Source organism: Heteronotia binoei, chromosome 1 (assembly GCF_032191835.1).
Source record: "Heteronotia binoei isolate CCM8104 ecotype False Entrance Well chromosome 1, APGP_CSIRO_Hbin_v1, whole genome shotgun sequence".
Taxonomy (NCBI): Eukaryota; Metazoa; Chordata; class Lepidosauria; order Squamata; family Gekkonidae; genus Heteronotia; species Heteronotia binoei.
Window position 1 is genome coordinate 118,392,901 of NC_083223.1, and position 144,179 is coordinate 118,537,079.

General features: G+C 43.2%; 3 protein-coding genes and 3 non-coding genes across 8 annotated transcripts; 4 read left to right on the plus strand and 2 right to left on the minus strand.

Annotated features, from left to right (window-relative positions):
- Positions 1–24,330: 24,330 nt before the first annotated feature.
- LOC132572482 (pantetheinase-like) lies at positions 24,331–54,476 on the minus strand. Its single transcript, XM_060239585.1, has 7 exons — positions 54,057–54,476; positions 53,843–53,973; positions 47,480–47,672; positions 40,785–41,082; positions 30,645–31,018; positions 26,869–27,039; positions 24,331–25,975 (listed from the first exon to the last, which is right to left on the minus strand). The coding sequence occupies exons 1-7, from the start codon at positions 54,267–54,269 to the stop codon at positions 25,856–25,858; spliced, it is 1,500 nt and encodes a 499-aa protein (XP_060095568.1). The 5' UTR covers positions 54,270–54,476; the 3' UTR covers positions 24,331–25,855.
- Positions 54,477–59,374: 4,898 nt separating this feature from the next.
- On the minus strand, positions 59,375–121,223 carry SLC18B1 (solute carrier family 18 member B1). Of its 2 annotated transcripts, XM_060239525.1 has the most exons (14): positions 120,938–121,223; positions 110,258–110,397; positions 104,945–105,040; positions 97,787–97,860; positions 96,023–96,170; positions 89,474–89,630; positions 87,610–87,746; positions 86,503–86,604; positions 83,958–84,049; positions 79,943–80,038; positions 79,400–79,474; positions 63,941–64,034; positions 63,806–63,855; positions 59,375–59,886 (listed from the first exon to the last, which is right to left on the minus strand). In XM_060239525.1, exons 1-14 carry the CDS (start codon positions 120,981–120,983, stop codon positions 59,820–59,822), a joined length of 1,374 nt encoding a protein of 457 aa, XP_060095508.1. In that variant the 5' UTR covers positions 120,984–121,223; the 3' UTR covers positions 59,375–59,819. The 2 variants fall into 2 exon arrangements, with proteins under 2 accessions (XP_060095508.1, XP_060095518.1); XM_060239535.1 differs by lacking the exon at positions 79,943–80,038 and having other exon boundaries at positions 120,938–121,160.
- Positions 121,224–130,751: 9,528 nt separating this feature from the next.
- Positions 130,752–137,427, plus strand: RPS12 (ribosomal protein S12). Of its 2 annotated transcripts, XM_060239558.1 has the most exons (6): positions 130,752–131,155; positions 131,294–131,337; positions 134,837–134,953; positions 136,176–136,278; positions 136,580–136,681; positions 137,341–137,427. In XM_060239558.1, the coding sequence occupies exons 2-6, from the start codon at positions 131,324–131,326 to the stop codon at positions 137,401–137,403; spliced, it is 399 nt and encodes a 132-aa protein (XP_060095541.1). In that variant the 5' UTR covers positions 130,752–131,155; positions 131,294–131,323; the 3' UTR covers positions 137,404–137,427. The 2 variants fall into 2 exon arrangements, with proteins under 2 accessions (XP_060095541.1, XP_060095532.1); XM_060239549.1 differs by having other exon boundaries at positions 131,151–131,337.
- On the plus strand, positions 135,318–135,394 carry LOC132589381 (small nucleolar RNA SNORD101). The gene has a single exon (XR_009556595.1). It is a non-coding gene; the product is annotated as a small nucleolar RNA SNORD101 (small nucleolar RNA).
- On the plus strand, positions 136,424–136,512 carry LOC132589499 (small nucleolar RNA SNORD100). The gene has a single exon (XR_009556624.1). It is a non-coding gene; the product is annotated as a small nucleolar RNA SNORD100 (small nucleolar RNA).
- LOC132589472 (small nucleolar RNA SNORA33) lies at positions 137,053–137,187 on the plus strand. The gene has a single exon (XR_009556618.1). It is a non-coding gene; the product is annotated as a small nucleolar RNA SNORA33 (small nucleolar RNA).
- Positions 137,428–144,179: the final 6,752 nt, after the last annotated feature.

Here is a 144,179-nt window from a genome sequence, read left to right on the forward strand (position 1 = left end):
CAATTTAATAACTTCAGTTGGCACTATCCAAAGTGGTTTTCTCTCATCACCATATTTATTATATTTTTTCCATGTATTCAACAAGTTCCTCCTTATATAATGGTGTGAGAAAAAACCATCCATCTTCTCTTTCCGATAATACATATATGCATGCCAACCAAAAATATTTCCTTGCCCTTCCTGTTTCTCTTTCCTGAAACCCCCCATAAACTCTCCCATTTTCCTGCTTCCTTCCCACGCACCAGCCAACAAGACTTTATCTACCCCATCATCTTCAGTACAACTAAAAAAGGGGAGAAAAGCACAACTCTGTATGAGAAAGGTAACCAAAACCTCTGCTTAAGGTGATAGCTGTATGAGCAGTACTAGATAGATAGAGATAGATAGACAATAAATGCAAAATACAAATATTCATCTAGCGCAAATGTTCAAAATATGTTCAAAATAATAATATATAATTTAATAATACAATAATAAGTGCTAAAATATCATTTAAAAATAACAATCCTATGGTTAAGCATATAAGTACCTAATCCCGATATAAAGACAAGTGTCCATTCATATAAATACAGGTTAAAAAGTACATAATGTCTCAGTGTGCAAAAACCAATACCAAATGCATTTGGGCAGTAAGCATTCCTCAGTGGTATAATTCAAACTGAGCACTCCATTAATTTAACAAAGATATACATAAAAACTGATCATATACCGAATGGATCTGATATGAGTGTAGGGGCAGAAATAATTATCTATATGTCTACTAAGAAACAACAATTTTAATATTTTGGAAAAAAATGTAACTGGGATAGCTACCTTACTCATACTGAGATGTTCACCTGTGGAGTAAGTGGTGTCAAATATTCTTGAGATGCAAGATGGACAACTCAACAAGATGTTAATTTTTTCATTTGCCTGTGGATTTGAATATACATAAAATATGGACCCAAACAACCAGAAATTAAAAAGTCTTATCATTATTTTAGGGGAAAAAATATGTAGTCTATTGGGGGGGAACCCTAAATGGCACAGTATTTATCTTCTTAGGTCCAATGTGCAATGCTCAAAGTTCCAATGGATCACTCCCAGATATAATTCTGAAAGAAAGAGCTGATCTGGCAAGCACCGCTGAGACCTGACTTGGCATTTAAAAGCAAAATATAGCCCAGAAGGATGTTGACATGGTCCCCAACATCGCCCTGTTTAGAAGAACCGGAAAGGGCAACCACACAGAAATATCTGATGCCCCTTCCCCTTCCCCTTGCCTGTCTTGTTCTTCTCCTATCACCATATCTTTCCCTACCAATACCCTATTGACATGGCATGACCCCCTTTCAGCCACCCCAGACACATCCCCAGTCAGCAAGTGAGACAAAGAGAGGCAACCAAACTGAAAGACAAGCAGTCTAGATACCCACTGTCACCTGGATCTAGATAGGACAAACAAGTCCAGAGATTGGCTCCCACCTGGCACTAGACAAGGCAAAAATACTAAGCCAGCTCTCACCTGATGTATGACAGACAAAAAAAGGCATACCCCTTTACTGTCCCTCCTTTATAAAATGATGGCCCAAGCTCAGATTTTCTTCACATGCAGGAAACAGGATTCTCCAGTCCACAGCAGCTTCTCACATCCAGGGTTTGACATTCATCTGGTCCCCAGGCTGTGAGCCACAGGTCAAGAGTCTTTTAGCTCATGCCTTTTAGCACCTGTGTAAATAGGCCTGCTACCTGTGGAAGAGCCAAGAGCCCCAGTGAGTCAGCAGGTTGTGCCACCATAAAGGGCTGGGTTGTAAAAAGCACTCCAGAAGCCTCTCATATTAAAGGATTTTCACACAAGCAGGATTTGTTTTGTTAATCCAGCTGGAAGATATATTCAATGTAGTTCAGTGGTTCTTTCTCAGAATGTTGTTGGGTTTTTTAGTAGAATGTACAACCACTGGAACTATAATTTGAAAGTGGGAGAGAGATGAATTTATCTTTTCCCCTTGTGCAATTTTCACCCAGAGGACTCATTTCTACCAAACTGCTTTTACCTCAGTGGGCATAACAAACAGTAACATAAGAACATAAGAGAAGTCATGTTGGATCAGTCCAGTCCAACACTCTGTGTCACACCCATCCAGTCCAACACGCTGTGTCACACAGTTGCCAAAAATACACATTTTCCCAAATAGATATAAAATTAACTTGAAGGCAGCAATTTTTACCAGGAAAATGACATAATGGTCAAGGGGCAAGAAGCTCCTCCCCTCCCACAAAAAGATTTCCCTCTACAAATCACGGTTTCAGCAGCTACAAATGTATTTTAATAAAACTAACTATAATGTCCATTATTTATTTATTAGATTTCTGTATAATCTCTCCAGGGAGCCTGCTCAGCATCTTACAAAGTGAAACATAACAGAACACATAAAAGTAATTAACAATCTATAAACTATTAATTTAATTTCTTCCTAAGAGAAAACCTCAGATCTCAGTTTATTAGGACCCCAGAGCACATTAAGTCCAAAAATTCTTCTTCAGGGGCAACCAGAAAACAAATACATAGTTTACTTTGCATATTTCATGAAACCAATTCAGAATGCACTAATATATGTAAAAGATAGGCTTCCCAACCCTCCCGCCCTGGCGGGGGACCCCAGGATTTCCCCCAAAAAAACGGAAGCGGGGGGAGGGAGGGAAACGGCGCTGGGGAGCGCAGCGAGCCGCCCCATCCTGGAGTGGGTGACGCCGCCGCACCGCTGCCGCCCCCTCCCCGCCCACCGCAGCTGCTCCTCCGAGATGGGCCCAGGCTGAGCCCATCTCAGAGGAGCAGCTGCGGTGGGCGGGGAGGGGGCGGCAGTGGCGCGGTGGCGTCACCCGCTCCGGGATGGGAGAGTCCCGGATGTGTCAGGTCAGGGCGCTATGAGAAGACCACAAGGGGATGGCAAAATGGTGAAGTTCGGGGCATGCATGCGATGCAAAAAAGTTTTCTTGTACACTCACGGCTTGCGCCTGCGCTGAGGCGGTAATAACAGCCACATCCTGCAGCTTCCTGGCTTCTTTCTCAATCTCCCACCCCTTTCTGGCGAGCGGAGAAGAGGCGGCAGCGGCGTCGCCCGCTCCGAGACGGGGCGGCTCGCCACACTCCCCGGCGCCATTTTCCCCCTCCTCCCTAGCTCCACCCCAGTGTCTCCTGGCTCCACCCCCAAAGTCTCCTGGCTCCACCCCCAAAGTCCCCAGATATTTCTGGAGTTGGACTTGGCAACCCTAGTAAAAGACCATAATAAATTAAATATCAACATGGAAAGAGTAAAGACAAATCCTTTACAATGAGAAACTGAATAGCATATTGCCCTATTATAACAAAACATCAATGAAGTGTAGTCCTCTTTCTGTTAACAAGAACTATATCTGAATCAAAACAGCATTAGCACTCCCTCCCAAAAAATATCTGTTGATCAATAATAAAAACAGACATGGAAACACAGACTTTTTAGCAAGCATAAACTCCTACTCATAACTTTTATTGCTCTTCCCTATGGTTTTTTTTTCAAAGAATAAGCTCTTACAATAAGCTTATTAAAAACAAGTAACAAGTACAAGATGCACTATTACTTTACCTGAACCGTTCTATACGGGAATTGCTTAAACTCTCATATGCTCCCTGGAAGACAAAGGATAATCTAATGAAGTTCAGCTTGGGTTGACAGTCTTAAGGGCACATTTAGTTTACAATTTACTCCTTCTTACAACAACTGAAGCAAAGCCTCAGGGGAAAAAAAGAAAAAAGGAAAAAAATAAACCCTATGGTTGCATTTAACATATTAGCTGGATGATAAACTAATATCCCAGAGCAAACATTCACCATTTCCTTTCTGTTTTACAGCAATATCCCCGTGCACTCCTCTCTGATAATCATCATGATAATGTGTACCTCCTGGCTTTCTATCTAATCTTATTTAAATTTGCTTTAGTACAGTTTAAAGAACACTTCATGAAACAGTGCTAGATTGCAGGGCTGATTCTTTTCTAGGCAGAAGTCTCCCCACCCCCAACCCCCTTTTTAAAAAGCAGATTCTGTGTTGTTGTTTTTCTACCTAGTACAGGTGCAATTCTGTTTATTTCAAAATATCTACCCTTCCTTTTAGCCTAAACTCTCAGGTAAGGTTGCCAAGTCCAATTCAAGAAATATCTGGGGACTTTGGGGGGTGGAGCCAGGAGACATTGGAGGTGGAGCCATAAACAAAGTTGTGACAAGCACAACTGAACTTCAAAGAGAGTTCTGGCCATCACATTTAAAGGAACTGCACACCTTTTAAATGCCTTCCCTACACTAGAAATAATGAAGGATAGGGGCACATTCTTTTGGGGCTCATAGAATTGGACCCCCTGGTCCAATCCTTTTGAAACATTGAGAGTATTTTGAGGAGAGTCATCAGATGCTATGATGAAAATTTGGTGCATCTACCTAAAAAATCAGCCCCTCCAGAGCCCCAGATACCCCCCAGATCAATTCTCCTTTATACCCTATGGGAATCGATCTCCATAGGGAATAATGAAGCGCCCAGCAGACAGCGAGAACTGCTTTTGAGAGGAACAGATGTTTTGAGAACTGTGACTGACCCAAGATCACTCAGCAGGTACATGAAGAGGTGTGGGGAATCAAACCCAATTCTCCCATATTAGAAACTGCGCACTTAACCACTGTGATTATACCAAACTGCTCTCAAGAGTTGTTGTTAGGGTTGCCAATCCCCAGGTGGGGGCAGGGGATCCCCTGGTTTTTAGACCCTCCCCCCAGTTCAGGGTCATCAGAAAACAGGGTGGGGGGAGGGAAATGTCTGCTGGACACTCCATTATTCTCTATGAAGACCAATTCTCACAGGGAATAATGGAGAATTGATCCACAGGTATCTGGGGCTCTGGGGGGGCTGTTATTTGAGGTTGAGGCACCAAATTTACAGCATAGCATCCAATGCCTTTCCCCGAGAGACCCTCCAAGTTTCAAAATGATTGGACCTAGGGTTCCAATGCTGTGAGCCCTCCAAAAAGGTGCCCCTATCCTTCATTATTTCCAATGGAGGGAAAGCATTTAAAAGCTGTTCAGTCCCTTGAAATGTGATGGCCAGAACTCCCTTTGGAGTTCAGTTATGCTTGTCACAACCTTTATCCTGACTCCACCCCCATGTGTCCAGAGAAGAAAGAGAAAATATGAAAAATAATTGCTTTTAACATTCCAGTTTGTCAGTTTCTTTTCAACTTTATGTGTTAGAATAATAGGATAATATACAATGTGCAATGTTCAGAAGAGAAGTGTCACTTTAAAATAAAAGTTAGGCAGGCTTACTTACTTGGGAATTAGTATCACTGACTTCTTAAGAACTTCTCTGTTACAGAAATTTTATTAAGTTTTATACGTGAAAAATTGGGGGACCGAGGGAAAGGGTAAGGAATAGGATACAGAAAGTAAAAGTAATAGATTACTTTAGATAGAAATAGATAGAAATATATATATAGTTTGTTATACCTGCAAGTATTCAGAATAATTAGTTAAGTGTTAGATTCTACAAACATTTTATGACGTATTGATAATTGGTCATTGACAATGGCCAGAAGTTTGGGGGTGCTATTTGAGGTAGGGTTGCCAAGTCCAATTCAAGAAATATCTGGGGACTTTGGGGGTGGAGCCAGGAGACATTGGGGGTGGAGCCAGGAGACATTGGGGTGGAGCCAGGAGCAAGCGTGTGACAAGCATAATTGAACTCCAAGGGAGTTCTGGCCATCACATTTAAAGGGACAGCACACCTTTTAAAATGCCTTCCTTCCATAGGAAATAATGGATAGGGGCACCTTCTTTGGGGGGTCATAGAATTGGACCCCCTGGTCCAATTGTTTTGGAACTTGGGGGGGGGGTATTTTGGGGAGAGGCACTAGATGCTATACTGAAAATTTGGTGCCTCTACTTCAAAAAATAGCTCCCCAGAGCCCCTGATACCTCCAGATCAATTCCCCATTATACCCCATGAGAATCAATCTCCACATAGGGAATAATGAAGTGCCCAGCAGACATTTCCCTCCCTCCCCCCTCTCCATTTCTGGTGACTCTGAAGCGAGGGATTGGCATCTCTACTTACGAGTTGCTGCTAACTTCTTAAAGTAACACAGACACACTATCCCAAGAGGAAGCCTTTCCAATCGGAGACTGAAGCCTCCGGAGGTGGAAAGTCACATGGGGGCTGTGGGGGCGGGGCTTCTTCCACCGACCAGCTGACTGGGGGCAGGAAGGAGCCTGGGAAAGTGGAAGAACCCCCGCTGGGACCTGGGGATTAGCAAGCCTAATTGGAGGCCTCCCTGATGATGGAGGCCCAGATAGCAGCAACTGTGAAATCCGCCTTCTTTCACCTTAGGCGGGCAAAACATTTGGCTCCTTTCCTTGACCATGATGACCTGGCAACTGTGATTCATGCAATTGTCACCTTGAGATTAGACTACTGTAATGCCCTCTACTTGGGGCTGACTTTGTTGCGAACCCAGAAACTTCAGCTAGTGCAGAACGCGGCTGCTAGGCTGCTATTGGGGCGGCCAAAGTGGGAGCACGTACAGCCAGCGCTGCAGGAACTGCACTGGCTACCAACAGTGTACCGGATTCGTTACAAAGTGCTGGTTATTACCTTTAAAACCCTATATGGCCGAGGACCCGTTTACCTTAGGGACTGTCTGTCCCCACACATTCCCCAGAGAGTGCTGAGATCTGGATCCCAACATCTCCTAGTGATCCCCGGGCTGAAGGAGGCAAGACTGTCGACCACCAGGGATTGGGCCTTTTCAGTGGCAGCCCCCTCCTGGTGGAACCAATTGCTGGAAGAGGTTAGGACCTTGCAGGGCATTGCTCAGTTCCACAAAGCCTGTAAGACCGTTCTCTTTCGACAAGCCTTTGGTTGACTGTAGGAGAATCCTGGAACAACTGTCGTCTTGAGAATGAGTAATATCTAATCTAGCACCAACTGTATACTGCTTTTAATTTATATTATTTAATGATTTTATTGATTTTATGATTGCAATCATTGTTCTATGACCTGTTGTAAGCCGCCCTGAGCCTGCCTTGGCAGGGAGGGCAGGGTATAAATCAAATTAAACTTGAAACTTGATATTATAAAATCCTACTGCTTTACAAAGTATTTAATAGCAAATTCCCTCTGTCGTATCTGCCAGTTTACCAAGCCAAATCCTTATATCCTTAATCTATTTAAAAAAAAAACAAAGAAGAAGGAAAGGAAGGAAGAGAACAAATTCTGGTCTTCAATCCAAGCTTATTAACCACCAGAAGGGTTTCAATATAAGGTAAATAAATAAAATAAATAAATAAATTAACAACACCAGCTGTATCCCTTTATCTGAGTTACAAGCAAACAAGAGAATTTCAAGCCTAAAAATAATAAGATAGGCTTCTCACGAAGTTGAAAAGTTCATTGTAATGCGCATGCTCTATAAACTAACTTAGATAACTTAGAAAACTCTAGTTCAGGGGTGTCAAACTCATTTGTTATGAGGGTCGGATCTGACATAAATGAGACCTTGTTGGGCCAAAACATGTCAGGTTGAGCCGAACCATTTCAGGCTGGGCTGTATGTGTACCTATTTAAGGTTATGTAGCCAGGCCCGGTGCTGGGATTTCCAGCGCCCCAGGCCGAAATCCACCCCCCGCCCCCTCTTTTTAAATTTTTTTCCCGTGCACAGCCTCCTCCATTCTCAGCCCTCTCCTGCTTTGAAGCGGGAGAGGGCCAGGCACCCCCCTGACCTCGCTGAGGCTTGCAAAGCCTCAGCAAGGGCGGGAAGACAGCGGGTGCATTCAGAGCTGATGGCTCTGAACACGTTCACTGCCATGCCACCTCCCCCAACTTTGCTGACACTGGGGGGCCGTGGCAGCAGCAAGGTTGGGGATGGGGAGTTTTAGCGAGGTCAGGGGGCAGGGAGCTTTGGCGAGGTCAGGGGCAGGGAGCAAGCACACTCAGACCCAGTGGCTCTGAGCGCGCCCACTTTCTTCCCAACCGTGTGGAGGCTTTTCAAGCCTCTGCAAGGTCGGGAAGTTAGCAGCGCTGGACATGGTGGGAGAGGGGGTGCCTCTAGGCCTGTGGCGCCCCTAGGCAGCCTCCTAGTTGGCCTACTCCCACGCGCTGGCCCTGTATGTAGCAGAGATATAAATTTTACAAAGAACACAGACAAACACAAATATATATATTAAAACATGCTTAAAATATTAGCACTCATTGGTCTTAAAGATGCTTTCTTTGTATTTCTCCCATGGGATCCAGGGAACTGAGCAAAGGAAGCTCTGGCTCTTTCCTTCTTTCCCCAGGGGACGGGGGGTGGGGAGGCGCTTCAGCCAATAGAAGAAAGAGAGCCTTGGCTCAGTAGCTCTGCTGTGCAATTGAGAACGCCTGGCAAAGCAAGCTATTCCTCCCCAAGGAGGAGCCTCAGCCAATATAGAAAATACAGGTTTTGCTCTGTAGCTCCCATGCTATTGAGCAAGCCTTGCAAAGCAAACTGTGACACAGAAGGAAACAAGAAAGAGGGAGAAGGAAGCAGACAAGAGCCAGTTGCTTGGGGGCCTGATAGAAGCCCTCTGGGGGCCTGATTTGACCCCCGAACTGCATTTTTGACACCCCTTCCCTAGTTGGACAGTTCGCTCACTTTAATGAGCATGGAAAGTATGTTTTTCTTTTAAAAAAGAAAAAAAAATCTAATGAGAACAATACTTTCACAGCCACAATCGTTTCCAGCAACAACAGATGTGATAAAAGGAGATGACCATTCCTAATTGTCTTTACAACTTCATGCTGAACAGAGAAGGAAACTTTCCAGCTAGTGTAAAGATTTGTATCAGCCACCAGAGATTTTTACTAACTTCCCTGGAAATTAAAGGAAAAGTTAATAGTGGATTAATTCATTGGCAGATATCTCAGAACGTGGGGATAATCAGAAGAATACCTCTTCATCAACCATTCAAAAAAGAGCAGAAATGTTTAAGGTATGTGCACATTTTCTCTATTCACATACATTTTTATGTGTACGTATGCAATTATACATATATGTGTGTTTAATTTTAAGTACAGTACTCCTAATCCTAATTGAACCCCTTCTCTTTATAGCCTTCTGGTGGAATGTATATGAATTCTAAAGAGTTTTGCAAGTTGTTTTAAATTTTGTAGATGTTTTAAACTTCTCATTCTTGCTCTTAATATTTAATCTCCTATTGAGCATCAATCATTGAGAGCCCTCATTTTTAACAATTATTATACTTTCATTATGACTTTAAGATTGACAAATCCCTATAAGGAAAAAAATAAACCAAAACCAAACAGAACAAACTTCCCATTCAATTTTAAGAATAAAAGTTCAAATAGTCCTGTTTTCAGTTTTAAAGGGTCCCTTAAAAGTCAAAATTCTAAAAAATGAATCCCAAAAAATTATGCCAGTTGAAGTGCAGTCTTATAGTCTCTTCTTAAAAGTCTTCCAGGTTTTAATCCTCTTAAATCTTGCAACAGTTCTGCAGAATATGCTTGAATCTATGAGGTTCTCCCTTCTAATACTCACTGATCCTGCAACAAGCTTACAAGCCATGTCGACGTCACTTCCCTCTTTCTTTATCTTGATGGTTTGTGTTTTCTCATTCTGCCACAAAAGAACATGTCCCTCTGCCATTTTACATTTAAACAATCCATTCTCAAGCACTTGTATATCCACCTCATCCAGGTCATAAGATGTCACCTATACTCCTTGGAGTATCAAATTCTGTATATTTTCAGCTTTGTCACATTTGTCTAGAAAGTTTTGCATACGATCTTTTTTATGAGTTCTGCTAAAAAGCTGAATCCCTGCTGAATAGAAAAGATGGCCATAAAATCCTTTTGAGTGTTCACTTCCGTTTGATATGCCATCTTCCCCTCATTATGTATCAGTCCACTAACAAGGCAATTCAGACCAGAAATTCAACTTAAAGTCCCAATTAACAAATCCTTCCAAATTTCCAGTTAAGAATTTTTCTTCTCCTAAATTCCGATTGAAATTACCTCAGTCCAGACAGATCACAAGATAGATTTCTCACATATAAAGTCACACTAAGCCTTTCATCTCATTATATTGTATTGTAAGTCTAGTTCACTGCATTGTTTAATTTTGTACCAAATCAATCCATATTTATATATTCACTTCGATTTCTTCTATTTAAAATATCCGGCCCTAATATCCGGCCCTTACCCGCACCCGTCGCCATCAGGAGGCTGGGGGCGGGGGCCGCGTTTTGCCTCCCCGGATGGAGCGAGGCAATGGCTCCCGTCCATCCGGGTAAGCTGGTGGGCGTGGTCTGGGCTTTATAAGCCCAGCCACGCCCGAGAGCACGCACTTCGCTGCGTTGTTTGGATGAGCTAGTGCGTGCTCTCTTGCTGGGCCTCCAGAGAGGCCTGAAGCAGCGGAGTCCGGTGGTTGCCTGGGCTGATCAGCTGGCCGGCGCGGGTGTGAGCTCTTGCCTGAAGCGCGGAGCTTCTTAGCGGCGTTGCGGCTTTCCTTGTTTATCAGCTGGCCGGCGCTTTCGGGAGCGCCGGCGGCCCCCACCCTTTTTTCGCGCGGCCTCTGGTGAGGCCGGAGGCGCGTTCAGTGAGGAGTCAGCTGCCCCCACCTTTTTTCCTCTTCCGAGGCACGGGGCAGGCTGATTTTACCGGCGTTCGAGGGAGCTCGGCCCCCACCTTTTTTCATCGCTCGTCTGCGGCCGACGCTTACGGGCGCTTCGGGCCAGCAGCCCCCACCCCCATTTTTCTTCAGCGGCAGGACGGAGGGAGCGTCTGGGCGGTAGCCCCCACCAGCTGAACATCAGCAGTGCTTCATTGGTGATATCAAGTGCGGTAGCAGAGGCGTTTGGGCTGTGGGAGTTGCCCCCCCCTTTTTCTCATCTGGGGAGTCTGTCAGCCCCACTTTGGGCCCCTTTTGGGGGTGGCAGAGGCTGCATTGTGGTCTGTGGGTGGTCTATATTTAAGGACAAGGGTGGGTGCTTTATCCCCTCTCCTATTGTCCTCATAGGGATTGGCCAGGGGGTGCCTGCATTTAGTGCCAGTAGCTGGCTGTTGATCCCGTGACCCATGTTACAGGCCTTTTTTCCCTGCCAGGGAGACTCATTTGTAGGGCCCCAGGCAGGCAGACTCGGTCATCCTTTTGACTTCCATTGGTTTGGGTTTTGTGCTGTTATGGCTCCCAGGAAAGGGCAGGGGACCTCCAAAGGCAAGCAGCCTGCGAAGGCCCCGAGCAAGAGGTCTGCACCCAGTAGGCCTGGCGAGGAGGAGGAGGCCCGGACTAGGCAGGCCATTGTAGACCGTTTGGCTGCTTTGGAGCGCCAACATGGTCTGGACCCGGCAACAACTGGCTTGCCCCGGGGGCGGAAGGCAGCACGGGCGTCTACTAGGACCTTCGAACAAGAGGTCTTGGCCCGTCTTTCTTTGTTGCAGGACATGGCTGCCCGCCCTGGTCCGTCGGGCGAGCCGAGTCAGGTCCCGGTCGAGCCCACCTCTGACTCCGAAGATGAGGTTCTTCCTTCAGATGGCCCGGATCGTGTTGGGGATCGCAGTGGGTCGACGCCTGAGGTGGTTGCGGCGGGAGTGACTGGTCATGAAGGTAAGCTAGGTGGCCAGGGGTCCGCTGGTGCTTGGCCTTGGGGCGTTTGGGGCCCCCTGCATCAGCCTGTGGCTGCTTCGCCATTACCTTCAGTTGGCCTAGGGGCGGCCGGTGGGTCCTTTCCCCCTATGGCAGCAATAGGTAACTGGGGGCCTTGTGGTCAGGGCCAGATATTGCCTGGGGTGCCGTGCCTGCTCCTGCGTCAGCAGCCACCCCTTCAACTTCCCAGAGTACAGTTGGCCAACCTACCCAGGGCGGGGTCTTGCGCTGGGGCCAGTTGTGGGGGGGTCAGCCACCTATGGGTTGGCCAAACAGCTTTGATGGCACTGTAGCTTGCCCCCCTGTCACATGGGGGTCGGTCCCATTTCAGTGCCGCCCGTTTGGGGACACGGCCATGCCGCTGGGCGACCACCTGACTGTCGCCACCTGTGAGAAGATTCTTAGGGGCGAGTATGTCGATGTCTTTGGCCTTCTTTACAGGGAACTGGAGAAGAAGGACAAAGATGAATTGGATGAAAGGGACAAAGAAAAAATTAAACGTAGGAAGGTCGAAAGAAATTGGGCTAATTGGCTGCCCGGATTTCTAATTTATGCTGGCGTAATAGCGCGTGCACTGCCTTTACGGGCTGCACCGCTATTCCAGTATTGTGATATTGTGTACAAGGCATACACGGACTTCTCGGGTGCTGCGTGGCTGCAGTACGACGAGGAGTTCCGGATGAGGGCGGCCCTCAATCCGACCATGACTTGGGACCAGATAAACCAGCAGCTCTGGCTGCAGCTTATGTCCCCCGCTAAACCTAATGCGGGGGATAGGTCCGACAGCGGACATCTGGTGAGTAAGCAGGCAGGTTCGTCGGGTCCCCGCACGGGTGCGGGGCAGCCGGTTCAACCCCGGCTTTTGTGCTGGGAGTATACATCCCAGGGAATCTGCAACCGTAAGACCTGCAAGTACAAGCACGAGTGCCCATTGTGCGGTGGCTCGCATGCTTTGTCAGCATGTCCCAGATCCAAGCCCCGAGGAGGTCCCAAGCGGACGGGGGGTGGGGCCAGTGCCCACGGCTCTGGTAAAGGGTCCCAGCCCCATCAAGGTGAGGGTTCTCATTGAAATGTTAGCTGACTACCCCAGGTCAAGAGACAGGGAGTATTTATGTGAGGGTTTTTTGTTTGGCTTTCGGATTCCATTTCAGGGTCCACGGGGACCCTGTATGGCTAAGAATTTATTGTCCATCAAGGGGATGGAGCAAGTGGTCAGGGAAAAGATCGGGAAAGAGTGCAGAGAGGGAAGGGTTTTGAGCCCTTTTGATGCCCCTCCTGTTCCCAACTTGCGTGTATCGCCGTTGGGCGTGGTCCCTAAAAAGGCACCAGGTGAATTTAGGTTAATTCATCATCTCTTGTACCCCAAAGGCGGTTCGGTGAACGATGCCATCCCGAACTTCCTATGCACGGTCCGTTATACTTCCTTTGACCAGGCGGTCAGGGTCGTCCGGCATTGTGGGGTTGGTGCTGAGTTGGTGAAATGCGACATAAAGTCCGCTTTCCGCCTGCTGCTGGTATACCCGGACGATTTCGAACTCCTGGGCTTTAAGTTCGAAGGTAAGTTTTATATGGACCGCGCACTGCCCATGGGGTGTGCTATTTCGTGTTCAGCCTTTGAACGCTTTAGCACTTTTTTGGAATGGGCCCTTCGTGAGCGGGTCGGGTCCGCCAATACCGTTCATTACCTTGATGATTTTTTGTTTGTAGGACCCAAGGGCTCGGGCCAGTGTGCCCAGCTCTTGCATTCCTTTCTCAGGTTAGCCGACGACCTTGGCATCCCGCTCGCTCATGAGAAGACGGAGGGCCCCACTTGCGTTTTGACGTTTTTGGGCATCGAGTTGGATACAGTTAGGCAGGCGTCCCGCCTGCCGGCTAAAAAAATCGATGGCCTTCGCCAGAAGCTAGCAGGGTTAAAGGGTAAGCGGAAGATTTCGCTCCTGGAGCTGCAACAGATTGTGGGCCACCTTAACTTTGCTTGCAAAGTGGTGGCCCCAGGGAGAGCGTTTTTGCGGTGCCTATGCGATGCTATGGGTGCATTACGTCTCCCGCATCATCGCATCAGAGTCAGCCGGGGCATGCGAGAGGACTTTGAAGTATGGGAACAATTTCTTTCTGACTTCAACGGAGTTTCTTTCTGGCGTGAAGATATGCGGATCGAGGCCGATCTGCAGATCATGTCCGAAGCCGCTGGGGCTATTGGTTTCGGGGTCTATTTCCGCGGACGGTGGTGCGCGGAGACGTAGCCTCCTACGTGGTTGGACATGGATCTTTGCCATAATTTAGCATTTTTGGAATTCTTCCCCATAGTGGTGGCGGTCCAGCTGTGGGGCGATGAATTGGCCAACCATGTGGTGCACTTCTGGTGCGACAACATGGCTGTGGTTCAGGTGATTAATACCCTCACGTCCAAGTCTGCCCCGGTGATGCGACTTGTTAGGTTTTTTACTTTGTGTTGTTTACGGTTGAATATTTTGTTCCTTGTCAAGCACGTGCCCGGTGTGTGCAATGGGGTCGCGGACGCTCTGTCTCGTCGTCAGATGGAGCGGTTTCGACTTCTCGCACCAGGGGCCGACCTCCAGCCGACCCGGATGCCCCCAGAGATGTGGCGGCTTGGAGAGTTGAAGCCGACCGGGCAATGATGCTGGCGCTAGCCCCCTCTACCCGGAAGGCCTATGATCGCTCCGTGGAGCAGTTTTTGGCCTTCAGGGAGCAGGTAGGATTGGCCGATCTGTGGCCGATTCCAGCAGATCACCTTATGCAATTCTGCGTTGAGTTGAAAGGTAAGGGGCTTGTTGTGAAAACTATTAGGGCCAAGCTGGCGGCCCTAGCCTTTACCAGTAAGGTAAGGGGTCTGGCGGATGCTTCCAATGATTTCAGACTTCGTAAAATGTTGGAAGGCTGGTCCCGGGAGTGCGGCCCGAGGCTGGACACTCGTCACCCTTTTTCACCTGAGGTATTGAAGGGTTTCTGCAAAACTTGGCCCACTGTTTGTTTTTCTAAGTTTGAGGTGGCATTGTTTCATGCAGCTGCCATGACCGCCTTTTTTGGCGCACTTAGAATTAGTGAGCTCGTGGTTCGCTCACGTAATGATTCTTCGGGTTGGGCTCTCCATGCTGGAGATGTAAAGATTGCCGGGGACCGGGCATCCATCAGGGTGCGCAGGTCCAAGACCGATCAGAGACATCGGGGTAGCACGATCACCTTGGGCACGTGCCAGGACCGGGATATTTGCCCGGTGGAGGCACTAACTGATTATATTTCAGTCCGCGGCAACGATGCCGGCCCCTTTTTTCGTCACGAGGATGGGTCCCCTTTGACCAAATTCCAGTTTTGGTCTGTGACCAGTCAGGCCTTAAACAGACTAGGATTGTCTGGTTTTCGGTTTGGTACTCATTCGTTCTGAATCGGGGCGGCCTCTACCGCTGCAGCCATGGGGTACCCGGGGCCGGCTATTCAACATGTGGGGAGATGGCGGTCCCCGGCGTACAAGGGCTATGTCCGTCCTATGTTGCCTGGCAACTGTTGACTGGTTAGTTCTAACGTTGTCACTTTGTTCTTCTATTTTAGGTGCTGTGGTGCGTGGCGTGAGGCAGAGGATACTGATCGCCGGCCACAGCATGGTTTTTTGGGTTGCCCACCAGGCCCGGCGTTCAAGTTTTGGATCGCAACTTGGGCTTAGTGAATGGGCAGTGGTTGAGTGGCAGGGCCGTCGAGGTCTTCGTTGGGACGGGCTCCTGCCACTCTTGTTCATGGGGAGGAACGGTCCTCCGCCTGACATTTTGTTAATTCACCTTGGAGGCAATGATTTGGGCCTGATGCAGGGGAGGGCCCTGTCTATTCAGGTTATCAAGGACCTCAAGGTGATACGGAGCAGGTGGCCCGTGGTGCGGTTACTATGGTCCGCCATCCTTCCAAGGCGGGTGTGGCGTGCGGCTTGGAACCCTGTGGGGTTGGAGAGAGCCAGGCGCAAGGCCAACAGAGCGATTAGGAATGCGCTTCGTGGGGGCCTTGGCCAGTTTGTGCCACACCCGGCCATTAGGTCGGATCGGGAGGACCTGTACCGGCAGGACGGCGTCCACCTGTCCGTGCTGGGCAACAGGGCATTCCTGGGTGAGCTGCAGCTGGGGTTGCGGCAGGCTATAGGCCTGCCGGTGGGCCCAGATGCCTAAGCTGAGGCTTGGCATTGGGTTGGCGGGTGTTTAAGTTGGTTTCAGGTTCCGGTGAGCACCCACGGTCTTCCCTGATTTAGGGAAGTAGCGGGATGGGACAGTAGCGGGGTTTTGACGGCCCTCTGCTGTCTTGCTCGCTACCGGGTCACCTCTTCGGGCGGGCCGTTCCTGGGTGGGCGGCCGCGCACTTGGGTGTATACCTGGCCGGTGCTGGCCTGGCTGCAGCCGACTCTAGCGGGCTGCGGCCGGGGGCAGGGATGCTCGCCCTCCCGGGCAGGGAAGGGTCCGGGGTGTTTCCCTTGGCCTGTCCGGTTTCAGTTAGTTTTACCCCATGCTGTTCAGCTCAATAAAGTTGCCCTGTTTCCATCCAACTTATGGTGTTGACTCGTTCTTCCGACTGGGGGGGCAAATAAGTTATTGCATGTTGGTTCTTTTAAATTTGAAAGCTGATCTTCCATGGAGGGATCTCCCTCCCCCTCTTTCTGAACAGTCCAGTTTGATATTATAGTAAAGGTTTAGTTGATGAGTAACACTGCAAAGAGGACTTACTTGCAAGGTATATTTTTGCTGATTGTTGTAGCAAAACGCTTTAACATCCAATTGTACTGTTACCAGTAGTCACAACTGGTGCCAATCAAAATGGCAATTGCAGCAGCCATATTTTTGAACAGAAACTACACAATGAACATGGTAGCATCTATTTATGAATAACCAGAATGTCAGCGGGATTTACTTCCAAATATTCAGAAGATCAAGCACTGTAGTAACCTAATTTATCAGGACCACCTGAAAATTAGTAAATGGGTCAGATCCAGCCAATATTTTCACCCAATCTAACTTACACCCCCTTATTACAGACGTTCCACATGCCTTCTGTCCAGGCAGGTCTCATAATCCCCATCATAGCTTTGAAGTGTCATGTGTTCCTGCATTTCTAATCCCCACACTTTGTTGTCCAGAATCCAGCTTCATGAATAATTATCTTCAACTCAAATGATAGCTTATTACTGTGTGAATTTCATTTGCTCCTGATAATGTGGGTATTCTACTATGGCTGTTTAAACATTCCTAGTTTGAGCAATAACTGCAATACTCTTCAGGATGTGCTGAAGAAGCAGAAGAGATCAGCTGTGAACTTTGGAGTCCCCATGCTTCTGAAGACTGCAGGACTATCATGCTGGGCTGGGCAAAGAGAGATTTCCCACTGAATACCTTCAGTATTTAAGAGCTCTTTTCCAGCTCTGGATGGTGCTAAACCCATCAAGGCCAATGCAACATCTGATAATCTGAACACATAGCACTGAGATGCCATTAAGGTTGTTATTTGTTTTAATTTAACTGGTTTTATTGATCTAAATATATGTACTTTTATCTCTCTGTTGTACATCACCCAGAGCCTGGTGCCAGCCAGGATGGGACAATTAAGTGAAAAAAACAAACAGTAGTAGTACCTGTCTGAGGTTCCACTCCCTCCTCAAACCCCACCCTTTAAATACTCCACCCCTCAAGTCTCCAGGAATTTCCTAACCTGGAGTTAGCAACTGTATCTCCTTCCCAGCAGGAGTACTGTAATGTTCTCGAAGACGAGACATTGAAGGCAACATACTTTATTAGCTGGTACATCACAAGAGGGCGAAATGCGGGCCGGGTCCTGCTTTATATACAATACCCGGAACAGCCCTCCAACTGGCCCAGTCCAATCCTGGCCAGTCAAACTTCCTGCCACAGATCTTAATTGGCAGAGTACTTTCGCGTGCTACACCCAGTGACCAGGGGACTTCCTCTGGTCACCTCTGCCGCATCGCTGTGCAGTACTTCCAGATTTCATTGCAAGACACAAGTACCAACATAATTAAACAGAAGACAGAAGTTCCCTGAAGAGCAGCCATTTTCTCCAGGGGAGCTGATCTTTGGCATCTGGAGAGCAGCTGTAATTCTGAGATCTCCAGCTGGACAGTGGCAACAATGGTTCCCTAAGATGAAACGGCTGGTTTGCAAGGTGGAGTCTATGGCATTTTACCTGTCTGAGGTCTCAACCCTCCTCAAACCCCACCATCTCCATGCTCCACCCCTCAAATCTCCAGGAATTTTCCAACATCCTTCCCAGCAGCAATAGCAATGTTATTACACAGGTCCAGGGGTTTGGGCGGCACATTGATCAGTTGGGACACCTGTTCAGCTGTCTACTGTCTGCAGTCTCTGTTAGCTGATTTTTTTCCTCAGAACACAGCGATACACAGCTGAACAATCAGAGAGAAGGGAGTACCATGCTTCAACTGTTTGCAGTCTCTGTTAACTGATTTTACCTCAGAACACAGAGCTCCACATCTGACCAATCAGAAAGGGTGCGTGAAAGCATGCAGCAGGCTGCCAGGAACACAGCAAAACTTTATCCCATTGAGAAAACACACTCTACCCCTTTTCAGCCACTTAGAGGTCAAATTTCTAAAATTCCCTTCTTAGTGCGTATTGATGTCATGGAAGGAATGCACTCCCAGAATTTTGGGTTTCTAGGTCCAAGGATTGGGCTGGGTGTTGATGATCTGTCAGGACACTGGTTTTATATATATACTAGGAGTGAGGCCCATTGTGAAGAAAAATACAGCTGGGTCTAGAAGGAGGCTCTGGGCGAGTGCCTGCCATCCTTTGGTTCTTTCTGCCCACTCAAGTGAAGGCATTCACTCCCCCCCCCCACCTCAACAGGAGCTGATCTCTGCCATCTGGAGAGCAGTTGCAACTCTGAATGACCTCCAGCCCTCACCTGGAGTTTGGCAACAGTGGTTTCCCGGGAGTAAACGCCTCTCCCTCAGAGGCTTATAGTGATACCTTAAAAATTTCTGACCAACCTGGAAAGGTATCACTAAAGGTCTCTGGGTTAGTGCCCCCCCCCACAGCCATGCTGTCTTCCCACCCACCCAAATGAAGGCATTCACTCCTCCCCACCTAAAGCGGAGTTGATCTCTGCCACCTGGAGAGCAGTTGTAACTCTGAATGACCTCCAGCCCTCACCTGGGGATTGGCAACAGTGGTTCTCCAGGAGGAAAGGCCTCTTCCTTAGAGTCCATTCTAGCATATGAGCACACTGTAGCCTAATTTGAATAGAAAGAGTGAAGACTGCAGGTGGAACGGTGCAGCCTGTTTATCTGCTGCTGTAACTGCCCCCACCTTACTGTGAATGAGCATTCCTTTTGTGTCAGTTGAAGCAGGAACCGCTGTTTTATCTCATGAACACGTCCCTCACAGTTTACTGTTTGCTTTGCAGCAGCATTGTTTGTGTGTGTGTGGTGGGGAGGGACTGTCTTGGATTTCCTACAACATGCTAGGGTTGCCAATCCCCAGATGGGATATGTAAGTAGAGCACTGCTGGTTTCTACATTGAGAACCTGTTGAGGCAGATTGAAGATAGTGATTGCCATAAATTAAAACCTGAGCACTGGCTGAGTCATGCAGTTTTGTTAATATTTATTATTTGTTTTTTATTTGCAATCTGTAATAACAATGGTGTGTGTGTATGTCAGTTCTGAATTTAATTGCAGCCAGGAAGAAGAAACAGAAACATGAAATATACCTAGGATTCATGTCGCTGCTGAAATACTGCGTATACGTTGCATAAAACATCCAGAGCGTGGTCTACTTTTGAGATGACAGCTAATGAAATAGATATAAATGAAAATGACAAAAGTTCTGCAAGTGCACAGCAAGCGTAAAATTGGCAGTAGACGACGCACGCATGGACATTATTGGGACTGTTGCCATAAGGAGTTAGAGGGACGGTGAAGTCCTTTGAGCGTTTGTTGTATAATTTTGGTCTTTGTAGTATTGAGAAGTTGTGAAAGTTGTCTGGCCAGAGAGTGTGGGAACACCTATCCAGGAACATAAGGGACTTATGTTGTACAAGCAGCCATAAGTTACATAGGCACTCTAGACCGGTACAAGAGTGCCTACCAGCAGAACGAACATCTTCCCGTCATCTTGTATACCTGCCATGGAGCGGAAGAAACTGCGCCGCCAGGAGCTATCCAGGCGAACAGTTATGAAGCACTGACCATGGAATCCACCGTGGAGGGCTAACACCACACGCAGCCATCTTCCCACCAGGCTTGAGTCCATTTCATCGTAGCAGAAGGCTCACGTATACACCAGATGTCACCTTTGGCCTACAAGCAACCTACCCACCCCAGAGTGGTTAATCATCCAACCGTCACTTTCTTTGTTCAACGGAACCCAGGACAAAGACTAGTAGCCAGAAGAAGACAGAAGAAGAGGAAGACCATCTTCAGCCAGAGCCAAGTTCCATTGTCTAAGCTGGGTGTTACCTAGGCCAGCATTTGACTCTCTATTCACCCTTTCAGATAAGTTCCCTAATCCCCACCTAGTAGTCACTTCTATTTTTCTTTCCAACTATCACTTTGGAGCCGCCCCCAGGTCCATTTCAACCTGAAAGTTTACTCAGGTACTCCTGGACCAAGCTTGTTCATTGGTCAGTCATAGGCACCCAATTAGGTGCCACCAATTAACTTGCTATTGGCTCCTGCAGGCCACCCCTTATGGTCACTGCAGAGCCTCCACTTTCTCCTCCCATCCCAAGGGCTCAAGTGAGTCCTTATAATCTGTGGACTAGCTACCCACAGGTGTGCTTCTATCAGAATCCCAACTTCTGCTGCATAGATCCAGCCCCGATTCCTGATGTTTCGGGTCCCTTACCCACTTCCTCACTCGTCGCCATTGGAGCCTTCCTCGAAGACTACGATAGGTAAATATCACCCTGTTTGTCTACCCTTCTGTTCCCCTATCTATGTTTCCTAGGACTGAATGTGTGGTTTGATGAGTATTTTATCTTGTATGGAAGTCTATATTTTTCTTAATAAATTTTAATTGGTTTTACTAAATTAGAGTCCCTATATTACTTTCTGGACGGTTAATCTTGTATACATAGGTAAAAGATCCCTAGTGAGCCAGGTGCCCACCTGACTATTCCCCAACCTCATTTTGAGGGCATTTCGGCTTACAGGTATTGCTTACCACAAAGAGCATTTCAGTTTGAACAGGATCTGAAGCTGCTCCTGGAATCCCAGTGGTGATCACAGGTTTTAATAAGATTTGCTTGATATGCCAGTATACCATCCTTACAAAAGAAAAACTTAGCTAGAGCTGCATATGCCTTGATCACCACCTTTCAAGAGGATTGCAGTCATTACCTGCACATGGAGTTGCCCTTTGTCTGATGCAATAACACAGCCACAATGGTTGCCACTGCCAGTAGTTTCTCCTTGGAGCAATGCAACATTAATATTGCAAGACCTGCACTGGCTGAATTTATTTTTTGGGGGGTGGGGTCTACTAGTGAAGTTGGGAAGCTCTACTTTTCATTTTACCATACAATATTCAGTAATTTTGTAAAGGTTTTAAAATCTTATAGACAGGTGTTTATGAACTGTTTTATTGTATTTTGCTGCTTCCTGTGAGATTTGAAAAATTGGGAAGTAGAATGTAGAGTTCTTCAGATTAGAGTCCACAGCTGTTAACCACTACATCATGCTGGCTCTGATTGTGTGCTGGACACACAATCACTGATGGCTGTATCCTCTAGTTAGGGTTAGCCAAAAGCTTTTGGCACCTGAAGCCAACAAGACCCCTGCCAGGTTGCACAGGCACCCTTGCCACACACACACACATGCACACACACCTAGGCCAGCCAGCTGCACCCATGCCCCATGGCTACTGTAAAGGAGGAATCCCAGTGATGGTGGTACTAGTGGCCTCCTGCTCTTCTTCCATCCTTCATGAAAGCAGGCTGGGGGGCACTGCTCAGGGCTCCCACTTTCCATTCACAAGCTTCTGTGGGTACCCCAGCACCATCCAGCCCTCTGCTGCCCTAGGCAACTGTCTAGGTTCGTCTCGTGGGTGGGCCACCACTTTCCAGAGCTGACAGAGATCATAAAGACAAACCATAACTTAGTAGCAGAACAAAAAGGCTCAAGGCTTCCGTCACCAAATTAACACTTTTTATAAAAAAATGAGCAGGTAAAAAACTACACCTGGGATCCACAGCATTAAAAAAAGAGGTAACTCTTTGTGCAGCATCCCATACTCTTTGTAGTGAGTGACACACACACAGGGCCAGCTCGCCCTCTAGACAAAGTAAGCGGTTGCCTAGGGTGTCGAGAGGCCAAGGATGGCAAATTGGGCTCTCCCCCCCTCCGCTGCCCCAGGCAAGCGCTAAATTTGCCTCCCTCCCCCCTCCCTGCCGCTGCTGTGGCCGCCGCTAGCCCCCTCCGGGCCACAGTCCCCCCCCCCCGGCACTCCGCTCGCCTGCCCGCCACCACTGCTGCAGCAGCGCTCCGTTCATTCCCTTCCCCCTGCTTGCCGTGGCTAAAAGTAAGCTTCGCAGCCCGCGCCTGTGCATTTTGTCTCTTAACAAAACACGCAGACATGGGCTGCAAAACCGGCAGAGCTTACTTTTAGCCGTGGCGAGCAGGCGAGTGGAGCACCAGGGGGGCGGGGCGGGCAGGCAAGTGGAGCACTGGGGGGCGTGGGTGGAGCGTCGTGCAATGGGGGCACAGGGAGCCACCTGCCTAGGGCACTATTCACCCTATAGCCACCCCTGCACACACAAATAAATAAAAGTAATTTACATTTGACTTGAGGCTAAGCACCCTTTCCTGCTTGCATCACATTTTTTTTTTTACAAATTCACCCTCTCTGCCCTCTATAATGCCATTTTGTTGTAAACTGCCACCCTTAGCTGTAATAACTAAAATTATTTTCATAACCTATAACGAAAGGGTGATGATAACCTATAACAAAAATGAACTTTTAAATTGAAGAACGTCTTTAAATTGAAGAACATCTGCAAGACACAGTTACCCCGATCAAAGGTTTGCTGTTGTTTGTTGTTAATTTTACTATTCTGTCATAGAATCTTAAATTTGTACCATTTTGCATTCTAAACCACTGTCTACCAGCTATAGAGCCAGTTTGGTGTAGTGGTTAAGTGTGCGGACTCTTATCTGGGAGAACCGGGTTTGATTCCCCACTCCTCCACTTGCACATGCTAGCATGGCCTTGGGTCAGCCATAGCTCTGGCAGAGGTTGTCTTGAAAGGGCAGCTGCTGTGAGAGACCTCTCCAGCCCCACCCACCTCACAGGGTGTCTGTTGTGGGGGAGGAAGGTAAAGTAGATTGTGAGCCGCTCTGAGACTCTTCGGGGTGAAGGGCGGGATATAAATCCAATATCTTCTTCTTCTTCTATATGTAACTCTGCTCACTGTACCTGATTCCTCGTCTGATGAAGTGTGCTTAGAGCACACAAAAGCTTACATTCTGAATAAAACTTTGTTGGTCTTAAAAGTGCCACTTGTCTCCTGCTTTGTTCTACAGTGATCAACAGTAAGATATTTATTTAAAAGATTTCTAAAAAACCAAACCCATTCATATGACAATTCAAAATAGTTATTGAAAGTCTATTCAAGTATTGAGGGTAATTGCACCAAATGAACGTCAATTGCATAAGCAACTAATTAACTTGTTCCCTAAGGAAAAAGAGGGTGCAAGGAATAATTACAAGCTGCCTCAGACCCAAGAAACCACTTTTATACATTAGGTCTCTGAACGGCAAGGTTGGGGAATAGGCCTGGTTCCAGCACATGACAAAGGCTCACAAGGGAACAAGCAGCTGGAAACTGGAAAAGAGCAAAATAGTAATTATTTCCTTGGGGACTTAGCTAGACTCCAATTTTTTCTTGGTGGAATCATTGCCACTGTTGAGGCAGAAGAGGTACCAACTCATGAATGTGGACCAATGATGAAAAGATGCCCTTGGAGTCATAGTGACCTCATGAAGTGGGGCCTGGACTGACCCCCATCTGCTATGACAAATCCATTTTCCAATGCCTTCTCAGTAGGAAAAAGAGCAAAAGGAAGAAATTCTATGAGACTTGCATAACATATTGGCCTAGTCATGGAACTATGGTTTCCAACAGGCTGGAGGAAAAAAAATGTGCTGTCCCTTTGAGGTTCAGTAGGGCATTGTTTACCAGATATTATTTACCTCCATGTAGGGATTGTTTTGTAGAAAAATAGGTGGTGGAGCTCATCCAGGGATTGTTATGCAGCTGTACCTACTGTTCAATGGACAAGGTGGGAAGGAGGAGGTGGAACTCTCAGAAAGGTTCAGGAGCTGTGCTCCTGTGAGCTCCCGCTGAATCTGAGGCCTGCCTCCATGCCATGAAAAGTTTCAACTACCCATTTCCACATATTAAGCCTCTATTAAAATGGTACGACATTATTCCCTTAGACTGCTGGCAACCTAACTTGGAAAGTGAAGTTTCTACCAGCAGAGAAATGTCAATCTAATTGAAATGTCAATTAGTTATCTGATGAAATACACTTTGGGTGACATTAACAAATATTTCCCCAGTCTTAAACCAGAAGTTGCATTTATTAATGACTACAGCCCCATTCACAGAGAGATGCAAAAGTTTTTCTTCATTGTGTATCTTATTTATTAATTCTTTTATATTCCAGCTCTCCTTGTGGTTCAAGGTGGCCTACAACAATAGTTAAAGAATGTGAGGTTTGTGTGCACCTGAAAGCTTATCCCCAGAATTAAACTTTGTTGGTCTTAGAGGTGCCACTGAATTCAAACTTTGTTCTATTGCTTCAGAACAACACAGCTACCCATTAGTTTAGGTAATGAATGCTAAACCCACTCTCACTGAGTATAGCTATATATCCACAGTATTCCAATGTATTTCTCTTTTAGAACAGTGTATCAGAATGTTTTTTTTTGTATTGACATACTCAAATAAGGGATATTGGCTGTTTATCTCATCAGATTTACTAACCCATCTCCCACTATATTTTAGTGTATTCTTTTTTTCCCTAATGGCTAACTAGAATTATGTTTATATGTATGTTACATGCTTAAATTAAACCTCTTGAGAAACTAATGCCCTCATTTTAAACCCAGAGCTAACATCACAACCAGGCCTGGCGCTGGGGAATCCAGCGCCCCAGGCCGAAACCTGACCCCCACCCCTGTTCTCGGCCCTCTCCCGCTTGAAGCAGGAGAGGGCCAAGCACCTCCCTGACCTCCCCGAGGCATGGAAAGCTTCCACAAGGTCAGGGAGACAGTGGGCGCACTCAGAACCGCTGGCTCTGAGCGCGCTCACTGCTATGCCACCCAACCTCGCTGAAGCTTGGAAAGTCTTGGCCACACCGCCTTCCCCAATTTTGCCGAGGCGGGGGAGCATGGCAGCGAGCGCACCCAGAGCTGGTAGCTCTGAGTGCGCCCGCTGTCTTCCACCTCACCAAGGCTTTCCAAACTTTGGCAAGGTGGGGGGGGGAAGGCATGGAAGTAAGCACATGGAAGTAAGTGTGCCCGCTGTCTTCCCGACCTTGCAGAGGCTTTCTAAACCTCTGCAAGGTCGGGAAGTTAGCAGCACCAGCCACAGAGGGAAAGGGGGCACCTCTTGGCGCCCCTAGGCCAGGTGGCACCCCTAGGCAACTGTCTACTTGGCCTACTCCCATGCGATGGCCCTGATCACAAGATTCTTATTTATGGCACTTCACATATTCATCAATCTGCTGTTCTGACTTTTATTGCCCTCTTGTTGATGCAGCCCAGTTAACATAAACTAACAATCACCAGAACCCAAATAGCGCTTCTCTTAATCTGCTAACAAACATTTCCATGATTTTGTATACTAATTCACTGCCCACTCTCTCTTTATTAAGGACTGTTTGCCATTCCAGTCTATTTTCTGATGAACTGTGCTTCTAGCACATGAAAGCTTATGTTCCGAATAAAACTTTGGTGGTCTTAAAGGTGCATCTTGACTTCTACAAGTCTAGTTTGTCTGACAATGGAATAAAGACACTATTTTTTACTTCTGGCATACAGCCCTTTCAGAAGTCAGAAACTGGAGATATAATATGAATAACTGGATGAATGTTACAAAATACTGATAGTGTAAAAGGAGGGTAAAGTAATGCAGAATTGTTTCATGGGGAGGCATTCTGTGGATGTGGAGGGTCCTTTTCAAACCACCTCCCAAAAAGAGCTACAGATAAGACCGGCTTTGAGAGGGGGTGACTGCTTATCAGACGTCCATCAGTCAATACCTGGGAAACAGAAAAATTACATGAAAATTGTACATGTGAAAGTATGTTTTTATGAAAGTAGTCAATGATTAGTCCCTGTAGATCTTCCCAGGACAGGGCCATGCTCTGAGGTGTAATCCCTGGCAGTTTTCAGGGACAAGAACTGGAAGAAGACCTGAGACCCTGGTAACCTGCTGCCAGTCTGAGTAGACAGCAGTGAAGTTCCATTGGCACATTTATGCACAGCAAACTTCTACTATACAGTGCACACATGAAGAAGGAGATTAGACTCAGAACTCTTTTTTTCCAGGAGGAAGGACTGGCCATGAAGAATAGGCTGCCTAGTTTATTTGCTTGAAACAAAGGAGGTGTCATACTGTCAGCTGAGGCCTTGCTCAAACGATCCTAAATCCCTGTGCTCTGTGGGGCTACACCTCATAATGGCAACGAGAATTGTATTTGTGAGACATTAGAATTGAGAAAGAGCCCTGTCAATTCAAGAATGGGCAAAAAAAGAAGTCTGGAGATTTATCAACTGATAAAGCTGACTGTTTTGAGGAATGGGAAAGATCCACAGCAAACTGAGTCAATTTGGAAACCTGTAATGTAAAAGTGATGCCGTTTATTCTAATGGCACGCAGAACTGCATCTTGTTTGCTAGCAATCATGGCAGACCACCCATTTCTCAAATATAGGGAAGCTGAGTGCATTACCCTCAACCTACTTATACTGTCTCTATAGAAGTTATTAAAGACTAAATTCCACTTCAGCAAGAGGCTTTCTATGACATTTAGCATTAAGTATAAAGACACAGATACTGAAAGTTCAGGAACAATCTTGTTTTTTGTACCTATGTGTGTCATTTAATAACAATCTTCCACTGAAGTGTGAACTAGCGTTAGTTCTTCTCTTACCTCAAATTCTCCTGGGGCCAGCTGAGTTCCTGTCAGCAAGACTTCTGGAAACACATAACTAGTATTAAATGTGCCACTGAGAGAAAAATAGTCAAACTTGGTACGAGCAGTATCCACTTTCTGCCCGCATGATTTCAATTTTGTGGTGTTACACTTCACGAGTGTACATATCTATGGATAAAAAATAGGGAAAGGAAATATTTAACACATCTTTAAGAAGAAATATAGTCTCATTTACATGGTATATATATATATTTACATGGTACATATCCAACACATATTTAAGAAAAAGAAGAAATGCTTGCCCTACCAGTTCTGTAGGTGCCAGTGGGCTTTGGAATGGTACAGTTTTTTACAAGTATCACTTGTGTTAACATTTAAGCAGATCCTATTATTTTGACGATGATGACTGCAGTTTATTCCCCACCCTTCTCTTTGAATCAGAGTGGCTTACAATCTCCTATATCTTCTCCCCCCACAACAGACACTCTATGAGGTAGGTGGGGCTGAGAGGGCTCTCACAGCAGCTGCCCTTTCAAGGACAACTCCTGCAATAGCTATGGCTAGCCCAAGGCCATTCCAGCAGATACATGTGGAGGAGTGGGAAATCAAACCCAGTTCTCTCAGATAAGAGTCTGCACACTTAACCACTACTCCAGACTGGCTCTATTCCCGGATAACTGTTGAGTTTTATGTACCAGTTTAAAATATGTTAAAGAAATAGCAGACTATTTTTCCCACAAGAATGAGTATTTTGCTGCTTCAGTCAGGAGCCACAGGGATTACTCTCTGAATAGACACAAGGTTGGGACACCTTTTTGTCTATACAAAAGATTATGCTTTCTTTGTAATATGTAAATTCCGTGTGTGTGTGCGTGTGTGTGTGAGAGAGAGTTGATTCATTGTAATATTTGCATGACGTTTTTCTTGATTTAAAAAACCAACCAACCCAAGATTTAATAAGTTGAGACCACATGGTAGCACTGTGGACTATTAAACTTACCTAAACAGGCCATTTCAACATCACCTTTATTTTGCAAATAATTTTAGGGAGCTAAAATATACATATAGATCCACCTGTCAGTTGATGATCTTCTGGTCACTTTGGGATGGCAGGTTTTTGGATCCCAGTAGGGTGGATGCTCCCCTTGCCACCTAAGTATAAGGGTAATCCCTGGACATGCTTCCAGGCTGGGCGTATCAGTCACCCCTCTTCCAAGATCCCTTAGGGCAGGGGTGAGGAACTTTTTTTCTGCCAAGGGCCATATGGATATTTATAACATCATTCGCGGGCCATAAAAAATTATCAACTTAAAGAACAGTGCTCCAGCAAGGGAGAATGATTCAGGCCAGCAAAATTAATGCAAATAATTTTTTCCATTTGAAGTCATGTGGGGAGAGCCTAATCTGGCACACACACACACACAACACACCTGGCCTACCACCCTAGGCAAATGCATAGGTCCAGGGCTTTTTTGTAGAAAAAGCTCAACAGGAACTCAGTAGCATATTAGATCACATCCCCTAATATTAGCATATTAGGTCACACACTCATTAGCATATTAGGCCACACCATCTGGGATAATCAAGTGCAAACTGAACTGTGACAGTAACTTTTCCAGGGCCTGCAGCAATTCTGGCCGGCCAGCCAGGCCCAGGGGAGGCTGCCGCACAGTACATCTGAGCCCTGTGATCCCTGCCTGGCCCTGGGGAGGCTGCTGCACAGCGTGGTTGGGTCCCATGATCTTCGCTGGCCAGCTGGGCCCCAGGGAGGCTGCCACATGGCTCGGTTCAGCCCAGCAATCCCCGAGTCCTACACCAAGTGACCTTTAGGGCCGCATATGGCCCTTGGGATGGAGGTCCCTCACCCTTGCCTTAGGGAGAACCCCACACTCAGGAAATGGGCACAGACTGACTTCCTGAGAATGGATCCAGCACCATGCTGATACCACCAAGAAGACAGAGAGCTGTTTCCCACACAGCTTAAAGGGGAGCGAAGTCCCTCCTCACCGTGCAGCGTCTGCTCGGATTTCCCACCAACTGCTCCGCGGAAGCAGGAAGTGCCGGGCCTTTTGCATCGCAAATGTAAACCGCTAAAACCCAGTTTATGTTAGCGACGCAAAAGCCACGGATCTTCCTGCTTCTGCGGAGCAGTTGGTGGGAAATCCGAGCAGACGCTGCGAGGTGAGGAGGGACTTCGCTCCATGGTAAGCTGTGTGGGAAAAAGCTCAGACTCTCATGCAAACCCCTGCAAAAGCACTTAACCAAAGAGTTGAGAGGATGAGCCAAGCTGTCTGATGGCTGAAGATGATGAGCAGGGGTGGCATGGTGCCCTAAGTAGCCAATGGGTGCCCCAACCCCCTAAACACCCTGAGCCATAATTCTGACATAATTAAGATTTTATATAATTTAGATAGAAGACCTTTTATACAGGGGGAAGGCAGAGCTAACAGTTGTTCAAAAGTGTATCGCGATCTGGCCAAAACACCGATTTCTGAGAGATGTTCAATCAAATTTTTAAGTTGTAAGTATCTAAACCAAGGAACTGAAATAAAACTCTTAACTCTTATTGATCCATTATATAATAGATCTATTGGGCATGAAATATCTACTTTTATCCAATCATCAAATACTCCTGGAATGTTTCCCAGACCAAACCAGGGTTGATTAGTATATGTTGCATATAGAGAGATTTCTGGGACAAGAAGCCTTTTATTTCTATACCAGGTCTGAAGCATTACACACACAAAAATATTATTTTGTGCAAGCTTTTGAAGTTTGTGCAAGCTAAATTTTGAAGTTAACCAAAAAAATTTAAGCAAAGGGGAGCAATCAAAGACTGCTCTAATAGCATCCATTCTGTCATGAAGTCCAAATTCAAAATACGAATAATGTTAGCAATAATGGAAGCCTGATAATACACTCTCAGATTTGGAAAGTCCAAGCCACTCAAGTAAGATGGTCTATATACTATCCGTTGGTTTAAGCGTGACTTCTTATAAGACCAAATAAATTTGGTGAGTAAGCAACCATTGGAATAAAGATTGGTAGAGCATGAAAAAGAAATAAAAATGTTGGAAAAATGAAGCATTTTACTAGATGAATACAATCTGCCAGAGAGAGATGTAGCAAATTCTATTCTTTCAGTAGATTAACTAAAGTCAAGTACAATTTATCATAATTCTGTTTGAAAATAACAGTCAAATTAATAGGAATGTGAACCCCTAAATGTTGCCAGGTGTGTCTGCACCAAGAGTAAGAATAGGAATGCTTGACAGAAGAAGTTATCTCAGAAGATAAGAAAATAGGATATATTTCAGATTTAGAGATTAGCACGCATACCAGAAACTCTACCAAAATTATCCAGAACTCTTTGAATCTCCAGCAGAGATCTACAGGTAATTCTATAACAAATCCTAAGGTGCTATAAGATTTCAGAAAATGCTCAGGAGACAATACCTTTCTATTTGTCACACAGGAAGAATGTACTATAGGGATAGCAGGTATAGCATTCTTCATTTATGAAGTAATGCTTGTCCATTATGTCTGTACATGCAGTCAAGTCATAACCAACTTATGGCAAACCCAGCAAGCGGCTTTCAAGGAAAGTGAGAAACTGAGGTGGTTTGCCAGTGCCTTCCTCTGCAGAGCCTTCCTTGGTGGTCTCCCATCCACGAATCAACCCTTGTTAGCTTCCAAAATCTAATGAGACTGGGCTAAATACCATGCCACCTTCCATCTCATGCTTACTCATTACATCCCACTAAATTTTTTACCTGCAAATAATATTCTCCTTCAATCACATGAAGCCCATCAAAAGCCCCAAATGCGTAAACTTCATCATTGCATTTTCCTGTCATCTTGTAGCTCAAATGGCAACAGAGGCCTTTCTGGCAAACTGTATGATTTCCTGCTTCTTGAGAAAGTTCAGTGAAGGTGAAATTATCGAAATAAATGGTTCCAGTGAATACTTCAGCCTGTGGAAAGAAGTGCTCAGGATTTGAAGCATACAAGCTCCAGTTAACAGAGGGAGGATATGTCGGAGACTGACGAGGGCGGGCATCAACTTCTGCAATGAGGAGACGACCTTTCTGAGTTTCCATATCAAAGTGATATATCTTGGCTCCATTAGGTGTAAAGATACCACTTCCTGTAGATGACAAACATAAATGGATTGGAATGAAATCTAGTTTAGGGATTGATGCAAACCACATTTTGCAGTTTGGTTTGTGGTTTGGTTTATGGCTGGACTATGAATTGTACCAATAACCTATATGAACTGGGAGGTTGACTTGCAACACCTGCTTTTTGTTCCATGCTGTTTTTTGCATGAAGCAGAAAGCAGGGATTTAAATAGCTCTGAGCCATGGAAAGCCATGGAGAGCAGAAAGCAGTGTGTTAGACAATGGAAGGCCTAAAAACAGGTTGCTTCATCCTATAACTGATGATCTTTGAGAGGTCATCTGTGCATTTACACTGATGGGATATACTGAGCCTGTGCCGATCCAGATCGGTACTTCAAAGCCTAGAGAGAAAGGATATTTACGCCCCTCCCACCAGGTATGCGCGGCTCCTCACCACGCATGCCTAGTGGGATGGGCACGAGGATCCCGCCAGTTCCTTCTGAGTGCTGTAAGCCCTTAGAGAATCGACAGCAGTGGGGAAGGAGGGCAGGTAGTGTGAATGCACAGATGACCACTCAAAGATCATCAGTTACAGGTAAGCATCCTGTTTATCTTCTTCATTGTTTCTGTACTTTACACTGATGGCAGACTGACAAGCCACAAGACCTACCTAGAGGAGGGTGCTGGAAGGTGCTCAGGGAACCGCTGCCTGCAGAACTGCCATGCCCACCAAGGCATGCTGACTCGGTTGGACGTCTAGAGTGTAGTGGCGAACAAAGATATGAGGTGTAGCCCACATGGCTGCTCTACAGATGCTTTGCAACGGAACCCCCCTGAAAAAGGCCATGGGGGAGGCCAGCCATCTTGTGGAATGCACTAGCACAGGTCCCGGTAGGGGTCATTTAGCCAGTAAGTAGCAAAGTTTTATGGTTTCTACAATCCACTTTGATAAACGCTGGGAGGAGATATGCTGTCTGAGCGTACGGGGTGCGTAGGACACAAACAGCAAAGTAGATTGTCTGAAACCTCTGGTGCGATGCAAATAGAAGGAGAGTGCCCTGCATATATCTAGGGTATGTAGGTGATGCTCCTTGTCATTGGTAGGGTTAGGGTAAAAAGTGGGCAAGTTGATGTCCACAGATAGGTGGAACTCGGACACAATCTTAGGGAGAAAGTCCAAGTCCGGAATCAAGCAGACTCCATCCTGTGAGGAGATGTGAGACGAATCACAATGCAGAGCTCTAAGTTCCCCCACTCTCCTAGAAGAAGTGATCGCAACCAGGAACGCAGTTTTCCACACCAGGAGATGGGGGAAGAATTCGCCATGGGCTCAAAAGGAGGCAGGGTAAGGCAATAAAGCACCAGTGGAAGGTCCCAGGGGGCGGTCAGGCGTCTATGCACTGGAGCAAGACGGGCGAGGCCCTTCAGGAACTTCTTAACAGATGGGTGCGGAAAAAGTGACAACCCATCTACCAGATCATGAGTAGCAGAGATGGCCGCTAGGTATACACAAAGAGAGGAAAGGGCAAGGTCTCTGTTCAACAGAGAGAGGAGGAAGCTGAACACTGGCAGCAAGGGTGTGTCATTCAAGAATGCCGGCAGAGTATCCCTGTGTGTCAGAAACACTCTCCACTTGTACTCATAAATGCGCCTAGTGGCCAGGCGCCTACTGTTCAGGAGGACATGATCAATGAACTCCCGAATGGACCTCACCGTAGTCGCCATGCTGTGAGCTTCAGGTGTGGGATGTTGTGGTGAAGGAGACGGTCCCCATGAGCCACCAGGAGGGGCAAAGACATCCACGGAATGCTTGGTGGCGTTGACTTGGTGTTTCGCAATGAGCATAGCCTCCTTCTGAAGGCGTTTCACCTCCTGAGCCTTATCTTCTGGTAGGGAAGGTAAGACATCCGCCGGCTTCTTCCGAGGGCCTACTGGTATCTAGCCATGCACGCTTCATAGTTTGCAGTCTTAATCCCCAGGGCTCCTGCAGAGTACATCTTGCGGCCGAAGGAATCGAGCTTTTTTCCCTCCTTATTGGGGGGGCATGGAGTGGGTGCGCTTACTCTTTGAGGAAGAGGAGACCACTACAGAGTTCCGTTTGGGATGGTTGAAAAGAAAACCAGCTTCTGTGTCCTGTGTTTTGTACATTTATTTATTACTTTCAATTTATATCCCGCCCTCTCCGCAAGCAGACTCAGGGCGGCTTACAACATCATAAAATACAATCAATCGAATAAAACCTATAAAACCATAATTTACGTATATCAGCTTTAAAATCATTCTATAGCGCTACATGTGGTCAGTGCGTCATGTGGAAATCGTGTGGATGCTGGTTTGGGTCACGGGACTTTGGCTGCTTGAAGAAGCACCAAAGTCATGGGAAGGGCTACTGGCGTGGACGCATCACGTTGTACTATGTCGAAGACCCTGCCAGTCACGAAAGATTTCAGCTGCAATAGCAGCAACAACAAAGAGTGGGTCATGCGTTTGACAAAGTCGCCATAAGCTCTAAGGTCTTCAGATGGGGAGACCGATGATTCTTCCATCGGATGTTGAGAGGGTTCGGTGTAGGAATCCAGGTGATTAGGTTGGTCTGAGTTCGAATTGGGGTCGGGGTCAGAACGGGAGGAAGCCGTGTCGGGTTCTGATGGCTGGCGGGCAACTCCAGGGTCCTCGGTGTCGAGGGTCGGTGTCGAGGTGTTGGTGTCAAAATGCGTGTAGGTTGAAACGGCCAGGCACTCAGCCAGACGCTTTGGTGCCGGAGGATCTGGGCCTCGGTGTGGATCCCGATGGTAAGAGTGGTAGGATGTGGCGGCAGAGCATGCATCCCAGTCCGGCAGCGGGTGGGTGAGCCATGGGAAGGCTGATGGCATAGGATACACACCGTACAAGTACTGCCATTGTCGCTGGTCCCAAGCTGGCGGGGGCGGAGATATCGAGGATAACGAAGGTAAGTACCGATGAGAAGACGGGAGGAGATCCTATCCATGCGACGGTCAGAAAAGAACTGGCGAGATCCTCGTGCCCATCCTGGTGGGAGGGGCACAAAATCCTTTCTTTCTAGGCTTTGAAGTACTGATCGGGATCAGCACAGGCGCACTATATCCCATCAGTGTGAAGAACAGAGACCACGAAGATACCAACTTAACAATATAGATACTGACTGATCTTCCAGAACAAGGAAACCCAGACACTGTGAGCTATCCAAACAGGATGAACATCACTGACAAGACAATGATATAGGTGGCAGTTTGAGCAGGGGTTTTTTTGCAGAAAAAGCCCAGCAGGAACTCATTTGTATAATAGACCACACTCCTGATGCCAAACTAGCCAGAACTTCCTTCCTGTGCATTCCTGATCAAGAAAAGCTCTGGGTCTAAGACTGAAGTAATGAGACTTATAGTTTGCATTTATATTTCTAATACACTTTAAAATTTCAATAAGCAACACAGGAAATGGATTGAGGAAAGGGACCTCATTATAATAGTTTAATTTCCCTCATCTCCTGTTCTTCAGGTACTCATCTAAAGGAAGACTCTTCGGCCTTTTCCTACCAAGTCATCTTTGTGCCACCTTTGAAAATGATTCACTACCCTTCCTGAAGGACTGGTTAGATTGTTACTTAGCCACCCCCCCCCCCTTTTGCTGGTATTGCTCTATGATGCTTAAAGAAAAGCTACCTCAAAAAGGATATTATAGCATCGGAAAAAGTCCAGAAAAGAGCAAGTAGACTGATTAAAGGTTTGGAACATGTAATGTACTGGAAACCGAGACGGTTGGAAGGCAACATTCTTTATTGTGAGCACATTACAAGAGAGAGAGCACACGGGCCGGGCCCCGCTTATATACATTGCCCGGAACTGCCCCCTGGATTGACCAGGCCAATCCTGGTCCATCCAAACTTCCCGCCACCGGTCTTGGTGGGCGGGGTGAATGGCGAGCTACATCCGGGGACCCTGGGGTCACCTTCTGTAGGGCTCGCCATGCGGTACACTTTAAAGTCAATACATAACACTCCTCCCCCCTTAGCTCAGGACACATAATCCCTCAAGTAAGCTGGAGCCGTGCGCACCCTGGTCGACCTCCGGGGGGACCCTTGTGGGGTTGGCGCGGCCCCCGGCTCTGCCGGGGGCCCGACTGCTGTGGCGGACAGAGCTGGCCTATGGCTGCTTTCGTCCTCTTGTCCAGTCGGGGCTCTGGCCGAGTGTTTCGTCCCCTCCGCTTCTCCTTGGTGTACGGCATCAGTTCTCGTTTTGGGAAAGGTCCTCGTGGACTGCTCGAACGCTACGGCCTTGTTGAAGGCGCTCTGGAGGGTGAGCTCTTCCCTCGCGAACAGCTTCTGTTGCAGCCTCTCGTCTCGCAGGCCCCATGTGAAGCGGTCTGCCAGGGTCTCCTCCAGCTGTGCAAAGCTGCAGTTGCCCGCGATTTGGCGGAGAGCCGCCAGGTAGTCGGCAGCCGTCTCTCCCGCTGCCTGGTCTCTCTGGTGGAAGAGGAACCGGCGGGCCACCCGTGAGGGCTGTGGCAAGAAGTGCCCGGTGAGGAGTCTGACTATCTCCTCAGAGGACTTCTCCGTGATCTTTGCGGGGGCCGAGAGACCCTTGGCGATTTGGAACGTGGCCGCCCCGCAGACACTCAGGAGAACGTCCCTCTTTAGGCAGTCTTCTGTTGTTCTGTTGGCTCGCAGGTAGCACTCGACCCGCTCCGTGTATGTCTCCCATTCCTCTGGATTGGCGGGGTTGAACTCTTCGATACGGCCTGTTGTTCCGCTCTGGTTAGCCATGGTGGCTGCAGCGGCGGTGGTTGCCGACGGGTTGCCTTCGAAGTCTCTGAGGGATCCACGTAGCCCTGTTTAGATTTCCGGGGCTAGCATCCCATCCTCGTCGCCACTGTAATGTACTGAAAACCGAGACGGTTGGAAGGCAACATTCTTTATTGTGAGCACATTACAAGAGAGAGAGCACGCGGGCCGGGCCCCGCTTATATACATTGCCCGGAACTGCCCCCTGGATTGACCAGGCCAATCCTGTTCCATCCAAACTTCCCGCCAACGGTCTTGGTGGGCGGGGTGAATGGCGAGCTACATCCGGGGACCCTGGGGTCGCCTTCTGTAGGGCTCGCCATGCGGTACACTTTAAAGTCAATACATAATAGAACACTTTCCCTATGAAGAAAGGTTAAAATGTATTCCAAACCTTTAATCATTCTAGTTGCCCTTTTCTGCACTTTTTGCTATAATATCCTTTTTGAGGTGCGGTGACCAGAATTGCACATAGTACTCCAAATGAGACAGCACCATCGATTTATACAGGGGCATTATGATACTGGCTGATTTGTTTTCAATTCCCTTCCTAATAATTCCCAGCATGGCGTTGGCCTTTTTTATTGCAATCGCACACTGTCTTGAAATTTTCAGTGAGTTATCTACCATGACCCCAAGATCTCTCTCTTGGTCAGTATCTGCCAGTTCATAACCAATCAACTTGTATTTGTAGCTGGGATTCTTGGCCCCAATGTGCATTACTTGGCACTTGGCCACATTGAACCTCATCTGCCACGTTGATACCCACTCACCCAGCCTCAACAGATCCCTTTGGAGTTCCTCACAATCCTCACTGGTTCTCACCACCCTGAACAATTAGTGTCATCTGCAAACTTGGCCACTTCACTGCTTACTCTCAACTCCAAATCGTTTATGAACAAGTTAAAGAGCATGGGATCCAGTACTGAGCCCTGCGGCACCCCACTGCTTACCGTCTTCCACTGCGAAGACTGCCCATTTATACTCACTCTCTGCTTCCTATCAATTAGACAGTTTTTGATCCACAAGAGGACCTGTCCTTTTACTCTACGACTCTCGAGCTTACTAAGGAGCCTTTGATGAGGAAATTTATCAAAAGCTTTCTGGAAGTCAAGGTAAACAACATCTATCGGGTCTCCTTTGTCCACATGTTTGTTCACCCCCTCAAAGAACTGTAACAGGTTAGTGAGGCAAGATCTTCCCTTACAGAACCCATGCTGAGTCTTCCTCAATAACTTGTGCTCATCAATGTGCCTACTCATTCTGTCCTTGATAATGGTTTCTACCAACTTTCCCGGTATTGAAGTCAGACTGACTGGTCTGTAGTTTCCCGGATCTCCTCTGGAACCTTTTTTAAAGATGGGGGTGACATTCGTTACCTTCCAGTCCTCAGGAATGGAGGCAGATTTCAATGAAAGATTTCATATTTTTGTCAGGAGATCCACAAGTTCAACTTTGAATTCTTTCAGAACTCTTGGATGTATGCCATCCGGACCTGGTGACTTATTAGTTTTTAATTCGTCAGTCAGTTGTAGGACCTCCTCTCTTGTCACCTCAATCTGACTCAGGTTTTTCAACACCCCTTCCAAAATTAGTGGTTCTGGAGTAGGCAAACACTTCTTGTCTTCCACAGTGAAGACAGAGGCAAAAAATGCATTCAGCTTCTCAGCCATTTCCCTATCCTCCTTCAGTAATCCTTTGACCCCTTGGTCATCCAAGGGCCCCACTGCCTCCCTGGCTGGTTTCCTGCTTCTAATATATTTGAAGAAATGTTTATTGTTGGTCTTTATGTTTTTTGCAATATGCTCCTCATAGTCCCTTTTTGCCTGCCTGATCTCAGTCCTGCATTTGATTTGCCACAGCCTGTGTTCCCTTTTATTAATGTCACTTGGACTAGCTTTCCACCGCTTAAAGGAGTCCTTCTTACCTTTTACAGCTTCCATTACTTTCTTTGTTAACCATGCAGGCCTTCTCTTATACCTGTTTGTGCCTTTCTTAACTTGTGCTATATATTTTATCTGAGCTTCTAGGATTGTAGTTTTAAATAGCCTCCAAGCTTCCCCAAGGGTTTTGACTGTATTTACCTTTCCTTTCAGTTTCCTCTTCACATGCCTCCTCATCTCAGATAATTTACCCCTTTTAAAAGTTAAACGTGGTTGTGCTGGTCTTTTGGGGCAATCCAGGTTACCAAGTGCTTTCTGTTCCCTGTGGAAAGCCATGGAGAGCAGCGAGCAGTGGTTAAATGGCTTGGAGTTGAACCTGGGACTCGGTGCCCAAGAAAGCCTCTTTACAGTTGAGCCACACTGAGCAGTTTGCTCCATATGGCTCAGCTGTTTAAAGACTCTTCCATGAGCAGCGAGCCCCTTAAACAGCTGAGCCACAGGAGCAGGCTTAGCTGTTTAGAGCCTGAAACAGCTGAGGCATGAGAGCAAGCTGTCTCACTGTTTCTGATCTAAACAGCAGAGCTGTTTCAGAGGCTTTCACAGGAAGAAGAAAGAAGGGGTTTAAGTGGGGAGGAGAAAGCAGGGGCTTTTTGTTCCCTGTGAACCTCCACAAACTGCCTTAAAAGTTTGTGGAGGTTCATGGTGGAGCTGCAAACAATGAACCAGCCAAAATTAGTCACAAAGGTTCTCAAAGGTTTGTGCTCATCCCTAATCTGGTTTAATGCTTACAGTCTTAACGAGTGGACTGAGTCTTAGGATATATTTACAAAACAGGAGTCAAGTTTCACCCTTAAGACCAACCAATTTTATTTAGAACGTAAGCTTTCGTGTGCTCTTAAGCACACTTCATCAGATGAGGAATCCAGCACAGTGAGCAAAGCCATACATAGCTGGTAGGCAGTGGCCCAGAATGCAACATGGTACATTTGCATTCTGTATTTGTATTCTGGGCCACTGCCTAACAGCTATGTATGGCTCTGCTCAGCTATGTATAGCTTTGCTCACTGTGCTGGATTCCTCATCTGATGAAGTGTGCTTAAGAGCACACGAAAGCTTACGTTCTAAATAAAAATTGGTTGGTCATAAAGGTGAAACTTGACTCCTGCTTTGTTCAACTGCTTCAGACCAACATGGCTGCCTGCTTGGATATATTTACAAAGAAGTTTTCCAGGATTTCAGCCAAGTTATTTGGCGATGGATGCTGGCAAAGGCACCTTATCTGAAATTATTCTAACAGTGTAACGCAATAACTAGTGTTAGCTTATAACCAGGAAAAAACAAGCTGTCCAGGAAACTCAATTGAATTTGGGCAAGACCTTCTCCAGCCAACCAACTTTAAACAGAGGTTTGGTGCATAGCTACAAAAGTTTCACCAAGAAGAGCAGGACAGAAAAAATCTGGCCAAGCTCCTAAAGAATATGAGCACCATCCATCTACTAGCTTTCCCCCCTGACATAACTAATCACAAGCATGGCTACCACCAGAATTGCCTTTGGTAAAACAGCTCCAGATGACTTGTGGCAGTATGCTTAAATCACATTCTGCTGGAAAAGGAAGTTTCCACACTAGCAAGAAAGTGCTGCTGCACAGGAAAATCCCACATCATTGCACCTTCCCCTTTCTCATTTCTCCTACTTATAGAACATATGAATGGACCACGCTTTTAGCTTGGTAACATCAGTGATCACAGCTTGTCACAGAAATAATTTTTATAGCAACATCGCAACTGCAGTAGTCTAGCCCAGGGTTTCCCAAATTCCACCCCCCCCCCCCCGTGGCCCAGTTATTTTTACACTTCTCCTTCGTGGCCCACTAAAATTTGGGGGTGGAGCCAGGAGACTTTGAGGGTGGAGCCAGGATACAGGAAATTATGTACAAACAAGCCCCAAACTCCTGCAACATTTTGTTTAGGAAAGGTAGGAGAATAGTGGGATTTTGCAATGCAATTTTAAAAATAAAACATTAAGAAAAAGCACAATGACCACACAGCAGAAAACTAAAAATATGAAGGAAGGAAGGGGAAAGACCGACTGACAGAAGGTCCGATGTTTGGGGGATTAAAACAGGTTACATTTACCTTGGGACAGCATCATTACATTTACCTACTTTTTTCCATTATACATATCAGCTTCACACTTGAAAAAAGGGAGCTTTGACTCTTTAAAGCTCATACCTAAAAAGATCTTGTTAGTCTCTAAGGTGCTACAGGACTGGATTCTAGCTGTTCTAGTACAGACCAATGTAGCTACCATCTGAAACCAATTTCACACCTTTATCTTTTTTTGTACATTAGACATATCATATAGCTTGTCTGTTTTCTTTTTGTTACTCCTTTTCTTTTAACCATTGGATTCTATAGCTTTACACTCTCAGTCCAATGCCTTCAGTTTAACTATTCCATGGGTGGGATATCTGCCCAATAATTATCCCACCAAACAAAGGCCATGTATCATTACAGCTTTCTGTCCCATATCTAGCATGTAATTGGTAATTAACATTATATATTAACAACAGTCATTGTATTTTGTACTTTAGCTATTTTCCCTATAATCTGTCCTCAAAGTAATAATCAATGACTTGTCCTGCCAAATTAGTCTATTTTAAATCTTAATTTTGTTTTAAGCAATTCCCTCACTTGCTTTGAAAAAATTCACTCTCATGCATTTGGTTACATAACACAAAAACAATTTTAGTGTTTTTTGGAGTGTAAATTGGTTTAAAGCTGGTTCTCTCTTGCTTTTCCTCTTGCATTAAAATTCATGTAAGCCCACAACAGTACAAACAAGGCTTCAAATCTTGTTACAATTTCGTGTGCCTCAAAGTCTTGTCATATAGCTGACAGATTGAAGAGGCTGAATGAAATAAATAGTTTGTGTTGAGTTGTTAATACAAATACATAATGTTGTTTGGGTTTTTTTTACAATCTCTGAATTTTCCAAAATCACAATAAATCCCATCAGCAATTAACAAGTATGTCATCTCATTGCACCTTCTCCCATTCTCATGTTAGCATTGGCAGATGCTAGATGTTTAATTTAAGGTTGTGATTACCAGTAAGATCCAAGGATGGTTTGTGTATATTTGCTGAAAGAAGATTGACACGCATTCCCATAGCCCAAGCTGAGTGGAACTGAACAGCAGACAATAGTGGGAGATCATTCGTCCAAGCAGTTGGGAAGAGCACTGTATCCACCTTGAATATTTCAACAAGTGATATGGCAGGTTCACGGAAATTAAGTATATCAGCACAAGTGATAATGCCAAATCTTCCAAAAGAGGTGTTGAAATTGACAAACTGTGGCTCCTTGGCATAATCGAAGTAGGCCATTTCCGGCTCAAAAAGGTTGTACTGTTTATAAGACAAAGAAATATTCTTAGAAGAAAATTGCTCTATGGTGATAAGAGGAAAAAATTAATCTCAGTACCATGACCCATGTTAATTTTGGCAGAATGCTATGTGTCCTAGCTTTTCTTTACAAAACTGTGAAAGCAATAACTGATTACCACTGTCAGTACTTGTACCCTTCTCTAGTGATGATGTAGTAAACAGATGGTGCTGCTCTACCCACAAGGACTTCCTTGTTTAGTTCAGTGAGGAGGCAGTTACATACCACTAAGCAATGCACAGATGCTCCTTCATAAGTTAAAATGCCTCTCATGCAAGACTTTCTATGCCATTGTAGTGCAATCTTGGCTTGAGTTGTGGAAAGGGAATACCTTTCTCTTAATATGATTAAAGCTCCTTGACTAAGTCTTGAGCAGTCAAAAACCCTTCTGTTAAGTAGCATTTTCTGGACTCAACACTCAAGACTGGACTACTGTAATGCCCTCTACATGGGGCTGCCTTTGTGCCGAACCCGGAAGCTGCAGCTAGTGCAGAACACAGCGGCTAGGCTGTTGCTAGGACTCCCGAAGTGGGAGCACATACAGCCAGGGCTGCACGAACTGCACTGGCTGCCAGTTACATACCGGGTTCGCTACAAAGTGCTGGTTATTACCTTTAAAGCCCTATATGGCCGAGGACCTGCCTACCTGAGGGACCGTCTTTCCCCATACGAGCCCCAGAGAGCACTGAGGTCAGCAGGGAAGAACAAGCTGACTATCCCTGGGCCAAAAGAGGCCAAACTGCAGAACACTCGCGCACGGGCCTTTTCCATCGCAGCTCCATGCCTATGGAACCAGCTCCCGGAAGAGGTGCAGGCCCTGCGGAGTCTTGACCAATTCCGCAGGGCCTGCAAGACCATCCTTTTTAGGTCGGCTTTTACAGACTGCTGATTTATGATCACTAAACAAATGGGTCCGCCAAAATGACTTTGCCTAGGGACCCTCGCTATCATGTAAACTGACAGAAATAGCGCCAGGAACATCACTGTTACTGTCAAATTATGTCAAATGTGTATTTAGAATTGTTTTTGGATAATGTTGATTTTAAAGTCTTGTATATTTATTGTATTGTATATTTTATGGATGTTGTTAGCCACCCTGAGCCTGTTTAGGCAGGGAGGGTGGGATATAAATAAAATTTTATTTATATTTATTTATTTATAACACTAAATGAGTGGAAAAATCTTGCAACAGTAAGGGTATGGTTAGGGAATCTGTCAGATAAAAGGAGTAAAGAAGGTGGAATGTGATCTGAGTAATGGATCTTTCTTCCCTATAACTGGAGTGGGCTGTGCATTCAATTGAGATGATAAGAAAGTTCTAACACAATTTGTAATAGTTAGATAAAAAGCATAGGAAAGCAAAGTTTAGGTTGAGAAATACCAAAAAATAAAGAGCAAACCCTGTGGGCATGAGACCATGTGCTCAAGTTATGCCTTTCTTGGTTATTCTTCTTGGCTAACAACTGTGGGTTCCAGGCCCTGAGTAATGTCAGTGTTTAGTTCATTAAGAGAGACTTTTGGAGTCGAGAACGTTGGACCAAGAGGATTTATGATAATCTGCTTTTAGTAAAAATAGGCATCCTGAGTTACTATAGAACACTTTAAGATACAAATTGAAAGCCATTTGCCAAGCTTTAGCCTCCAAAGATGTTTGACCCAATTCTGCTCATGACACTCTAGCTATGCATTTTGGTGTGTTGGTCAACTTACAAAGCAAACAAAGTAGAGAAGATCTTAGGATTTTTTGACTGATTGAATTCAGATGGTTGTCCCCAAAAGCAAGAAAGAGACAATTTTCATATTGAAAACTTTAATTGCCTCAAGTATATATCATACTCCATGGTACCAAAAAAAGTTTAGGATGCCTTCGAAACAAGGTCTTGGTTTTTTCAGCATGACTTTTTGATGAGAGGACCAACTCAAATTATATGTGAAAATTATTCCCAGATTTGTAAATTCCTGCGCTTTTTGGAATCTATCAATAACCCATCAGTATAAGGGAAGGTATAAAAGTGAGCTCTCAAGGCTGACTACACAAGGAGGGTAACAATTTTTGTCAAGGGAGCCAGATAACCCATCTAAGTATAAGCGAAATAAGAATGGAAACACCCCTGCCAGACTTCCCTGTCAATAGATAGACCTCCTTCTGTGCTGCAGACAGTGGGCCTGAGCAGTCTGGATGATATGAAGATTTTCTATCAACCTTAACAGTTGTCTATCCATAGTGGGTTTCCTTAATTTGTTTGAGAGTCTTGATCTAAGAAATACTCTCAAATTCTCCTTTAAGATCCATAAAGGTTACATTAAGAACTCTTTCAGAAAGTGAAGTAGATTTTTTGGCTAAATGGAAGAGAAAACCAGACTGTGGTCTAAACTAGAACAGCCTCTTCTGAAAGCAATTTACTACAAGCCTAAGATGTTATTAGATTCCATCCATTCCAATACCTTATCCAATAGATAAGAGGAGTATAACTTACCCAAGTAGAATAGTAAAAAATGAACAGTAACCTGCTGGGTCAGAGCCAGACCATTTTTAAAAATATGGGGACTGTGATGGTCTGCTTCCAAAGTATGGAATATTACCGGAGGCATTTACTAAACTAAAGCCTGGGGCTAAAAGTTCAGTCCACCAAGTAGAGTTAACTTTAAATATCTCATTAGGAATTAAATCTGTGCCTGAGGTGTTACCTGCATGCAGACAAGAGACTACTAAGGAGTAACTGGGGGCCAAAGAGGAAGAGTCATTAAGATTGAATTAGATCCTGTTAAGGAAAAGAGGGAACTGAAATAGTTAATGCAGATGGTTGATGAAATGAAAAATGGGATATTATGATAGACTGTCATTCAGAGTTAATGATTGACTGGAACACAGATGCATTATTATCACCAGCAGCCACTATTGTTTCCAACCCTTACAGATGAAGTTGTGTTTCCGATGTCATAACAGATTTATAATACTTTTTAAATGTCAACAGTTCATTCAATGACTCAAGATCATTTTTCTGTTTAAATTCTCTGGCCTTTTGCGGGAGTTCTATTTTAATTTTCTATTTTTGGGGAGGGACGGTGGCTCAGTGGTAGAGCATCTGCTTGGGAAGCAGAAGGTCCCAGTTTCAATCCTTGGCATCTCCAAAAAAGGGTCCAGGCAAATAGGTGTGAAAAACCTCAGCTTGAGACCCTGGAGAGCCGCTGCCAGTCTGAGAAGACAATACTGACTTTGATGGACCAAAGGTCTGATTCAGTATAAGGCAGCTTCATATGTTCATATGTTCAATCTGTTTGCATTCACAGTCAAACCACAGGTTTCAATGTATTACCACAGAAAGACTTCTCTGTGTTTTAGGCCTAGTATATATTGGTTTGAAAATGTTAAAGATCTCAGAAAGAATGCACAGAGAATCTGCAGAAGGTGAAGATGAAGATAATTTATTAGTACAACTGTAGAGAGAGAGAGAGAGAGATTTCTGGAGCAAATTGCAATTTGAAAATGTTTGAAAATGTTAAAGATCTCAGAAAGAATGCACAGAGAATCTGCAGAAGGTGAAGATGAAGATAATTTATTAGTACAACTGTAGAGAGAGAGAGAGAGATTTCTGGAGTAAATTGCAATTTCTGAATTGTTGAATAAAGGCTAGGCTTCCAGTGGGTACAACATAAATGATTAGATGATTGGAGAAGAAGGTACAGAAAATATGCAGGAAGGTTTAAGATCTAAAAATAAAAGAACTGGAAGACGATCACTTCCCAGAAAATTCTCCACTTCCATAGCTTTCACAAAGGGAGCCATTCTTGTTGATGACAAAGTAGTCCATGACATTTCAGCCAATTGCATCAGTATAAGTGTAATCTCCTTTGAAGTTGAGACATACTCAACCATTAATTGGAATTAAATTTATCTGAATACAAAGGTTTGCTAGGTCTAGGTTGTTTGAATTAACTATCGTATTCTTAGAAACACTGTCAAACCAATAAAGACTGAGAAGGTCTTCATTGTCTGGGCCAATTAATTTCTGCATCAACACATTACCATCAGGCCCCATTCTACCATTAAAAAAAATCTCTGGCCAAAATAAACTGGCTAAATGGAAGACAGGCCTGAATATTTTCAATTTAACACCCCATTTGTACTCAGTTTTGTTTTGCTATAGATCGGGACTTAGGGGACAAATAAACAGAACAAATTAATAGAGAGTAGTTGGTAATTTCAAGATAAATTCCCAGCAAAAGAGCATGAGATACAACCAATTCAACATTCCTAATATTCATAATTATAGAGATTAAACTAGCTAAGCCACCTTTTGGGAAGGCCTTTAGATCCTTTTATAGCATATTGAGAAAAGACAATGTATCCAGGGAAAGAAATGTCCTCCAAAGCCCATGTTTCTTAAACTAAAATTATGTCAAAGGCACCCAAAAATGTCTGAGATCACTTCCGTCTTGATCTTACAGATCAACCTGCCACATTCCAAGAGGCAATTTTTAAATAGGGAGATATTTCACTGTGGATATATTTGATTTTGGGGGAGGCAAATAAATTTATAGATTAGGAAATAGAACTATCATTTTGGGATCTAAAGGAACAGGAGAAATACAAAATATCAATCAATGAAAATGATGTTTCTTTTGTGATTCCTGAAGTGGGTTGAGGGCCTGATTGATCCAATGGCCATATCCCACAGGGTATAAATTACAATCCTTTTCACTCTTGAGATTAGATTATCCCTAAGTAGTTTTAACTGATCTGTTATATTATCTTGATCTTCCTAAGGCTGTTTGCAGAAAGACTGAATCAGTTCCTTAACTGATGTAGTTAGTTTTGATTAACTGAAATCTTGGATTTTTACTAGTAGGGGAAAAATCAGTTAGAGGTTTATCTTTGCCTTCTTGGGAAATTTCCATGGTCTTTAGGAAGTAAGATGCATTTTTTGCCCAATTTCTAGAGGAGTATCTAGTTGAGAAAAGTGGTATAAGAGATTTAGAATTAAAACAATGTTTTGGGAAAATTTCATGAAAGATTATTTGTCTCTAATGTGTTAAAATCAATGTGGAAACTTCTGATGAATAAAAAGTTAATATGGTTCTCTCTAAAATCTGGGAATCATTCAAAGAACTTTAAATAAATATCTCTGGGCATTCTAAAAATAGGCTACATGTTCCTTAGTAACTACTTATTGGCCCAGTCTATAATCTGAACATGGAAGGGAGAAAAAGATTTTAAAATTTTTTGTAAGGGTCTAACAATAGCGAAGAATGAGAACTAGAGCTGGAGACGTTTACAGTATGCTTTGATCGGTTTTGGAGGTATCCAGAAAACTGATCATGATTAACATGATCATTTGAAAAAAAAGAAAGAAAGAAAAGAAGATAATGTATTAATCTTACCCAAAAATCTTTTTGAGAGTCTCTTCTATCAGAAATTATTGTTAGGCCATCAAAGTAAGTATATCAGTGTCAGTATCACTGTTGAGCAAAGGAATATGGTTCTTTAAAGAAACAAGTGTAATCTTGAAGCGTCATTCATATTTTTTAGCTTTCCTGGAATGATTGATTTTGCTGTTGTAGAGCCTCCTTATAACCAAACTCCTTAGCCGATTTGGACTCTTCAGTCACTTCAATCTCCACAAATAAGAGTAATCTGTTCTAAAGTTTAAATTTTAAAAAAGTCACATTTACTCTGTTTAGGAGCACATTGTCTTAACTGGTTCAAAAAGGCTCTATCTTTTCCTTTTCATGATAATGTGAGAGAAACATGTAGATTGTAATTTCATTGGGAAAACCTCTCATATTCCTTTCTCTTTTTGTCCTTTCTCTTCCCCCCTCCCTGAGATAAAATAAGCTCCAAGAGGTGGCAATAACTTAAAAAAAAAATACAGTGACATTTTGTGGGAAGAAAAGATCTGGTCTCTGTGCTGCATGCTCTGGTTATATCTAGATTAGATTATAGCAACTGCATTGTACATGGGGCTGCCTTTGAAAAAATGTCTGGAAGCTTCAACTGGTACAGAATGCTGCAGCCAGGATGCTGACTGGACAGGACCATAGGGCTCATGTTGCTCCAGTCTTGACCCATTGACACTAGCTCCGAATTGTCTCCAAGCCCAATTCAAGGTGCTAGTGTTGACTTCTAAAGACCTACATGGCTTGAGGCCAGCACTAATAGCATACCTGAAGAACGGCCTACTCCCTTATCCCTTCATCCTGGTTACTCTTTTATGTGCTTTTAATATGTATTTATATTTTAGTTGTAATTGTTTTAATTGTTTTTATGTTTTGTTTAACTGTTAGCCACCTTTACAAATTTTGTAAATGAAAAAATAATAATCATATGACTTCCAGGGCTTGTTCAATTACCAAACCAACCTTGTGGTAGCGTGCCAAAAATTTGCCTTCTGGATCATAGACAACATCTGTATTGTATTGATAGTGACCATCCTTGGGGCACTTTGGATCAGTCCAATTACAAAACTTCTTGTCCCCCATATTAGCAACCACATAGATAGAGTAGTTTCTTGCCATGCAGCTGAGTCGTTCTTGCACTTCAGTTGATCCAAATCTAACACATAAAGGAAAATAATTGGTGTTAAACATGTCAGGGGTCTGAGAACCATGAAGTCTCAGGCCTAGGGTATGGCACTGGGGGGCACTGGGAAAACTGTGTGCTTGGCCCATCAAGAAATGGCCTCTAACCTGGGGCAAAGCCCAGAGGCACACCAAACGTGGCTGCCAGCTATGCCAAAGAGATGCATGGGCCCATTACCCAAGCGTTTCTTTCACAGTTGTTTGGATGGAAGCCACATTGGGCCAGTTACCAAATCTTCAGAGGGCAAATCTGGAACATGTAGCTGTCTTTCAACAGATCAGCAAAGGGAAGGGATGGAAGGCCTATAAGTAGGTATTTAAACCTTCAACAAGAGACTGAGGAGGACTGAGCCAAGGTGTTAAGAGAGTAGAAGGGGGAAGAGGAGGACATGGGCACAGAAAATCCTCTCACACCCTGAACTGAGGCCTCTGCGGATAGCCAGGAGAATAAACCATTTGAGCTCCTTGTAGGAGGTTTTTCTGACCCAGCACTAATAGTCAATGAAACTTTGGGTGGGAGGAGGGAGGAATAATAGAATGATGACATTTCATAAACTTTAGAATTCATAATGTAGTTGATTAAAGGAGAACATTCAAAGATAGGCCTGGCAGGAGACATTTCTTTCAAGGCTGGTTACAGAGAGTAAGAATAAAGTATGACTAAGCTGAAAAGCACTGGCTGATTCAGAAATAGTCATGGCTTTTGTCACAACTCAGGGGGGTATTACCAATTGCTGCCACCACTCTGGGTTAAGAGTCTCCCTTGAGAAGGCCCAGAGTACCCTCCCAAGCCCTTCAGGCCTCCCTTAGCTAGGCAAATAATGGGCGTGAGGACCTGGCAGAGTTAACAACAGGGGGTAGGGTTTCCAAGTCCAATTCAAGAAATATCTGGGGACTTTGGGGGTGGAGCCAGGAACAAGGGTGTGACAAGCATAATTGAACTCCACGGCAGTTCTGGCCATCACATTTAAAGGGACAGCACACTTTTTTAAATGCCTTTCTTCCATAGGAAATAATGAAGGATAGGGGCACCATCTTTTGGGGCTCATAGAATTGGACCCCCTGGTCCAATTGTTTTGAAACCTGGGGGGTATTTTGGGGAGAGGCACTAGATGCTAAACTAAAAATTTGGTGCCTCTATCTCAAAAGATAGCCCCCTCCCCAGAGCTCCCAATACCCATGTATCAATTCCCCATTATTCCCTATGGGAATCAATCTCCATAGGGAATAATAGAGTGCCCAGTAGACATTTCCCTCGCCCCCCGCTTTCTAAAGCGGGGGAGGGCCTCCAAACCAGGAAATCCCCTTCCCCCTCCCTCTCTCTCACACACAAATACTTACTGGGTCTTGTTCCTGCAGAACTCTACTTGATCTGAAAATGAAAGCAAAACAAAGGGAGGGGCTGTTCTCCGAAGCCCTTCCTGTTTCCTGCTTCCTCCTCAGCCTTAAAGGCAAATATTTTAAAAACGGACCTGCAGGAGCTCTAAAACTACATGGTGATTGTGGGGGGTGGGGCTTCCCCCACCGGCCAGCTGGCTGGGGGCGGGGAGAAACCTGTAAAAACGGGGGATCCCCCGCTGGGACCTGGGGATTGGGAAGCCTAACAGGGGGGGAAATGGTTTATGTAAAAGGTGAGTGCAATATAACAAACAAGGTGCATAAAAAAGTAAAAGGGATGAATGGAAAAATAACCAAATGCCCTAACGCGTCTGAACCTACTGTTCCTAAACCGTCAGTCAGACCTGGGCCTACTCACCCTTCCTCACAGGGCAAGGGTCTCTTTCTGGCAGCAGCTCTTCCTCAGCTCTGTCTCCTAGGAAAAAGAACACCCCCTTCCTGGGCTTGGTCCTTTTATCTTCTCCTCCCAGGCCCACCCCTCTCTGGGCCAGTTTCCCTCCAAAACCTGGCTACCCAATCAGAGGGACAGGAGGGATCCTGGGAAATGTAGGCTCTTCCCAGTAACTCCTAAGCAGGCTTCCCTGGGGCCTGCAGGCCTCACTAGGCCCAGGATCATGACAGCTTTATAGACAGGTGGATGGAAAACTGTTTCCAAAGTGACCAGGGAAAAAAGTTTTAAAAAATGGTTAAAGCAACAACAAAGTTGTGCTATATTACAGTTCACCCTTGGCAGTTTTACCCATCAGGTTCTTCATGTGACAAGGTTATAGACCAGTCTAATTTATTTACAAAATTTGAAGTAGGCCTAATTGAATACAATGGGAACAAAGGAGTTTTCTGCTCCTTCACCAGAGCCACCAAAGTAGCTAATAATTAAAACATGACCAATTTAAACCAAAACTAAATAAACAATAATTAAAACGTAAGGTATTAAAATGCCACTAAGGGCATCCTAGAGAAAACAAAAAATCTTCACTTGCTGATAGAAAACAGTGATAGAAGGTGACAGATGAGTATCCCTGTGGAAGCAGTTCCATAATTTGATGCCACAATGAAGTAAATTCTAATGAATGCATTTATCTAGTTAGTTCATCTTTATTCCACTTTCCCAGCAAAGAGCTCAAGAGGGTGAGTTTCTCTTCCTTAATATATCCTAGGCTTCCCAACCCCCCCCCCCCGCCCTGGTGGGGGACCCCCGAATTTGCGGCGTCCTCCCCCACTCTCCAAAAATCCGGAAGCGGGGGAGGAGGAGAAACGGCGCAAATTTTGGTGCCACTCGCTCTGGGGCAGTGAGAGAAAAGAACATGCGTGTAGGCTTCCCAATCCCCAGGTCCCAGCCGGGGACCCCCCATTTTTACAGGCTTCTCCCCGCCCCCAGCCAGCCGGCCAGTGGGGGAAGCCCCACCCCCACAGTCATCATGTAGTTGTAGAGCTCCTGCAGGTTTAGAAACCTGCAAACTGATCCGTTTGTAAAATGTGTGCCTTTAAGGCTACGCAGGAAACAGGAAGGGATTCATTGGAAAGGGTTGGTAATAGTTTCCATGGAGAATGGCCCCTCCCTTTCTTTTGCTTTCGTTTTCACAGCAAGCAAAGTTCTGCAGGAAGAAGATCTAGTAAGTATTTGTGTCTGTGAGAGAGGGAGGGGGCAGGGGATTCTCTGGTTTGGAGGCCCTCCCCCCCTTTAGAAAGCGTGGGGTGGAGGGAAATGTCTACTGGGCACTCTGTTATTCCCTATGGAGAACGATTCCCATAGGGAATAATAGGGAATTGATCTGTGGGTATTGGAGGCTCTGGGGGGGCTATTTTTTGAGGTAGAGGCACCAAATTTTTAGTATAGCATCTAGTGCCTCTCCCCAAAATACCCCCCAAGTTTCAAAACAATTGGACTAGAGGGTCCAATTCTATGAGCCCCAAAAGATGGTGCCCCTATCCTTAATTATTTCCTATGGAAGAAAGGCATTTAAAAAGGTGTGCTGTCCCTTTAAATGTGATGGCCAGAACTCCCTTGGAGTTCAATTATGCTTGTCACACCCTTGTTCCTGGCTCCACCCCCAAAGCCTCCTGGCTCCGCCCCCAAAATCCTCAGGTTTTTCTTTAATTGGACTTGGCAACCCTAATATATCCTCAAATCAACCCTGTAATCCAACAGTAGACACCAGGGGTCATTTTGTAGAAAAAGAGCGCAGGAGCTCATTAGCACAACTTATTTGCATATGCCACACACCCCTGACATCACTGGAAGGTGTACTAAATTATATCAGAGCTCCGCATCTACCTTAAAATGCTTCTTGAATTATAATTGTCATATCCTTACTCCATAGGATATCCTATGCTTTCCTCACTTGTCTTTGCAAATCACTCTCTCCTGACCACATTGACCTATTGCCCCACACTGGAAAGTGCAGCTTGCTGAATTAAGGATCAGCTCTATGTCTTACTTAATTGATTTAAGATTGTCAGATCCAAATTTGAAAACTCCTGGAGATTTGGGGATGGAGCCTGGGGAAGATAGGGACTTCAGTGAGGTATCGTGACATGGAGTCCACCCTCCAAAGCTTCCATTTCTCCAGTGAAAGTGATCTCTGTAGAAGATAAGCTGTGATTCTGGGGAGTTATCAGGTCCAACCAGGAGGCTGGCATCCCTATGAACTGATTGCCCATGAAACCCAGTCAGCAGTTGTGCATACAGGCTGCTAAAATCCAATTTATCAGAAAATTTTGACAAAGCCAATTTTGTACTTATGTACCTACACTTATTTGTATTAAAGCCTGGTTTCAACAGATCCACCAAATCAATTTGCATAACCCTCTAAAGAAATCTAAATTTGGTTGCTATTAACCCATTTATATAATGCTTACCTTTAAGAAACCATCTCCGACATCTTTTATAATGATTTATTTTCAGTAATAGTTATTTATAGAGCTTTGTCAAATATACAAAACATAATGATCAGGTTTTTACCAAGAACTGAGTTTTAAAGGTCACCCAAGCACTTTAAATTAGGGCAATTAAGACACTACATGAGGAAAAATTGTTTTTATACTGCCATCTACTGACAAACAGATGGGCAAACAGATTTATTTCTTATTGCAATAATTGGAAGAACTAGTAATTGTATCTGAAGAAGCGTACTTGCCCATAAAAGCTTATACCTTGAATAAAAGCTTTGCAGGTCTTAAAGGTGCCACTGGTAGAATTAGTGATAGTATTCATAGAACTCATCATCTGTCATACTAATGTTGGAAATTTGCAGTCTGATACAAAGTACGATTACTTTGAAGTAGGTCTAATTGAATTCAATGGTAACAAAGATTATATAAAAATTCAGAACACCATTCACATAATACCTTATATTAGGACCAACTACATGACTAAGTTTGCCAAGCATGGCCTAGCAACCAGTGGCAGACATAGAGGTATGGCTGTCAGCAAAACATTACTTCTGGCAAAACCCAGGAGAGACATCAAGCCTCTTGAAGAAACGTTATCACCAGAGGTGCTATGGTAACTCTATTTTACCATGAAATCTATTTTTATACTTTATTTTACCATAGTCGCTTGTGATTCCTAGAGAGGCATGATATCACTTTCAGGAAAACCCAGAAGTGACATCATGCCATTACTGGCCTACTGGGGGTGGAAGATCTCCTGCTCCCAGGAGACACATATCAACCATACCAGTGACATGTAACAAAAACTGTAGACAGTGTCACATTCAGAGCCAGTGTGATATAGTGGGGTTAGAGTGCCAGACTAGGATCTGAAAGACCAAGGTTCCAATTCCTACTCTGCTATAGAACCTTGCTGGATGACCCTGGGTCTTCACACAGTGCTTTGTGTCCCCAATGGTGATAAAAGTGGGGCATAAACTAAGTTAATCCATAGAAAAATTAAAAAAAAAATAATCAGAGAATATGGACAAAGCAAAATATCACAAAATAAGGAGTATCATCATCAGCCTGGATGCTCAATAGGGGGGGGGAAAGGAGGGGAATGGTTCAGGGCATGGTGGAGAAGCCTTAGTCTGCTGTTGGAAGGGTATAAAAATGGAATACAGGGTGTGTTGCAGATGTAATTGGATTAGGTGGTGTTGCATGCCGATAGGGTTGCCAAGTCCAATTCAAGAATTATCTGGGGACTTTGGGGGCGGAGCCAGGAGGCTTTGGGGGTGGAGCCAGGAGACATTGGGGGTGGAGCAAGGGTGTGACAAGCATAACTGAACTCTAAAGGGAGTTCTGGCCATCACATTGAAAGAGACCAAACACTTTTTTAAATGCCTTCCTTCCATAGGAAATAATGAAGAAAAGGGGCACCTTCTTTCCGGGCTCATAGAATTGGACTCCCAGGTCCAATCTTTTTGAAACTTCGGGGGGTATTTTGGGGATAGGCACTGGATGCTATACTAAATGTTTGGTGCCTCTACCTAAAAAAACAGCCCTTCCAGAGCCCCAGATACCCATGGATCAATTCTTCATTATTTCCTATGGGAATAAGTCTCCATAGGGAATAATAGAGTTCCCAGCAGACATTTCCCTCCCCTCCCCCCGCTTTCTGATTACCCTGAAGCAGGGGGAGGGCCTCCAAACCAGGGGATCCCCTGCCTCCACCTGGGGATTAGCAAGCCTACATGCAGAGCAGGCATGATTAATACCAGTTAAGAAATCAAACCACATTACATAATTTCGAGAGTGCACCCAAGAAACTCTTAAGTTCTCTCACTAAATATAAAGGATAAAAGAAAATACCTTTGGGAGTCAATGCATGGAATCCAGTTTACTTGAGGATCTGGTATATCTTCAAGATAAGGATATAGCGTTTCTCTCTTGAAAACCCAGCCATAGATGCCATCCTCAGGAAACACAATAATATGGGAATCCTATAAAGATACCAATGCAAAGACATTATCCACCAGAACCAATGCTGTCATCTAAACATTACCAGATACAACCAGTGTATTACCAGTGCAGCAGCAGTTTTGGTGGCCTCTTCTAAAACATCCAGATTTTTGTTCATCTGCCGCACAGCCTCCTCTCGTGTTACATGTTTTGGAGTTGCTCCTGTCAGTATAACAGCATGCTCGTAGACTGCAGCAGTGTACTTTTCCCAGGCAGAAGCCTTGAAGACAACTCCAATCAAAACTATGGTACAAATGGAAAGCTGAAAACGAACCATCCTTACCGAATCTGTTACTACAAGTGAGAAAAATCACAGACTTTCCTTGTGTACTGAAAATGTTAGAAGTGATTAAATTGCTTTGGGGAATTCCTGTGTTTTGAAACAAAACCTCATTTCCAGGAAGTTAATTATGGTGAAACACTAGCAAACTGTACTACCTTAACCAAGAGCTTGCATAAGAGGAAGAATGTATGTCGTAACACTGGCGTGTGTGTACCTAAAATGAACTATGTCAAAGATGAAACACAGCTTGTTATGCTAAGCCAAAAATGGATAATGCTTAAGACAGGTTGAACACGGTAGTACTACAGTGCTCAGGTGACACCACAGATAGTTTAGCTCCCAATGCTGGGCTGGTCTAACTACTTCTTAGAATGCCTGGAAATCTGTGTATGTTGGAATAAATTCTGGTTGGTGGACACAATGCAGAGAGGACAACCCTGTTTACTGCCCCTGAAAATGTGTAGTTATTAGGGATGGGCACAAACCAGGAAAATGGAGGTTTGTGATGAACGGAAAGAGGTGATCTCAAGAGGAGATCACCACAAACCTCCACAAACTTTTCAATTTCCTGAACTGGTTTGTTGATTCATGAGTTGGGAGGAATTTCCACAGGGGGTGGCATTTTAAAATGTCTTCCCTTCACTTACTGAGGCATGCTGCTGTGGTAGCACACCTCATCAATTGAAGGGAAGGCATTTAAAGAGATCCATGAACCAAACAAACTGCTGCAAAAAACATGGTGGTTTGTGAACAATGCAATTGCCTGAACTGCAGTTTGTGAACCAATGAATCAACACTGTTCATCATGAACTTTAGTTTGTAAATTGGTTCATGCCCATCTTGAGTAGTTACAGTGACCTCCTCTTGAGATCACCTCTTTCCATTCATCCAGCCTAATAATGAATATTTTACAAGGTAATAATGATGTCCCATAGGACGAAAGACATTTGCAATGATTCTGAAGCTATATGGAGAGTAATTTCTAGGGATATGGGCAGAAATTTTTTCTGGTTCATTTTTGATTCATTGTTAGAGATGTAAATTTCTACTGATCTTGACACCATGATATATATAAAAAACATGTTTTCTACTGTTTGGGGGGACAAAAAAGGGGGGGAAATTGAAATAGAAGCAATACTTGATTTCCTTTCAAAACTTATATTATAAAATGCATAATTAGTATATAATATTCTATTCTTTGACATATTAATTTATCAATATCCTAGTTTTGTTAGCAGAGTCATGGGGGCAGAGATGAACAAGGTAAGCATCCAGTAGACCCTGAACAATTGTGAAAATGTACTATAGCTGCCCCTAGAATTCATACGGACTAAAAACACTCTGTGTTTCAGTTTTGTTTTGCAGTGAACTAGATTAGAGTCCTGCAGTACCTTAGAGGCCAACAAAATTTTCAGGGTATGCTATTGAGAGTCAAAGCTTTCAAGAGTTAATGCAGATACCTGACAAAGGAAGCAGTGACTCTTGAATATTTAAACTCTGAAAATCGTTTGTCTCTAAAATGCTACTGATCTCAATCTAGCAGTGTTTGTACTATTTACACTTATGATACTACTCACATGCTGTCACTTCTCCAACAAGTTTTCTAAAAGAAAAATTATGAATATACGAAGTACTTAAGACCAAGAATTTCAGACTGCTGCATTGTATATGATGTTAGCACACGTATCATTTTTGCCATCTGAAAGGTAGGGAGAAAATAAAAAAATGGAGGGCAGAAAAATGAATTCGGTAGCAAACAAAAGAAAGTGTGTTATTTGAACCAAGAGCACTCTACACAGTCACAATAGGTGGGTCTCAACATGTATTTAGACGTCAAGTACAGCTTCACACCACTAAAAAGACTGGACTTCTTAATAATGTAACATTCTAGCACAGGGTTGGCAAACTTCCTTAACGTAAGAGCCACGTAGAATAAATGTCAGATGTTTGAGAGCCACAAGATATGAGCATCAGATGTTTGAGAGCAGGAAGGCAGGAAGGAGGGGGAAGAAAGCAACTTTAACTTTAAATGCATTCTCCAAGCCACAAGCTGGTTTGGCTTGGAGAAGTGATTTAAAGAGACAAATGCTTTCTCCAAGCCAGCCAACAGGGCAGCCACACAATATACCTTCAGAGCCACAGTTCGGCCACCACTGTTCTAGCATATCAATTAATGCAAAAATTTGAACTAGAATTGCCAGATACCCATGGGCAACTAGAAGGAGGGAATGGACTTACCAGCAGGAAAATTAGGCTTAGGTCTCTATTGCCAGCAATGCAGCAACATCACTTCCAGCGCACACCAGAAGTGGCATCGTATGTTGCCAGAAATGCAGGGTCATTTGCACTGGCCATGCTGGCTGGGGCTGATGGGAGTTGTAGGCAAAAAAACATCTGGAGAGCTACCATTGGCCACCCCTGCCATAGATTGTTTTATATAAGCGTTTTTGTAATATGTATTTTGAGTAAAATCTTGCCTTTCTCTCTGAGAGCTTTTCTCTCTGTCTCTCTCAGTGCTTCAATCTATCTGTCAGAAAATTGTGTGGGGGGGGGATCCTTGAGGGAAGAAACCTGTGGTTTTTTCCCCTGCTGAATTAAACTACATTATAGTTTTTAAAAGATTCCTTTAGAAGTATCGCTACAGGTGTTAATATTCAGTTTGTTTACACCATTGGTTTCAATGGCAAACATTTCTGCTTTAACTGTATTTTTCTCCAAACCAATTCAGCTGAAATAGCCAGAAAATTCAATTTCCATTCAAGAGATCCCTACTACTAATCACAGTTACTTTTAAAGGTAATTAAAATTACTTTTAATTTTATCAGAGCAGGTAGAAGAAGATGCACTAACAAACACTGGCAGGTGATAAGAGAGAGAGAGAGCGCACAGTGGAGAAATAATCAGATTCAGAAAAATCAGAGCACATGACTGAGGAGAGAAAAAACCTGAGTCCTTCCATGCCTTAATTTATAAAGCATTTTTCTCCCTGTCCAGCTCTGATATTGGGAGGGGGAAAAAATATTTCAAGCACTACATGAAAGTACAGGAGGGAACAGAGTTCAGGTCCACCCTCATCATGGATCTCTCACCCTGGGTTGGTTTCATATCTTTCATTGGAAGGAAACTGTTTGCCTATATATTTTATTTATGTAAAATAATAATTCCCGCAATTCCTAATATATTGTTCTTGAGGCAACTTTCACTATGAAAATTAAATAATTAAGATAAGCAGCAAAGGCTCCATCCACACACATCCATTGTCATGCAGCCCAGTTTTTGGTTTTCCAGAACATATATACAGAATGTTAAATTAGGGAGTTCCCATATAGATATGCTGCTTAGTATGGGTGAAATATAGCTGCTACCTCCAAGTTGGCAGCACCTGCCTTTTCTCTTGGCAGGCAGGTACAGTCCTAGAGCACAGAACAAAATAGCAAGAAAAAAGACCTACTCCTAAAAATGCTGTTGGTAGAATGACTGGAAGAACACAGAAATGATACCTGAATAGGCTTGCCAATTCCCAGGTCCCAGTGGGGGTTCTTCCACTTTCCCAGTCTCCTTCCCACCCCCAGTCAGCTGGCCGGTGGGGAAAGCCCCGCCCCCAAAGCCACCATGTGATTTTTTTCCCCTCCGGAGGCTCCAGTCTCCGATTGAAAAGGTTTCCTCTTGGGATGGGGTGTCTGTGTTACTTTGAAGAAGCTGGTTGCAACTCGTGAGTAGAGAGGCCAAGCCTTCACTTCAGAGTTGCCAGAAAATGGGGGGGGGGGGGAAGGGGAGGAACATCTGCTGAGCACTTCATTATTCCCTATGTGGAGATCGATTCTCATAGGGTATAATGGGGAATTGATCTGGAGGTTTTGGGGGCTCTGGGGGAGTTGTTTTTTGAGGTAGAGGCACCAAATTTTCAGTATAGTATCTAGTGCCTCTCCCCAAAGTACCCCTCAAGTTTCAAAACGATTGGACCAGGGGGTCCAATTCTATGAGCCCAAAATAAGATGCTCCTATCCATTATTTCCTATGGAAGGAAGACATTTAAAAAGGTGTGCTGTCCCTTTAAATGTGATGGCCAGAATCATGCTTGTCACACTCTTGTTCCTGGCTCCACTCCCAAAGTCTCCTGGCTCCACCCCCAAAGTCCCCAGATATTTCTTGAATTGGACTTGGCAACCCTATACCTGAACAGCAGTAACTATGGAAATGATCTTTTTCAGTGGGAATGTCTGCAAATTCTTCTAGTTGGAAAAAGCCATTGTCAATCTGCTAGGCTTCTGAATCACTCTGAGGCACCACCGCCCCTCTCACTTATCATTTCAACCTGCATGTATAGATACATCCAAATGTTACCAGTTGTCCTTTTTTGCAATTAGATTCAATACACTGAAAAAATGAAGGTAATTTGGTTTTACTTTTGTTAATTTCCAAATGGCCATCATTACCATTTTCCCCATTACTAATCAGCACACTCCCTCTGTGCTTTGTGGATGATGAGCAGTCACCTTTCTTTTCACTGGAGCACAAAGCTATACCTCCATTATGGAACTATCAGGATCATAAACTATACTCTGAACATTAGCAAAGGTGAGAAATGTGATTGGGCCAGCTGCTACATTTTGGGGAAACTCATGGCTTAATAAAGGTCCAACTTAAATCCAATAATAAGAGAACCATGTTGGATAAGGCAATGGCCAATCTAGTCCAACAGTCTGTGTCACCTAGTGGCCAAAACTCAGGTGCCATCAGGAGGTCTACCAGCGGGGCTATTTGTTGTGTGAATTTGCTATTATATTCCCTATAGACTTTTCTTCTAATATTCATAGTTCTGATTCAGAATCTCTTGAAGCACAAGCACATATCCATATATGGAGCTCCACAATTCACTTCAATAAGTGCAACCAAGAAGCAGAAAGCAACACATTTCAGTGAACACAAAACACATGCAAAAGGGATGTACACATTGAGTTGTCCTTTTTACCTAAGTGCATGAAAAGACTATGTCCACACATCTGAGTACACAGTGCTTTGGATCAGAGTGAGTATGCAGTATAAGATACCAATATGAGTACCATTATTTTTTTAAAAAAATACTATTTGATCCAGAATGAGGAGGGGAGGTAGACAGAAAAGCATTTTTATTTATTCAATGCAATGTTTAAGTCATATGCATAGTTTTAGATCATCAGCATAATAATCTGTAAAAAGTTTTAACAAAATTTACTAGAATAAATTATACTTCTGAAGAAACTGGACCAGCAGATGGTGGTGTTAAGTACAAAAGTATATTATTATGAAACATATGGCACATTGTGCTATATATTAATTTCACATTGTATAAAATATTTCTCCTGTACAAATACTCGCAGATATAGCCACCTCAAATGCCAAAAACAGAAAGGCATTAGTTATCTAAATGATGGAACGATACATTACAGTTATAAAGGCTTCAGAATTCTTCACAGTGTATTATATTTGCTGCCCCTTATGAGTGAGTTATGCTTCTAGGTGACATAAAATCAGATTTCAGATGCTGATGGGGAAGATTTCCGACTATGTTTCACTGGATAAAAGCTGAGCTCTCTCTTGCTCTGTACCCAGACTGTCTGGTGGAAAGGATCTATGTAGAAGTAAAACAACAGATAAAAATAGGCAAGATTCTAAATGTGTTTTTGCATATTTAACCAAGACAGGAAACAAAATACAAGTACACTGTCTAGTACATTTTTCCTCAAATCTTCCTCCCAGGAGCTCAGGGTAGCATCCATGGCTCTCCCTTCCCCATTTTATCCTCACCACAACTCTGTAACTAGGCCAAATGTGTGTGGCTGACCAAAGGGCATGGTGGTGGTGGGAAAATGGACTCTAGCTCACAAACAACATAAGGGGAAAAAATCTGCACACAGCTGTGTTTTATGGGTACATAAAAGCAAAGTTCAGTTATTTTTGGCATTTGTAGCAAATGTGTCTGAAGTGCTGTTTTTAGTGTCATGTTCCTTTTTTTGCCATTACTATTTTCCTTTCGTCTGTTTTATTCATGTTACTATTTAGTCTTTTGGGTAGTCATGACATAGGGTTTTATTGACAGCATCATGTTTGATGAGATGACATTACAGGGTGTTCCATTCACTACTTGGTCTACCAGGGATGAGGGCATGGGGTCTCATACCACAGGGATACCACAGGCCAAGATCAGGCCAAACTAGAGCTGACCCACTATATGTTAAAGCAGGAGCTTTGCTGCAAGGAGCTGTACAAGGTTTAGGATGGAAAGACAAAGCTCAATTGAAGACTTATTTAGGGAGTTGATAACCCCACTCCTTCCTGCAGCCTGAACCGGGCCCCAATCCTGCAAAAATCTAGAGCAGGGGTGTCAAAATCATTTGTTATGAGGGCCAGATCTGACATAAATTAGACCTTGGGCTGGGCCATGTCAGGCTGGGCTGAGCCATGTTGGGTTGGGCCATGTGTGTACCTATTTAAGATTAGGTAGCAGAGATATAAACTTTATAAAGGACACAAATAAAAAATATATATTTTAAAAACTTAAAACATGCTTAAAACGTTAGCACTCATTGGTCTTAAAGGTGCTTTCTTTGTCTTTCTCCCATGGGATCCAGGGAACTGGGCAAAAGAAATTCTGGCTCTTTCCTTCCTTTCCCAGGGGACGGGGGGGGGGGGGGAGCCTCAGGCAATAGAAGGAAAAAAGGCTTGGCTCAGTGGCACTGATTTGCAATTGAGCAAGCCTTGCAAAGCAAGCTGTTATGCAGAAGGAAGCAAGAGATAGGGAGAAGAAAGCAGATGACAGCCAGTTGCTCAGGGGCCTGATTCAGCCCCCAGACCGCATGTTTGACACCCCTGGTCTAGAGAATGGTGTCATCCTCCCACAGGGAACTATGGAGTGGGATGCTTCAAGCTGCCAGGCTTATGCTTCTCTGCCTAGTCTGAACTTAGGCTCTGGCTCTTCATCATCTTTGTTCCTGGGGTTCTGAGGGCAACCTGGGGTACTGGAGGTAGCCAGGTCCTCTCAAGAGATTCCTGCTCTGCTTGTTTCACTGGATTTTGAATGGGAGCCTGCTGTGGTAGAGAAGGGAGGTGGTCTTCTCCTAGAATCTCTGGATATAAAGAGCCTCGAGTGTAGTGGGAATCATAAGGGGCTTCTTCACTCTTAGATTCTTCCTCCCTTGTTGAGATGGAGCCAGAGCAAGTTCTGACACAGATGTGCAGTGCACGCTGTCATACAGGTTGTCAAAGCCAAAAGAACACATATAAACACATGAAGCTGCCTTTTACCAAATCAACCCACTGGTCAAAGTCAGCACAGTCACTCTGACTGGTAGCCTAGGTCTACAGAATTTCACCTGCAACTTGATCATTTTACCAGCAGATGCTGGAGACTGAAGTTGTGACTTTCTGCAGGCCGGGGAGATGTTCTGCCACTGAGCCATGTTGTTGTTCAGTTGCACAGTCGAGTCCGACTCTTTGCGACCCCATGGACAAAGTCACGCCAGGCTCTCCTGTCTTTGACCATCCTCTGAAGTCTGCTCAAATTCATGTTAGTTACATCAGTAACGCTGTCCAGCCATCATGTCTTTTGTCATCCCCTTCTTCTTTCGCCGTCTGTCTTTCCCAGCATCAGAGTCTTCTCCAGTGAGGGCTCCCTTCTCATTTGGTGGCCAAAGTATTTGAGCTTCAGCTTCAGCATCTGACCTTCCAGGGAACAGCCTGGGTTGATTTCCCTTAGGACTGACTGATTGGATCTTCTTGCAGTCCAAGGTACTCTCAAGATTCTTCTCCAGCACCACAGCTCAAAAGCACCTATTCTTCTGCACTCGGCCCTCCTTATGGTCCAGCTCTCACAGCCATACATTACTACTGGGAATACCATAGCTTTGACTATACAGACTTTTGTTGGCAGACTGATGTCTCTGCTTTTTATTATACTGCCTAGGTTTGCCATAGCTGTTCTCCCAAGGAGCAAACGTCTTTTAATTTCATGGCTACAGTCACCATCTGCAGTGATCTTGGATCCCAGAAATGTGAAGTCTATCACTACTTCCATGTCTTCCCCTTCTATTTGCCAAGGTGTGATGGGCCGGATGCCATGATCTTAGGTTTTTTTATGTTGAGTTTCAAGCCTAATTTTGTGCTCTCCTCTTTCACTCTCAACAAGAGGTTCTTTAGGTCCTCCTTACTTTCTGCCATTAGAGTGGTGTCATCTGCATATCTAAGGTTGTTGATGTTTTTCCCAGCAATCTTAATTCTGACTTGTGCTTCATCCAGACCAGCATTCCGCAGATGCACTCTGCATATAAATTAAATAAGCAGGGTGACAATATACATCCTTGTCGAACCCCCTTTCCTATTCTAAACCAATCAGTTGCTCCATATCCCGTTCTGACAGTTGCTTCTTGACCCTTATACAAGTTTCTCAGGAGAGAGGTGAGGTGGTCTGGTACTCCCATCTCTTTAAGGACTTGCCACAGTTTGTTGTGATTCACACAATCAAAGCCTTTAGCATAGTCAATGAAGCAGAAATAGACGTTTTTCTGATACTCCTGTGCTTTCTCCATAATCCAGCGAATGTTGGCAATTTGATCTCTAGTTCCTCTACCTCTCCGAAACCCAGTTTGAACTTCTGGTAGTTCCTGATCTACATACTGCTGAAGCATAGCCTTTAGGATCTTTAACATGACCCTGCTGGCATGTGAAATTAGTGCAATGGTGATGGGGCCGAATGCCATGATCTTAGGTTTTTTTATGTTGAGTTTCAAGCCTACTTTTGTGCTCTCCTCTTTTACTCTCAACATTAGTGCAATGGTGCGATAGTTTGAACATTCCTTGGCATTACTCTTCTTTGGGATTGGAATATAAAATGATCTTTTCCAATCCTGTGGCCACTGTTGTGTTTTCCAAATTTGCTGACATAATGTGTTCATCATTTTAACAGCATTGTCTTTTAGGACTTTGAATAGCTCAACTAAGATACCATCATCTCCACTTGCTTTGTTGTTAGTAATGCTTTCTAAGGCCCATTTGACTTCACACTCCAGAATGTCTGGCTTGAGGTCAGCAATTTCACTGTCATGATTGTCAAGGACATTGAGATTCTTCTTGTATAATTCTTCTGTGTATTCTTGCTACTTCTTCCTAAACTCTTCTAAGTCATAGTCTTCCTTTAAATGGCACTGTAGAAAGATGTGGCCAAGTCTAGTGAAGGCAAAGTAGAAAAGGAAGGAAGAGAGAAAATAGTGCCAGGAAGCACAAACTGAACAGCTTCAACACAATATAAATTTTTGTGTCCATCCCACATGCAACTTCTCCTAAGAAATACAGAGCTTAAGGAATAGAAGAGCTGGAGTGAATCATAATGCCATTTCAACATATTCAGTTTGCATTTGAATCAAGCCAAACAAAATAATTCAGAAATCAGCTGAAGAAATTAAACAATTTGGTATTAGATGCTGGTGGAAAAAAATCAAAACATGTCTGAAGATTACTTTGATTATATTTAAAAGGAAAAATAAGATTCACAGTACCTTCTTCTACATGAGGCCTCATAGATATAGTAAATTCCAATACCCAGTCCCTTAAAAGAAAGAAGCCTGTTAGTACACTTGAATTATCTTAGATTCATAGTAAAAAGCTCAAGTCAAGAATACTGCTTTACGTACACTCAGTAGTGGCCATCCACCTTGTATGGCTGCAGCCCACTCAAAACCTAGTTTGTCATTTAGGAATCCACCTAGTATAGGTCCTACAAAAGACCTAAAAAGAACAGAACAAAACTGCTGAATTGACCAAAGAAGAAAGAAAATACATTGATATAGCTTTGGATATAAAGAACCGTAGTCCTTGTAACACAGTACAGCCCTTTTACCAATGAGTACGTCCGGTGTCTCAAGACAGAAATCTAAAAAATAGCACCTGCAGCTGAGTGTGGGAGACAAGATTTTTGTTACTACTAAGTGGATCGCTCTTAGCTTTAAGGCAAGAAACTGGAATAGGTGAACTTCATGGTCATTCCAGTTATGTGATACTGTGATTATCTGTTGGTTTGCAACTAACTGAAAGAAAAGCAAAGGGAACCAAACCCAACCTGAACAAGTTAGGTTCTCAAAAGGTTGTGTAGCAAACATAAAACTATAACAAAATATTTATTACACAGTACATCAATTAGAAATTAAAAACATTATATATATGAAAAAAGTATCATATACAGCAGCCTACTGCGCTTGCATGTCTAATAATTAGGGTTGCCAAGTCCAATTTAAGAAATATCTGGGGACTTTGGGGGTGGAGCCAAGATCAAGGCTGTGACAAGCATAATTGAACTCCTAAGGCAGTTCTGGCCATTACATTTAAAGGGACGGCACACCTTTTCAATGCCTTCCTTCCATAGGAAATAATGAAGGATAGGGGCACCTTCTTTTGGAACTCATAGAATTGGACCCCCTGGTCCAATCGTTTTGAAACTTGGCGAATATTTTGGGGAGAGGCACTAGATGCTATACTGAAAATTTGGTGTCTCTACCTAAAAAAACAGCCCCCCCCCCAGAGCCCCAGATACCCGCAGATCAATTTGCCATTATTTTCTATGGGAATAAATCTCCATAGGGAATAACAGAGTTCCCAGCAGACATTTCCCTCCCCTCCCCCCACTTTCTGACGACCCTGAAGCGGGGGGAGGGCCTCCAAACCAGGGGATCCCCTGCCCCCACCTGGGGATTGGCAACCCTACTAATAATCCAAAAGTCACATGTGAATATTTCATAAAAAGCCACTAGACCAGATATGTTTTGGCCCCAAAAGCCTTCTTCAGTGGCCTTTTAACCATATTGTCCACATATAAAATATGAAATATCATTTAAAGGCCAAGTGGATTTGAAATGATTCATTATAGGGGGAGGTTCCAAATAAAAAATAGGCCTGTATATAATTATGAGCCAGCCCACAAAAAAAAGAATGATATCTCTCACCAATTAATCTGTTTCTGGCCAAGTTTCTGTCATCTAAGTGCATACAAATGACAGAAACTCAGCCAGAGATTAGCGATATCCTCCTGTATTGTGGATTGGCTCATACAGGCCTGTTTTTTATTTGGAACCTCCCCCTATAGTGAATCATTCTGAACCTGCCTGGCTTTTAAATGATATTTCATGTTTCATGTGTGTGCAATACAGTTTTAGGCCACTGCAGAAGGCCCTTGGGGCCAAAAAGGTGTCTGGTCTAGTGGCTTTTTATGAAATAGCCACTTGTGTGACTTCATGATTATTAGACATGCAAGACCGATAGGCTGTTGTATATGATAATTTTGTTTCATATGCATGTAATAGATCCCTATTGGAGGGACATTTTCCATCGGCGCTCAAAGAGGCGGTGGTCCGTCCCCTCCTGAAGAAAACAACGTTAGATCCGACCGAATTGGCACACTACCGGCCGGTATCGAATTTGCCCTTTTTGGGCAAACTTATAGAGAGGGCAGCGGCGTTGCAGCTACAGAGCTTCCTGGATGATGCTTCTGTCCTCGACCCCTACCAGTCTGGTTTTCGCCCGGGCCACGGGACGGAGGCGGTGCTGGTCGCCCTGGTGGATGACCTTCGGCGACATCTGGATCAAGGCGGCTCGGCGGTGCTGATGTTGTTGGACCTATCGGCAGCGTTCGATGTGGTCGACCATCGGCTCCTGGCGTGCCGCCTTGCCGACGCAGGGATTCAGGGGTTGGCCTTGCAATGGCTTTCCTCTTTCCTTGACGGTCGGGGACAAAGGGTGGCGATTGGGGAGGAACTGTCCCGGAGACACACGCTTGAGTGCGGGGTGCCTCAAGGGGCGGTGCTTTCCCCGATGTTATTTAACATCTATATGCGCCCCCTTGCCCAGATGGCCCGAGGGTATGGGCTGGGTTGCCATCAGTATGCTGATGACACCCAGCTCTATCTGCTTATGGACGGCCGGCCCGCCTGCGCCCCAGAAAATCTGGACCGGGCGTTACAGGCAGTGGCTAGGTGGCTTAGGCTGAGTGGGCTGAAACTGAACCCGGCGAAGACAGAGGTCCTTTGCTTAGGTCGCTGCGGCCCGGGAAGGGAACTCCCCCTGCCAGTTTTTGACGGCCCTCCATTAACAGCGTCGGGCAGGGTTAAGAGCCTGGGGGTGCTGTTGGAGCCTTCATTGACGATGGAGGCTCAGATAGCAGCCACTGCCAAGTCCGCTTTTTTTCATCTTAGGCGGGCGAGGCAGTTGGCCCCCTTCCTGGAACGTGACGACCTGGCAACAGTGATTCATGCTACGGTCACCTCGAGGCTGGACTACTGTAATGCCCTCTACATGGGGCTACCCCTGTGCCGAACCCGGAAACTGCAGTTGGTGCAGAACGCTGCTGCCCGGCTGTTATTAGGGCTCCCAAGATGGGAGCACATTCGACCGGGGCTCCAGGGTCTGCACTGGCTGCCAGTAATATTCCGAGTCCGGTACAAGGTGTTGGTTATGACCTTTAAAGCCCTATATGGCCTAGGACCTGCCTACCTTAGGGACCGTCTCTTCCCACATGTTCCCCAGAGAGTACTACGTTCAGGTTCACAAAACCTGTTGGTAGTCCCCGGGCCAAAGGAGGCCCGCCTAAAATCCACCAGGGATCGGGCCTACTCAATAACGGCACCTTATTGGTGGAACCAACTGCCGGAAGAGGTGCGGGCCCTGCGGGATCTAGGGCAATTCCGCAGGGCCTGTAAGACAGTCCTCTTCCGGCAGGCCTATGATATTAACTGACAATGCAAAATATCCTGGATGAAAAAATGTATCTATAGGCCGCCGGTTTTTACTCTATCTTGTTTTTACTAAATTATGGTTTAATGGTATTTTAATTGTTTAAACTGAAATTGTTTTAATTATTGTGTTGTAAGCCGCCCTGAGACACCTAGGTGAGAAGGGCGGGGTATAAATCTTAATATAAATAAATAAATAAATATAAATAAATGTATAATGTTTGTAACTGCTAATTGGATACAATGTGTGATAAATATTATATTATATTTTTATGTTTGCTACACTCAGTGTTATGTACTGGACTTTATGTTTGGCAGGAAGCTTTCGTGCACCCGGGAAGCGGTGGGAACACAAGAGGTGCTATGATACATTTCGAGATCCGGACGCTAAGCAGTAACCAATGAGCAGTCTTGGCATGAAACTTGACTGCCATGATTTGGTATGGGGATCTAGGGGGGGTGGTTATTTTGCATACAGATAAGTGGGGTTGTGGCCCTGCCATATTGTCTTAGTACGCAGTTATCAATAAAGCATGATTCCTGTTTCACTCTGATGCATCGAACCCAGTATTTAACACTCAGCCTCTTGAGTACCTGATTTGCAACTAATCAGCTAATGAAAGGATGATCCACCCCAACCCCTTCCACTCTTACCTCTATCTGCAGCACCATCAAATCTTTTTTACTTTACTCAGATTTTTTAAAAATAAAAATTCAGTATGGAACAATTAGAAGTGTTACTTCACATGCCTATATCTCACATTCTACATGATGATTCATTTCCTTCCCTCACACTACTGGCTCATGAAAGCCAAAGATAATAGGCTGAGGAATATAATGCCCTGTTGCTCCTAGGAGACTCAAGAGAAAAGTATATGCCCTTATTTTGCACATAGACTACTAGTGCCCTTGGAATTAGGTGAAATGTATGCCCAGACCCAAACACACATGGATTAGAGTTATCTTTCTATTTGAAACTGCACTGGGAGGAATGCAGGCCACCAACTGGTCTTTGAAATAGAGAGTCAGAAAACAGGATACACACAGTGATATCTAGTAAAGTGGGGCATGCCATCATTGAATGACAACCAAGGAACAACAAGGTCTTTTTTTGAGCAGGAATGCACAGGAACACAGTTCTGGCTGACTTGATGCCAAGGTGTGTGTGGCCTAATATACAAATGAGTTCCTGCTAGGCTTTTCCTACAAAAGAAGCCCTGTGTGAAGCAATGATGTCAGGGGGTGTGTCCTAATATGAAAATGAGTTCCTGCTGGACTTTTTCTACAAAAAAAGCCCTGTGGCCAAGCATATTCTGATTGTTAGCTATCATGGGGAGACAGCATAGACTGTACATTGCAAGCACAGTGAGGTGAATGGTCAAGCAGGGCCTAGCATTAATGATGTCATGGGCCCACAAATGACAGGGTGGTCTTGCTGGTCATTCATACACAATGAACTTGCACTAACCTGACAACTCCCCAGAATATTCATTGGGGAGGTCATGGGCCGCCTTCTCCCCCTTACAAACCATCTAGCAGCAGCCATTTTCCCTTCTCTACCCTACCTTATCTACTAGTTATTACCCCATCTACTAATGTGTTAATGTTCTGACTGGAAATGAACAAGGAATAACAGACTGTTTCAAACAATTTTATTAGTAACATATGGTAGTATATTCAATTTCTTACATCATTAATAACTACTTTTTTCCTCTATCCCATATATTACTTTCTAACCACCCCTCCCCCCGTTACTTGACCCCTGCCAGTGTACTATACTTAAAATATTAGTATTAAAGGTACCCTTAATTAAAAAGAACCAAAATTCATATCCTCCTCCCTCTTATACTTAATCATTATCAAAAATTGTCCAGTATCCTTTTATTTTCCACTCTTTTTCTACATATCTTCTGAACTTTTTCCACTTCATCTTAAATAATTCTAAATCATGGTCTCTTAAGGTTCTTGTTAACTTGTCCATTTCACTCCATGTCATAACTTTTACAATCCAATCCCATTTCTCTGGTATTTTTTCTTGCTTCCACAACTGCGCATACAATGTCCTAGCAGCTGAGAGCAAGTACCAGATTAAAGTCCTATCTTCTTTTGGAAATTTTTCCATTTGTAATCCCAACAGAAAAGTCTCTGCCACTTTATTAAATTCATATCCCAAGATCTTAGAAATCTCTTGTTGAATCATCTGCCAATACTTTTTCGCTCTTTCACAAGTCCACCACATATGGTAGAAAGAACGTTCATTTTTTTACATTTCCAACATATGTCTGGCATCTTATTATTCATCTTTGCCAACTTTTTAGGAGTCATGTACAATCTATACATCATCTTAAAACAATTCTCTTTAATACTCTGACATGTTGAGAGTTTCATAGAATTCTTCCACAAATATTCCCATGTATCCATCTGTATTTCTTTATTTACATTAATTGCCCACTTAATCATTTGAGATTTCACTACTTCATCTTCCGTAGACCATTTTAAAAGTAACATAGATTTTCGAAATTAATTTTTCATTATCTCCAAGCAGAACTTTTTTCATTTCCGTTTCTTCTCGTCTTATTCTTTTGGTTTTAAGATCACTTTCCACCAAACTCTTTATTTGTTGCATTTGAAACCAATCATACTTATAATTCAGCTCCTCAGCAGTTTTCAACTCTATTTTACCACTTTGTATTTTTAATAGTTGATTGTATGACATCCATTTTCCCTCTCCTAACTCAGCTGTTATTTTTATTACTTCTGCAGGCACTACCCATAGTGGTTTTCTCTCATCCCCATATTTCTTATACTTCATCCAGACATTTAGCAAATTATTTCTTATATAATGGTGAGAGAAAAAACCATCCATCTTTTTCTTCCATTAATACATATAAGCGTGCCAACCAAATTTATTTCCATGACCTTCCAATGTTAAAAGTTTTTTTATTCAATAATGTCACCCAATCTTTTATCCACATCAAACAAACTGCTTCATGATATAGTCTTAAATCTGGTAATTGAAATCCTCCTCTTTCTTTAGCATCTGTTAAAACTTTCATTTTAATCCTTGGTTTCTTTCCAGCCCATACGAATTCTGAGATCTTCCTTTGCCATTTATTAAACTGTTTGCTGTCTTTCACAATCGGGATAGTTTGGAATAGATACATTATTCTCGGCAAAATGTTTATCTTAATTGCAGCTATTCTCCCAAGCAATGACAAATTAAGCTTGTTCCACTTTATCATATCTTCATCCATTTTACGCCATAACTTTTCATAATTGTTTTGAAACAAATCAATGTTCTTCATTGTTATTTCTACACCCAAATATTTTACTTTAGAGGTAACCTCACATCCCGTTAGCTTCTGCAGTTCCTTTTATTTACTTGCATATTTTACATAAAAGTTTTGATTTTTCTTTATTAACATAAAGTCCCGCCAATTCTCCAAAATTTTGTATCTTAGGTATCAACAAAGGTGTTACTTGTAAAGGATTTTCATTTATAAACATTATGTCATCTGCAAATGCTCTATATTTGTAGGTAACTCCTTTAATTCTCATTCCTTCTATTCCTTCATCATATTGTATTTGCATCAATAAAATTTCAAGTCATTATAAACAACAATGGTGAAAGCAGACAACCTTGTCTTGTGCCTTTCCTAATTTTCATTTCATCTGTGAGATCTGCATTTATATATAACCTTGCACATTGTTCAGTATATATTGCCTTTATCATTCTTACAAAGTTTTCCTCCAACTTTATTTTTTCCATAACTGCAAACATAAAGTCCCAGTTCAGATTATCAAAAGCTTTCTCTGCATCCACAAAAAATAATGCAACTTCTTTCTCTGGATGTCTTTCATAATATTCTACAATATTTACAACAGTTCTAATATTGTCTCTTATTTCCTTTTGGGGAGAAAGTCCGCTTGATCTTCCTTTATAAAATTTATTAAATATTGTTTAAGCCGTTCTGCCAGGATTCTTGTGTATATCTTATAATCATTATTTAATAATGAAATTGGTCTATAATTCTTTACATTCGTGACGTCTATATCCTCCTTTTGAATCAACGAGATTACAGCTTCTTTCCATGTATTGGGTATTTTCCCATTTAATCTTATCGCGTTCATCAATTTTTGAAGTTTTGGTACTAATTGTTCTTTAAGCATTTTAAAAAATTTTGCCGTATATCCATCTGGACCAGGTGCCTTTCCAATTTTCATTACGTTAATCGCTGCTTCAATTTCTATTTTTTCAATTGGATCATTCAAAATTTTTAACATATATTCAGGGTGCTATTTTGATCTTTTGCAGATACGTTTCAATCCTTTCTTTCCTTACTTTAACACCCTTAAATAAATTAGTGTAATACTTAAAAAATTCTCTCTTTATTCCTTCTTGGTCCACCATCTCTTTCCCATCAACTACAATTTTATTAATAATTTTACTTTCTTTTTTTTCTTCAATTGCCAGGCCAAGTACTTTCCAGGTTTGTTTGCACCTTCAAATGATTTCTGTTGTAATTTTTTCAAATTCCATCCCATTTCCTTATTTAACAAAAGTCTCATTTGTGTTTGCAATATTGTAATCTCCCTTATAATTTTCTTTTTCCCTGGCCTTTTTCTTAATTCACATTCTTTTTTCTTAATTTCATTTTGAATGTCCAAGATCTGTTTATCATTTGCTCTCTTATCTTTATTATTCAGTGTTATTAATATTCCTCTCATTACTGCCTTATAAGCATCCCATACCATCAGAAATTCTATATTTTCTCTTTCATTAACTTGGAAATAAGCTTTAGTTTCATTTTCTAAAGATGTCACTATTTCTTTATTTTGTAGTAAATCTTCATTTATTCTCCATCTTCTCGACTTTTTAGACAATTTTGTAATCCACATTAATGGGTTGTGGTCAGCTGCTATTTTGGGTAAAACCTCTATCTTCCTCGTTATAAGTCCCGAATCTTTAGTACCCCACAACATGTCAATTCTAGAAAAAGGAATTATGTCTGGCTGAGAAAAAGGTGTAGTCCCGTACTTCAGGATTAAACTTCCTCCATATAGCCTCCAAATTCTCTTGTTGAACCATCTCAAAAAAAGATTTTGGCAATTTCCCTTCTTTATCAATTTTTTTCTTCCCAGATCTATCTACTGTGTTCTGAATAGTTCCATTCCCCCATCAACAAAATTTGCTCATAAGTCACTTCATCAAGATGTTGCGTAATATTTTTAAAGAAAATGTCTTTTGCACCATTTGGAGCATAGAGTCCCAACAATAAAGTCTTTTTAGCATTCAATACAATTTCCACTGCTAAGTATCTTCCATCATTATCTTTAAAAACCAATTTCGGGTCTAATTCTTTTTTAATACAAAAAATTACTCCTCTCTTCTTCTGTTCAGCCAATGTATAAAATTCTAGTCCCAATTGTTTATTCCATAAAATTTTATAATCCTTTTGTCTAATATGCACTTCTTGTAAACAAACCATATTACAATTTTGTTTTTTTTATCCAATAAAATGTTGCCCTTCTTTTTTGTGGTGAATTTAGGCCATTTACATTCCAAGATATCAATTTGTAATCCATCATGGTGCAAATTCTTTATTCTCTCCATAAAATCTACGCAGTTCCTGTGTGTTTGTAATTGTAATCCTTTTCCCTTGAAGTTCAAAGCTCAAACCTTCAGGTATTATCCATCTGTATCTCATTCCATTGTCATGTAGTTTTTCTGTCAATTTTTATATGCATTCCTGTCAGTTAACACTTGTCTTGGCAATTCTTTCCTAATTCTTATTCTACTACCTCCCACTATCAATGTCTTTTCAAAATTTTTGTTCATAATTTTTCCCACCATCTCTTTTGTCATAAATCTTATAACCACATCTCTTGGCAGATTGTTCTTTTTTGCATAGAGTGAGTTCACTCTCTATATATAATCGTACATATTTCTATTCCCTTCGGGATCTTCCTCCAAAAATTCTGCAATTGTTTTTATGATATATTCTTTCAAATCAAATTCTTCATTTTCTGGTACCCCTCTCAGACGAATCTGTGTCTCCATCAACTTGCAGTCGTGTATTATCACCTTTTCTTGAAATTTTAACAAAGTGGAATCATGTGTTTTCCTTCTCTCTTCCACCTCTTGCACTTTTTCTGTTATTACTACAGTCTCATTTCTGAGATTCTCTATCTCTTTTTTAAATTGTTTTTTTGAATCCTCAATGTCCTTTCTTATTTCTTTTTTAGAGGCAGTTATCATTTCTTTCACCCCCTTCATTATCCTGGCTGCCATTGCATCTAATGCGGCTTGCATTTTCTCCATTGAAGCAGACCTAGTACGGATTTGCTTCGGGTCTGACATATAAAAAGATTGAAATTTTTTATCTCACCAAATTAAATTTGGACCATCAGGTTTGATAAAGTGAAGCTTGCCCTTTCCAATGAACCCAATTTCACCGTCCTCTGAGCCTCCCAGGCTCAGATATTAATATTTAAAGTTTTTATTTCCCCCAAAATGGCAGTCGCAACTTTTGCTTCACTTTAAAAATTTTCCTTCTTTTCCTCCATTCAATTCAAATCTTCTTCACCACTGTCCAATAGTCCTTATTTTAAAATTACCAATTCAATTAACTCCACCAATTTTTATTGTCCCAGTCACTTTAAAAACGTTGTTAAAACTTTGTCCTCCCAGCAATGGCCACCGATGTTTCTCTCTGTTATTATAATCCTAGAGTAGGCTGTTTCCTTCTCTTACTTTCTTCTTCTTCCTCTGGTGCTTCCTGTTTTTCCTTCCACCAAGTCTCGTTTCACTGGTAGAGAAATCTCGCGATATCTGACATACTTCCTGTGTTGACTGTGAGTGCTGCAGATCTATGATGATGGGGCTATTTCTTCAACTGCAGATAGACTAAACAATAAATTCCTTTCTTGTTTTAGCCCCTTTTCTTCTCCTCCTTTCAAGCTTCCATTATATCCAACTCCCACCTTTTAATTTTGTTTTGTTTAGCTTTAATTAGTCCCGGAGTGAAAAGATAGCGATCAATATCTTTTTTTTGTAGCTTATCCAAATCGACACCAGTCTTTTGTAGATTAGATGTTTAAAGTTGTAAAAGAGGACTCAGATCCTGTTGAGCTTAAGTCAAATAAATGACTCTGGAAACTTCTGTAGATGATGAATATGCAACTTCCCTCCGGAGATCCCTCAAAGCCTCAAAGGAGCCCCCTCCGGGACACCCTTTCAGCCAAGGTAAGTCTCCTCAAAGTATCTGTGCGTATCTTGGGCAATTCTCTGGCTGAGAAAAGTAGGCAGATGGCATTAGTTTGCCTTTTACTACCCCAAACAGAAGTGCCAGCCTGCCCCGGTTAAGGAAAGCAGCTCAGCTAGCCATTTTCCAATCCCGGAAGTCAAGGAATAACAGACTGAAAAGGGTCAAATGCATCTTAGTTTCTGGAATAACTCTGTCTAATTGTAGGCACATTTGCCATGTGCAGATACCCACTGGGAACAACAGAGCTCATCCCCCTCGCAGGGACCATATTGGACCATTTTATGAAAGGGAGACCTGTGTGCACCTTCCACAACTCCATTCAGTCTGTGTTCTCTGCTTGGTCAAGGAACACCAGTTTGATGCTCAACAGAGAAATTTGCTGCTTCTTAACAGAGCAGAGGAAGGTTGGAAGGCAACATGGGAAATGCCTGCAGGCCTTTGTTCTTCATAATGCTTTAGTAGATGCCAGTGGCCATAATATCTTGGCAAGAGACTATAGGGATGGGCAAGGAAATCAGATTTTGTAATGCCCTATGGGAATCTTTTCGTACGTGGCTGCCATGCTTGCAATGGGCTGGCTCAAGCCCCAAGTGCATTTCTAGTAACAAACAAAAAACCTCTTGACATTCAACTGAGGCTTAGAAGGCTAACAGCATCTGAAAAAGTCCTTTGATTTGTTCTTTTCATTTCCCCACGCACTGTGAATACAGAGCATTCAAATATTTATATTTAACATTTCAATAGTTTCTTCTGTAGCTCTTATTTTCTACTGCTTTGTACCTGCCACCAAAATCCACAAATGAACTTGATGGACTGAAAATAGTAATATTCAGCAGCATCACACAGGCAGACCAACAGCCACAAAAGGTTCTACCACTCCCCATTCCTTGTCATATAATGCAAGATTAGAGCCTGGAAGCAAACACTATGATTGCAGCTCACCAATGGTGCTCACAGTAACCTTTTGAAACAGTGGGAAGACTGAGCTTTAGCCAGTTTCTATGCAACAGAAAATTATGAACCTGATCAACCACCATCATAAGACATCAGCTGCATGTTGGCTGCTACCCTATGAATTCCAGGACATGGTTATTTGTTGCATGCCTTGGGATGCTTTTTAATGCTTCGCTTGGCTACTGCAGGATGCTGTCAGATGATATGTCTGCTGAAATACATTTTCTGTCTTTAGATAAGCTTTTCTCAAATGAATGGTGGCTCATCTGGTAAATGCCAAGGCACTATTTATATAAATAGAGAGTTGCTCGAAAAGACCAGCACAACCACGTTTAACTTTAAAAGGGGAAAATTCTCTGAGATGAGGAGGCATGTGAAGAGGAAACTGAAAGGAAAGGTAAATACAGTCAAAACCCTTGGAGAAGCTTGGAGGCTATTTAGAACTACAATCCTAGAAGCTCAGATAAAATATATACCACAAGTTAGGAAAGGTACAAACAGGTATAAGAGAAGGCCTGCATGGTTAACAAACAAAGTAATGGAAGCTGTAAAAGGTAAGAAGGACTCCTTTAAGCGGTGGAAAGCTAGTCCAAGTGAGATTAATAAAAGGGAACACAGGCAGTGGCAAATCAAATGCAAGACTGTGATCAGGCAGGCAAAAAGAGACTATGAGGAGCATATTGCAAAAAACATAAAGACTAACAATAAACATTTCTTCAAATATATTAGAAGCAGGAAACCAGCCAGGGAGGCAGTGGGGCCCTTGGATGACCAAGGGGTCAAATGATTACTGAAGGAGGATAGGGAAATGGCTGAGAAGCTGAATGCATTTTTTGCCTCCGTCTTCACTGTGGAAGACAAGAAGTGTTTGCCTGCTCCACAACCACTTATATTGGAAGGGGTGTTGAAAGACCTGAGTAGGATTGGGGTGACAAGAGAGGAGGTCCTACAACTGATAGACAAATTCAAAACTAACAAGTCAGCAGGTCCGGATGGCATACATCCAAGAGTTCTGAAAGAACTCAAAGTTGAACTTGTGGATCTGCTGACAAAAATATGTAATCTTTCATTGAAATCTGCCTCTGTTCTTGAGGACTAGAAGGTAGCAAATGTCACCCCCATCTTTAAAAAGGGTTCCAGAGGAGATCCAGGAAACTACAGGCCAGTCAGTCTGACTTCAATACCGGGAAAGTTGGTAGAAACCATTGTCAAGGACAGAATGAGTAGGCACATTGATGAACAGTTATTGATGAGCAGGCACATTGATGAACGAGTTATTGAGGAAGACTCAGCATGGGCTCTGTAAGGGAAGATCTTGCTTCACTAACCTGTTACATTTCTTTGAGGGGGTGAACAAACATGTGGACAAAGGAGACCCGATAGATATTGTTTACCTTGACTTCCAGAAAGCTTTTGATAATGTCCCTCATCAAAGGCTCCTTAGTAACCAAAGATTTCAGGTTTTCACAGCTGGTAACATCATTAGGGTTTGTAGAATCTTTTGGGCTCAAGTGCCGTGTTCTACTGCAGAAAGTTTTTCTTCCAGCTGAGAACGAAACGTCTGGAAGAAAAACTTTCTCCAGTAGAACACGGCACTTGAGCCCGAAAGATTCTACAAACCCTAATGCTCCTTAGTAAGCTCGAGAGTCATGGAGTAAAAGCACAGGTCCTCTTGTGGATCAAAAACTGGCTAATTAATAGGAAGCAGAGAGTGAGTATAAATGGGCAGTCTTCACAGTGAAGGACGGTAAGCAATGGAGTGCCACAGGGCTCAGTACTGGGTCTCATGCTCTTTAACTTGTTCATAAACGATTTGGAGTTGAGAGTAAGCAGTGAAGTGGCCAAGTTTGCAGATGACACTAAATTGTTCAGGGTGGTGAGAACCAGTGAGGATTGTGAGGAACTCCAAAGGGATCTGTTGAGGCTGGGCGAGTGGGCGTCAACGTGGCAGATGAGGTTCAGTGTGGCCAAGTGCAAAGTAATGCACATTGGGGCCAAGAATCCCAGCTACAAATACAAGTTGATGAGGTGTGAACTGGCAGAGACTGACCAAAAGAAAGATCTTGGGGTCATGGTAGATAACTCACTGAAAATGTCAAGACAGTGTGCGATTGCAATAAAAAAGGCCAATGCCATGCTGGGAATTATTAGGAAGGGAATTGAAAACAAATCAGCCAGTATCATAATGCCCCTGTATAAATTGATGGTGCAGTCTCATTTGGAATACTGTGTGCAGTTCTGGTCACCGCACCTCAAAAAAGATATTATAGCATTGGAAAAAGTGCAGAAAAGGGCAACTAGAATGATTAAAGGTTTGGAACACTTTCCCTATGAAGAAAGGTTAAAATGCTTGGGGCTCTTTAGCTTGGAGAAACATTGACTGCGGGGTGACATGATAGAGGTTTACAAGCTTATGCATGGGATGGAGAAGGTAGAGAAAGAAGTACTTTTCTCCCTTTCTCACAATACAAGAATTCGTGGGCATTCAATGAAATTGCTGAGCAGTCAGGTTAGAACGGATAAAAGTAGATACTTCTTCACCCAAAGGGTGATTAACATGTGGAATTCACTGCCACAGGAGGTGGTGGCGGCTACAAGCATAGCCAGCTTCAAGAGGGGGTTAGATAAAAATATGGAGCAGAGGTCCATCAGTGGCTACTAGCCACAGCATGTGTGTGTGTGTGTGTGTATATATATATATAAAAAATTGGCCACTGTGTGACACAGAGTGTTGGACTGGATGGGCCATTGGCCTGATCCAACATGGCTTCTCATATGTTCTTATGTTCTTACTACTCTGTTGTGGTTCAGGATGCAGACATTCTCCCTCAAATAAGAACTTCCATTTCAGAGATACCTATCTTTATTAGTCAAACTGAAAAATTGTGTTGCTGAAAAGCCATTATCTTGAAGGGAGGATACAACATCTTGTTATGCACCAGTGTCCCTTTAATGTGCCATAGTTAGAAGGGGAGAAGCTAATTCTAACTCTGCCTCCCAAGCAAGTCGTTTTACACAAATGAGAAGTGATAACAGGTCTAGATTTCCAATCTCAGCATTGCATCAGTGTTTCAAAGGAATTACCACAAGTGCTTAAAAATGTATAATTCACTGCCAGAGAATGCAGTGATGGCCACAGACATAGACACGTTTAAAACAGGATTAGACAGATTCATGCAAGAGAGATCTTTCAGTGGCTACTAGCCATACGGACTCCATGCTCAGAGGCACTAAACCACTGAATGCCAGAGTCAGGAGGCAACATCAGGGGAAGGCCTCCGCCTCTATGTCGAGCTGTTGGCCGACCAGAGGAACTGGTAGGCCACTGTGTGAGACAGGATGCTGGACTAGATGAATCACTTGTCTGATCCAGCAGGACTGTTCTTATGTCACAGGATGGGGAAGTAAAATTAAAGAACTTCCTACATTTCCTTGCTCTGTCACTCTTCATCCATGCTCCACTTCTACAACCTGCTTGTCCAGCTGAGTCACTGTAGGGCAGGAGTGGCCAAACTTGCTAAACATAAGAGCCATATAGATTAAACATCAGATGTTTGAGAGCAGAGAGAGAGAGAAGGGAGAGATGAAGGAGGGAGAGGTGGAAAGAAAGCAACTTTAACTTTACATGCATTCTCCAAGCCACTGGCTGGCTTGACTTGTAGAAGTAATTTAAAGAGACAAGTGCCTTCTCCAAGCTGGCCAACAGGGTGGTGGGGACTTTGAGAGTCACACAATATGTGTGAAAAAGCCACAGTTTGGCCACCCCTGCTGCAGGGCAAGGAGATAAGATATGAAGCTCCTCCTCCCTTCCTGATCACTTGTATCCAAATAATGTAAACCAATGAAGAAGTGATCTCATTTGCTCTCTGCTTGTTTTCAGCAATGGGAGATTACTATTCAGCTACTCTCAGACTTCACTGATGTCTAGCAGATGCTCCAAGACCACATGGAATGCGCCACAAGACATATGCAAAAGTAAGTTCAAGGCAGTGCCAGTTCAGGACAACCAGCTCACTCCTTTCTCCAGCTGCTGAGCCAAGAGCCAGAGGCAGAAGCTCCAAGTTCAGTGTGGAGAAGGAGTGAGCTTCTTCCATGCTGGTCACATTTGATATGCTTACTGAAAATAATCAGGACAGTTGACATGACATACCCAAGTGACCATACTGCACTGAAGAGTCCTGAGACCAGCCCTAACAAGCTTAATCCCTCCTCAAATCCATGCTCACTGGAGAAGGAAAGACAAAAGGAGATTATTTGCACAGTTACAAATTGTTCATTTGCAACAACATTTGATGAATAGTAATATAACCACAAGGAGGCATCATCTGTTGCAGAAATGCCCCATTGTTCAAAGCAGAAAGGGCACTGTCAACTCTCTCAATTGTTTTCCTGCAAGCAACAGGTTTGTGGAGCATAGCCCATTTATACTGTACATGTCCCACATACAGGCATGGCGATGGTATTCAGAATGTATCATGCTGATGTTCTAACACAGAATTAATAGAGCCTCTTGCCCCAGAAACTGACAATTTGCCACTCTCATGATTTGCCCTAGACCGCAGTACTGCATATTTAAACAATCCTGGCATTACTTTGATTTTTTTTTATTTAAAAAAAATGCTTTTGAATAAGCTGTACAAAGAATAAAATCTGGTCTTGGCAAAAAAAAAAAAAACAGGAGAAAATTACTTACTATGCACAATTAAGTACCTCAGGGAATACTGGAATACCACCCATTGCAAGGGAAAAACCACTGATGACCAACATTAGAACAAAGAGCCATAGTTTGCTGCAAAAAATATTTTAAAATAAATGAGACAGGGAAGCAAGAATATTTTATCATACTCTTAATTAAACTATCTTCAGTCCCTTGCTTCATGAAGTTAATCATGATTACTTCTAGACTAAACTAAGTCTGAGTCCAATGGCACCTTTAAGACAAACAAGGTTTTATTCAAAGTGTAAGCTTTCATGTGCATGCACACTTCACCTGAATCCAACTTTTAGACTATGTTCAGTATTAAGGTTTCCATTTCTACCTGCTAGCTGGATAGCTATGATGGTTTGTTATAGCTGGGGGTTGTTTTGTAGAAAAAAAGGTGGTGGAGCTCATCCAGAGATTAGTATGCAGCTGCACATACTATTCAATAGACAAGGAGATGAAACTCTCAGAAGGAGGAGGTGGAACTCTCAGAAATGTTCAGGAGCTGTGCTCATGTGAGCTCCCACTGAATCTGAGGCCTGGTTATAGCAAAACAACCAATGAAGAAGAAGAAGATGATATTGGATTTATATCCCGCCCTCCACTCCGAAGAGTCTCAGAGCGGCTCACAATCTCCTTTACCTTCCTCCCCCACAACAGGCACCCTGTGAGGTGGGTGGGGCTGGAGAGGGCTCTCACAGCAGCTGCCCTTTCAAGGACAACCTCTGCCAGGGCTATGGCTGACCCAAGGCCATTCCAGCAGGTGCAAGTGGAGGAGTGGGGAATCAAACCCGGTTCTCCCAGATAAGAGTCCGCTCACTTAACCACTACACCAAACTGGCTCTCCAATGTAGCCTTCTGGTGCCCTAAAGACTGAAGTACATGGCTGCCTCCACTTGGCAACAATTCTCTGCATAACTTTCATCGCCACAGAAGCAACTCAGCACCTGTCAGGTAGTTTTTCCCACACATTCCTTATGTCGACTACCCATAAGAACCACTGGAGAATGTTTTATTAAAAAAAAAAAACAGATCAGCAAGGGGTAGATCACTGCTGTGCAATAATGTTATAATGGTCTACTGCCATCTTCTGCTCCTCTGGATCCTCAGCTTTCATTTTAAAACAGTTTCTAGCCCTTGTTGTTGCAGAAATATACTAACATCTCCACAACCAAAAGGGCTATAGCCTTTCTCATCTGCTTGCATTATAAAAATACTTGCTTGGATGCAAGTGACCAGGAAAAGCATCATATCCTACCATGGCGATAAATCATAATGTTCTTGTGCTGTAATGATCTAGCAACTGCTGATTTATGAAAATAGCAATCCAGAGGTGTGCAGGGGTGGCAGCAATTGAGGCAACAGTATCAATGTGGGTGTGACATCTTCCCGTCCACACAGCACTCAAAGATGCTCTGACTACAATCTTTTCAAACCAGAAGCAAACCCAGAAATGATTAGAGGATGATACCCTGTGGACAATCCAAAAACCCTATTCCAGTTCTAATGCCAAACTAGAACAAAAGTTCCATGGAAGCAACCTCAGTTTCATAGGCAAGAGCCCCTTTGTCAGATGCATAAAACGGACTTTCAGTCAGCAGAGATATATACTAAGGCTTCCAAGCTCCCACTGGGGGCACGGTTTCCCCCACTTTGGGGGCACCCAACCTGCCAGCACAGAGTGGGCTGCCAGGGGATCCCCACCCCCAAAGAGGTCTGTCATCGCACAACATGCCCAGTACAATGACATCACATGGAAGTGTCATCATTGTGCTGGGCACATCGTACAAGGATGCTCTAGCATTTGGTTAACCCCAAATGCTAAAACATCCCCTGTGCAACATGCCCAGCATGATGACATCACTTCTGAGTGATGTCATCAGGCCATGTGTGTGAATTGCATGCAAAAGGACTCCTTCACTGCAGTCAAGGTAGGACTTGGCAATCCTAATATATACATTGCAGAGAGAAAGAACAGTGGGTTAACAAGCCATGAAATGCAAGAGGTATGGCTAGTGACAATTCTATGATAAAGCTGAAAGTATGCAAGAGACAAGAAAGTATGCAAGGGGACCATTCATAACAGCTATAATTGGTGATAACAAATTAACCTAATGCTGTGTGATTTAACCTACTTATGCTGTGTGATTTTAACACCAGCAGTGGCTAAGGAACACATCAACTTGTTCAAGCTAGGGTCAACCATGTGGTAAATTATAATTCTGCAAGTTCACACTGCAGTCACTATTTGAAAATATTTTGCTTCATTCTACAGCAGAGTAGTTCTGGTAGATTAAAATGTTCTCCCATAGCATTTTGAATGCTGGCATATAAAGTCAAACTTGTATTGATTTATTCTTTTCCATAGACCTTTGACAATAATTTAATACATTTGTTAGTCTCTACAGGTAGCCCAAGACATCTTTCTGCCTTTTACTCACCATGGGAAAATGTTCAATGGCACCAAATGCTAAAGAGGGATTTGAAGTTGCATCTCCTGTAGTTACTCTTTCATTTCAAGCTAAGGCTCTTAAACTTTGACAGCACATGACAGAGAACCAGTGCGCCACACTGAAGACTGCTGGACTCAGACTGAGTTCAAATCCCTGTTCAGCCATGAAGCTCAGTGACAGACTTTGGGCTAGGCTTGCCAGGTCCCTCCTAACAACCAGCAGGGGATGAGGGGAACTTACGAAGAGAAAGGAAAGATAAAGGCCTTATCGCTAGTATCACACAGGAAATGACATCATCACATCAGCAACATCCAGACAAAAACTCTATGGTAAAACCAGTTTTTTCCACAGAATTCCCCCCCCCCCCAAAAAAAATTCCAGAGCATTGCCCAGACGTTGCAGACATGATAACATCACTTTCTATGTGATGTCAGCAAAGAGGCCTAGGCCTTCTCCAGCTGATCAGGGACTGGGGGATAGGACCTGGTGGCAAAGGACCCCGCCTCCCCCAGGGAGGGGTGTATGGCAACCCTGATTTGGGCCTTCTGATGAAATGGGCTGTAGCCCACATGCCTTTCTTTAAGAAGTCTGTTTGCCCTTAATGTTCCGCAAGAAATTTTTTTTTATTATTGCAACATACTAACATGACTGGTCTATTTAATTTACACTATTAAAGAGTGTGTGTGTGTGTTAAACAGAATAATTCCCTCTCTCCCATAATAAGATAAAATATATTTCTTGACTTACAGCATAATTCTATGCATGTTTGTTCAGAGGCAAGTCACACCAAGTTTAACGGGACAATTCCAAGTGTGCAAATAATGGGCAGTCTTAGATTTTTATTTAAAAATTGCATGTTTCTAACCAACAACTAGTACAAAAGAGAAAAACCACAAATAGCAAGGTGGCAAAAGGTATCTATTTTGGCACCAACAGGAAGCCTTTGTAATGGATGTTTTGTTAAATGTTAGGCTTCCCAATCCCCAGGTCCCAGCGGGGGATCCCCTGGTTTTACAGGCTTCCCCCCTCCCCCAGCCAGCTGGCCAGCGGGGGAAGCTCCACCCCCACAGCCATTATGCACCTCCAGGAACGATTCCCATAGGGAATGATGGGGAATTGATCCGTGGGTGTCAGGGGCTCTGGGGGGGCTGTTTTTTGAGGTAGAGGTGCCAAATTTTCTGTATAGCATCTAGTGCCTCTCCCCAAAATACCTCCCAAGTTTCAAAAGGATTGGACCAGGGGGTCCAATTCTATGAGCCCCAAAAGAAGGTGCCCCTATCCTTCATTATTTTCTATGGAAGGAAGGCATTCTAAAAGGTGTGCTGTCCCTTTAAATGTGATGGCCAGAACTCCCTTTGGAGTTCAATTATGCTTGTCACACTCTTGCTCCTGGCTCCGCCCCCAATGTCTCCTGGCTCCACCCCCCAAAGTCTCCTGGCTCCACCCCCAAAGTCCCCAGATATTTCTTGAATTGGACTTGGCAACCCTATTAAATGTAAATGCTGCAAAACAGGCAAACTTCATGTCAGAAAGATCACTGTGGCATTCAGTACCTTTCAATGTGCAAGACAGGAGCCGGTCCTAGTAGAAAATAGCATACTGCTGACATTAAACCTCCAATGATCAACAGCCACTTCCTTGAATGCTGCAAGGAATAAAGAGATAGCTGAGGAACTCAACCTTGACCAAAATATCACATTCAGGTCAAATAAAACTGTCAAATAAGCTGCCAGGAAAGAGAAAGAGGGTACTTAAAACTCACTTTCCACATTCCAAGGAAGAACTGTGGGATTTAAGATTTGTTGAAAGAGCTGTGAGATTTAAGACTGTACTTGAGTGTGGAAGCCTGATTCATAACAAAGCCTGCATCCATCCCCATAATTCTAGTTTCCTTCAATTGTAATTCTAGATGGAGTTTAGTGGAGCAGTTTTAAACTTATAATGCTACTGCTTTTCCACACCGATTTGTTTGCAGGGAAATCAGGCACTCTGCAGAAAATTCTGGATCTTAATATCGCTCTTTTTCAGACTCAGACACACACAGAGGGTTGCCAACTCTGGGTTGGGAAATACCTGGAGACGGCAGAGTTTGGGGAGGACCTCAGCAGAGTATAATCAGAGCTGCCAACAGAGGAGAACAAAATTCGGGAGGCCCAAGTCAGCTAGAGGGCCCTTGAAGCCAGCTGAATATGTTTCCAGTTCTGACTGCTGCCACAAGGGGTGCAGGGTAGTTTGAGCATAGATACTCTGCTATTGGCTAGTCTTGACTTTTGCCAAGACTTAACCAAACTTGCCTAACAGATCATGCTAACATGCTAATCAACAAGTCAGCACTGGAGCAGGACAAGACAGCACAGCTGATGGCTGCTACAGTAATTGTCAGCCTGCAGGCCACTTTCTCCAAAAGTCTAGTCCAGGGGTGGCCACACTGTGGGTTGGGAGCAATATGTGGCTCTTTCATACATATTGTGCAGCTCTCAAAGTCCCCACCACCCCACTGGCCAGCCTGGAGAAGGTATTTCTTTCATTAAATAACTTCTCCAAGCCAAGCCAGCTGGTGGTTTGGAGAATGCATTTAAAGTTAACGTTGCTTTCTTTCCATCTGGCTCTTACATTAAGTAAGTTTGGCCACCCATGTCTAGCCTTTCTCTTTCCCTTTCCTTGCACCCAACTCAGCCAGATCTCGCAAAGCATTATTTAGGGTGCTGCAGCAAGATTAAAGAACCTTTCTCTCTCTTTTCCCCAATTTGTCTCCCTATTTTTTCCACTTTTTCATTATTTTGTCTCTCCCTCCACTTAATGCCCATCCCCTCCCCCTATTTTCAAGTCTTTTTCATCCCTTGTATATTAACTATATTTACAACAGACTATACTTAATAGTGTTTTATATATGTTTGTGTGTGTATATCTATATACACACACGCACACATATACAATGGTGGAATTCTAGCAGGAGCTTCTTTGCATATTAGGTTGCACCTTGCTGATGTAGCCAGTCCTTCAAGAACTTACAAAAATAGAGAGCCTTGAAAGCTCTTGGAGGACTGGCTACATCAGCGGAGTGTGACCTAATATGCAAAGGAGCTCCTGCTAGAATTCCACCCCTGTATGTGTATGTGTGTGTGTATATATACACACACACACCTTTGTTAATATTATGAGCAGAAGAGGTGGAGTTAATATTTCCCCATGACCTAACATAGTAGTAAAAGGATGCTTTCCTCCAAAATTATTAATATGCATGGTGACAGAACAGTAATCTGTTTTAGTGATTACAACTGTGGAACAGAAGTTAGAATTCCCAGTTCAGGCACTGGGTTGTTATTGTTATTGTGCTGTTGAAAGATCTAATAGCCGTTTGTAATATTATTAAAATTAGATTTATAATAAACGCCAGTCTTTCTCCTTTGGGGACCCAAAGCTGCACTGTTCTTCTGTGCTCCATTTATCCTCACAACAACCCTACTCTCTCACACACAGAGAGTGTGCCAATACTACACAGTGTAGTAGCCAATTCTGAAAATGCTTTCTAGAATACACCCAGCATCCCACTAGGGTATGCATAGAAGGGGGGAAATGGTAATGGTAGATACGTTATCTGTAAGATTACATAACTTTTAACTGAGAATGCTTGATCATCCTGCAGTATGAAAACAATAGCTCTACACAGAGAAAAACCTGGCAAGTTTGACTTCAGTTGAAACTTACATACAAACATTACAAAATTCTAGGTGCCAAGTCATACCATTTGCCCAGTGCAGCTTTTTCTCAAAGAGGCAGTGGCTCCTCAAGGGTCCTTCCTAACCCTGCTATTTGAGATCCAAGACCAGCCATGGAACCTGGGATCTTTTCCATGCAAACTATGGAGCAGACTATAGATTAGTTCTGTACTAATGGGTCCATAAATCTTGGTTATTATCTGTTCTTTTTCTCTTTCATATTGTTTGGTCCTACTAGAAGGTACTACAGCAATGGGCCCTAGGATTAAACATGTTAAGACTTTAGAAAAGGAATTTATAGCATTCAGCCTTTGAACTGCATCAGTTGTAACATGTATAAAATAGCAGTATGACAAGGTGCAGGAATCTTTGTACTCACCACCTTTTTATCACTCAGATAACCAATCAATGGCGAAGATAAGGAATAGGAGAGAGCTAAACCCAGAAACACTAATCCTACATAACTAACTGGCAACTGGAACTACAGAAAGAAACAAGAAAAGAAACATATTATTGCACATGAATGTTTTACGATTCCTTACTAAATTCTGTTGGCTTTACTCCATAATTTTTCTTTCTCTGATGGGACAAACCAGAATACAAGTCAGTTTCAGTGGAAGATGTAAAGAAAGGCACAGACATGCAGTCTCCATTGGGGACATTTTGAAGAAGATGAAGAAGATACTGGATTTATATCCCGCCCTCCACTCCGAAGAGTCTCAGAGTGGCTCACAATCTCCTTTACCTTCCTCCCCCACAACAGACACCCTGTGAGGTGGGTGGGGCTGAGAGGACTCTCACAGCAGCTGCCCTTTCAAGGACAACCTCTGCCAGAGCTATGGCTGACCCAAGGCCATGCCAGCAGGTGCAAGTGGAGGAGTGGGGAATCAAACCCGGTTCTCCCAGATAAGAGTCCGCACACTTAACCACTACACCAAACTTGAAGGGAATTGTGGGAACTGTGTACAATGTGGATTACTGATTTCAACATAAGGTCCTGGGGGGACCTAGGTTTGAATCCTTGCACAGCCATGAAACTCACTGATTGCCCAGTCACTTTTTCTCAAACTAACCTACCTCCCAGGATTGCTGTAAAGATAACAAGAACTGTGAGCACAAGAACTTGTGACCATGGAGTATGATGTCCCCACTTCTCATAGCAGCCCCAAATGCCTCACAAAATACTATTCTTGGTATCCTCTGCCTACTGCTACAGGAGGAGAAAATGGAGGGGGGGAATCACTTTTCATAGGTCGAAGTAAAGGAAATGGATTGTAACTGAAATATTTGTTTGGATCTAACTCTGTGACCAAAGTCTAAACAAGAAGTTGCCATTAGAGCAGATAAAGGCTTGCTTCTGCCAGTGATTCCCAACTGTCATCTCACCAAATTAGAATTATAAATTCTAATAATCTAATCTTTGCTAACATTTTCGCATGAAAGGCAATATATATTTAACATGAGCTTTTCTTCCAATAGCACCTACCTTTTCCAAGACAAATAGTGACATTGTTGGATCCAGAAAGCTCATGGATGAACTTAGTGAAAATAAAGTAGAACTGAGCAGTAAAATTTTGGGTATAGCGACAAGCTTCCAGAAAGAATCTTTGCTAGGAATTGAATCTGCAACAAAACAGTAACAAAAAAGTTATCTATGCCGAAGGTTGCCTGCAGGTCAATTTACAACTCTCTTTTACAGCACAATGATGGGGTATATCAAGCAAATTCTTTGGTGAGGATGGCAGTAGCTATAATTGACCTGATACACTATGCTTGGTGTATACAGATTTAATGTCATTTATTTATTTATTGCATGAGTAAAATGAGACTACTTTAGAAATGTCAGTATGAAACATCGCTGGTTATGCTTCTGATGTCTCCTTAGGCTCCTGCTGGCTCTCAACCTGTCATTTAGCTTCCCAGACCCAGCGCGGTTTGATTACCTCTATACTGGAGCAGGCAAGGGAACTGCCATACCAAGTGTGGCATGCCACCATTCAGCATCCATGCCGGAAGTTGCCCACATCTGGAGTATATCATCTGTTCCCACACTATGGTCCTTCTTCAAGTATGGCTATGACCAACAGGTGTTTTTTTAAAAAAAAAACTTAAATCCTTCATTGTATTTCACATGCCCAATCTGGATGGACAAAATAGTAGCAGCCCAGGTTCTTGATAAATATAGGCTGGAGACAGGGGTGGAATTCTAGCAAGGAGCTCATTTGCAAATTAGGCCACACACCCCTCATGTAGCCAATCCTCCAAGAGCTTACAAGCAGCACTGGCTCTAGGGTGCATGGCACCCCAGGCAGGCTCCCTCCTAAGACTGCCCTCTTTCCTCCCTCCTGAGTTCCTATGTGGCAGAGGCAGCAGAGTCTGGTAGCATCACCATTGCATCTAATGGGTTCACACCTAGAGAGCAATCAGAAATGCAGACTTAGGGTTGCTAGCTCTGGCTTGGGAAATTCCTGGGGATCTGGTAGTAGTGTTTGGGGAGGGTCCTAGAGCCTGCGCTGCTTGTAAGTTCTTGGAGGATTGGCTACATCAGGGGTGTGTGGCCTAATTTGCAAATGAGCTCCTGCTAGAATTCCACCCCTGCCTCCAGCCTATATTTATCAAGAACCTGGGCTGCTACTATTTTGTCCATCCAGATTAGGCATGGAGTTCACGATTAGGGAGGGAGTTCAGCAGGCATATAGAGTGCGACCTTAAAAGCTGCAATTTCCTCCAGGGGAACTGATACCTGTAGTCTAGAACTATAATTCCCACAGAACTCTAAGCCCCACCTAGAGGCTGACAACCAAATCCAAATTAGAATGAGAAACCATGGTTTGGTATGGGCTTCTAAAGAGGACCCACATATAGTATAATATGATTATCTGGAGACCATAAGCCAGGGAAAGAACTGTTTATAATGGAAAGAGGAGGCATTCCCTCAGTGACCAAATAATAGGGTTGCCAGGTCTTTGTTGGAAAATACTTGGGAGACTTTGGGTGTGGATCTGGGAGAGGGTGGGGTTTGGGGAGAGGCCTCAGCATGGTACAGTGCCATAGAATCCACCCTTCAAAGCAGCCATTTGCTTCAGGAGAGCTGATCTCTGCCAGCTGGAAAGCAGTTATAAAAGTGAGAGATCTCCAGGCCCCACCTGGAGGCTGGCAATCCTATCAAATGATGCATTTGCAGTGTCTGTGAACTAAGCCACCATCTATTTCTAATATCAGATTATTATATGGAGTGACAACAGGGTCCAGGAAAGGAATTTTAGCTTAAATATACAGGCTTTTTAAACCTTTTTTTTGCCTGACTGACCCAACCTGAAACCATAAAAAACCCTAGGAACTCCACCTACCAAATCTTGGTAAGATACAGATGTTTAGAGGCACCATAATCAGCACTACACATCCAAGTACAATGAAAGGGATTTCATAACCAAATGACTGGTACAAAAATCCACCAAGAGGTGGACCCAGCACTAGCCCCAGTCCAGTAAAAATTTCAAGACTGCCCTGAAAAAAATAAAAAATTAACAATATATTAAAAACACAACCTTAGAGATCCAAATATGGTGTATCATTATTGTGTCCAATCTAGGACTGGGAACACTTGGATTCAGATTCCCACTCTCCAATGAAGCTCATTGGGCAACTCTCAGTCTAGCACAACAGGGGGTTGTTGTGGGAATAAAAAAGGTGGAGACAAAGATTATTGGTGTTTTCACACATGCTAAATAACAGTTTCCATTCACTTCAGCAACCGTTTGCAAGTTGATGTTGCCATCTAAAATCCAGTTGCAAAGTAGATTGAAAGTGGGTTGAAGGTGCATTGTTTAGTGTGCGTGAAAGTGGCCTTGAGCTCATTGGAAGAAGGAACGGAACAATAGAATACCTGGGGGGGGGGGGTTTAACCCAAAAACTGCCTTCCTGCATGTCTTCATTTTCCAACCTAGCCCTTAAAGGTGACTTGTTCTTTGTGGGAGGTAAAAACAGTCTTCTGATATTTAATATAGGGATGCATTCCAAAGATCATACATGAGATCAGCAATTGCCACCATTTTCACCACAGCAAATGGTATGTGACCATACGAGTTCCCCCTGGTTCTTCTGAGAGTATGGCAGGAGAGATGGAGCAGAAAGGACAATGGAAGGGGAACAGGAGGAAAGAATCGAGTGAACCAGAATAGACAAGTGGAATTTCAGGAGGTGGACCCAGATGCAGAGACCTGCACTATGACAAATGTATTGTTATTTTGCTGTTGTTAGCCGCCCTGAGCCTGCTTGGCGGGGGAGGGCGGGATATAAATAAAATTTTACTTACTTACTTACATACTATTATAAGGCTGACTCAAAACCAACAAAACACTGACTAGAGATAATTTACTATGGGAAATCACCTTCTATTAGTGTAACACAGGTGGAGGCTCACAAGACTGGTGGGAAAGCAATCCCATCTCCTCTCCCCCACTTCCTCGCCAGTGCAGCTCCCAGACTCTCCTGAAGACCCTCTGGGTCTGCCAGAGCCCACAGCCTACTTCACCATGTAGAAGGCAGGAAATTAAGAGCATTCTCTCTGCTTGTACAGAGGGTCACCCAACTGTGCAGAAAAATCTGCTTAGTGCAAGTGTGGCCTTGACTCATCGGTATCCACAGATAGGGAGCACACTTGGGTAACAGTAGATAGAATGGAAAGAGAACAATTACTCTTGAATGAAGACCACAAGAACAAATGTGTACTCACAAGCTTTTATAATTTTAAGGGCTTTTTTGGCAGAAAAAAACCCAGCAGGAACACATTTGCATATTAGGACACACACCCTTATGTCACCATTGTTACACACAGGCCTTTTTGTAGAAAAAGCCCAGCAGGAATCATTTGCATATTAGGCCACATACCGTGACACCAAGCCAGCTGGAACTGCATTCCTGTTCGTTCTTGCTCAAAAAAAGCCCTGTTTTCTTTTTTTAAAATGTAATCATAATCAGTCTGCATTTTAAGACAATGAGATACTCGTTTCTTAAAGGAAAGAAGAAGGGAAGAAAGGGACATGGCACAGCACTAGTATTGATGCTACTAAACATTTTACATCCCCAAACACCATCCTGATGTGTATTATTTAGCCTTGACTTTTATCATCAGCTCATAAGAGCTGAAAAGGTCAATTCCTCAATAAAACAGGCTTTGTCCAATTAGTTTCATGTGTGCTTCCCACAAGAATAAGCTCTTTGCTGAATTTTCTCTCAGATGTTTCAGTGCATTAAGAATACACCAAAGTTCTCAGAATGTGACATAGTTCCAGTGGGGGTGTGGTGCAGTTCTAAAGTTAAAACACACTTCCATCAGATCCTAGCCTGTATGTGCATTCTAAGATAGTCAACAGCCAAGGATCTGGCATGAATTCCTTTACCCACTTGTCAAACAAGTATATAGCTTCACTCCCTTCTCCTTGTGTACTACCTCACTCCCTTCTCCTTTGTACCTGAGTACAAAGATTCTTCTCTTCTGCAATATCTTGGGCTACAAATGGCTGAACAGTATATATTGATTGTACTTTTGTCATGAATAATACATGCAACAAAAGACACGGAAGGTGACAGATGACATGAAAGATCTTCACAAAGGCAAGAGAAATTGGACGGGGTGGTTCCATTTCTTTAAATAATAGAAAAAAACCCCTTCCAAGTCAGTACCAGTTGATTTGTCTTTCCAACTGTCTGGAGAACTAAACTGCCGATGAAGCCACCCTTGTCCTTCCTGGGAATTCTGCATTTTGGGAGGCCTCTGGGCCAGGGATAATAGAATAGAACCTGGAACTGATTTCTTTGGGAGAGGAAAAGAACAACTGAGCCCTCTAGATTAAGATCTGGTACTGAAAACAGATTCCTGTTCCACGTACTGCCACAAATATAACTCTATGTGGGAGTGAAGAATGACATTTCTTCAAGAGTGTCCCATTGGTGATAGGAAAAACAACAGTCCTGAGGTTTGCATTGAAAATACAGTTTTATAAGGAGTTATTAGAAATGGGATAAATTTCAGTAGGGAATCACTCTGTTAGAATATTTTAAATAATGACAGATTTACTCATTTACAGAATTTTACACCATCTTTCTACCCTGATCAGGGCTGCCAAGTAGGCATCCCAAATCCCCCGCTCTGCCTGGTGACCCCCGGTTTGGAACCTCCTCCCCCCGCTGGACAAAAATCTGGAAAGCGGGGGGGAATGGCGGCCCTTCCCACCCAGCAGCTTCTCGCCCCTTCCCTTCCCACCCTTGAGGGCAGCCCAGCCAGCGGATCCAGAGGCGGCGGCGATGCCAGGCCTTGCCCTCGCCTTCGGTGGCTGGAGGAGCATCGGTGAGGCGTCGCGGGGACCAAGCGGCGGCCTCCCTGCAGCCTTCGCTGCTCAGCCAGGCCGGGGGGGGGGGCGGGGACCGGAGAGAGCCAAGGCGCCTGAAGCGGAGCGGAGTCCGGCTGGGAAGGCGGCACGCAGCCAGGCTGGCCCTGCAGAGGGAAGGCGCGGTGCACCCGCCCGTTTGGAGAGCCTCGGTAAAGGGTGGCGGGGGGCCGGGGAGGTCAGCTCCAGCCAAGATGGAAAATGCCTAGAAATGCGCTGGGAGGGGGGGTTTGCTTCAGGTGGAGAACAAAAGTCCTCCTCGGCCGGACCTAAGCCCCCCCCCCTCCGGGAATCTGGACTTTGGGAATTCTTCGTAGTTCTAGGGAACTGCCTGCATGCCCTCACTGGCTGGCCTGCAGGACACGACGAAGATTTCTACAGTTGGGCAGGGGGGGGGGGGAGAAGGGCTCGGAGGAGAATATTCCCTCTTGGGGGGAGGGGGTTGCCAGCTGGGTGAAGGGAATTCCTGGAGATGTGGGGTGGGGGGTGGGAGGCTGTTTTTTGAGGTAGAGGCGCCAAAATTTCAGTATAGCATCTAGTGCCTCTCCCCAAAATACCCCCCAAGTTTCATAAAGATTGGACCAGGGGGTCCAATTCTATGAGCCCCAAAAGAAGATGCCCCTATTCATTATTTCCTATGGAAGGAAGGAATTGAATAGGTGTGCTGTCCCTTTAAATGTGATGGCCAGAACTCCCTTTGGAGTTCAGTGATGCTTGTCACAGCCTTGATCTTGGCTCCACCCCTAATGTCTCCTGGCTCCACCCCCAAAGTCTCCTGGCTCCACCCCCAAAGTCCCCAGATATTTCTTGAATTGGACTTGGCAACCCTACTGCCAAGGCAGACCCACCAAGGCAGATTTATTCTCATACAATATTTCACAAGCTACAAAGCTTCTCCAGAAAGCTTCTTCTGCAGTAAAATTGGTTAGCATGTATAATGAGCCATAAGACTTTTTGTTGTTGTTCTAGAAACAGAATGGTGGAAGGAGAACCAGGAAGAGTGGAGTTACTGTGCTGGGAAAAGAAGTGAGGAACCTGCTTGACCATTACAAATGGTAATACTGTATCTCAAGTAGGCCCGCGAATCGCTAGAAACTCTACAGTTAAAACCAGAATGTTTCCATTAATTCCTAGAGCTACCCTTTGTCACTTCTGGGTTGTACCTGAAAGTAAAGTCATCATGTTAGCAACATTACGGCCCTATTCCACCCCCACCCCACCACACACATATCTTGCTGCCCCCAGTCCTCCAGCTGGTTGCCTGGAAAACCTAATCTCAAGTTATGCCACAGGTATTACAAATCTGAACAGTTCTAAGTGGGAAGGGGAGATGATAAAGTGGAGTTGTTTAGTAATAAGAAGAAGATGAAGATATTGGATTTATATCCTGCCCTCCACTCCGAAGAGTCTCAGAGCGGCTCACAATCTCCTTTACCTTCCTCCCCCACAACAAACACCCTGTGAGGTGGGTGGGGCTGGAGAGGGCTCTCCCAGCAGCTGCCCTTTCAAGGACAACTTCTGCCAGAGCTATGGCTGACCCAAGGCCATTCCAGCAGGTGCAAGTGGAGGAGTGGGGAATCAAACCCGGTTCTCCCAGATAAGAGTCCACACACTTAACCACTACACCAAACTGGCTCTCCTAACAATGTTCTTTGCACATGCCAACAGGCATTTCACATGTTCTAGTACTTTACACAGATGTCAGTTTATTCCTAGTAAGTGCATTATAAATTAAATATTAGGCAGGGCCTTTCCGCTATAGTTTTGTCCTATGCAAATGCACGTTTCTCGAGAGCAAATGAGTCCCTTGTTTCCTGAAAAGGGAAACCCACAGCCTGAAGGAAAGTGGGGCACAAACAACCAGTTGATGGGTAGAAAGGGAGTGGAGCTGAAGAAAAATATCTTGCCACAGCTTAAAGAAAAGGAAGAACTTTAATTTTGACAACAGACCAGGCTGAACAGGCAACAAAAAAATTCTGGAGGCTTTGGACAGAGAGGGTTTTCACTTTACCCAGTAATGATGGTGAACCTCCCAGTCCCCCACCCTCATTCAATATAGCAGTGGGGAAAAGGAAAATTGGGAAAGGAAACAACATGTGGAAATCATTTTATTTTTCAGAACTGGAAGTGATATCATGGCACTCTAGGGATTTCAAAAATCTCTGTGGCTGAGCACTGGCATTCCTAGGGCCAGGGAAGGCAGGAGATGGGAGGAGCAGCAGAGTGGATGTGTTATGCATCACCTGAAACTTAATCAAAGCTTCGGCAGCAGACCAGTAGGACTAGTGTGATCTAACACAGTCAATCATACAGAAGGGAGGAAACCAGAGAAAGATATGTAAACAAACAAGCAGGGCTTTTTTTTTTTTAACAGGAGCACACAGGAATAGTTCTTGCTGGCTTGGCATCAGGGGTGTGACCTAATATACAGCCCTGCAAACAAGTATTCATTCATTATTACTTTTCATACATGGGCTTGATTCCTAGGTCTTTTATCCTCTAGTCTAGGGGCTTTTGTAGTCTATACAATATCCTTTCCCTGAAAAGCTATTCTTGCTTTACAGCAGAAAATCCAGTCACAGATAACATCTTGCCAGAAAGTCCGAACAGTATATGGTTTGGTCAGAGTCCCTTTCTCTTAAAGCACATGTTCAGATTGCTAGTAAAGGTTCAACTTTCATGTTCTAGATCTAAAAACAAGACTTGAGGGAATCTTGGAGAGAAGAACTCTCTCTCTTGTCTTCCAGACTATCTTCCCCATATTCTTTCCTTTATTTCCCTTGACTGCCACTTTCAAGATCCCATTCTGCACAGGGATGACCATCATCAGAGGAGGTAGCCATGATGATCTACCTCCCTTTCTACACAGACTGTGGGCTGCAAGATTTCCAGAAGTTTGTACTAAGGGAATTCATAGTCTATACACAATCTGGGGATTGACATGCTCTGTATACATCAGAGTCCTAAATTCCACTTCAAAATGCATTGAGCACATTTTGTCTCCAAACCAAGTTTCTGAATAAGGCAAGAGGAGCTTAGGGTATACTCCCCTTTGCCAATATGACTGACTAGACGTGCATACTGCATATAAATTCAGGATGGCTGTTACAAAATTATAGCTGGCCATTGCCTGGCTGGCCCTATATTTTAGGTTTAATCCCATCAACAAGATCTGTTTGGGAGGGGAGGCAGTTGCCAATTCTCTCCTCCTGTGGCAGCCCTCCAACTCCCCTTTTATGCTGCTCCTGGGATCCCCCATCTCTATGAACAGCATTTCATGGGGCATTAAGGACTACAGTGGAAGGAGGCAGAGAAGCTGTCCTCCTGTGCACAGAAGGACTTCCATGCACAGAAATTTTAGATGAGATTCAACCCTTCATGGTTTACCGAGTTCACATAAATGACCATCTTGCAAAATAAATTAATAAAAACTCTGATGACCCCACTACATTGGTGGTTGTAATGTTACGTGCAATATGTTATCCCTGCAGCAACTGGCTTAATACTTACCAGAACCGTAGCTATGTTGTTAGGAAAGGTTTTTGCAAGAATAGAAAATGAAGCCGTCATTGCTGCTGAAAACCCAATTGCATCAAATGTACGAACCAAAAAACATAGTCCTATAAATACTGGTCCATCGGGTGCTCTGTCCAACATTCTAAGGGAGAGAAAATTAAAAATTGATCCAGATCATAAGTTTATTATGCACAAACATCAAATACATTCATACTGGAACTTCTTCACTTTTGACAGTGCCTTGTTTTATTTGTACTCCACTCCACAACATAATGCCACCTATCTACCAAGGGAGGTCAGAAGGCCCAGCAAATAATAACATTCACCTGGTTTTGTACCAAGTGATGGTCACACTTCATGCCTCTAATGAGCACTAGTCCATGAAAGCTTATGGCATAACAAACAGTACCAGTTTTTAAAGTGTCACCAAACTTCTGTTTCTGATGAACCAGGCTACTATAGATGCTCTTCTAGAATATTCACCCTGTTGCTTTATCATATAACAGATCGGTGGCAAGGAAGTATTTTATCAGTCATGGGAAAGAACAATACAAGAAGTAGCATGACTGGCTGCTCTTCATGGCTTTAATTTGGTCAGTTCTGCCTGGCTGATTCATTATCTCCAGTAAGGCTAAAAAGAATGTGAAATGTCTACAGCAAAGATTTATAACTAACAGTAGTGCTGGATATAGCACCAGCACAGAGAGAGACATGGGCAACCTGCACTTCTGCTCCTTTGCCTTCCCCATCCAAAAGGAGATCAGCATGAGAGAAAGCAAAAATTGATATTCACCTCTTTAGTTTGTTTTTTCCTGTCTGTCACTGGAGTGTGAAAGTATGTAGACATGGAGGAGCAGTTCTCAATTGCACAGCTGCCTTGAGAACTTGCTGTGATCACCAAAGCTGCTCTTCAGTGCACACGTACAGGGGACTGAACGCATTCATTCATCAGAGCCAAAGTTTGCTTTGTCAACTGAGACACACTGGCCCTCTGGCCCAAAAAGGTTTTCTCCAACAAAAGTGTCACTTAATCTGGAGGCAGGTTCCTTAGGTTAGAAGAAGGCTTCTGATTTTGGTCAGCAAGTCACATAGAGTTGACAACTTCCAGGCAAGGCCTGGGATTCTCCTGGAATTACAGCTGATGGGATCAGCCTGAGCCCCAAACTGCAGAGATCAGATTCTTTGGCAGGAATGGCACTTTGGAAGGCAGAATCTATTGCACTTCATACCCATCATGTCCCGCCCCCCCCCCCCCAGCCCTACCCTCCAAGGATTTCCCAGGCTAGAATTCACAATCTTACACAAGTTCCACCCTAATCTATCTTGAAAATTTTTCGTAACTCAGGCTGCAGTCATTATCCAAATTTCTTATATCTATATAACTAAGCAACCATTTGTCCCGTCGCATTTAATCCAATGATGACACTGTGAAGTCTATTAAATCATTCAGATTGGCGAAGTTGTATGATACTCATCCAGCAATGACTATAAATGTGAAAGAACTCATAAACGCTAACCCCAAAAATACCAGGTTTATGAGAATTCTAGGTAAGAAAGCTTTTGCCATTTTACAGTATATGTGGATAGAGGAATTTCAGTGTCTTTCCCAGTATCAACAGAATAAATGTTTAGCAAAAACAGTTTTCATGCTTAACACCACTTCTGCAACATGGAAAGCAAGATAAATTTTAAAACCTTTTACTTTTAAAAACATGCTACATTAGTAATGTATACAAAAAGTAAATGAAATGCACTTACCCAAAGAGAATGGTTACACATCCTGACACTAACATTCCAGAAACAAACATAAATTTTGCTCCAATTTGGACAAGCTGTAATGGATAAGCAACGATGTCAGAAGCTATGTTATTGAATCCCAGAACTTTACATGAAAAAGAAAGTACTTAAAAACTTTCCCCTGGTCCTCCTCAAATTTAGAATCAACTCAATATCCCATCTGAAAATACTGTTAATCACAAAAGTAATTGACTGACTTGCAGTTCTACTCTAAGTAGAGTGTCAGCCTTCTAAGTCTATTCAATTCAATCCACCCCCCCCCCCACACCGGCTTTGGCACAACAAGATCAGGGAGAAGATCGCGGAGCTCACTCTTCTGACCCCCCCCCCCCGAATTGCATGGATTTAGGGGGTCCGGTCATCTGGATTTCTAACGGAACCCCAGGAGGGGGGTTTCTGAAGCATGGGGTGCAACAAATCCCAAGGATGTTAGCGGTGGCTAAGCCCTGGGTCTCTTTTGTCTGTCCTGAAGTCTTGCCGTTGCAATTGCCATTTTGAAATGGCACCAGTCATGACTACAGGATATTAAAATAAACAGACTTCAAGCACTTTTCTACTGCAATCAATGAAGAAATACCTGGCAAGTAAGTTCGCCTTTGTATGCTACCCATCAACTTAATTTCCATTATAATACCAAACTTGACTGTTTTGAAAGTGGAGGGAGGATTCCCCCCCCCTTAATAGTTTGGCTTTCAAACTCAAAAAGAACTAATCTTCAGTAGTTGCTAACATCTTAAAGAGAAGAATTTGGACTGAATATATATATTGATTGATTTGGTTCAAAATGAAGTATGCAGGAACTGGACTCTTAATATAATAGTATAAAGGCTGAAGGCAACTGGTGAGAAATTTATTTGGGATCTTATTTGGACTGAATTAAATTTCAATTAGAATCCAGAAGATAAATCATTAAGTAAAAATCTGGAAGGAAGGATTTATTAATTGAGGAAATTCAGAGTGGATTCTCAACTGATTTTGCTATTAGACTGAGTTATACCGTAGGGAAAATGGCATACCAAGCAGAAGCTGAAATTACTCAAAAAGACTTCACTGTTGTTATGCTCTCTATACAGTGGGAAATTGGCCTAATAGCGGATCTTTAAGCAGAATGGCTCCAAAAACTTATTGAAAAATGTAATAAATCAGAAAATATACAGTATCAAACATTTCAAGTAGTACAAGATTTGTTTTACAAGTCAGAAAAAGTGGAAGTACAACAGTTGGAGAATGGGCTGCTTAACCCTAAAATGGAAGAGGAAAACACATTTCTACAGGAGGAAGAGAAACCACAAGCTATCAAGACAGAGGGCCGGGAGAGTAAGCTCAGCATGATTCCTGTCTTTGCTATATAGTTAATGAGTAAGAGAGAAGAGGAGCCTACCAACTCAGTAAAAATCGGTAGTATTATTGCAAAAATCAAAAGGATTAAAACCTGGAAGACCTTCAAAAAGAAGACAGAATAAGACTATACCATCTAATTGATAGATGGTATAATTTCCCTTATACCACAAAAATGATTTTTGTGGTATAAGGGAAATTAAATTTGATAATGGAAAAAATTAAACAGTAAAGGGTATTTAAAAGCTTTGCTAAAGGATTATTAAAGGTGAATTTTGATGGTCTTGTAAAAAATGGGGCTCCTCAATTATTTAGGTTTAATAAGTTGGTTAAGCATTAAGAGTAATATGGTGAAGGCAAAATGAAGGTAAAATGATTTTTGGAGATAATTACTGGGTAATAAAATAACATATATCTACAAATGACCATGGGAACTAAAAAGTTTGTTCTGGATATGGGTGCTTTATAAGTTATATTTTAATGATTCTGAAAACTATGAAAATTAAATTTACAATTTGAAAATTTAATTTGTAGTCTAAAGTATTATGGAATAGAATCATAGAGTTGGAAGGGACCTCCAGGGTCATCTAGTCCAATCCCCTGCACAATGCAGGAAACTCACAAATACCTTCCCCTAAATTCACAAGATCTTCATTGCTGTAAGATGGCCATCCAGCCTCTCTTTAAAAACCTCCAAGGAAGGAGAGCCCACCACCTCCCGAGGAAGCCTGTTCCACTGAGGAACCGCTCTAATGGTCAAGAAGTTCTTCCTAATGTTGAACCAGAAACTCTTCTCATTTAATTTCAACCCACTGGTTCTGATCCTACCTTCTGGGGCCACAGAAAACAATTCTGCACCATCCTCTATATGACAGCCCTTCAAGTATTTTAAGATGGTGATCATATCACCTCTCAGCCATCTCCTCTCCAGGCTAAACATGCCCAGCTCCTTCAACCTTTCCTCATAGGACTTTGTCTTCAGACCCCTCACCATCTTCATTGCCCTCCTCTGGACCTGTTCCAGCTTGTCTACATCCTTCTTAAAATGTGGTGCCCAAAACTGAACACAATACTCTAGGTGAGGTCTTACCAGAGCAGAGCAAAGCGATACCATAACTTCATGTGATCTGGACATCCACAAGCTCTTTTAGAATCCTTGAATGCAGTTCATCTGGCCCTGAGGACTTAGTTTCATTTAAAGAAACTAGGGGCGATTTCCCACACAGCTTACCGAGGAGCGAAGTCCCTCCTCACTGCGCAGCGTCTGCTCGGATTTCCCACCAACTGCTCCGCAGATTCAGGAAGTGCCGGACCTTTTGCGTCGCTAACATAAACTAGGGTTTTAGCGATTTCCATTTGAGATGCAAAAGGTCCGGCACTTCCTGAATCCGTGGAGCAGTTGGTGGGAAATCCGAGAAGACGCTGCGCGGTGAGGAGGGACTTCGCTCCTCGGTAAGTTGTGTGGGAAATCGCCCTAGGTGTTTATGTACTACCCCTATGCTGATCCTAGGTTGGAACTTCATACCCTCATTATATGTTCTGTTTTTGCCATGTTGAGCACCGTTTCCCTCAGTAGAGAAGACTGAGGAAAAGTAGAAATTGAGCAGTTCCACCCTTTCTTCATTACCTGTTACAATTTCACTTTCCTGCCATCGCAATGGGTCTACCAAGTCCTTGCTCTTTTTCTTACTCTTAACATAAGAAAAGAACCCTTTTTTGTTGTTTTTAGCCAGCATCTTTGGCCAGCCTAAGCTCATACTGAGCTTTAGCTTTCCTAACTTTTTCTCTACAAGCACTGGTGATTTGTTTATGTTCATCCTTGGTTATAAGGCCCTCCTTCCAATTCCTAAAGGAGTCTTTTTTATTTCTCAAGTCTTTAGAGAGCTGTTTATGGAGCCAACTCGGCTTCTATAGGTTTTTTCCATTTTTTCTTCTCATAGGAATTGTTTGTGATTGCTCTTTCAGTATTTCCCTTTTAAGAAGCTCCCACCCCTCTTGAATCCCCATCTTCCTAAGTATTTCTGAACATGGGATTTTACTCAGCATAGTTCTATGTTTATCAAAGTTTGCCTTTCTGAAGTCCAATCTAAAAGTCTGACTACGTATATTAATTTTCAATTATTAATTTTCAAATTAATTTTCAATTTGATAATTTAATTTTTGTTAAAGAAATCTATATATTTGAATTATGGTATAATTTTAAGGTTATGGTTATCAGAAATTTAAGATTATAATATTAACATACACAAATATGTGGGTGATTGTGAAATCAATTAAGTGTAAGAAACATTAAGTTTGGAGCTGTTGGTTTTTGGGTTTCTTTTTTTGTAAGAATTTCTCTGTTAAGAAGTGATAAGAATCTAAGAACGTGGTAATGAAAAAGGAGATATGAGATATAGAAACTTGGTAACGGAAAATGATGAAACTGAGATCTGGAAATTGTGTTTAAGTATTTTGTAATATTACAAAATCCTATCTTATTAATGCCTTTAGTAGACTAGGGCTGTAATTTTTTTTTTAATTAAAAAAATGTTTGATTACTTGCAGGTATTATGAAGTAATTTTTTTTCTTTTTTGTTTTCTTCTGTATTGGGCTTTTCTAATATGTAATGAGGAAGCTATTATTTTAAGTAGAAAACTATCCTGTAAACTGTACTTCTCCCCTTTCCCCCTTCCCCTTATCTTTTTGTCCCCCTCTTATAAACCTAATAAAACCTAATAGCTGCTCTCCAGCAGCCCTGGCCCCACTCAATGCACAGCAGCCAAGAAGGTCTGAGCGCCTGCTCCGGCTGCAACGCCACTGAGGATGTTCTCCGCAGCTGAGAACGAAACGTCTGGAAGGAAAACTTTCTCCAGTAGAACACGGCACTTGATCCCGAAAGACTCTACAAGCCCTAATGATGTTACCAGCCGTGAAAACCTGAAATCTTTGATAACCTAATAAAACTTTAAAATATAATATAGCAGTGGGGAAAAGGAAAATTGGGAAAGAAAACAAAGATCTGAAAATACTATTAATCACAAAAGTGACTGACTTGCAGTTCTACTCTAAGCAAAGTTTCAACCTTCTAAGTCTACTCAGTTCAATAGAATTTGCTTAGAATGGCACCATTAACAGTATTTACAGTGATCAGTAAGCCAATATACACAACTGTTTAAAAACGTTAGTGACTGACAATTGTCAAATGAAGCTTTATTTGCTGTATCAGAACTGTAACAAGAGGGTTAATACAAACCATTAATGAGCTCCAGGGTGACCTCCCTAGCTACAGTAACAGGTCAACAAAATGGTACACTGACTGTGCTATCCTATATAAAAAGCTACTCCCACCTAAGCCTGTTGAAGTCAATGAACTTGAAGTAACTGTGCACAGGACAGCACTGTCAGCCCAACATTCAATGCAGAAACAATGTACAGTGACAAATCATCCATACTTTACCCAGAGACCAATATTGTTGCAGCTCATCATGAAAATCTTAGGGTCCCAAAAAATCTCACTGAAACATCATATTGTAGAATGTTTTTACCCTTAGAAACTGTATTAGGATACAACATCCAATATCAAAATTCACTTTTATATGAAATCTGTGACACAGCTGCTACATTATTAATCCCAATTCAAAAACTGTAGAACTAAACAAGGGACGGAAAGGGACAATGATAGTTTTCAGGAAACAGTGAACACTAGGATTTTTAGCTTAGAAGTGAAACAGAAACCTGAGGGAAAATATTACAGTAATTGGGTAGGTAAAATATCAAAGTAGCAGCCTTACAACAAAGGGGAAAAATATTTCATCCTACAATGCAAAGCAGAGAAATGCTGAATAGAAACATTTAACTGAATATTATCCAGTATCCATTCTAGTAAGACCCTACTCAAAAAAATTAATAATCTCCAAGGAATCTTTCAGGATATCTGTATCAGAAAGATAAACGTCAGCCACTTAAGTAGGAGGATGGATTCCTTAGGCTGGAGAAAGGCACAGTAGAGTGGTAGAATCCACTCCAATGACTACTCATGTTGGGGAGTTTATTTTCCTGCCATGAGAACTTTGCTTCAAAACCAGTCACTTTTGCCTGGAGATCAGTTTCCCCTCTAATGGCTGCCCATGCATAACATCAAAATTAAACATTTAATTAAGTCCAATTTAATAAATAAATAAGAGTCACTTTAAGTTCCAGAAAACTCTTTGACATTCTTACATTGGGATTCCCTTTAAACTATACCACCTTCTGCTTTATCTACTTGTCCAATCTCCAATGTGATATACAACACTGACAACAGAAATGGGCATGAACTGGGACAATGAAGGTTCATCATTTTCACAAACTATGAACCTCCAGTTAACTTCTCCATTGGATTAACCAGTTTGTAGTTCGTCCGGTACATCCCATCCCCAGTGAGCTCACTTCCCATTCCTCAGCTGCAGGACACCGGAGGAAGCCAAGGCTTGGAGGGAAGACAGTTTAAACTGCCTCCTCTTGGCTTCCCCAGGCTCCCCATAGTCGCAGGGTAGGGTGCCTGGGGAAGCTGAACCCAGGAAGGAAGGCAGTTTAAAGTGCCTTCCATTGGCTTTCTCAGGAGCCCTGCACCTGCAGGGTACTTGGGAAAGCCAAGGTTTGGAGGGAAGGAATGAACCCTCCCTGAGCCTCTTGAACCTCCACGGGAGGTTCGGGGAGGTATGCTCTCCCAAACCGTCATGAAACAAACCACAAACTGCCCCAGCTCATGCTCAAACTGTGTTTCATTGATCAGTTCATGCCAATATCTAATTGACAATATTTTTTGGCCCTCTACATAGGGCAAGCCGTTCAGTCCTTTTATATAAAGAATAAATGGACACAAATGTGACATTAAAAGTTACAATATTCAGAAATCAGTAGGAAAATATTTTATCTACCAGAACGCTCTTCTGATTCAAAACTCACTGCTTTTACAAAAGAACTCCAAAAGGAGATTCCATTGTGAAGCAACTGAATTGCTGTTTATTAGAAAGTTTCATGCTACCTCAGTAGCATTTTTATCTCACTATAACTGCAACCACCCTAACAAAACCCATGATTTTCCACAATTACAGGTGTTAGCCAGCTTAACCTACTTCGTGAATGGTCTCTGAATTTTTCTTGATAAGATCTGAAGTTTACTCAATTACAATGAACACTGTTCTTCTTGCATTTCATGGATCTTTGATTCTGTTGTTGGAGTGGGGGGGTGGGATGATTACCTTCATAAAGGGACTGCATAGTCAGAATTCATTCATAGCATATGAACAAATAGGCTCTAATTGTCAAGTTCCCTTGCCATGTTAATGCTTTATTCTATCACTGCTATTTTCTGAAACACCTGCTACACTCCTGGAAAACAAAAGTATCTGGGCCCTCTGGCAATGTCTGCCTCCCAAGGTCATGACTATCTGTTAAGGGTGCTTTGCTAACAAATTTCATAGTGTGAGAATGTCTGCTTTGTAACAATTTATTGTTTTGAACTCCCACTCCAGAAGGTTAGGTGTGCATGTAATGGCTAACTGTTTCCATATATATATATTTGTTCATGTGAATTCCACCTTAATTTCATCACTGGCTTTCCCAGTGGTACTATCCTGTCTTGCAATAAACACTAATCCTGATGAAATGGAGAGTTGTTATTATTGAAGAGATTCATAGACTTGACACTAATCCATGAAAACTTCTGCCAGAATAAAGTCATGTGGGTCTAAGCCAATAAGACTCCTGAATATTTTGTACATTTTGACAGAACTGAAACAATGGAAGGTACTCACATATTTGCCCATTATCAGAGAACTGAAGAAGTTGGATATAGCAAAGCATCCAAAAATGAGTCCAACTATTGTACTGCTAGCACCTTTCCGTTCTGCCTAAAAATTAAAAAGAAAAAGGTTTCAGACACCAATGCTCAGAAACAAGCACTACTCATGCCATCTGGGAAACTGCTTTATGGCCATAGAAATGCAAGCCTCAGGTCTTCATTCAGCATCAGCAACCAAGGCAGAACAAGCTTATCCAAGATTGCTCAAGGCTATTGCAATAGCACAGCAAATCAGTCACATGGGGGGGGGGGGGGAGAATGAAAGAAGTCATATGGCAGTACTCTATAATAAACCCACAAAGCATTAAAACAGAGACACAACTGCAAAAGAAACCAGACATTTATTGATCAGCATCAGGAACAGGGTTCTGAAGCCCAGCCAGATGAACGGCATTACTCATGCTCTTGGTCTAGGATGGCTCCTGTGGCTTTGAAAGATTCATTGACAGGCAGCAGAAGCACAGGTTTCTATCACTGCATGTCCGTGAAAGGTCAAAACAGTGGCCTCTTCAGCAGCTTGCACAGGTGCATGAGCTAGGCTAGAAATAAAGAGCAGTTAATTGCAGCTGTTGGTTGTGTGGTATCCTGCACAGATAGTTGGCTCTGTTCTGCAAATGGAGCCCATCTTGGCCTCCACCTCCACTGAAGGGCAGCCTGCATAGAACCAAAGGCAATATAATGACAGTAATGCAGAATTTTCCATAGCAGCAAAAAACAACAAATAAGCTCCAGACCTCTCCTCAGGGCATGAGATTTGCTCTTCAATTAACTCTCCTTCCCATAGGGGTTCCCAAACATTACAGTTCACGCCTTGAAAAACAGTGTGTTTAGGCTGCTTGCCTTGTAGGCAGCTGCCCTGGAGCACCATCTGCATTCTTTGTCCCATGGGGCTGTGATTCTGAAAAGTCACTAGTGTTTGCCAGCAATAGCAATGGTTAGAATAGCTGGTAGTCACCCAGATATGAAGAAGACTGCAGATTGATACCCCGCCTGTCTCTCTGAATCAGAGACTCAGAGCAGCTTACAATCTCCTATATCTTCTGCCCCCACAACAGACACCCTGTGAGGTGGGTGGGGCTGAAAGAGCTCTCCCAGAATCTGCTCTTTCAAGGACAACTCTGCAAGAGCTATGGCTGACCCAAGACCATTCCAGCAGCTGCAAGTGGAGGAGTGGGGAATCAAACCCGGTTCTCCCAGATAAGAGTCCGCACACTTAACCACTACACCAAACTGGCTCTCATATGCATCTGTGATCCCTGCTTCTTCCACTTACATGTGGCATTACACTGGCGAGGAGTTGTTGCATGGAGTGAGATGAGAAGTCCACGCTTAAAGCAGGGGATTACCATTCCCTTTGTGAGGTGCATTGGCCTTGCATCTCCAGGTACCATGTGTGTCCTGGGGTACAGTACCTATAAAGGTTCTGAGCAGAGCAGCATTAGAAATATACAAGAAACAGCTGCTTTTTTCCTTGGTTGTTTTTGGAAGATCTTCCCTTTCTGTGCAACATGCCCTCTTTAGAGTTCTGTTAACTTTTATAGGAAGTGCCTGAAGAGAGAGCCCTGCCATCAAGAACAAAGCTTTAACACCTGCTCCCCTCCTCACTAGTCTACAGATGGAGAATACATTGCCTATTAACTAACAATGGGTTTCAGTAGTCCACACTGTGCAGAGAAATGCAGGCTAAAAATACCCATAGCTAACTTTCTTATCTGTGAGTTCGTTTATTTGAATGCAGTCACCCAGCAAAACCTTTGTATGCCAATGACAGCAACAGACTTTGAGTTCTCTGTAATGTCTTAGCTGCTGCACATAGAATTTGCTACAAAAATGGTCATGAAGACCTCCAAAGCTGTGTTTTTTGTCTCTGCTCTGTGTCAGTGCCTTGCCTGCCATGGTCAAGTGACAGGGAAGACAAGCTGAAATGGAATCTAAGCAAGCGACATGCTTGAAGGACTGTCACTCCTAACATGCGGCAATTCAAGTCATCAGTGCCTACACTCTCTCCTATACATATTTATTTAATTTATACCTCACCTTTCTCCTCAATGCGGACCCAAAGCACTGTGTATCATTCTTTTCCACCCAGCCTTGAGCCTTTATAGGTGTGACTTTCACACTCTGGAACACCCTTCCTGAGAGTGTCAAGAAAGCACCTGTTCTGCTAGTTTTTAGACAACTTCCTAAGACAAAATTTCTTAGTTTTGCAGTTAGCTAGCAGAACAGAGCATAAATCCTTTTATTTTATTGGCTTGTGATTTTTTTTCCTTTACAATAATTTTTACGGATTATTGTTAATTTGCTTTGAGTCCTCCTGACAGGAAGTGTGCTAAACGTTTATTAAACTTTTGAATTGAGAGGTCAGGTTTGCTTCAAAGCTGTGCTCTCTGATCTAAAAGTATATTCTTGATCCAACATACTCTCTTCCTCACAGGTTTATAATGGAACCCCAGTGTGAACTGGTTAAAACTGAGTTCTGCTAGCAGTGTTTCTCTCCTTCACATAATCTTGGACCATGGTCTAACTACAGCTAGTTTCTGAAACCAAGACATTGCTCACAGATTATCATGCTTGTTTCATTGCCTTTGCTTTCCCAACACCCCATTGTCCCCTAAGAGGGACACAACTAGTATCTCACTCTATATAGCAACAAGGATGGCACCAGGGAATAAGCTAGGCTGTTAATTTCTGTATGTTTCACAAAATATCATTAAATCTAATTGTAGATATAATACTAATTTCAAACTGCAGTTCCACCTAACTTCCCATGATTAATAAATAGCCCACATTCAGTTGACTGCACTAAGAAAAAACAGAATCTTGGTTTTGTGGAATATATCCATAGAATACCTCAGAAAAACGTACCATATGCATATTGTAATATACATATAGATTCTTTCCATTCATACTCTCCCCACTGCTGTTTTTGTATTGTAAAATCAAATGAGGTTATTCACAATACACAGAAAAATCTAAACCCAAATTTCTTGAATTAGGTTGAATTAGGAATATGCCTGAAAATACTGGAAGTTCACACAGACTACTGGAGTTAAACTGAAAGAGTCCTGGAGGGTTTTGTTGTTGACATCTTCAAATAGGGTTGCCAAGTCCAATTCAAGAAATATCTGGGGAATTTGGGGGTGGAGCCAGGAGACTTTGGGGGTGGAGCCAGGAGACATTGGGGGCGGAGTCAGGAGCAAGGATGTGACAAGCATAATTGAACTCCAAGGGAGTTTTGGCCATCACATTTAAAGGGAGACCACACCTTTTTAAATGCCTTCCTTCCATAGGAAATAATGAAGGATAGGGGCACCTTCTTTTGGGGCTCATAGAATTGGACCCCCTGGTCCAATCATTTTGAAACTTGGGGGGTATTTTGGGGAGAGGCACTAGATGCTATACTGAAAATATGGTGCCTCTACCTCAAAACATAGCCCCCTCAGAGCCCCCGATACCTCCAGATCAATTCCCCATTATACCCTATGAGAATTGATCTCCACAAAGGAAACAATGAAGTGCCCAGCAATCCCCCCCCCCCTTGTTTCTGGTGACTCTGAAGTGAGGGATTGGCATCTTTACTTACGAGTTGCTGCCAACTTTTTCAAAGTAACACAGGCCCCCCCATCACAAGAGGAAGCCTTTCCAATCGGAGACTGAAGCCTCTGGAGGAGGAAAGTCACACGGTGGCTTTGGGGGCGGGGCTTCCCCCTGCCGGCCAGCTGACTGGGGGCGGGAAGGAGCCTGGGAAAGTGGAAGAACCCCCGCTGGGACCTGGGGATTGGCAAGCCTATCCTCAAACCCTGTCAAGGCTTTATTTGCTGCTTCATTGGTTTCCATTTAGAAGAACATATTTAAACAATTTGAAGATAATATTGAATGTCAGTCCAAATGTCAGGCTGGGTAAGTGTTCCCAACAGAATAGCACAAGAGGGAGAGTCCACAAAAGGAAACTTTAAAACTGGGAAGGGAGGAGTGTATTGCTGGTTACCAGGGATGAAGATCAAACAGCATGTACTCCTAACATTGAAGGAAGTCTGAATGGTTGGAGCTTACACAAATGCAATAGAAACTGGTGCAAAACGCAGCAGCGCATTTGCTAACTGCATTGCCTATATGGGCAAGCATACAGCCAGTGCTGCACCAATTGCACTGGCTACCTATTGAGTACCGGATTCACTTTGAGGTTTTGGTACTTATATTTATAGCCCTGCATGGCCTGGAACCAATGTATCTGAGGGACCCCATATTGGCCACGAAGGACTTTTCATTCAGCAAATCACCATATCCTGCTTCTCCCGGGCCTGAAGGATGTCCGTCTTGCCTCGACTGGAGCCAGGGCTTTTTCTGCCCTGGCTTCCATTGGAGATTAAGGCCCTACCTGGTTTACTACCTTTTTGTAGGGCCTGTAAAATGGAGTTGTTCCACCAGGCCTTAAAGTGAGGCAGCGGACACCCATAGTACATCAAGTCTGGCCTCCCTGTCACAGCATTCCATCATCTATCGGGCCTATTGGAACATAGGGCTGCCAAGCTGCAGGGCGGGGGTTCTCCAGCCCTGGAGGTTCCCAACCTGCTGGAACCTCCCCCAATGTCGCCAGCACGATAATATCATCTGGAAGTGATGTCATCGCGCCGGCAACGCCATGCCCTGGCCGTTGTAGGCATTTCTGGGGAAACTCTATGGTTTTCCCAGACGGTCTAGCAATTAGGGAGGGAAAACGCTATGGTACAATAGCTGGAGGCCGCGGGAGACTTGGCAACCTTACTGGAACATCATTGGGTCCAGCTTTGTTTGCACTATGGCCTGATTAGTTGTCTTCCACCTGAAAGGGAATAATTTTATTGTTTTATTGTTTAAATTGTTTATTTACGTCTACTTTTATTGCCTATTGTTATTGTTTAAGTCTGTTGTCATCTGCCCTAAGCCCGATGTTCTTTTACATCCTCTGCTGGAAAACTTATTTCTTCATGTTCAAAATACTTGTTCATGGTTGTAATTATTACATATGTCAGGGGTGGCCAACGGTAGCTCTCCAGATGTTTTTTGCCTACAACTCCCATCAGCCCCAGTCATTGGCCATGCTGGATGAGGCTGATGGGAGTTGTAGGCAAAAAACATCTGGAGAGCTACCGTTGGCCACCCCTGACATATGTTATTAAAGGCACTGCAGATATCACAAATTGAACAATACTATACATTGGGTTTGGGGTCTTTTAAGCTACATGAGACATGTGCAATAAACCCCAAGTTATATATATCAGTTTACCTCTTTTGGAAAAAATGGTCCCAGGATTGAGTAGCAAATCATTGAACTGAAGTTAACAGATGCTGCCGCCGCCATTATAAGCATTTGTTCTTTGGTGAACTTTCTGGATTCTTCATTGGCAACTTCTGGTCTATCATTGTCTTAAGAATAAAATATTTCTATTAGTACATGCAAAGCAAGGCAGCTTTCAGCCCAACTTTCAAAATAGGAAACAAGCAACTTGCAAATAGCTTTCATAGTTCAAGCAAGTAATAAAATTAATACTGAAGTATCAGGACAAATTCTGCTAGAGAGGAAACCCAATAGAGATATACCTGCTTGTTCAGGGTCTAATAATCTGTCTCACCATACTTAAATAAAACTGCTTATATGTCCAATATGTAGCATTAAATTATTTACCAAGTTATAATGTACACTAAAAAAAGGCAGGCTTTTTGACCAACCAGATAAATCTCTGCTCTCAATAATAATTAGTATTTCAAAATGTGTCTTCTCATACATCAAAGAAATTCAAATCTCCATCTTAGTTGGATCTTCTAGAAGCCTGTGGGTGTTACACATCTTCAAGAAACATTTTGAAATCAGAAAAGATTGCTAAATGGATAAAGTAAGCAAGGAAGGGGAAAAAGGCATTTCTAATATGCAATGTGGCAATCTTTAGTAATATATTCCATCCAATAGAATCTAATGTAAGTAATTCAGCAAATTATTTGTATCATTTTGAGGAAATGAAGCACTATTTCAAAATCATCTGCTTAGTGATGACATCGGGTCTTTTGTAGAAAAATAGATGATGGAACTCATTAGCATAACTCATTGGCATATGCCACCCCCCCCCACCGCCCCCAGCCAAAAGCAAATTGATGCAAGAAAGGAGAGCCTCGAATGAGCAAGGCCTACTTGGGCTGGCTAGAGATCCAGCCAACACAAGCAGGTCTCACTTGCCTGGGGCTCTTCTGGGCCACCCCACCGGCCCCCAGTCAAAAGGCCAACAAGCCACCCGCCGCCCAAAATCACATAAGAAGTAGGAAAAGGGTGGTGCAGGCTTCCCCAGGGGTTAATGAAGGCTGCTGGGGGGTGTGGCAAAGCTCCTAGAGGCTGGCTGGCTGTCCTAATCCAGGGATTGTTATGCAGCTGCACCTACTATTCAATGGATAAGGTAGGTGGGGAGGAAGAGCTCCTACTGAATTTGAGGCCTGGATGGCATCCAGACATGTCATTTATGTTGTCTTAAATAATGGATTAAACAGCTTTGCACAGTCTTTTCTGAAGCCAAAGCAAAACAAGCAACTCCCTTTCAATGGAAAGAGAAAGAACAATACTGAGATCTTGTATAATATACAAACAGTCAAGGAAGGGGGGCAAGGCAGAAGGAAGAAAACTGTCCAGAAGATGGGAAGCCCTTTCCACTTCTGTTAAAAAGGGATCTGGGTAAAAGTCGCATCTACACAGATCTTCATGAATTCATATGATTTTTACATTGAAATGAAATAAAACCAGTATTATTCTGTAGATCCTGTCTTAGACTATAGGTAGGACTACAAAAATCATGCCTCCATGAATTCGTGGCGCCTCAGCAGTGCAAAAACAGGGTTTCAAAGCACGGATCCTCATGAATTCATATGATTTTTATGGTGAAATGAAATCAAACCAATATCATGTTGTGGATCCTCTCTTAGACTATAGGCAGCACCAAAAAAATCATGCTTCCACGAATTTGTGGCGGCACAGCACTAAAAAAACATGTTTCCAAACCACAGATCCTCATGGATCCTCATGATTTTTGCTTTGGGCCAACCCAAGATCACCAGCCAATCACATATCATGTCCTTGGGCAGAAATCATGGATCCATGGCTTCATGGCAGCGCCAGGGACCAAAAACTTGGTTTTGGACCACGGATCCACATGGATCCACATAATTTTTGCTTTGGATCCCCCCAAGCCCTCCATTCAGTCACATATCATGTCCATGGACAGAGTTTGCATCACAGAAATCGTGGATCCATAGCTTCGTGGCAGAGCCAGAAACAAAAAACTTGGTTTTGAACCACGGATCCTCATGAAGCCACGTGACTTCCATTTTGGATCCCCCCAAGTCCTCCATCCAATCACATATCATGTCAATGGGCAGAGTTTGCACCCCAGAAATCATGGATCCATGGCTTCGTTGCAGTGCCAGGGACCAAAAACTTGGTTTTGGACCATGGATTCTCATGGATCCACATGATTTTTGCTTTGGATTCCCCCATGCCTTCCATCCAGTCACATATCATGTCTGTGGGCAGAGTTTACACCACAGAAATCATGGATCCACGGCTTCGTGGCAGCGCCAGGGACCAAAAATTTGGTTTCAGACCACGGATCTTAATTGATCTTTCTGTTCTTGCTTCAGATCACCCCAAGCTTCCTCTGAAATCATATATTATGTCAATGGCCACAACTTATATCCTAAAACCATGGATCCACAGTTTTTTGTGACACCTTGGAGCAAAAACTGGTCCTGCACCATGGATCCTAACAGATCTTTCTTTTCTTGCTTCATATCATCCCAAGCTCCCCATCAAGTAATATATCATGTCAATGGCCGCAACTTATATCCCATTACCATGGATCCACAGTTTTGTGGTGGCACCATGGAACCACATGGATCCCCATGGTTTTTGCTTGGGGTCACCCAAACATCAACATCAAACCACATATCATGTCCATGGGTAGAGTCTGCACCACAGAAGTTATGGGTCCATGGGTTCATGGCAACCCCATGGAGCAAGAACAGAGTTCCAGACCATAGATCCTCATGGATCCTCAGAATGTCAAAAAATGAATTGTCGAAACTTTGTGTGTGAGCATCACAAACTCAACATCTACTTGCTTATCACATCGCTGGCCATTGTTTATGGCATGGAAATTTACTCAATCATTTCCACACCACCATGTTACGAAATCGGATATCTAAAGTACAGATCTCTCATAGATTCATACTTATGATTGGACCCTCTGAAATGCAACATCGAATCACATTTCACAGCAGGGTCCACAAACTATGGCACAAAAAACACAATTTTGTGACACCCAACTTTATAAAGAAACTTTGGTAGAAACATGGATCATCATGTAGCATGTCAGTGAATGCTCAACCAATCCAGTTCTGCGAGTTCTGTGGGCTGTGGCTCTTTGGGCTCAAAAAGGGGTAAGGGAGAAGGATGAAGCTCATTCTCCCTTTTCCTGGTGTTACCAATCCAAAGTTGGCCCCTATGGGGATTTCTCAACACGGAGCCCACAGCTCCCATTCTGCTGAAAATCTCTGCAGCAGTCTTGTGTTTCACGGTCTTCTTTCACCCTTTCTTTTGCGATGCTAAAATATAGGTTTTCCTTGGTCGTCTTATAACAGGATTAATTAGGATTGCAAAGTCGAATTCAAGAAATATCTGGGGACTTTGGGGGTGGAGTCAGAAGACATTGGGGGTGGAGCCAGGATCAAGGGTGTGACAAGAATGATTGAACTCCAAATGAAGTTCTGGCCATCACATTTAAAGGGACTGCACATGTTTCAAATGCCCTCCATTCATTAGAAATAGTGAAGGATTGGGGCACCTTCTTTTATAGAATTGGACCCCCTAGTCTAATCCTTTTGAAACTTGGTGAGTATTTTGGGGAGAGGCACTGAATGTCTCTACCCCAAAACACAGCCCCCGCAGAGCCCCAGATAGCTGTGGACGAATTTTCCATTATACCCTATGGGAATCGGTCTCCTTAGGGAATAATGGCATGTCGAGCAGACACTACCTTCCCCACCTCCGCTTTCTGATGACCCTAAAGTGGGGGAAGGACCTCCAAATGGGGATCCTCTGCCCTTACCTGGGGATTGGCTACCCTAGTTTCCAGGTTAAAGTGTAGGCCAGTGTAGAGTGAATTACAGTAATCTAGCCTGGAGGTGACCACTGCATGGATTACCGTGGTTAGGTCTGAACAAGGCAGGAGGCGAGCTGACTTGGTGTAGGTGGAAGAATGCAGTTTTAGCAATATGTGTGACCTGGGTCTCCTCTGGAAGAGAGGCAACCAAGGTCACTCCCAAACTCTTGACTGTTGGTGCTGGTGTTGAGGGTGCCCCATCAAGAGCAGGCAACCTACACTCCAGCTCCAACCCTGGTCCCCCCAGCCACAGAACTTCCATCTTTGAGTGGTTCAGTTTCAACCTACTCTGCTTCAGTGAGCCCACCACAGTCTCCAAACCCACAGCCAAGGATGACGTGATTGAGGCCGATCGGTCACCTAACAGCAAATACAGCTGAGTGTTATCTGCATAGTGATGACACCCTAGCCCAAAACTCCATATCAGCTGGCCAAGGGGAGAAGAGGAACCCAACAAACCAGGGGGTGTCATGAGGACACATCCTCTCCTTGCGCGTTCGTGGAGAAAAGAGGAGAGCCATTGCAAGGCCAAGCCACGTATTCCCATGTCATCAAGGTAGTGAGTCAACAGATCATAGTCGGCTGTATCAAACGCTGCTGTGAGATCCAATAATAACAGCAGTGCCAACCTGCCTTGATCCAGCTGCATTCGGTCATCTGATTAGAGCAACCAGAACAATCTCAGTCCTGTGACCAGGGTGGAAACCCAACTGGAATGGATCTAGCACTGATGTGTCCTCCAGGAAGCCCTGAAGCTGCTCAGCTACTGTTTTCTCAATTACCTTTCCCAGAAACGGTAGATATGATACTGAGCGGTAACTAGCCAGATCCACAGGATCTAACGATGGCTTCTTTAAGAATAGTATAACCACTGCTTCCTTTAGGCCCTCTGGAAACATCCCACACCAGGTCAGCACATTCAATTCCAGTGATTTTTGGGATGGGGAGTGGTTGGAAGGAAAAAACCTCATGGATGAGCAAAGCCACCTGCCCCCTGTGTTCGAGACTGATGCAAGAGACTGATCAAAAAATCTGGTGGGGCAAGCTCTTTCAGGGCGACTGTTCCTCCTTCCTGAACCTAGGTCTTGGTCACACAAGCCAGGTCTACTTACTGAACTACAAGGTAGTCTTATAGAGTCTTGGTCTTCTTATTGATAGACCTGGCATTGCATAGCAACAGTGTTAAAGGGGAGTATATAACCTGTGCCCTCCCACCAAAGTTTCGAGGGATGTGACAAAGGTTGGAAGGGGACCGAGCATGTCCAAATCTCTGTTTCCTTCCATGCCAAGACCTTCTCTCATCACTATACCTCCTTCTGCCTTGGATAACTGGAATCCCCAGTCCAGAGCTGGCACGTTACATGATGTTCTCAATATGCATGCTGTTCTCCATTTAGTATCATAGAGTTGAAGGGGACCTCCAGGGTCAGCTAATCCAAGCCCCTGCACAATGCAGGAAATTCACAAATACCTCCCCCTAAATTCACAGGATCTTCATCGCTGTTGACTGGCCATCTAGCCTCTGTTTAAAAACCTCCAAGGAAGGAGCGGTTACCACCTCCCAAGGAAGCCTGTTCCACTGAGGAAGCGCTCTAACGGTCAGGAAGCTCTTCCTAATGTTGAGCTGGAAAATTTTCTGATTTAATTTCAACCCATTGGTTCTGGTCCTACCTTCTGGGGCCACAGAAAACAATTCCACACCATCCTCTACATGACAGCCCTTCAAGTCCTTGAAGATGGTGATCATATCACCTCTCAGCTGCTGCCTCTCCAGGCTAAACATGCCCAGCTCCTTCAACCTTTCCTCATAGGACTTGGTCTCCAGATCCCTCACCACCTTCATCACCCTCTTCTGAACCCGTTCCAGCTTGAATATATCCTTAAAATGTGGTGCCCAAAATGGAGGTCTTACCAGAGCAGAGTAAAGCAATATCATCGCACGTGTTCGGGACACTATACTTCTGTTGGTACAGCCCAAAGTGGCATTAGCCTTTTTAGCCACCCAATCACACTGTTGACTCATGTTCAGCGTATGGTCCACTAAGACCCCTAGATCATTTTCCCACATACAACTGCTAAGACTAGTCTCCCCATCCTATAGCCATGCATTGGATTTTTCCTACCTAAATGCAGAACTTTACATTTATCCCTGTTAAAATTCATTGTATTTATTTATTTTATTGGATTTATATCCCGCCCTCCCTGCCGAAGCAGGCTCAGGGCAGCTCACAACAGTAGAAACATTTACAGATATTAAACATTAACTAATTAACAACCTTAAACAATAGAACAATTAAAACATTTTATAAACAATTTGGTGCCAATGATACATTCCAGTAATTTCAGTAATTTTATTGGTTCTAGCCCAGTTTTCCAGCCTGTCAAGTATTATCTGCAAGTATCATCATTAGTATCATCTGCAAATTTAATAAACATTTCCTCGATTCTTTCATCCAAATCATTTATAAAGATGTTGAACAAAACAGGTCCCAGGACAGATCCTTGAGGCGCTCCACTTGTCACTCCTCTCCAAGAGGATGAGGAACCACTCACAAGCACTTTTTGGGTGTGATCTGTCAACCAGTTACAGATCCACCTAAAGGTAAAAGGATCCAAACCATATTTTACCAACTTGTCAACATGGATAGCATGTGGAACCTTATCAAAAGCCTTTCTGAAATCAAGATAAACTATGTCTACAGCATTCCCCTGATCCAGCAAGGTAGTCACTTTCTCAACAAAGGAGATCAGGTTAGTCTGACATGACTTGTTCTTGAGAAACGCATGCTGGCTCTTAGTAATCACAGCCATCCTTTCTTAATGTTCCAGGACTTACTGGTGATTTGTTCTAAAACTTTTCCAGGTATAGACGTCAAGCTGACGGGTTGGTATGTACCCGGATCCTCCTATTTCCTCTTCTTGAAGATGGAGACAACATTTGCTCACCTCCAATCTTCTGGCACCTCTCCAAGAATTCTCAAAAATAGTAGCCAGAGGCTCAGAAATTACATCCGCAAGCTCTTTTAGAACCCTTGGATGCAGTTCATCCGGCCCTGAGGATTTAGTTTCATTTAAAGAAATGAGGTGTTCACGTACTACCCCTATGATGATCCTAGGTTGGAACATCATACCCTCATTAGATGTTCTGTTTTTGCCATGTTGAGCACTGTTTCCTCAGAAGAGGAGGAAAAGTAGGAATTGAGCAATTCTGCCCTCTCTTTATTACCTGTTACAATTTAACTTTCTTGCCCTCGCAATGGGCCTACCATGTCATTGGTCTTTTTCTTACATGAACATGAGAAAAGGCTCCTTTTATGTTGTTTTTAGCATCTTGGGCCAGCCTAAGCTCATACTGAGCTTTAGCTTTCCTAACTTTTTCTCTACAAGCACTGGTGATTTGTTTATATTCATCCTTGGTTATAGACTCCTTCCAATTCCTAAGGGAGTATTTTTTTATTTCTCAAGTCTTAAGAAAGCTGTTTATGGAGCCATCTTGGTTTCTTCCATTTTTTCTTCTCATAGGAATCGTCTCTGATTGCACCTTCAGTATTTCACTTTTAAGATATTCCGACCCCTCTTGAACCCCCTTCTTCAATAGCATTTCTGACCGTGGGATTTTACCCAGCATAGTTCTAAGTTACACTGCTTGCCTGCAATGTTCCCTCTAAGCTGCAGAGTCTTGTGAGCAAAAATTCTACTTTGTGAACTACTGGCCTTAAAGTTGTGAGCTCCTGCATAAATTAGTGTGCTCAGGGGTCATCCTTCCTGAGCTAAGACAAAAATGTGTGAGCTGGAGGCTAAAAATCTGTGAGATAGCTCAAACTAACTCAGCTTAAAGGGAACACTGCTTGCCTGTGGCGTTCCGGATTCATTTTGAGGTGCTGGTCATAACCTTTAAAGCCCTATATGGCCTGGGACCTATCTACCTTCAGGACTCTCCTCATATGTGCCCCAAAGAGCACAACGTTCAGGGTCCCAAAATCTTCTTCAGATTCATGGACTAAAAGAAGTTTGATTTTCCATCACTAGAGCCAGAGCATTTTCGACAATAGCCCCCGCTCTGTGGAATGCCCTTCCCCAAATCATCAGGGACCTCCGGGACCTGCCATGGTTCCGCCGGGCCTGTAAGACTGAAGTATAGTGTCCAGATCACGTGATGTGATGGTATCACTTTACTCTGCTCTGTTAAGACCTCACCTTGAGTATTGTGTTCAGTTTTGGGCACCACATTTTAAGAAGGATATAGACAAGCTGGAATGGGTCCAGAAGAGGGTGATGAAGATGGTGAGGGGTCTGTTGTGGTGACTCCAAGAAAAACCCCAGAGGATCCATGTTTCAAAACCATATTTTGGCTCCATGATGTTGACAAGAAGCTGTGGATCCATGAATTCTATGGTGCAAACCCTGCCCATGGACATGATATGTGACTGGATGGTGAGCTTGGGGTGATGCAAAGCAAAAATCATGACGATCCGTGAGAAAACATGCTTCAAAACTATGGTCTGGCTCACTGGTGTTGCCACAAAGCCATCCATCCGTGATTTCAGTGCTGCAAGCTGTGTGGTGGCTCAAAGCAAAAATCATTAGGATCCATGGTCTGGAACCATTTTTTTGGGCCATGGTGCTGCAATGAAGTCATGGATCCATGATCTCTGTGGTGCAAACTCTGCCCATAAACAGGATCTGTGATTTGATGGTAATGCTACGGTGACCCAAAGCAAATATCATGAGGATCCATGGTTCAGAACCTTGTTTTTCCTCTGGTTTTGCCACATGATCCATGATTTCTGTTGTGTGAGCTCTGCCCATGTACATTATATCTGATTTGATTGTGAATTTGGCTGGACCCAAAGCAGAAATCATGAGGAACCAGCAGGATCCCTGGTCCAAAAACAAGGTTTTGGTCCTTGGTACTGCCACGAAGCCGTGGATCCATGATTTCTGTGGTGCAAACCTTGCCCATGGACATGATATGTGACTGGATGGTGATCTTGGGGGAATACAAGGCAAAAATCATGTGGATCCAAAAGGATCCGTGGTCCAAAACCAAGCTTTTGGCCCCGGCGCTGCCACGAAGACGTGGATCCATGATTTCTGTGGTGCAAACTCTGCCCATGGATATGATATGTGATTGGATGGTGAGCTTGGGGGCACTCAAAGCAAAAATCATGGGATCCATGAGGATCCGTGCTCCAAAACCAAGTTTTTGGTCCATGGTGCTGCCATGAAGCCGTGGATCCATGATTTCTGTGGTACAAACTCTGCCCATGAACATGATATGTGATTGGATGGTGAGGCTGGGTGGATCCAAGGCAAAAATCATGAGGATCCATGAGGATCCGGGTTCAAAATCATGTTTTTGGTCCATGGTACTGCCACGAAGCCGTGGATCCATGATTTCTGTGGTGCAAACTCTGCCCATGGACATGATATGTGACTGGATGGTGATCTTGGGGGAATACAAGGCAAAAATCATGTGGATCCAAAAGGATCCGTGGTCCAAAACCAAGTTTTTGGCCCCGGCGCTGCCACGAAGACGTGGATCCATGATTTCTGTGGTGCAAACTCTGCCCACGGATATATGTGATTGGATGGTGAGCTTGGGGGCACTCAAAGCAAAAATCATGGGATCCATGAGGATCCGTGCTCCAAAACCAAGTTTTTGGTCCATGGTGCTGCCATGAAGCCGTGGATCCATGATTTCTCTGGTGCAAACTGTGCCCATGGACATGATATAAGAACTGATGGTGCGTTTGGGGGGATCCGAAGCAAAAATCATGAGGATCCATGAGGATCTGTGGTTTGGAAACATGTTTTTCCACTGCTGTGGTGCTACAGATTCGTGGAAGCATGATTTTTCTGGTGCTGCGTATAGTCTAATACAGGATCTACAGCATGATGGTGGTTTGATTTCATTTCACCATAAAAATCATATGAATTCATGAGGATCCGTGCTTGGAACCCTGTTTTTGCACTGGTGAAGCGCCACGAATCCATGGAAACATGATTTTTGTGGTCCTGCCTCTAGTCTAAGACAGGATCGATAGAATTACAGTGGTTTTATTTCATTTCAATGTAAAAATCATATGAGTTCATGAAGATCCGTGTAGATCCGACTTTTACCCTTTTTCCTTCAGCCTCCAACAGCCCCTGAACAGAAGGTACCCGAGATTGAACTTGGCACCTTCGGCACGCTCCGCATGGCTGGGCTCTATCACTGACACGGAGCCTTTTCCAACCTGACTTTTCCCATCTTGTTTAGCCGTTCAAAAACTAAACGGAAAGAAGGGTCTCCTTCTTAATCAACAAGTAGAAACAGCCAAGAAAGGGCGGGGGGGGGGGGAGAGTTGCCGCTTTACCTTATGTAATTGAGTACAAAGTCAAATTAAATAGACTTTACTATGTAAGCAAACGGACGAGAATGACGGCACCCCCTAATTAATTAATCACCACCTGTTTCAGTAAAATAACATGCCATATCTAGTGGATCATAACCAAACTCCTTTTCTCACTACTTATTAAAGTCAGCTGTATCGCCCGGGTAGCTAGATAGTGCCAAGACGTAATTAAGTAGCTTAAGGCTGCTATTCGGGCGAGAACACTATTAGCAAGCCCCCTGCCCCGCTGGAGTGAGCCTTGGTCGGGAGCAGTGCCGGGCTACACGCGACCTTGAGTTTGGGATCCCAAGAAGCTTTCTAAGGAAGGCGAAAGTCCATTCCGATGAAGAACACTAAACAAAGAGGGATTCCATTAGAGATCGCACCCACCTGGAAACTGACCCGTTTCTACCGCCGCAGCTTCGTGACTGCCCATAGCAAAACAAACAAACAAAAACAAAAGCCGGTCCCTGAGCTTTTGCTTCCAAAGCGAAGCTCTAGTTGTTCGGTTACAAGAAGGAAGGGCAGAGGAGACACAGCAGCTTCAGCCGCACCTACTGAGCATGTTCAGCTTCAAGCCACAACTACCGGCGACTCCTCTGGTGCCCCACAAGAAACAAACAACTTCCCATCAGGAGCATCTCATATCTTACTCACTTTCTTGGCTGAAAGCTGCAATCGGAAATTACCTCACAGAATTTTTTGCCTTTTTTTTTAAATTTAAAGGGACAGGATTTCGCCCCAGTTATTAGCAGCGATCTTGTCAAATATGGCAGTAGTACTGGTCGGAACGCTCGGTGTCACACAGTGACTAAAACCCAGCTGCCATCAGGAGGTTCACGTGGTGAGGGCAATTTACAGCAGACAGACCCAGGTTCCCACCTCTCCTTAAGCACATAGTGAGGCTTACTTCCAAGTAAGTGCACTCAAACGTTGTTTTATAACATTCTAAGCATTGCCTTACTGGATCAGATCATGCAACTACAGGAACCTTCTCTGTCCGATAGCACCTGTCCTATGAAAGATGTCAGCCCACTGAAGGGCACCACGATCAGCTCCCACCTTCTCTACCATCTCCACCTTGAGAAGGAGAAAACATACATGAATAACCTCTGTATGAGGAGCGCTCCTATAAAACTGAAACTCGGTAGACGGTACTGAGCAAGAAGAGCCAATGGTCTTCTTATTCAATATAAGGCAACTTCTAGAAAACCTTGAGTAAGATGTGAAGCATTGGTCACACCTCTCCACTCACCAGTCATCCCCTCATTTTCCCTAATATCCAATGCTCGGATTACTGAGTAAGGTATAAACTAGACAAGATGAGAATGAGAATATTCTCAATACAAGATTGAGAATACTTCCCATACAAGGATAGGTGTTCAGCCTGCATTACATGCAATTGCATTCTCTATTTGGTGAGCTCAAGGATCTACCATCACATCTGGATGTATTGATGGCAGCAGTGGCCAGGAGCATGTTTTCTTTTCAAGCTTTAGCTGGTTTACAAACTGCCCTTTTCTGGAGAAGAATAACTGAGCCTTAATCATATTCAGTCTAGACTACTGTAGGATACATTGTGGACAGAATGCTGGACTAGATGGACCATTGGCCTGATCTAGTGACCTTATGAACATTTAGCATTCCTTTGTATGGAGGATGGTGTAACCTTTTTATCCACTGATTTAAGACAAGTAAAAAACAAATTATATGCATCCCTTTAAGAAAACTGGGTAGATTGTAGCAGTGTGGAATTCTTTCAAAACCCATCTATAGAAAGCATCTTCAAAAATGTGTGCATTGCAACAAATAAATATATCCACTGACTTCAGTCAACTTATAAATGGGCAGGAAAGTGGCAGAAGTAGCTCAAAAGGAATGTAATGTTGGAGCTTCCATATCCAAAACTTTTTCTGTTCAGTGCTCTACACAGCTACTAAATGACTTCCCACTGACCCTGTCCTACCTGTTGACGTTATTGTAGATAGCTGTGTCAAGCCACAATTATTCAGCATTGCTTAACTTGCCTCTCAAACATTATCATTTTTGAACAGAAGGTATTTCCATTTTTGAACACTATGGTATTCCGCATTATACTATTTTTATACTATGAATACCATTTTTGAACACTATGGTATTCCGCATTATACCATACTGTACTGTGAGTCTATATTCTCTTGTTCAGTTCTCTTGTCAATGGCTGCACCTTATGCAGAAATCATGTCAGCTCCCAGGATAGAAGCAATTGGATAAACAGTTCCTATCCCATAGCAAAGAGTCCTGCTCCATGTCCTACATACTGAATAATTCTGGGATTCAAACATCCATAAAAATAAAAACTCAGGATAGAGATGAATGTAATTATAGCGTTCATTTAATAAAATGATTTGAAATAGCTACTATAGTGGGGATTTGAAGACAGGCATAACCACACATCAAAACGACTGAAATAAAGTTTTTACAGAACATCATAAAGTTTATAGTGCCCAGTTTGAGAGCTGGTTTGGTGTAGTGGTTAAGAACATGGACCCAAATCTGGGACAGCCTGGTCTGATTTCCATCTCCTCCACATGCAGCTCCTCGTGTGCCTTTGGGTCAGTCATAACCAGTACAGCCTCTAAACTGTGGAGTCTTGTGAGCAAAAATTCTACTTTGTGAGCTACTGCATACATTAGTTTGCTCTGGGGCCATATTTCCTGAACTAAGACAAAAATGTGTGAGCCAGAGGCTAAAAAACTGTGAGCTAGCTCATACTAACTCAGTTTAGAGAGAACACTGGTCATAACTCTCTCAAAGCTGTGCTCTCCAAGCAATTATTGAAAGAGCTCTCAGCCCCACCTACCTCACAGGGTGTTTGTTGTGGAGAGGGGAAGAAAAAGGAGATTGTAAGCTACTTTGAGACTCCAAGTGAAGGCTGAGGTATAAATTCAATCTCCTCCTCCTCCTCCTTCTGTGGACTAGTCTGTAGTACCTGACCTGATTCCAGACATTCTACACCCAAGGCACTTCAAGTAGTTACTTGCCAATATTTTTGGAAACATTTCAGGACCAAAGATTACATAAGGATTCTGAGGCAATTTATTCCAGTGTGTATATTTCCTTACAAACTTAGAATTTTATCAATCGAGTGTGAATGAAACCATGCTTCTTTTTAATTTAAAACCATTACAACAGAATTTTAGCAATTATTTTGGGACAAAATTTGATTTAAATTTTTATGTCACACCTTATTTCCTTGGACTTGGCTAACAGTGTCCCCTTATTTATTTAGATTTATATTCCACTCTATTATGCAAATAGGCCCAGGGCAGATTACATCATTATACAATTAAAACAAGAGCATTAAAATCAATAAGAACAATCATAAAACAGTTTAATTCATAGTTATAAACAGGAAACAAAAACAATTTACAAATTTCTAGCTGGCTGATGGATCAGATAATATTGTGTCATGACTGGGCCATCAGATAGACACTTCAGTACACTCCAGTATACTCTGGACATGGCAGAGTGGCAAGGGAGGCCAAGTTGATTTAGTTTGGACGCCTGCTGCCTCAGTTGAAGGACTGATGGATCAGCCCCATCTTACAAGCCCTTTGAAATGGTAACAGGTCTGGCAGGGCTCTAACCTCCCACAGTAACATGTTCCGCCAGGCCAGTGCCAAAAAGCCCCTGGCCCTCGCCAAGGCCAAATGGACATCCTTAGGGCCAGGGACAACCAGCAGATGTTGGTTCTCTAAGCGTAAAGTCTTTTGGGGCACATACAGGGAGAGATGGTCCCTCAGATATGTCTGTCTCAGGCCATGCAGGGCTTTAAAGGTCAGTACCAGAACCTTGAAGTAAATCCACTACTTGATAGGTAATCAATGCAAATGGTGCAGAGCTGTTCAAACATATGCCCATATAGACAGTACCATCAACAAGTGCGCTGTGCATTCTGCACCAGCTGGAGCTTTCAGATCATCCTCAAGGGCAAGCCCGCTTTAAATGGCAAGGACACAAAACATAGAAGTCCATTAACACATGAACACAATGCACAGTTTTTAAAACATTGAGAAAAGATTAAAACACACAAAGATAGATTTTAAAACACAAAGCTATATCTGCTGGGAGTTTACCTTCATCCAAATTCCTTCTGAAAAATAACTGCCTTGCATGTCTTCCTTGAATACAGCCAGAAATGAGGTTTTCCACACCCACTTTGGCAAGCCATTCCAAAGACTGATCCTGCCACAGACCAAGCCAGTGAGTGACCTAGCTGTTGCTGTACAATCCTTAAAAAAATAATCTAAGAAGTGCAATTGGCATGTGGGACTATACCAGCAGATGCAGTTCAACTACACAAGTGTGAGGGTCCTATGCTGTGAACAGCTTTAAAAGTAATAACCAGTATTTTTAATTGGGTATGGAAGCAAACTTTGGTGTAGTGGTTAAGTGTGTGGACTCTTATCTGGGAGAACCAGGTTTGATTCCCCACTCCTCCACTTGCACCTGCTGGCATGGCCTTGGGTCAGCCATAGCTCTGGCAGAGCTTGTCCTTTAAAGGGCAGCTGCTGTGAGAGTCCTCTCAGCCCCACCCACCTCACAGGGTGTCTGTTGTGGGGGAGGGAGATAAAGGAGATTGTGAGCCGCTCTGAGACTCTTGAGTGGAGGGCGGAATATAAATCCAATGTCATCTTCTTCTTTATCAAAGCACTATCTAAACAGTGAGGTAAATTCTATTTGAGTGCCTTAACATCTCTAACACAACTGTGAAATGTACTTAATGTACTCAGAAGGCCCATTAAGGGCTGCAAATATGAAGTTATTACTCATGTGTTGCAAAATATCCTATCCAGTTTGGTGTAGTGGTTAAGTGTGCGGACTCTTATCTGGGAGAACCAAGTTTGATTCCCCACTCCTGCACTTGCACCTGCTGGCATGGCCTTGGGTCAGCCATAGCTCTGGCAGAGGTTGCCCTTGAAAGGGCAGCTGCTGTGAGAGCCCTCTTCAGCGCCACCAACCTCACAGGGTGTTTGTTGTGGGGGAGGAAGGTAAAGGAGATTGTGAGCCGCTCTGAGACTCTTTGGAGAGGAGGGCGGGATATAAATGCAATATCTTCTTCTTCTATCATTTTTGCTCAGACAAGCACTTCTGGGTACAATGCAAATTACCAGGATACAAGCACTAATATCTTGCTACTGGGGAAACTTATTTCTCCCGGGGGGGGGGGGGGGAGGGAGGGAGAAATAAGTTTCCCCAGCAGCAAGATATTAGTACTTGTATCCTGGTAATTTGCATTGTTTTCATCAGCTGATGAATTCATTGTGATTCCATATAGAACATGATTGCGTAAACATCACAGGAACCTAGTGAAGGGTGCCTGGGTAATCACAGGTAATTTCCACTTCTATGCATCTGAGGAAATATGCCTGCTCACAAAAACTCATACCTTGAATAAACTTTTGCTGGCCTTAAAGGTGCCACTAGACTAAACATTTGTAATTAACAGTAGAAACTGGAATGTATTTCCCTAATCTGGGGATATGGGATACAAACCCACACAGCCAACTGCCCCACTTCAAAGAAGGCTATACTATAAAGTTGCCTCCATGCTTGAGAGGAGATAGATTGAGAGGGTCTCAATTATTCTCAGCATTCCACAACTAAGATATATCAATCTCAAATTCTGACACATTTATGTCTTTCTCTGTTTCCCCCAACAGAACCCAAACAAATGGTAACCATATAAACGAAGCTTATTACTCCTGTTTGACCCCTGAATATGTCAAACATCTTCAATATGCTGTATGATCATTTACTGCTCACCTTCCACATACATGTATAGACTAGTAATTTCTATTTTTATTTCTGTCTCTTGTCTTGGCAGCCAAAAGTAGAATTATTGGCTCTTCCTGGCAACTAAATACCACCCCCCTTCGTATTGGTTGAGGAAATTCTGTTTCACTGTATCTGAAGTGTGCTTGCACATGAAAGTGTATATCTTGGGGAAAAAATTTTGGTCTTAAAGGTGCCACTGGACTCAAACGTTGTTCTACTACTTCAGGCCAACATGGCTAATCATCTGGATTTAGTTTTAACAATTTCTGAAGCATGCACATGCCCTTCCTTCATTGCTCTGGCACACCCATTTGCCCATATTTTAATGTACCATAATCCTGTAATGCTATTGTTAATCTGTCACAGGAATGTGACCATCATGCCTTCCAGGAAGATGTGACAGAGCTCTCTGAACTTTCCCCAGCTGCAACTGAGTGAAGTGAAAATTTAGATAGCAGTATTTAGTGGGATTATTGAACCTGTCTGTTCTGTCAACTTGGTTGCATATTTTATATTGTTATACACTTCCTATATGATAAATAAATAAATAATGGCATGCCAATGCAGATAAGATTTCAGGCAAGTGCTTAAGTTCCTTGGAGAATTCTGTTAGCTGTTATGGTTTTCTCCTTTTTATTATTAGAAAGGTAGCAAAATGTAAAAAAGGCAAAGAACACAAATAATTCCAACAGGAGAAATATACAAATTAAGGTGGCCAACATCCAGGTGGCGCCCGGCAATCTCCCAGAATTACAACTGGCTTCTGTCCTGCAGAGATCATGTCCCTTGGGAAAAATGGCATTATACTCCATTGAAGTCCCTCCCCTCACCAAATCCCACCCTCCCATTCCTAGGAATTTCCCACCCCAGAGCTGGCAATCCTAATATATCTATGAAGTATTTTTCCCTCCTCAAATACAGTTCAACACTTCAATCCAGTTACAATTCTAAAGGAAAGTTCCTGTTATAAAATTAAACAAAAGTAACCACATGCTTAGCAAAACAGGTCTGAGTTTTATTAAGGCTGCCAGCCTCCAAGTGGGGCCTGGAGATCTTCCACTATTACAATTGATCTCCAGGAAATAAGAGATAGTTCCCCTGTGGAAAATGCTTGCTTTGGAGGGTGGACTATATTGTACCCTGCTGTAGTCCCTCCCCTCCCCAAACTCTGCCTTCCCCCTAGCTCCACCCTTAAAATCTCCAGGTATTTCCTCAGTTAGGGCTGGCAACCCTGGTGTTTGTTGATGTTTTATGTCTTATACAAAATTATTAATGAGCATAGCAAACCATAGTTTTCTCTAACATAATTTCACTTTAAGTGGAATACAATGTTTCCAATTTTTTGCTGGTAACATTCTCGTTGAAACTAATAAATATCATAACACAATATCAGACAGTTGCACTGAAAGGCATGAATTTGACTTTAGATTTTTTCACCCTTTTATAGAATATCTTTTGAGATGGAGGGACATTGAAATAATTAATTGTCAGGATATCCATATTCTTTTGGTAAGATGGTTTTAATTATGAACATATAGCTTTAAGGAAAAGGACTTTGGTTATTTAGTTAAGTCCCGTAGAATGGAAATGGTCAGAGCTGGCAGCAGAAAGTTAGAGCATGCGTTGATCCATGTTTGAAACAAAGTTACTGTAGGTGAGTGTGTATTGTTTCTCTAACTCAGAGACTTTGTATGTGGATTGTATGAGTGTTATTTACAAATGATTTACATAATAACAGCTCCATGAAATGTTGGGAGAAGAGGCTGAGGAAGAATCTGACAAGCGAAACCGTGAGGACTCCTTTCTATACGGTTCCTTATTCTCTCCATTACAAAATAACGAGCAGAACTACAAAGGACTCCACCCAATACCACAGAGTTGCATACTGTGTAAAGACTGTTGCCTTTGATGAAATGCTGTAGTGACTGGATTGGGGGAGGGAATAACTCCTTATGTTCCTTTTTTGTCTTATATTATATTGCACTAAATAAGAATGCATGTACACACATTTAGTGTGGGAGTGTCATTGTTTATGGGTGGTTGTATTAATTTTCCTTATATACACTGGTACCAGTTACTTGTATTGTATTATCACATTTTTGTCTTAGTTCAGGATGAACCCAGAGCACAACAATTTATGCAGCAGCTCACAACTTTAATGCCAGTAGCTCACAAAGTAGAATTTTTGTTCACAAGACTCTGCAGCTTAGAGCAGGGATGTCAAACATGTGGCTTGGGGGCCAAATCAGGCCCCCAAAGAGCTCCTATCAGGCCTCCAAGCAACTGGCTGTCATCTGCTTCCTTCTCCCTATCTCTTGCTTCCTTCTGCATAGCAGCTCACTTTGCAAGGCTTGCTCAATCGCACAGGAGCTACAGAGCAAAGCCTCTGTTTTCTCCATTGCCTACCACTCCTCTCTTGGGGAGAAAGGGGTGGAAGGCAGACCTTGTTTTTCCAGACTCTCTCAATCATACAGCAGAGCTACTGAGCCAAGCCTCTCTTCCTTCCCCGTCCTGGTCCCCTGGGGAAGGAAGAAAGGAAAGAGCTTCCTTTGCCCAGTTCTCTGGATCACATGGGAGAGATACAAAGAAAGCACCTTTAATACCAACAAATGCTAACATTTTAAGCATGTTTTTAAGTTTTTTTTAAAAAAATATTTGTGTTTGTCTGTGTCCTTTATAAAGTTTATATCTCTGCTACCTAATCTTAAATTGGCCCGGACCAACAAAGTCTCATTTATAGAACAACAAATGAGTTTGACACTCCTGGCTTAGAGAGAACATTGATATGAATATAGATATCAACTTGCTTATGACATCTCCAACATATATGAGATGGACTTTCAGATTTTTTTTTATTCTAGGGGAGTGGTCCCCAACCTTTTTGGCACCAGGGACCAGTTTTGTGGAAGACAATTTTTCCATGAACTGGGGGGGTAGGGGTGCGATGGCTTCTGGATGATACAATTGTGCACTTTATTGGTGTGGTGGTTAAGAGTGCAGACTCTTATCTGGGAGAACCGGGTTTAATTCCCCACTCCTCCACTTGCAGCTGCTAGAATGGCCTTGGATCAGCCATAGCTCTCTCAAGGTTGTCCTTGAAAGGGCAGCTTCTGTGAGAGCTCGCTCAGCCCCACAAGGTGTCTGTTGTGGTGTAGGAAGATAAAGGAGATTGTGGGCCAATCTAAGATTCGGAGTGGAGAGCAGGATCTAAAACCAATGTCATCATCTTTTTCTTATTATTATTACTACATTGTAATATATAATGAAATAATTATAAAACTCATAGCCTGGTTGCTAACAGGCCACGGACTGGGACTGGTCCATAGACCAGGAGTTGGGGACCCATGTTCTAGGGGATATAATATCCCTATAGTTTTCTTTGAGCTGCTTTCAAGTTACTCCAAGCAAGAGCAAATTAAATTATTAAACTCCACAGTAAAACTCTGTTTGACTTGTTTTCCTATGGAGTTTAATAATTTTGATTGCCTCTTGCTTTGAGTCACTTGACCCTCAAGCTGCTTGAAATCTGTATCTGCAATGCAGGCTTTAACGGTATTTCCAAAGGGGTAGTAGTATTGGTCCGTTGCAACAAAACAAAAGTCCAGTGACACCTTAAAGACTAACATTTGTTTCAATATTGAGTTTCATGAGTGAAAGCTCACCTCTTCAGATATGTTAAGAGGACATAATTTTGAGACACCCCCTTGTGTAATTTTTCCCTATACGATTTCCCAAAATAATTTGCTCTTCACACATTTAAATAAGTTAGCTCTGACTCATATGAAAGGTTATACTGAAATACATGCTGTCAGCCTTTAAGTTGCTGGTGGGCTTTTTGTTTTATTTAACAGAACATACCTTGTCTGAAGCATTCTCTCTTTCCCAAATCGTTTTAAAACAATTTTTTACATTCAGTTTGAAGAGTTCTGATGAACTGAAAAGCTCATACAGTTATGTCACTGGGTTGGCCTCAATATTACATGCCTTCTGTTATCCCCTATCACAGTCTATTCTTTCAGTCTCCCCACCCAGCCCTTGCTCTGTCCTTTTTGCCCGTACCAAAAATTAGCCTAGGCAAAAATGCAACAGGCAATGCTTGTCGACACATCTCCAGATGAAAGCGGGAAGCTGCAGCTGTTCAATGTCTCTGCTGTTCAAAACACACGAGGTTTGCCACAAACAAAAAAAGGAACAAGCCTACAGACCATAAGCAAGGCAGGAGTCGTTGCCAAAGCGGCATTAGTACCACGGATCTATTTCCCTGATCAACGAGCTGGGTGGTGCGGATGTTTCTCAACGTTTGCAACGTTTGACTTCCGCTATATGTTTTAATGAGAACAGCAACAGTCGCCACTAAAGTCAGAAGATCCTTTGCAACCTGCCTAACGTTTTTTCCTCACACAAAACAGGGAATAAACCTGCCCAAGTTCGTTATCCGGTACGCTGGTTGCTTGGCATCCGCTCCGCCCGGAAACACGGTAGACACCTATCCCTGCCATGCTCTATTTCCATTTCAGATACCTCTGTAAACTAGCCTACTGCCCTCGCCTTTGGTAAAAACCCATGCTAATATACAATATTTTACAAGACAAGCAGTGTTTCACGTACTTTTGCCACCTCCATCCCATAACTAGAACTATATAACCGATAGCAAATTTCAGGCGATAAAAATAGGCGCTTATACACAAAGAGAGTTTGCGCGTGCGCGGAGGGGTCCTCGAAGCTTTAAATAAACGGGCGGGGCGCTCCGCCCCTTCCTTTCCAGCGTCGGCTCGTGGAGGCTGTTAGGTAAGTTTGTGGACGAGGTTTATAAAAAGTTCTTTTGTTTTTCACGCACGCATGTGAGAAACGGGGGTAGGTGGTTTTGAAAGAACTGCGATTCACACTCGCCCTCATCTCACAATAATGTTTTTGGTTTTGTTTTAGCAACCCCGGGCGGGAGCGTTACCACCAACCATGGCCGAGGAAGGGTAAGTGTCCGCGAGGCAGGGTTCCCGGGGCTGAGGCGGCGGCATTAGGACGCGTGAGTGACCCCCCCGTCTTCGCCCCGCCTCTTGCCTTGTAGTCTCCTACGAGAGAGGGTGTGCGTGCAGGCCCCTGATTTCTACACGTGGCTGGGCCTAAGTAAATGTGCATGGCTGAACAGTAGCCATTGCAGGCCCGTTTTCAAAAGTTGGCTGTTACTTTTCTCACAAAAAGGTCACATGGCATCTTAAAAATAAACTTAAAATCTTGTAGACCAAAATCCACTTAAGCAAAATGCTTATAGAAAACTCTGTAGAACAGTTCCTATTTCCCTCTTTGCCCTGCAAACCCAGAGAAAACCCGATGATCATGGGACCTGGGTGGACAAAAAGCCACACAACTGGGGAGGGAGCAGACACATGGGGGACCAGCAGGGGTGTGGGGGAATAATTCCACCTAACTCATGGATGGCAGTTTTGATCTGTTTCCTCTCCTCTACCCAGTGCTATGCTTATTGCACATACTAGTTCCGTGATTTCTAGCACAACTTCTGTGTAACTATGTGCAGGATAAGGGTAGAATTGAAAAGTAGCATGAATGAAGTGATTGCTCCTACGTTTGTTTTTAATGGGTTGGGTTCTGCTTGACCTTGTCTTGTGCTAATGTACACAGTAACCAAAGACCCCATGCCTTTTTTATCCACATGGGTTCTACAATTCCCAGCATATCCTTTTGAGTAGTTTTCTCCCTCCTTTGCCAGCAGAAATGATGGTAGATAGGATCCAGCAGAGCAGGGTTAAATTCAATCAAAAATAAGAAAACTCACAAGTAGAAGCTCCTTTTTTTCCAGCAAGCTTCCTCTTTTCTTCCAGCAAGACCCTGAAAAGTCCACAGAAGTTGTGTTAGAAATCACGGAACCAGTAAGCTGGTTCAGGTAGCCAGCTCAGGTTGACTCTGCCTTCCATCCTTCTGAGGTTGGTAAAATGAATACCCAGCTTGCTGGGGGGAAAGTGTAGATGACTGGGGAAGGCAATTGCAAAGCACCCCGTTAAAAGTCTGCCATGAAAACATGAAAGCAGAGTCAAAAAAGACTGGTGCTTGCACAGGGACTACCTTTTTTTAACCACTGCACCATCCTCTCGTCTGAAGAAGTATGCATGCATATGAAAGCTTACATTCTGAATAAAACTTTGTTGGTCTTAAAGGTGCTACTTGACTCCTACTTTGTTCTTCTACCTTTAGAGCCAGTTTGGTGTAGGAGTCAAGTAGCACCTTTAAGACCAACAAAGTTTTATCCAGAATGTAAGCTTTTTTATATGCATGCATATTTTTTTCAGACGAGGGAATGGGGTACAGTGAGCAGAACTTGCATATAGCTGTTGGGTAGTGGTTAAGAATGTAAAGTAATACAACGTTAGGATCCAATGGCAAAGTAGTGTAATAAACAAGGTGAAAGATCATTTGGTCTGGATAGCATTTGTGGGAAACTTATAAAAGGTAATAAAAGTTGCCTGTTAATTGCTCTTGCTACAAGTCTAGGTAAAACAAAAGGACATGTATATCCTGGTGATGTTCTTGTCCACCTAATTTACTTTTTAACATGTAATGTACATTATAAACATTCTGTATGTTATAAACGTTCTAGTTTGCCATTTAAAAAAAGGTAAAGGTAGTCCCCTGTGCAAGCACCAGTCATTTCCGACTCTGGGGTGACATTGCTTTCACAACATTTTCACAGCAGACTTTTTATGGGGTGGTTTGCCATTGCCTTCCTCGGTCATCTACACTTCCCCCCCCGCAAGCTTGGAGAAACTTCGACTACAGGGTGACATGATAGAGGTTTACAAGATTATGCATGGGATGGAGAAAGTAGAGAAAGAAGTACAAATGATGATTAAAAACCCCAATATCATTGCTTACTCCCATAACAGCCCTACTAACAACACTAAACCTACCAATAACCCCCCTACTATACCTCACCACTTAGAAGTTTAGGTTAACCCACTTAAACCCGGGGCCTTCAAAGCCCCAAATAGGTCAACCACACATCTAACTTCTGAAGGCTTGTAAAACTTTATTATACATCTCCTGAATGCAACTCAAACACTTTAATTGAGCTAAAGCCTCACCAGGCTAAGGGCCTCGATCCCGTAACATCTTAGTTAACAACTAAATGCCTAAACCAGCGGGCCTCAGCCTATCCTTCTCCCGTCTAAAAAAACGGGAGAAGCCCCGGCACCTTTTCGGTGCTACAGCAAATTTGCACTTTGCTGCTCTCAGGGCCTGATATTAAGAGTCTCTGTCTGCAGGGCTACAACCCACCACCTAGCCTCGGCCACACTACCTGTGATCCTGACTCGTTGATTCTTCTGAGCTAACCACAAAGACATCAGCACCCTATATCTGCTATTCAGTGCATGAGCTGGCAAAGTAGGCACCGCCCTAAGCCTTTTAATCCACGCCGAACTAAGCCAGCCCGGCGCACTAATAGGGGACGATCAAATTTACAACGTTGTTGTAACAGCGCATGCATTTGTTATAATCATCTTTATAGTAATGCCCGTTATAATCGGGGGCTTCGGGAACTCACTTGTCCCATTAATACTAGGCGCCCCGACATGGCCTTCCCCTGAAGAACTCGTGGGCATTCAATGAAATTGCTGAGCAGTCAGGTTAAAACAGATAAAAGGAAATACTTCTTCACCCAAAGAGTGATTAACATGTGGAATTCACTGCCACAGGAGGTGGCGGCGGCTACAAGCATAGCCAGCTTTAAGAGGGGATTGGATAAAAATATGGAGCAGAGGTTCATCAGTGGCTATTAGCCACAGTACATACATATATATATATATATATATGTGTGTGTGTGTGTATGTATGTATGTATGTACGTGTGTGTGTGTATACACACACACACACACACATATATTGGCCACTGTGTGACACAGAGTGTTGGACTGGATGGGCCATTGGCCTGATCCAACATGGCTTCTCTTACGTTCTCATTTTACCAACCTCGGAAGGATAGAAGGCTGAGTCAACCTTGAGCTGGCTGCCTGAACCCAGCTATCGAACTCAGGTTGTTAGCAGAGAGTTCAGACTGCAGTACTGCAGCTTTACCACTCTGTGCCATGGGGCCATTACACAAAAAGAATACATTAAAATATAGTGAAAATGGGTTAAGTATCTGTAATGAAAGCATCCTGGTTTGGAAAGATTTCAGTCAAACTTCCAATTTATGTCCTTAAACTGATCTTAGGCAGATTGGAGTTGTTCCTCACCCCCACCCCCGCCACACACACACGCACACTTCTATTCCATAGTATAATCTTCATCATAATTGAATTCAAAGCTTCATCTGGGGGGAATTGTATCTTTGATGTTAGATGCTGCACCAGTAAGTGTCTTGTGAGTTTTAAGATGGTGTGGAGCTGGCCATTGTTAAGGCCAAAATAAGGAGGAAGTTTGTTTCAGCTAGGCTGATTTTCCCCCTTTCATTACCTAGCATTGCTGCTGGAGGTGTAATGGATGTTAACACCGCCCTTCAAGAAGTGCTTAAGACTGCACTTATCCATGATGGTTTAGCCCGTGGAATTCGTGAAGCTGCCAAAGCCTTAGACAAGTAAGTGGTAGTTGCAAATGGAGTATTGATATAGGTTTCTCCAGTTAGTACATGGAGTTTCCTCTTGAGGTAACTTCACCAGGGGAGAAGGGTATATAGTTGGCTTGTGTTCTTCCTTTTTAAAAATGTAATCTTTAAAGTAGAAGATTCTGCATTAACTTAAATATGATGTTTTTCCAACACATTTGGGTTGGGTGAGAAAATGCTGGTACAATATTGTTGGCAAGGTAAGAAGGATAGTCATACACTGTCTAAACAGGTTTATTGTTCCTAGTCTTGTTTGAATTTCTATGCTCAGCAAAATTAATTCTCAAGGCAAGTGTTTTTTCAAGAAACCCTTTCTAGAATATTGCCTAATAGTGGGGTTTGAATGATGACTATTTAAAAAATGTCGGATACCCCTTCACTCCTGTTATGAGTGAAAATAATAGTCTGACAAACCTATAAATGTAGGCCGGGCCTTTTTGTAGGGGGGGGAAAAAAAAATCCCTGCATGAACTCATTTGCATATTAGGCCACACCCTCTGACTTCACTAAAAGTGACATCACCCATTCAGTAGGTTACTTTTTACATATTGACAAAGAACAGTACAGTGCCGTCAGCTGCATTTCATGGATCTGTGTTCTCACACAGCCCAATGAGTGGCCTTGTTTCATTCCCCCCCCCCCCCCAACCACAGCCAGTGAGAGACGTGTGGCAGAGAAGGCAGCAGCGCAGGCCTAGTTTCTTCTGGGAGGGGGTGCTTGTGGGAGGCTCTGAGTCTTTCGCTTTCTTTGCAAGCCTTTTGGAGGCTGGAGGTGGCAGGATGGAGCATGTGGCTGCCTAGCGCCTTTTATCTGCTGGAGACGGTTTTTTGAGCTGGAGCCATGTTCCTGTGTGTTCCTGCTAAAAAAAACCCCTCTGAATGCAGGTTTTCTTGAATATAGTTAGATATTGTGATATGAGATTGGTTCTAAATAGTTGTTCTGAGGTTCCCCTTTGTTTTTAGTGGTAAAATTAAAAAAAAAAACTTGGTGTGAAATATTGCTGTCAAAGGCCTGTATTATTTTCAGTTCCACTTTAAAATGCAACATTATGGAAAATTTTCTAGTGTGATAATTGTATATCGTCTTAGGTCCTAAAAGGCAGTGGTTGTCATTGTTACTTGCATATAGATACTGAGGAAGGTGTGAAGTATGTTTTTGCCTTTTACATGAATGGTCTTCTTTGATACTGTTTTAGACGCCAAGCCCATCTTTGTGTTCTTGCATCCAACTGTGATGAGCCCATGTATGTCAAGCTTGTTGAAGCACTTTGTGCTGAACACCAAATCAATCTGATAAAGGTGAGTAAGAATAATGCATCTGCTTAAAATTATTAATTAAATAATTTCCTTCCTGGAAGGAAGGTTTGGTAAGAACATTTCGGTTACATTTAGCTGATTTCTTTGAGGCCAGAATTGATTCTTGCTAGCTTCTGTTACTACATATGCTGTACAGTGATGATAACTTGGCTCCCTCTACTGAGATTTGTGAGGAAAGCAACCATAACTGTTACCCAATATATCTGAGTGTACAGCTTTTTTCAGGTCTGTTATTTGTGTTACAGCAAGTGCATTTCTAATAGAATTCAAATGTCTTTTGCAGGTTGATGACAACAAGAAGCTGGGTGAGTGGGTAGGTCTCTGCAAGATCGACAGAGAAGGAAAACCCCGCAAAGTTGTGGGCTGCAGTTGTGTGGTTGTAAAAGTAAGTTTTTAGATCCCTTGTTCATAACTGATAATTGGCATGGAGTGGGGGTAATTCACTAGATGCTTTGTGATGTAGGCTAGAAATTAAGGGGGCAGTTAAGAGTAAACAGGGTGGTAAGATTTCAGAGTCAGATGCAGATGAGTGCTGACTAAAAAGAAATGGGTGGGACAGATGGCTGCATTAGGAGGTAGAGGAAGAAATGTAAATTGATTGTGTATTTGGATATTTCTCTTGTCTTAATGTTTTTCTAATACATATTGAAGCTTATGTTGCAAAGCTGCTGTTAACTAGGAAGTTCCTATTGTTTGTAATAGGACCAGTAATTGGCTTTCACATTACTGTTTAGCATACTTAAATTTTGCACTTAATTGCCAGCGATTTAAAATCTGCTTAACTTTTTAAGTGTTCTGCAGAAACAAAAAAAATATGCTGGCAACACTAAAGCCAGAGTACGAGCCTTGAAGACTTTGTAGTCATTAAGGTCCCCATAAATGGCTACATTATTGTGTTCTGGGTTTTAATTTTTTTTAGCATACATTGCCTTTTTGACCCTAGTTATTACTGTATGTATAGTTTGCCAGGCAATTTCCCTGGATCCCAGACAAAGTATCCAAATGTTTAAAAAGTTCCAATATTAATTTATCGTTTTGTTGTAGGACTATGGCAAAGAATCTCAGGCCAAAGATGTCATCGAAGAGTATTTCAAGTGCAAGAAATGAACGAATAAAATATTTTGAGCCTGACAGTGTTTGCTTTTTGCATCCTCTTTCATTGTACAGGTTGTTTCCTTTCAAAGTATTGGTCTTGGAAAGTCCTCTACACTATCTACCTTAAAGGTTTTTAAAAACAAAAAACCCTGTTTTCTGAAAGTGCTGAGGAGAAATTGAAAGTTCCACCAAGCTGAGTTTTTTTTAATGTGAAAGCTCTTGAAAATTGAATTAGGCTTGAATTAGAGAACCACATATTTAAGTGGATGTTTTTATTCTTGACTTCCAGCTATTTAAGGCAGAGGTGTCAAACTCATTTGTTATGAGGGCCAAATCTGATGTAAATGTCACTTTGTGGTCCAGGCCATGCATGCTGTAAAATATAACATGAGAAACCAGAGATATGAACAGGTGATTTCAATGTTGAATGGCAATAGCAGGTGAATGACAATAGCAGGCTTGATTGGATTAGGTGTGATATGCAGAGGGGTAGTAGGCGTGGAGATACCAGTGTAGCTAATGAGACAAGAAACCTAGGTCTCAATTCCATCCAGAAAGATTCAGTCCAAGAGGATGCAAAGAAGAAACAGACACTAGAAACCACAACATTCAGTTGCTGACCTAAGAGTAGCAGTTCTCTTACAAAAGAATTTCAAAGGAAAGACTGCTGAATTACAATTGATGATGAAGCTCAAGACCATTCATCCTCTAGGGCTGAATTGAGAGCTATGTGTGCTGTTGTCATTTTGGCATCTGAAATCATTCTCCAAGATATAAGGACCAATCCAAGTGTTCTAATTCCTAATCAGGGTCTTTGTGAAAGAAAATAAATTCAGATAGAAACAGAAATCCATTTTTTAAAGCGTTTTTTGGAATAAGCGAAAATAATTTCCCCAGTGTATTTTAATATAATAATAGATTTTATTTATATCCCGCCTAGGCGGCTCAGGGCGGCTAACAACATTTCACACAATTAACATACATAGATAAAACTTTAAGTTTAACAATTAAAAAAATTAAACATAAAAACCAGTTAATTAAGTTAGGATACATAATTCAAATTACATTAAATATATCTGGCAGCAATAAAATTGTTTGGCGCTGGTTCTGCCAGTTTAGATAGTTCCGTGATCGTATTATAGGTGGCGGTTCTTTATTCTTAGCAACTCAGCAGTCGATATCGGCATAGGCTTGTCTGAAAAGGGCGGTCTTGCAGGCCCTGCGGAACTGGTCAAGGTTCCGCAGGGCCTGCACTTCCTCCCTTGCTTGTCAGAAGAATCCATCCACCTCCCTCCAAAGAAGTGTGCTTGCACACAAAAGCTTATGCCAGGAATAAAACGGTGTTGGTCTTAAAGTTGCCATGGGGCTTCAATCTCGCTTTTTCCTTCCCCTCCTTTTCTCCCCAAAAGAGGAGCAGCAGCCCTGGAGAAGAAAGCATCAGCTCTTTCTCAAGCAGGAAAGCAGCTCGCGGTGGGGGGAGGGGAGGCAGGAAGCAAAGAGCCACTGAGGGAGTTGGGGAAAAGCAATCTATGGTGAGCCACGGTCCCTCCCCAGTCTTGTCTAGTCTTTGTCTATAGTTCCGTTAAACAAAGAAAGTGGCGTTTGGACAAACCACTCCTGGGGTGGGTAGGTCGGTTGTAGGCCAAAGGTGACATCTGGCGTGTATGTGAGCCGTCCGCTTCGCTGGAATGGAGTCAAGCCTGGTAGGAAGATGGCTGTGTGGTATTAGCCCTCCACTGTGGATTCCATGGTCAGAACTTCATAACTGTTCGCCTGGATAGCTCCTGGCGGCGCAGTTTCCTTTGCTCCAATGCTGGGATGGCTGTCATACAGAATGCCTGGAAGCTTTCCTTTCTCCGGGTAGGCACTTGTACCAGTTTAGAGTGCCTTTGTAATGTTATGGCTGCTAGTACTGCATAAATCCCTTTTGGTCCTGGATAGGTTTACTCACTCTGGCCAGATGTGTGCGAGTCACTTCTCCAGGTGCTCTGGCAACCAAGCTGGTAATCACGGTGTTCTATAAGGGGGCTTTTCCTTACACAATAGTGGCAGCAATTTTGTAATGGCACCCACCACCCTGCCTTAATATTGCTAAAGCAGGCTCAAAAAGTTTGGGCCACTAAGATGATGAGGAGCATCTCATTCAGAAACTCACTGCATGGTCTTTGGTAGTTACGATACTCTCAGCCAAACTGCCTCACAGAGCTGCTAGGAAGACAATGAAGGGAAGAATTTTGTACACCACTTTGAGCTCCTTGGTAAGGAAGTCTGTGACAGAATATAACTGGAATGTTATCAAGCTGTGCAGAAACAATCTTGACACGAGATGACCTAAATGGCTACCCAGGACAATAATGTTTAATGCTTGTGTACTGCTCTGAACTGTTCAAAGGGCTTTGCATATCTAGTTAACCTCAACCATGTAAAATAAGGATTATCTTCATATTGTTTGACTAACAGCAGTTAGTAATTAAGGAAGTTTAGCCAGGGAGTTTCAGAGTAACCACTTGGTCTCATAACGGTTACTTTATGTCTTAATTACTAAAAGATAGTCCTGAGAGCAAAGTATGTGAACTGGACATAGCTTGGTTTTATTTTATACTTGAAGCCAGATCTGCTCATCATATACATATTCAACTCACTTTTGCCTTTAGTAAACAAGTTTTGAAGATAAGCTGTATATTTCAAAAGACTACAAAGAAAGGGGCAGTATTCAAACAAAAAAAAAAACCCTATTATTTGAGAAATCTCTCATGCCCCTTTCAACTGTCTTTAAGAACTATTGCCTGCTCCAGATAACCTTTGGTCAAGTTAGCCTAGCAATTCAGAGGATTTAAAGAAAACCTATAGGGTGCCATCTAGGTTTTTTTTACAATTTTAGCCTTGTATGTTTTATATATTTTAACTATGTTGTAAATCACCTAGAGCCAAGCTGGGATGGGGTGATTAAGTATAATAATGCTCCAATCTGAGCAATTACATTCCAGTTACACAGTTGGCAAGGAGGATTGGATTCCCAATAAGCATGCTTTGTCAGATAGCAAATCAAGCTGGTTTCCAGTGCAACTCGAAGCAGTTATACCCTTCTAAACCATTAACTTCAATGGGCTTAAAAGAGGTTTTTTTTCGGAATGCACTGCTAGTAAACTAGATAATTTTGCTTGGACATGTTTACCAGCAGATCCATTTCAAAAATGTAGCGTAATACTTTTAAAGGAATGCCTTGACATGAGAGATGACTGTTCTAGCTGAACTAAGTGTTTTCCCAGCCTGCTAATTTCTTGTCAGTGTTCCCTGAACCCCTGCCACTGATCCAGCTGCAAAATGTATCAACATATTATATTGGCAAATCCTGATGTGAAATGAGAATATCTGTCTGCATAATGGATTTTTAGCACATAGGCACTGACCTCTCATGGAACACTGACAAGGCAAACTTCTGTTTAACTAAAGTTGCATAAAGACTGAAGCTCAAGTATCAATTTCCAATTTTAAATGGCAAGCAATATGCCATATTGAAAGAGCTCTTCACAAGAATGAAAGGACTAGTAGTAGCTGCAATCTTTCTGCTATCTATTCCAGTTACTGTACGCCAAGTGTGGCCAAACTTGCTTAATGCAAGAGCCATGCAGAATAAACATCAGATGTCTGAGAGCCACAAGACATGAATGTCAGATATTTTAAGATAATGAAGGGATGCAAATAGATGGGAAGAAGAGAGAGGTGGAAAGAAAGCAACTTTAAATGCATTCTCCAAGCTGCCAGCGGGCTTGGTCTGGAGAAGTGATTTAAAGAGAGAAATGCCTTCTCCAAGCCAACCAACGGCAGTGGGGCTTCAAGAGCCACACAATATGTGTGAAAGAGCTGCATGTGGCTCCTGAGCTGCAGTATGGCCACCCCTGCTGTAAACTAATATGGAACTCACAATACCCTTGTAAAGCTCAAGTTTGGCACGCAACGTGCAAAGATGGTTGCTGACATTACAAACAAGGGTACAAGCGCAAGGATATTCAACAAGGAGTAAATACTAGCAACAGTCTGTCCATCTGTGATCTGCCTAAATGGAAATTATTATGTACTTCTGTGCTGGGAACAACACACTACAATAATAATGGAACTCTTGTGCCATATTATCCAATGTTAACCTTTGCAGCAAAAAAATAATTACGAAGCCTTAAGAGACTGCTATGGCTACCCTTTCATACAAATTGCATTTGGTTGATAAAGGAATTAACTTGATTTACAGTACAACTCTGAACAGTTACACTCTTCTAAACCCATGGAGATTAGGTTTAGGATTGCCTGGTTGATCAACATTTAAAAACAATTATTTGCTGACATTTTATGTGAATAAGAGAAAGCTTGTTTAGGTTCAGCACTTCTGAGCAAACTGCACTAAAAGATTCTCAAAAACTCCCTAGAAGGGATTGCACAAAAATTTTGACAGCCATTTCACATGACAGATGTAGCCAAGAGACAGCCTGGTGGATGGTGTGCCTCCATGCTTTGCGATCTGAGGCTAGGTGCCAAGCCGAGAGAGAGATGTAGCCAAGATTAACAGGTACAATTTTATTTTATTTAGTAGGCTTATGTTCCGCCTTTTCCTGTAAACGGGCTCAAGGGGGCTCACAGCATACAATAATAACAATAAAAAACCTACATATAAAAGTTAAAACACCATATTAAATTTAAATAAATAAATAAATGAAACAATAAATGAAATGCACCACCGATGGACAGGGCACAGCGTATCAGTAATCAGTTGTAGGCCCACCTTAAACGATGGTAATAACAATAAAATAGCACTGTAATAAAGCACAATGTCACCACAAGGGAGGCCAAATGATGGAATAATAGGATGCCCACTGCCTCAACCATAGGCCTGTAGCAGGAAAAGTCCTGTGTTGTCCAATTAATAGTAAATCATACTCACAAACGAGGTCTGAGGCAAGGTCAGGAAAACAGCTTCTTTATTTAACGTGCATAAGCGCTCTACACACGGGCTCCAGACCCGAGGGTCTGAGCAATGATCACAGTTACCTGCCATCCCTTATAGGGGGCCTCCACCCACGCACTACCTTAAAACACTCATGTTCTCCTTCTTGTGGGAAGGAGCCTTCGTCATATTTTCACCACAATTCGAGTTGTTTTTCAACCCTCTGGGTCCCTTTTAGGGCCTTTCTTAGGGCCTCTGTAAACCCTTGTTCCTTTTTTCTCTAGAAACATTCTACCCACACGCCCATAATTTCTTGCTCCATCTCCTGCACCTGCCTTGCTTCTTCTTAGGCTCTGTTCTACCGTTTTCAGCTTGTGGTTTTAACAAGGTCAATGACCTGGCATCGTTCCCTTTTGCAAGCTAACACTCCTTTGTTTCAAGCTGCTATAGAAGATTATTTCTCAAAAGCACTCTTACATATTTCTAACATTGCTATATTGATTAGGTATTGGTATTGTTTTTGGATCGATGCTACATTTCCCCTCTTTCAAACGGAGTTTGATTTCTTATCATGACATCCACAAACCATCACACACCTACTAAAATCAACCTACTTAAAACCAAACACCAAACCCATAATACATCTGATAATCAATTAGCTGGCTGTTGCTCGAGGAATTCCTTCTTCTTCCCGGAGTGTAGAGCAATCGAGCTCCCTAGCTGCAACCGCACAGGAGTTGACCGCTCCACGCCCAGGGAGAGTCATTCCGATGCCTGTGGAATCCTGCCATCCCCGGTAGGCCAGGATCCAGAGGGCGTTGCCTGTGGAACCTCACTGCTGCCGGTGAGTGAGGTCCAGAGGTCAGGCTTCAAGCAATCAGGTCTGGGAGCAAGGCTGCACCTAGAAAGCCTATCTAGGAAAACTTTTGATTCAAGCTGCATAGCAAAACAATACAAAGTTCAAAACAAGCCTATAATTCAACATAACATTTCTTTCTAGGGCTGGGTTTCCCTCATTTTAACAATTTCCCAAAGGGCCTTTCATGCATCACAAAGAACTGAATCTTCTCTCTTACTTAAGCATCATAATATATGGCCAAGGCACTGAGCAATGTGTCAAGCTAAAACTAGCTTTGGGCACATTTTGACTACTTACCCCTAGGGATCGTCTTATTTTCTTCTCTTCTTCTGGGGCAAAACAAGTCTTATGCATAGAGCTGTTGCCATCAAAGGAAAGTGGCTTCAAAACATTAAAAAAAAATCAAAATAACCCAGAAATTACTTAAAAAGGAACAAAAGAGTCCCCTCTTTGTAGCTTCATACAGAAACTTAGCAAGTTGGGCTTTCTTCCGGACTTTCTTCTGGGCCCTCTCCCTACTGGAGAGGCTCTTGCAGGCTCACACCTCGTTCTGGGACTGGGACAGCTGCTTCTTTCGTGCTTCTACCATTTCCTGGCCATCTCCCTCTGGCGCAATCCGGCTACAGCCTTCAGGCGTGAAACTTCCTTGATGCCAGTCAGTTCCCCTTTGTGGATCTGTTCGATCTGCTTCGCTGCTGGGCAGCGTTCTCTCTGCCAGCTGCTTGGCCCTTCTTGTCGACATCCAGGAGCTCAGGCATCGCAGACATCAGGACCTTCGAATGACCCTTGGTTTCCTTATCTGGATCGGCCCTTCTGCTAGGGTTTCCCTCTTATCTTCTGCAGCAATTGCACAGGAAAAAGCTATTGAACCCACGGCTTCCTCTGTGGCCTTTTACTTCTTGGACCAGTTGTTTGGCTTGATGCCCATAGCCTTGCATCTTACTGGCTGAACATCAATCTTCTAACCTCCTTCAGGCTGGACTCAGCTTCCTG

Coding starts and splice junctions, on each gene's coding strand:
- SLC18B1 (XM_060239525.1), bottom strand. CDS start 120,983: ATGGGCAGTCACGAAGCTGCGGCGGTAGAAACGGGTCAGTTTCCAG. Junction 80,039..83,957: donor CCTGTCTTGCACATTGAAAG/GTACTGAATGCC, acceptor TATTTTTTGCAG/CAAACTATGGCTCTTTGTTC. Junction 79,475..79,942: donor GAGGTACTTAATTGTGCATA/GTAAGTAATTTT, acceptor TTCCTTCTCCAG/TGAGCATGGATTTGAGGAGG.
- RPS12 (XM_060239558.1), top strand. Junction 134,954..136,175: donor GCTGCCAAAGCCTTAGACAA/GTAAGTGGTAGT, acceptor ATACTGTTTTAG/ACGCCAAGCCCATCTTTGTG. Junction 136,279..136,579: donor ACCAAATCAATCTGATAAAG/GTGAGTAAGAAT, acceptor TGTCTTTTGCAG/GTTGATGACAACAAGAAGCT.
- LOC132572482 (XM_060239585.1), bottom strand. CDS start 54,269: ATGGTTCGTTTTCAGCTTTCCATTTGTACCATAGTTTTGATTGGAGTT. Junction 31,019..40,784: donor ACCATCCTTGGATCTTACTG/GTAATCACAACC, acceptor TGTCATCTACAG/GAAGTGGTATCTTTACACCT. Junction 25,976..26,868: donor TGGCCCCAGGAGAATTTGAG/GTAAGAGAAGAA, acceptor TCTGTTTCCCAG/GTATTGACTGATGGACGTCT.